General features: G+C 41.0%; 2 protein-coding genes and 1 long non-coding RNA gene across 5 annotated transcripts; 1 reads left to right on the top strand and 2 right to left on the bottom strand.

Moving 5' to 3' along the window:
• Nucleotides 1-6,407: 6,407 nt before the first annotated feature.
• Nucleotides 6,408-70,168, bottom strand: LOC120526293 (NADH-cytochrome b5 reductase 1). Of its 2 annotated transcripts, none has more exons than XM_039749412.1 (8): nucleotides 70,103-70,168; nucleotides 38,387-38,533; nucleotides 34,926-34,998; nucleotides 25,809-25,915; nucleotides 24,827-24,956; nucleotides 17,666-17,749; nucleotides 17,208-17,293; nucleotides 6,408-6,539 (listed from the first exon to the last, which is right to left on the bottom strand). In XM_039749412.1, exons 1-8 carry the CDS (start codon nucleotides 70,127-70,129, stop codon nucleotides 6,423-6,425), a joined length of 771 nt encoding a protein of 256 aa, XP_039605346.1. In that variant the 5' UTR covers nucleotides 70,130-70,168; the 3' UTR covers nucleotides 6,408-6,422. The 2 variants fall into 2 exon arrangements, with proteins under 2 accessions (XP_039605346.1, XP_039605347.1); XM_039749413.1 differs by lacking the exon at nucleotides 70,103-70,168 and adding an exon at nucleotides 69,874-69,951.
• A 14,498-nt stretch (nucleotides 70,169-84,666) lies between these two features.
• Nucleotides 84,667-101,567, bottom strand: timm17a (translocase of inner mitochondrial membrane 17 homolog A (yeast)). Its single transcript, XM_039749411.1, has 6 exons — nucleotides 101,464-101,567; nucleotides 96,538-96,637; nucleotides 91,195-91,258; nucleotides 87,686-87,814; nucleotides 87,158-87,268; nucleotides 84,667-86,557 (listed from the first exon to the last, which is right to left on the bottom strand). The coding sequence occupies exons 1-6, from the start codon at nucleotides 101,487-101,489 to the stop codon at nucleotides 86,487-86,489; spliced, it is 501 nt and encodes a 166-aa protein (XP_039605345.1). The 5' UTR covers nucleotides 101,490-101,567; the 3' UTR covers nucleotides 84,667-86,486.
• On the top strand, nucleotides 101,146-119,635 carry LOC120526292. Of its 2 annotated transcripts, XR_005633111.1 has the most exons (4): nucleotides 101,146-101,380; nucleotides 112,057-112,178; nucleotides 118,102-118,201; nucleotides 119,171-119,635. It is a non-coding gene; the product is annotated as an uncharacterized LOC120526292 (long non-coding RNA). The 2 variants fall into 2 exon arrangements; XR_005633112.1 differs by lacking the exon at nucleotides 112,057-112,178.
• The last annotated feature ends 5,002 nt before the right edge of the window (nucleotides 119,636-124,637 follow it).

The following is a 124,637-nucleotide window of genomic DNA, read 5'->3' as shown; positions in this document are numbered from 1 at the left end:
GATCTCTCACGGCACACTAATGTGCCGCGGCACAGTGGTTGGGAATCACTGATCTAACATATAGTGCCTTTCATATCTATCTATCTATCATATAGTGCCTTCCATATCTATCTATCTATCTATCATATAGTGCCTTCCATATCTATCTATCTATCTATCTATCTATCTAGTTGTTTAAAATCGAAAGCACTTGCATATGATTTCCCTTACAGTGGAATGATTGATCTCAAATAATTTGTTGATCTTTTTAAACCCCACTGCCTGACAAAACCTTCTTTCTGAGGGCCTTAGGCCAGGGTTTATACTTCATGCGACGCATGCTTCAGCGGACGTTCCTGCTACGCAAGCGTTTTACTAAATCTGGAAGAATCCACCAGGTGGCAGCGTGAGATATTATCACAGTGAGAACAGGTTCGGCTTTGCGGTGTTGTGATTTGCCTGGAACATCCATTAAATTCCGATGACACCTTATCGCAATATCTCTGGATGTTTAATGATTAAATCCGTCAATCCAGGGATGTGCCCATTCCAGCTAGCATTGGGCACGAGGCAGAAACAATCCCTGGACGGGGCATCAGCTCATCACAAGGTGAATGAATACAAGCACTCACATACACTGGCGTCATTTTAGTGCCACCAAACCTGCATATCTTTGGAAGAAAACCGGAGCACAGTGTGGAAACCCAGCAGGAAAACATGCAAACTCCAGGCAGGGAATGTCAGCGACGTGACTCCCTGCGAGACAGCAGCGCTACTGCTCTGTCACCGTGTCACCCACGTGTGTTTAATTATTAACAGTATTCATTATTTAAATGAAATTAACGATTTATCTGTAAAATGTAACATACAGACTTTAATGCATTTCATCATGAAATTGATATCCGGTATAAATCTAAGGATTCTAAATGTGCAGAGAGTTGGAATGTCATACATTTAATGTGCTCAGTGTGGCGATCTATTGCTGTTTGCCGTTGCTGTCAGGTCAGGAGGAAGCCCCAGATAAAAAAGGATGGCACTAAAGATGGTAGGTGAGACTTTTAAAATGTATCGTGTCATTACAATGGGGAATATGCGACGCTTGAATATAAAAGCACCACAAATTAATCTGTATGTTGCTGTATTTTGCTTCACCACATTGAAACCATTCAGCAAACATCGAAGCGGGCACATCGATCCCAGAGGATCTGCAAAGCAGCCGGCTTTCTGTCCCATGTAGATAGTAACCAGACACTCTGACGTCACATTCCAACTTTTATCACACTGCGCCCCCCCGACTTTTTGCTGGGACTACAACTTGCGCACGCGTCGCATTCATTTCTGAGGATCTGCCCAGAGGTGTGGTATAGCGGGTCCACAGCTCTCAGCAAAGGTCCGTTTTAAATAAATAATCACCGTGCTCGCGGCTGAGCGAGGTGGCGTGGTAGTGTGGTTGAAGCGGTTCTCGGGGCGATTTGCGGTGTGGGTGCACAGGTGAGGGACTGTCCACATCGTAGTTGTCCATTATAAAGAGAAGCCCGAGACGGTTAAGGGGAGAAAGGAAAAAAAGAGAACGGAGGTTGTAGAGGAAAGCAGGAAGCAGTGAGAAGAGAAAGAGAAAGCCGGTGCAGGAGAACGAGCGAGAGCAGGCTCACGGCAGCTGGGCAGGCAGCCTGGGTGTTTGGCCGACACCCGGGGAAGTAGTAGTTGTGGTCACTCCCGCAGAGTTTACTTTGGAGGGCGGGAGTGACTGGAAGGCGGAGGACTCTCCGCGGAAGGCAGCGGGAGTCGGGACTTGGGATGTGGTGTCCCCAACGTGAGAGCCTTGGTCGTTAGGGGAATCCCAAGTCGCTGTCTGGTGGTGCCTACCAGAGCCAAGGATCGGAAAGGCGACCGACCAGTCAGTAGCAGAGAAGGTCAGCTGCAAGTAGGGCGACTACCCTATTGAGAAGCCCAGACGAGGGTAGCAGGGGAGTCGCAGGTATTAAGGCACCGGGCTTCTTGTTGGTTTTAAAGGAATGCTCCCTGTGTTATATCTTAACCTCGTTGTTTTAAGACTTTTTCCTATTTATTGTTTTTAACCTCCACGTTTTCACTTGCTTTTATTGGATTATTTATTCATTGAACTTTTGAAGCACTGCACTTATTTGAACAATCTTTTGTTTTTATCGTTTTAAATAAAAGCACTTTTATACACCATCCCCTTGCTCCATTGTTATTACCTCACTGTCTAGCTCATCGGTAACATTACCGACGGTGTAGGGTTCAAGGGCTCCCAAACAGCAGATGGGAGCAAGGAGCAGAACCCGCATTGTCACAAGAGGACACGTCAAATGAACACTGGGAATGCGTGGCAGCCATGATGCGTGTGCGTACGCGTTCTGAGCGTGAAGTATAAACGAGCCCTTAGAGTGGTCTAACATGATGGCACCACACACATCAATGGTAAAGCGTACACCAGACCTCTTAAATAAGACAGCATATCTACTAACAGTATCTAGTTAATCTTTGACACCTCATCTGGAACAACTTATTCTAAATGCATGGATTTGAAATGGTGATAATAAAGGGGTGTAATTACATTTTCCACATGGCAAATCTGCCATTTTCGTTCATATTTAGATTATGAAAATGAACACAGCATGTCAATATTGTTATATCATTTGTTGAAGTACATTACCTTTACCTCCAGGCACTATTCACATGAAGCCCTAATGATTGCCTATTCAAATATGTTGAAAAAGTCCATGGGGTGTACTTACTTTTTCACACGACTGTAAATAGAGAGTATTTGTGTGGCAGGCTAAAAGAAAAGACATCAACATGATGGCACAAGTTCTGCAAAGGAACACCCGTTAAATAGGGGCACCACCCGAGACAAGTCCTGTGTTCCAAATGAGTCTCTCTTTAAAAATCTTGTTACAGTATACAGAGCCCTCCATAATATTTGGGACAAAGACGCATTGTTCCTTGACTTCTTCCTAAAATTACAAATCGAACAATTCAGACGTAATAAAAGTGCACATGGCAGACTTTCATTTAAGGAGATTTGCAAACAATTCAATCACACTGTGTAGAAACGACAACACTTTGCTTTGCTCGCCCACCCCTGGGTTTGGTTTACCGGATATACAATTTAAAGAGTTTGTTATTTTCATGAGAATTGTTACATATGCACTATTTTCACTTTTACTTTAAAACTTTTGTAAAAACAATACTTGTCCTTTATTACCAGCCACAGGCATGGTTAAATCGTTCTCGCAGGACGTATAACGCTGCTGGTGTTGTGAAGGGGGAGCGGCTGAATGCACGCTAAGGAGATGCCGTCGGATCATCTGCTGTCTTTCTGCTGCTGGCGAGCTGCGTATTCTGCTTGTCTCGCTGCCTGATCATTTCAAAGCCCGTCCAGCAGCTGTCCTTTTGCTACTTTGCGTCCCTGCTGCTCACGTTATTAAGGGGTGAGGGGGAATTAGGGTGGCTAAACACATGCTAACGAGAAGCTGTCAGATCATCTGCTGGCTTTCTGCTGCTGGCGAGCTGCGTGTTTTGCTTGTCGCTTGTCATTGTTTTAAGAGCTGGGAGCACATGATGTCTGTCTGCCAAAAGCAATCCAACAACTGCTAGGTTAGATGTCTGTGGACTTGTTTTAAATGATGTCTCACTGCCTTGTCTCTTTCTCACAGGGCGTATAACACTGCTCGCGTTGTGAAGGGGGGGGCGGCTAAACACACGCTAAGGAGAAGCCGTCAGATCATCTGCTGGCTTTCTGCTGCTGGCGAGCTGCATGATTTGCTTGTCGCTTGTCATTGTTTTAAGAGCTGGGAGCACATGATGTCTGTCTGCCAAAAGCAATCCAACAACTGCTAGGTTAGATGTCTGTGGACTTGTTTTAAATGATGTCTCACTGCCTTGTCTCTTTCTCGCAGGGCGTATAACGCTGCTCGCGTTGTGAAGGGGGTGCCTGAACGCATGCTAAGGAGATGCCGTCGGATCATCTGCTGTCTTTCTGCTGCTGGAGAGCTGCGTATTCTTCTTGTCTCGCTGCCTGATTATTTCAAAGCCTGTCCAGCAGCTGTCCTTTTGCTACTTTCCGTCCCTGCCGCTCACGTTATTAAGGGGTGAGGGGGAATTAGGGTGGCTAAACACACACTAAGGAGAAGCCGTCAGATCATCTGCTGGCTTTCTGCTGCTGGCGAGCTGCGTGTTTTGCTTGTCATTGTTTTAAGAGCTGGGAGCACATGATGTGTCTGCCAAAAGCAATCCAACAACTGCTAGGTTAGATGTCTGTGGACTTGTTTTAAATGATGTCTCACTGCCTTGTCTCTTTCTCGCAGGGCGTATAACGCTGCTCGCGTTGTGAAGGGGGGGGTGGCTGAATGCATGCTAAGGAGATGCCGTCGGATCATCTGCTGTCTTTCTGCTGCTGTCGCGCTGCCCGTCGATCATTTTAAAGCCTATATAGCCACTGTCCTTTTGTCACTTCGTGTTTCTGCCGCTCGCATTGTGAGGGGGAGGGGGCTGAACACATGCTAAGGAAAAGCAGTTGGATCATCTGCTGGCTTTCTACTGGTGGCAAGCTGCGTGTTTTGCTTGTCGCTTGTCATTGTTTTAAGAGCTGGGAGCAGGTTAAAGTGTCTGTCGCGGGACTTCAAATTGTCTTCTGAAAAGATCACGTCTCGTCTCCCTAGGTTCCTCCCCAAGATTTCTTTTATAATAGAGAAATATGTTACGGCCAAAACCCGACGTTCAGCCAGCTCCTGAATTGGTTGGCTGTTTTGCATTTTGGCTGCGAGGTGTGGCCAAAGTCCGAATTACTTGAAATGACCAGTGTATATGCTACTTTGGCCAGCCATTTCGCGAAGTGGCGAGAACTCCCTGGCCAAAATCCGATGTGCTGATGTAAGACTGTCCGCTCAAGGTGTGAAGATGCTTAAAAAATTTCAGATGCATTTTCAGAAGTGAGTTTTCCATTCTGCACGAGAAACTGTTCAAGGCGGGTCTTGTTCAGAAAATGGACGCCACTTGAGACGGCCTTCCCCTCGCCCAAACACTAACCTTAAGGTCAATAAAATAGGTTGTTGTTAAGTCACTTTTTTAGGGCTAAAATGATAACAGAAATGTGAAATCTACTTATATACTGTCGGAGATGGCTGGGGTGGCGACCCGGCCGGGACGCCCAGGAGGACCAGAGGAGGGCTTGCGCCTTCCCCAGACCATGTGGGGGTGACCACGGGTACAGAGCTCTGAAGCTCCATCCTGTAGGGAACTATGGTCACCGCCAGGGGGCGCCCCTATGCCTTTGGAGCCCTAGACCTCAGCACTTCCGCCACACCCGAAAGTGTTGGAGGGAAGAGGAGCAGGGTCACCCAGAGTGCTTCCGGGGGATGCAGCAGGCACTTCCGCCACACTGGGGCATGTCGGTGGAAGATTGCCAGGACACACCTGGAGCACATCCGGCGGAGTATAAAAGGGGCCGCCTCCCTTCATACAATGGCTAGAGTCGGGTGGAAGAGGACGAGGTCTCTGGAGGAGGCAAGGAAGCAGCCTGAAGGAAGAGACAAGGCAAGGCATTGTGTTGAGGCCAGGACTCTGGGGTTGTGTGACACTTATTACTTGTATATAGTAGTGTAAATAAACATGTTGTGGGCCACATGAACGTGTCTGCCTGTCTGTGTCCGGGCCTGCCTCCACAATACCTAATCTTAATTATTGTGAAACAAACAACCAAGTGGCATCTGCTTTCTGAAAAAGAGCCGCCAAGGCTACACTCGTGTGCAAGTGTGCAACAAATCGCTCATGCCTTTTTTACTCTGACTTTGGCCGATCACCCCACGCCATTTCACAAACTGGCTGGCCAAATCCCGAGACATTGGCCGGTCAATTTACAGCGACATTGGCCATTTCTCGATTTGGCCGATATCGGGTTAGCAGGTGCCAGGAAGGAAGTAAAGGAAGGTTTCATACCTGGCCAGGAGGTCATAATGGAAGGACCGGGCGAACGGGCTTACCAGGAGCAGGTTATTCCCTCACACGCAGGTGGCAGCGTTCCTCTGGGCTCACCTGATTAAGACACCCGGAGGGTGGCATGGGAATTGAAGTCTGGAAATGCAGCAATTTACATCATCCATCTAAGTGAATCCATATCCAGAAGTGACAGCACTGGTTGACTCACTTTCTTTCAGCCTGGCCTGAGCTTTCATTCTATACATAATTATAAGTCAGGTTGAAAGAAAGTAGGTTATTTCACATTCTGGAATGCTAGTGTTTAAAAAAAAAGGCATTTAAGAACCTGCCTGGAGACTCGCCTGCCAAGACGGTAGCTGATGATGTGGTGACCTTTGTCTAAATGCTTAAAAGGCATACACAGCAGCTTAGTCCAATCAGTATCACTGAAAATGTCAGTAAATGGCAGAATGAAATGCCATTGTATTTCTCAATGTCTTTTCTCATTCTAAATGCTTACCTCCCTGGGCATTGTCCACAGTGAACCAAAGTTTAAAACGATTGGGGTGTCGAACTTGAAGCTCTTCCAGCTCATCACGTAACAGGATGTCATTCTGAGTCTAATGAAAATGAAAATAAAATAAAGAGAGGCAACAGTAAGACACACAAGGAAGGAGACATGGGGTCAAAAAATAAGAAGGCAGTCCACTGGAGGGCCAACTGAAGTACAGTCATGGCCAAAAGCTTTGAGAATTACACAAATATTAATTTTCACAAAGTTTGCTGCCTCAGTTTTTTTGATGGCAATTTACATATACACCAGAATGTTACGAAGACTGATCAGATGAATTGCGATTCATTGCAAAGTCCCTCTTTGCCATGAAAATGAACTTATTCCCAAAAAACCCATTCCCCCTGCTGTTGTGAAGAAGGCTTCAGGGCGCCCAAGAAAGTCCAGCAAGCGCCGGGACCATCTCCTAAAGTTGATTCAGCTGCGGGCACCACCACCAAGTGCAGAGCTTGCTCAGGAATGGCAGCAGGCAGGTGTGAGTGAGGCGAAGACTTTTGGAGGATGGCCTGGTGGGTGTCAAGAAGGGCAGCAAAGATGTAAAAAACATCAGGGATAGACTGATATTCTGCAAAAGGTACAGGGATTGGATTTCAACCCAATAGCAACAAATTCTTCAGGTTAATGTTCAAGCATCAGTCACAAAGTTGAAGTCACTCAGGGGTTGGATATTCCAACAAGACAATGACCCAAAACACAGTTCAAAATCTACAAAGGCATTCATACAGAGGGAGAAGTACAATGTTCTGGAATGGCCGTCACAGTCCCTTGACTTGAATATCATCGAAAATCTATGGGATGATTTGAAGCAGGCTGTCCATGCTCAGCAGCCATAAAAATTGAACTGGAGAGATTTTGTATGAAGAATGGTCAACAATACCTCCATCCAGAATCCAGACACTCATCAGAGGCTATAGGAGGACAGCGTCTAGAGGCTCAAAGGAGCAAAAGGAGGATCAACTAAGTATTGATGTCATATCTCTGTTGGGGTGCCCACATTTATGCACCTGTCTAATTTTGTTATGATGCATATTGCATATTTTCTGTTAATCCAATAAACTTAATGTCACTGCTGAAATCCTACTGTTTCCATAAGGCATGTCAGATATTAAAAGGAAGTTGCTACTTTGAAAGCTCAGCCAACGATGAACAAAAATCCAAAGAATTAAGAGGGGTTCCCAAACTTTTTCATATGACTGTATATGTGCACGCAAAACAGCACTATACGAAAAAACACCAGTGAGTAATTATTATATGAGAGATGAATATACAAATATTTACCTTAACCCTCCCTTGCCCCTAAACAATAAACAAAAGCACGTAACACAAATACAAACATGGATTGGATAAACACAGCAATTGAAAATGTGGTGAAACACGTGTCCAGAATAAAGTCCGGCGGTATTGAAACTGGCTATAGTGATATTGTGCTTCCTCCTGACAACAAAACGACCACACCGTAAAAGTCCTGGCAATGGTTGGAATGAATTTGAACCCTGAGGTTTCTCGGCTCTGGCTATCGTGATGTTGGATCGGTAGTTAAAAAAAGCAGGCATAATGCAATGATTGGCAGTGATGAGTTGAGAAATGGATGGTTATATTGTCTTTTCTTCTGTCTCTCCTCTTCACCTCACCTTCGCTCCTCTTTTTTAAATATAGAATGTCCTGGATGTATCTGGTGAATTAACGGGTGCTTTCCATCTTTCTCCGTCATCCTTCCCCTCTGCACTTACGGGGACAACATTTACTGACGCACATATAACGGGATGATGAAAACAAAACTCACTTCTTGCTTCTACAACTCAAAGCCATTTGAGTTTATTTAACTTGAGATTCTAAATTGGGCTTGTACATTGTAGCAGTAGAGGTTCTGATCCACCTCTTGAACCCTCAGGTACCACTCCAAACACCAAGTAAAAGTCCAAGACTTTTATTTTCTTATAATACAGTCCACCAAGCACCTTCCCCTCTACACTATTCATACAGTAATCAATCAGCAATCAGACAATCCTCCTCTCCCAGACACTTAGCTACCCTTCCTCCCAGCTCAGCTCCCTGTCTGGGCTTTCCCACAGTCCTTAATAGTCCCTGACCCGGAGGTGTTCTGGCCCAACAGTCCACAAGTTCTTATTCCTTCCGGGTCAGGGTAAATAGTCCATATCTTCACCCCGGAAGCACGTCGTTTCGTCACGGGATTATGACGCACTTCCGGGTTATAGGGCATATATGAGTCCACGGGCCTCCCAACAGCGACTCCCAATGGTCCCCAACATATCCAGCAGGGCTGTGCATAAAAACTACATACAGTGGGATGCAAACGTTTGGGCAACCTTGTTAATAGTCATTATTTTCCTGTATTAAATCGTTGGTTGTTACGATAAAAAATGTCAGTTAAATATCTCATATAGGAGACACACACAGTGATATTTGAGAAGTGAAATGAAGTTTATTGGATTTACAGAAAGTGTGCAATAATTGTTCAAACAAAATCAGGCAGGTGCATAAATTTGGGCACCACAAAAAAGAAATGAAATCAATATTTAGTAGATCCGCCTTTTGCAGAAATTACAGCCTCTAAACGCTTCCTGTAGGTTCCAATGAGAGTCTGGATTGTGGTTGAAGGTATTTTGGACCATTCCTCTTTACAAAACATCTCTAGTTCATTCAGGTTTGATGGCTTCCGAGCATGGACAGCTCTCTTTAACTCACACCACAGATTTTCAATTATATTCAGGTCTGGTGACTGAGATGGCCATTCCAGAACGTTGTACTTGTTCCTCTGCATGAATGCCTTAGTGGATTTTGAGCAGTGTTTTGGGTCGTTGTCTTGTTGAAAGATCCAGCCCCAGCGCAGCTTCAGCTTTGTCACTGATTCCTGGACATTGGTCTCCAGAATCTGCTGATACTGAGTGGAATCCATGCGTCCCTCAACTTTGACAAGATTCCCAGTCCCTGCACTGGCCACACAGCCCCACAGCATGATGGAACCACCACCATGTTTGACTGTAGGTAGCAGGTGTTTTTCTTGGAATGCTGTGTTCTTTTTCCTCCATGCATAACGCCCCTTGTTATGACCAAATAACTCCATTTTAGTTTCATCAGTCCACAGCACCTTATTCCAAAATGAAGCTGGCTTGTCCAAATGTGCTTGAGCAGACCTCAAGCGGCTCTGTTTGTGCTTCCTCTTCATCACTCTCGCATACAGCATCTCCTTGTGTAAAGTGCCGAATGGTTGAACGATGCACAGTGACTCCATCTGCTGCAAGATGATGTTGTAGGTCTTTGGTGCTGGTCTGTGGGTTGACTCTGACTGTTCTCACCATTCGCCGCTTCTGTCTATCCGAAATCTTTCTTTGTCTGCCACTTCGAGCCTTAACTTGAACTGAGCCTGTGGTCTTCCATTTCCTCAATATGTTCCTAACTGTGGAAACAGACAGCTTCAATCTCTGGGACAGCTTTCTGTATCCTTCCCCTAAACCATGATGGTGAACAATCTTTGTCTTCAGGTCATTTGAGAGTTGTTTTGTGACCCCCATGTTGCTACTCTTCAGAGAAAATTAAAGGAGGAGGGAAACTTACAATTGCCCCCCTTAAATACTCTTTCTCATTATAGGATTCACCTGTGTATGTAGGTCAGGGGTCACTGAGCTTACCAAGCCAATTGGAGTTCCAATAATTAGTTCTAAAAGTTTGGGAATCAATAAAATGACAACGGTGCCCAAATTTATGAACCTGCCTGACTTTGTTTGAACAATTACTGCACACTTTCTGTAAATCCAATAAACTTCATTTCACTTCTCAAATATCACTGTGTGTGTCTCCTATATGATAGATTTAACTGACATTTTTTATCGTAACAACCAACGATTTATACAGGAAAATAATGACTATTAACAAGGTTGCCCAAACTTTTGCATCCCATTGTAGTCCATGAGGCCCTGCTGGAATTCGGGGCCCGCCCATGCTGTCGGGAGAGCTCCTCCTGGCGGCCTGGGGGTGAGGGCCGGAATATGAAGCCGGCCATCCACCACAACATGTTCTGCAATGGACTGGAAAACCATACTTTCTTTGTTGCCTTGGACCTATTGCTACCTGGAGTGGTTCACATGTTCACTACACAAGGCTTTCTTTGTTCATCTTAATAATACTTCAAAATGAGTGTTTTTACTAACATATACCACATGGAGAAGAGCTAATACATTCATTTGCATCAAGCAAGAATAACTTGATTTTCAGGCTGGTCAAACTGTTTCCATTACTGCTCCATGACTGATTTAAACAAGGTCAGAAAACATAACAGCAGTAAAAGTACAACGATAACTAGTATAATTATGGCTTCCCATTAGCTTTCAAATAAACGTTACAATTGTATTTGTGGAAGTTAAACATGACAATAGTTATTAAAGTTATTAAAGCCTCCTCTCCGGTCCGGCCACTTGCTGTAAGTAAGATACGGACCTACTTAAAAATTCCCAGACTAATAATTAGTTTGATGACAGGGCAATTTGCTAAAGGGCCCACAACTTTAACGTTGTACTTGTTAATGTTACTGATGTCTCATAGCTTTTAACATTCATATTAGCTCTGGAAACCCTGTGTACTTCTCTTAAAGTGAGGAGGCTATGCCTTTTGCCTATTTAAAAATGATTAAATAAATTCCAATTTCCTATTACACTATGTCTTCGTCTGTGTTTTAAAAAACTTGATTCTGGAAATATCTACACCAATGGTATTGTTCTAGTTGTTGAAGGACACCAAGAAGGTCTTCTGCTTTCATTACAGACATAACCAGGGATTTTGTGACTGCTGTCAAGACTGTTTGATGAAGCCCCACAACTTTTATTACAGCTTAACTTCTTCTTATTGCCCTGTGATGGACTGCTGGCCTGTCCAGGGAACGCTCCTGCCCTGCACCCTATGCTAGCTGGGACAAGCTCCAACAACCCCTGCAAGACCCCTCGTCTTGGATTAAGCGGGTTAGAAAATGGCAGGACATGATCTCTTCTTGGGGTTAGACTTCACATGCCCAAATCACCTCAGCCTATTTCTTTTCATCCCTAACTAATTGCCAACTCAACAGCACATTAAAAGCTCAACATGGCTGACGTCTTTCTTATTTCATCCCTCTCTAGCTTTACTTCATATTAGAACATTAGAACAATCGAGACAAGAACAGGTCATTCAGCCCAACAAAGCCCGCCAGTCCTAGCCACTTATTTCTTCCAGAAAAAATTAAGTTGAGTTTTGAAAGTCCCTAACGTCTTACTGTCTACCACACTACTTGGTCGCTTATTCCAAGTGTCTATCATTCTTTGTGTAAAGAAAAACTTCCTAATGTTTGCGTGAAATTTACCCTTAACAAGTTTTCACCAATCTTGGTGTCATCAGCAAACTTAACCAGCTTGTTTCTTATATTCCTATGTAAATCATTTATATTCATTAAAAACTAGGGGGGCCAAAAAACAATCACATAAAATCGTTGTACAAAATCGTTGCACTTTTAGGCTTAGGAGTTTATATATAGAGAGTAGATAGCAGCAGTCCTTGCACTGACCCTTGCTGGTCACCACTCTTAACATCACCCAATTCTGATTTGGTTCCTGGCACCCTCATCACCCTCTCTGCTTCTTGTGTCTGAGCCAATTCTGCACACCACACCCTGAACTGCCATTTATTTTAGTTTGATGCCCAGCCTCTCATGTGGCACCTCATCAAATGCTTTCTGAAAGTCAAGATAAATAATATCATCTGCTCCACTTTGATCGTATCCTTTTGTTGCCTCCTCATAGAATTCCAGCATGTTAGTAAAACACGACCTCCCTCTTCTGACCCCATGCTGACTGTCCTTGCCAGGTGTTGCTCAATCTTATCCTTAATAATTCCTTCCATTAATTTTCCTGTGATGCACGTTAAGCTTACTGGTCTGTAGTTGCTTGGATCTGCTCTGTCACCCTTTTTATATAACGGGATGATATTTGCCATTTTCCAGTCCTTCAGAATCTCGCCAGTGCACAGTGACTTCCAAAAAATATGTGTCAAGGGTATATATGTTTATGAACGTACTGGCTATTGTTCCTTTACCAGACTTATCACTCCTCCACACCCCATAGAATTAATCTTACAGCTTCGATACCAAGAAAGCTTGTTTAGAATTTAAGAATGATTGGGTAATTGAAAAACATAACTCATGCACTTAAACTAAATAAATTAAGGGCTTAGTAGTAAATGCTACCATTTCAAGTATGAAGCTTGTCCATTTTCCACAATGTCCATTTGTAATTTTCTCTCACTTCCTCAAAAACACGTGTGGGTGGGCCCTTCAGTGGTCTGATAAGAAACCCACACCTGATTCCTGCTTTGCACCCAATGCAGTAAATTCCAGTACTTCAATTGGATTAAGCAACTTTAAGAATGATACCATGTAGATCAGGGGTGCCCAATGAGTCGATCGCGATCGACCGGTAGATCGCAAAGGTAGTGCAGGTAGATAGCGTTGCATTCAAAATTTTTTTTTTAAATGTGAGTCTATCATATTTCCTCCCTATGGCATTTGCCACTTGATTGGCATACAATACAGGGCGGCCAGTCTGAGATCTCTTCTCTTGTAACACACTGGTCATCCCGTACTCACGATCAAACGCGCGAGCTACTGCAAAACTCCGGCTGTGTTCTGGTTAGCCTTCCAATTTATATCGACTAAAGAAGGGATTTTAAAAAAATTGTTTCGGGAGGGTATGTGCTGGATGTGGAATTGGAAGAGGATTTTTTTCTCACAATGTCACAATCAAAGTGTGTTTGTTTGATCTGTCAATCTATCATAGCTATTCCAAAGAAGGAAAATGTGGAAAGGACTGTTCATAAAAACTACGAAACTGATGTCCTTATGAAAAGCGATCTGAGAAAGAGAAAGGAGAGGGAACTAAAATCGCAGTTAATCGGACAGCGGACATTTTTTAATAAGCTGAAATCAAAAGTTGCTTGACTGCATTATTTGGCTCTACTTATTTATGTGAGTCAGCCTTTTCCCGCATGACGATTATTAAATCCAAATACTGTAGTGACCATAAATGCATTGAATTGTTATTGTGCCATAAAGGTTATTCAGTTATGCAAGGTACGACAAGATATTTTTCATGTATAAAGTATACTCAGTATATATATATATATATATATATATATATATATATATATACAGTGGAACCTCGGTTTGCGAGCATAATTCATTCCAGAAACGTGCTCACAATCCAAAACACTCGTATATCAAAGCAAATTTCCCCATAAGAAATAATGGAAACTCAGATGATTCGTTCCACAACCCAAAACTATTCATATAACAATGATTAATACAAAATATAAAGTAAAATACATAATACGAATTAACCTGCACTTTACCTTTAAAAAGAATCATGGCTGGTGTGAGTTTCTAAACTCATGTGGGATTCCACCCAACGGGACGACACGCGGAAGAGCGTCTCAAAGCAATCGCAGTCTCCCAGCGCTGTAGCAGTTCGGCGTATAAGCGCATCCAAAAAGATCACAGACATGCTATAAGCGCCTGTCGTCAATGGGTCATGCAAGGACCATTATAAAGATCCCGCTGCAATAAATAACAGCGCTGTTGCTGTTTCAAGCTGAATAAAGCTGGTGTTGTTAAAGTACTGAGACTCAGCTTCGTGTTTTGGGGAGCAAGATGGGGACTCGCACTTCACAGCACACACACACAGTCACAATGCTGTAGTAAACAGAGAGACGTGCTGGGCGAGCGAGATAAGGAGAGAGAGAGAGAGAGAGACGCGCTGTAAACAGAGAGACACGCTGGGCGAGCAAGCGAGATAAGGAGAGAGAGAGACGCGCTGGGCGAGCAAGCAAGCAAGATAAGGAGAGAGAGAGGTGCTGGGCAAGCGAGTGAGATAAGGAGAGACAGAGAAGAACCATCAGCTCAGTTGTGATCACATGACGCTCAGCAGACAAAGTGTATTCATACTGCTCGTATTGCAAGACATCGCTCATTTATCAAGTCAAAATTTATTAAAAATTTTTGCTCGTCTTGCAAAACACTCGTAAACCAAGTTACTCGTAAACCGAGGTTCCACTGTATATATATATATATATTTTAAAAGTAGCTTGCAAGCCAAAAAAGTGTGGGCACCCCTGATGTAGACTAAAATAATGACATAATTGGAGATTTTGCACCCTCTAGTGGTCACAGTATAAACGCACCGACACACACACAAAGTTACCTGATATGTCTGAGGCATTTTATTTTTTTTGGTAAGTAAAATACCAAGCATAGAATATGGCTTTATGTTTTTATTTATTTATGTTGCTTAGATTAGATAAACTTTATTAATCTCACAGGGAAATTCAGGTGCAAACAGCAGCAGAAACATAAAAAACAAGGATACGCTTTTTAAAAAAATTGTAATTATTGCTTTTACTTTTAAAAAAAAAAAGTTAGCTTCCCTTTTCTATGAAAATGTATTACATAAATGAATAGTGCTATTCAATTATTAATAATGCTGTTTTTAGTTATAAACAACATTGCAGATCAGCCAATAATTTATAAGTTTTAGACATGTGCAGAGGAGAGATGCTGAGTATATTGGGAGAAGGATGCTAAGGATGGAGCTGCCAGGGAAGAGGAGAAGAGGAAGGCCTAAGCGAAGGTTTATGGATGTGGTGAGAGAGGACATGAAGGTGATGGGTGTGACAGAGCAAGATGACGAGGACAGGAAGATATGGAAGAAGATGATCGGCTGTGGTGACCTGTAACGGAAGTAACCGAAACGAAGAAGAAGATCTTATATTGGGTAGTGTAGACAATTGACATTTACATTTCCATATTTATTTGAAGAATGAAGAGCTCCAAAATTAAAATGAGCAAAATGATCGCAAAATCATAGTAAATGTCAGAACACGTGGCCTACATTTCACCAAAAGGGTACATAACATTTTTTTGTACTTTGTTGAAGCTTTCCTATCCATCCGTTTGTTTGAGAAACACTTTTTAATTGTTCAGGGTTAGTGGGACTCATCTTAGCAACATGGAGGTAAATGAAAGAAAACAGTCTGAGCAGGACCCCTGCTCTTATATGACTTTAAATTTAATAACGCTTAAAAGGCATTTCAAGTGCAAAGGCAACTGTACATCACTTTTAAAAAATGAAAGAAGTCTAATTTCTGTGAATATTAATGTCAATTTCTTATAAGAATAAATCCATCCATCCATCCATTATCCGACCCGCTATATCCTAACTACAGGGTCACGGGGGTCTGCTGGAGCCAAACCCAGCCAACACAGGGCGCAAGGCAGGAGACAAACCCCAGGCAGGATGCCAGCCCACTGCAGGGTACAAGAATAAATCTCTGCTACATAAATACAAAAATTTGTCAGCTACTTTTGTGTTGATTAACCTCTTCAAATGAGGAAATCTGTTTTTTAAGATCAATTATCATTCTGTAATCAAGCTGACTTTTATTAAATGCATCACTAGTATAACTAATGAACACATGAAAGGTTGGGCATCAAACTAAAAGAAGTGGCAGTTCAGGGTGATATTTGTAGGTGGGTGCAGAATTGGCTCAGACACGGGAAGGCAGCGGTTGATGGGAGAGGAACCGTATCAGAATTAGGAGACGTTAAGAGTAGAGTCCAGCAGGGGTCAGTGCTGGTGCCACTGATATTTTTAAATGATTTAGGTAGGAATATAAGAAACAAACTGTTTAAGTTTGTAGATGATACCAACATAGGTGGAGTGGCAGATAATTTGGAATCTGTTATTCATCATAGAGGGACTTGGACAGCATACAGGCTTGGACAGACTTGTGGCAGATGAAATTTAATGTCAGTAAATGTAAAGGATTACATGTGGGAAGTGAAAATGTGAGGTTTGAATACACAATGGGCAGTCTGAAAATCGAAAGGACACCTTATGAGAAGGATTTAGGAGTCACAGTGGACTTGACACGATCAACTGCCTGACAGGGTGCAGAAGCCATTAAGGAGGCTAACAGAATGTCAGGTTATATAGCGCCTTGACGTGTGGAGTACAAGTCACAGGAGGTTCTGCTCAGTCTTTATAACACACTGATGAGGCCTCATCTGGAGTACTGAGTGCAGTTTTGGTCTCCAGGCTATAAAAATGACATAACAGCACTAGAAAAAGGTCCAGAGAAGAGCAACAGGGCTGATTAGAGGACTACAGGGGATGAATTATGAGGAAAGATTAAAAGAGCTGAGCTACATTTTAAGCAAAAGAAGATTAAGAGGAGACCTGACTGAAGTGTTTAAAATTATGACGTGAATCAGTCCAGTGGATCGAGATGGTGACTTTAAAATGAGTTCATCAAGAACACAGGGACACAGCTGGAAACTTGTTAAAGGGAAATCTCACACAAACATTAGGGAGTTTTTCATTACACAGAGGACCACAGCCACTTGGAATAAGTGACCAGGTAGTGTGGTAGATTGTAAGACTTTAGGGACTTTCAAAACTCAACTTGATGTATTTTTTAAGAAGAATTAGGTGGCTAGGACTGGCGAGCTTTGTTGGGCTGAATGGCCTGTTCCTGTCTCGATTGTTCTAATGTCCTAATTGATCAGCTAAACAGATAGGCAATTGAATTGTGGGCTCTCATTTGTGTGAGGTTATGGTTTGATATATACTTCGAATCAGTGCTCATTTCCACACGTTAAAACAGATCCTTTTCTTTGACTAACCTGATTAGCAAATAGTAGAGAACAGTGGGTTTTGTCTTCTGGGTCTTTCAATATCGCACGGATCAGCTGAAGCATCGGAGTGATTCCTGAGACACAAAACATATATGGTAAGTATCATATTCAGCTCCTTCCTTTATTTTGGTACAACAACCTCCAAGCTTTAAAATAAATCCATGAACATGCAGTGATATAGGAGAGCAGAAGTGTGGCTACAGTAGGAAACCACAGCACGAAAGAGCTTATGGGCCACAAAACCCTAACTTCATATAAAATCTGTGGTTACAAGTCATTGTGGATAAAATATCAAACACGGATTTCCACTTCTGAACTTGTGGGGGTGTTTCTAATGACTACAAGATGGATCATGATGCTATGACCCCTTCATCCTCCTTGGTTTGTGTTATGCAGTAGTGCTTAAAAATGTATGTGTATGAAATTTCCATGCATGTATTACATACCAGTTCCACCAGCGATCATGCCCAAAGATCTAACAGACCTTCTCTCACCAGGCAACTTCTTGTCAGACTGCAAGATAAAGTCCCCTAAAACAGCAAAGACACATGATAAGAAGAAAGCGTGGCCATTGCAAAATGTGCTTGAAAACACAACTTTAAGGAGGAAACTACACAATGCAACAGTGAAATATCAATAAATACACAAAACATCATTACCGTATATACTCGAGTATAAGCCGCCCCGAATATAAGCCGAGGTACCTAATTTTACCTACAGAAACTGGAAAAACTTATTGACTCGAGTATAAGCCTAAGGTGGGAAATGCAGCAGCTACTGGTAAGTTTAAATAATAAAAATAAATACCATTAAAATTACCGTACATTAATTGAGGCATCAGCTCATTAATTGAGCACACAGCCCAGAATGAGTCTCACAGAGTCTGCACAGCACCACACCGAGCCCGCAGCAGTTCTTCTACCGCCTACAGACCAAACCAGGTACAGTGGACCCCCGGGTCATGACCATAATTCGTTCCAAAACTCTGATCGTAACTCGATTTGGTTGTGACTCGAAGTAATTTCCCCCATAGGATTGTATGTAAATACAATTAATCCGTTCCAGACCGTATGAACTGTATATAAATATATATTTTCTTAAAGGTTTTTAGGCACAAATATAGTTAATCATACCATAGAATGCACAGCGTAATAGTAAACTAAATGTAAAAACATTGAATAACACTGAGAAAACCTGGAACTACAGAGAAAACTAACACTGCAAAAGTTTGCGCTATAGCACTACGAACCGCTCACTAAAAACACTTTTTTTAATGAGTTTTAAGCACAGGGGAAAAAAATGAACATTTGAAAAATCCGTAATTTAATAAACCACCAAGCAAAGTAACATTGCAACAAATCACACTACGAACCAATCGCTGTAAACAGAAATGAAGTGGAGGTTAAAATCCAATAGAATAGAGTCTTCATTAAATACAACAAGGTTAAAACAATGCTCGAAGCAGTCTCCTTAAAAACAAGCCCGGTGTATTCTTTAACTGCCTTCTCGGCCTTATGCGGCCAGCCCTTGCTCTCTCTCTGAGTGCACAGGGGGCAGCGGGACCTGACTTGAATATAAGCCGAGGGTAACGTTTTGTCAGCACATTTTGGGTGCTGAAAAACTCATCTTATATTCGAGTATATACGGTAATTCAAATGTTCTTAACAATAAAAATTATCCATCCATCCATTATACAACCCGCTATATCCTAACTACAGGGTCACGGGGTCCTGCTGGAGCCAATCCCAGCCAACACAGGGCGCAAGGCAATAAAAATTATAATTGTGAAAACTATTTTAGAATATTCATTTTTTGCAATAGTGAGTGCAATTCTTAGCAAGATGAATACTGGTATTAAGTGTTCAGTCTAGGAAACTTGAACCGGACTCACTTTTAATAATAATAATAATAATAATAATGCATTTGTAATTTTAAAACAGCCCACAATCTGCTGTGTTCTCAAATTCTCTGGTAGGGCACTCCAGAGCCATGGAGCAGCGACTGCAAATGCTCGGTCACCCATTGTACGAAGTTTGGTCATCGGGGGGCGAAGGCGGTAGGTATTTGCAAAATGGAGGTTTCTTGAAGTGGATTGAGTGCCTTAAGATATTGTGAAGCATTTCCATGGATACACTGGTGAGTGGGCAGACAGAGTTTGCATTCAATATGGAGGTGAATAGGAAGCCAATGAAGTGACCCAAGGATTGGTGAAATGTGTTCATATTTCCGCACCGTCATCAGGATCCTTGTAGCATTCCTTTGGATTAGGAAATTTAACATGTCTTTTCACTGCTATGCTGATGATACTCATGTTTATATTCCCGTCTTCAATAAATCAACTCCACAACTGTCTTTCTGAACTAAGATCCTGGATGGCTAATAATTTTCTTGGTCTGAATCAAAATAAAACAGAGGTGCTTACAGCGGGTCCATCAGCTAAAGCATAAATTGGTCTTGGACTTCTCGGCTCTTTCACTGTCTTTTGCAAACCTCAAGTCTGCAATCTTGGTGTTATCTTTGACAGTAACCTCTCTTTTGAGAAACACGAGTTGCTTTTTCCAGCTTCTTCTTTTAGGTAAGATCAAGCCTTTTTTTTATCTTCTAGGAATCTTGAGAAAGTTCATGCTTTTATCTTTTCTCGCCTGGATTCCTGCAACTCGCTGCATTCTGGGATTAGCAAATCCCTGACACGCAGGTTACAGTTGGTCCAGAATGCTGCCGCTCGCTTCCTGGTTGGGGCAAGAAAGTCTGATTCTGTTTCTCCGATATTAGCTTCTTTACACTGGGCTGTCTGTCAGTTTTCGAATTGATTCTAAAATCTTGTTGCTAGTTTTTAAATCTTTACATGGACTCGCTCCTGCCTATTTATCTGAATTGTGTGCTTTACACCAGCCATCTAGAGTGCTTAGATCTTCTGGTCAGTTGACTCTTGTTGTCCCTAAATGGGACAGCTGCTGCTCTTCGCCTGTGGATCTCTTTACCTTATCACTTAAAGGAGTCGTCTACAATTCAAAACGAGATTAGACTCATTGCTATTCACTTGGATTCCGTGAACTTCAGTAATACTGATTGTGATTATGTAACATTACTTCTATTTCTTATTTATTTTATTTATGTTCATATATTTTATTTGTATTTATGTTATTTGTTTGTTTCCTTTTATTCTATTACTGTAAAGTACTTTGGCCACAGCATTCCTATGTTGTTTTAAATGTGCTGTATAAATAAAATTGACAATGACATTTGTTGGAGCTTTTGAAGGATCTTCTTGGGTATCCGCATGAGGAGAGCACTAGAATAGTCCAGCCTGGAGGAGACAAAGGCATGAAGCAGCTTTTCAGCATCGCAAAAGGAGAGGCAGGGACAGAGTTTGGCTGTGTTTCAAAGATGAAGGAATGCAGTTCAACAGAGGTGATGGACATGTGTATCAAATGACAGATGGGAGTCTAATTTGACACCCAAATTTGTAACAGAGGGGGAGAAGGTAATAGTATGACCAGAAAAGGAAATACAATTTACAGAGGAACGAAGTTGATGGGGGGTACCAATTGAAAGAGCTTCAGTTTTGGTGTTGTTCAGCTTAAGGAAGTTCTTGGACATCTAGGCCTCAATCTCATCCAAGCAGGAGGAAAGGGTTGATGGAGGTGTAAAAGAAATCGAATCCAGTCTCACATAGAGCTGCGTATCATCGGCATAACAATGGAATGAACTCCATGCCTGCCGATGATGTGACCCAGGGGTAGCATAGAGATGTTAAAAAGGGTCGGCCCAAGGAATGATCCTTGTGGGACCCCACAGGTGACAGTGTGTGTGTGTGTACGAGACTTAGCGTCCCTCAGGGCCACATACTCAGCCCTATCTGTGACATAGGACTCAAACCACTCCAGAGCAGTGCCAGAAAGTCCAATTATATAGTGGAGACGATGGACGAGAACATTATGATCTACCGTATCAAATGCAGCTGTGAGATCCAGAAGGATAAGGAGTGATGGAGAGTCCTGGTCAGCGGCTATCAGGAGGTCATTGGTGACTCTGACTTTTGTTGGCCTTAGCGTGTATGCGTTAACTTTAGTTTGGATATTTAAAAAGTGTTAGAAGTTTTAAACACTAAACAACAATTTCAGGCAAAAAAAAAAAAACACTTTTTATGTCAAATCCAACTTCTTGAATCCGTAGCCCTCTTATTTTTTTGTAATCTGTATTCTGCTAGTTATTTCAGTGTACCTGCATCAATAAGTGGAAGCACTGCATTACTTCATAACAATGGTCAACATCCTATCATTAGCAGGCAGAGTTTTTATTACAGTATTTATTATTGCTATAACTAACTGTTTTAAATGCATAATATTCATTGTTATTTAACACTCATCTGGAGAGGAATAGCCAAATCTGTCAAGGTGATGTTACTTTACTATTAGTTATATAGTAAGTAGCTGTGCAACTTTATTAATTTAAGGTTTCTGAAAAGTGATGGGAAAAAAAATCTCACAAAAAATGAGATCAGCATTTCCAGGATGCAATACATAGCGTCCTCTTCTACGCATAAAGATGAAAGACGCCTCACGCCTGGACAAACTTGTTAAGAAGGCAGGCTCCATTGTAGGATTAAAGTTGGACAGTTTAACATCTGTGGTAGAGCGACGGGCATTAAGCAAACTCCTGAAAATCATGAAGAATCCACTGCATCCACTGAACAGTGTCATCTCCAGACAGAGGAGCAGCTTCAGCCACAGACTGCTGTCACCGTCCTGCTCCACTGACAGACTGAGGAGACCCCACACTATGCGACTCTTCAATTCCACCCGGGGGAGTAAATGCGAACATTCATTTTATTTTACTTTTTTTCATTTTTATTACTATTTAATTTAATATTGTTTCTTTGTATCAGTATACTGCTGCTGGATTATGTGAATTTCCCCTTGGGATTAATAAAGTATCTATCTATCTATCTATCTATCTATCTATCTATCATATAGTGCCTTTCACATCTATCTATCTACCTATCTAGTGGCTAGCCCTTAAAAAAGTAAACACTGAAATCAATTTTAATAAAATCAAACTGTTAGTATGCAATACTCGGGTGTTATGCCGTCGGAATTTCAATGGTTATATGAAATAATAAAAATTTTGCAATAAACTTTACTAGGAAACACGAGGGCCTCCATTACTTAAATAAAAATGGTTCATATGGAGCAAGCTGAACTTTTTCCATTTTGGCAAGACAGTGTTTTGCTTCTGCCATGATCGATGATCCATGAACACAATACTTACACTCGATTATGAATTTAGAAATTATATGGTGCGTTTCCTACGGGATTATCATTAGACGAGTTTGAGAAAATCAAGCTTTTATTACAATGAACTTAACTTCCCATCAAGACATTCTATTCTGCAGATGGTCTCACTTTTGTTTCGGTCATGTGACTTTGTCAATCACTTACCTTTCTGAGGCTGCATAGAGCATAAATATTTTCACTTTCCAGAATGTCACAGACTTTCCATTAAGACCAAGAGCTACTGTACAATCCCTGACAAAAGTCTTGTCGCTTCTCTATTTTGTGGAAACTCCTGCTATTAACCTGACTTTTAATTAATCAACTGGTGTTAGAAATAGCTCATATGAAAAGCTAAAGCCCTCCCAAATGATGTTTAATGCACTGAAATAAATTAGTTTCACTGAAAAAAGATTTATCGTTTAATCAAAGGTTTTGTCGCCTATACAGAAAATGAACAACTTTACTGCAAATCCAAAAATATGTCAGCAAATTAGGTAGTGGTGCTGTGAGATCCAAATTTAATATCTTGTATGACTTCCATGAGCTTGAAGGACAGCATCCATGCGGTTTGGCAAGGATTCATACAATTTATCGATGAAGTCATCAGGAATAGCAAAGAAAACAGTCTTGCATGCCTCCCAGAGTTCATCAGTATTCTTTGGTTTCGTCTTCCATGCTTCCTCTTTCATCCTACCCCACATATGCTCAATGATGTTCATGTCTGGTGACTGGGCTGGCCAATCCTGGAGCATCTTGATCTTCTTCGCTTTAAGGAACTTTGATGTGGAGATGGAAGTATGCGATGGAGCACCATCCTGCTGCAGAATTTGGCCTTTTTTATGGTTGGGAATATAAGAGGTAGCTAAGATTTCTTGGTATTTTAAACTATTGATGTTGCCTTCCACCCTGCAGATCCCTCGCATACCCCCATACTGGATGTAACCCCAGACCATGATTTTGCCTCCACCAAACGTCACTGTTTTCTGGGTAAATCTCGGCTCCATGCAGGTTCCAGTAGGTCTCCTGCAATATTTGCGGTGACTGTGGTGTAATTCAACAGAAGATTCATCTGAAAAATCCACCTTCTGCCACTTTTCCAGCGTCCACCCTTTTAGCAGGCTGTGGGCCTTGGCAAATGCCACACGGTTTTTCAATTGTCTTTTGTTTAGTGCTGGCTTATGGGCACTGATTCGACCATGGAGGCCATTTCGAGACAGAATCCGACAAACTGTTCTGGTTGACACAGGGAATTCAGGTGACCAGGTCTCGTGGAGCTCTGCTGCAGTGGAAAATGGACTAGCCTTGGATTTTCGAGCCAACAAACGGTCCTCTCGAGCAGTTAGTTGTCTTGCGGGGTCTTCCTGACCTGGGCTTGCCAAAAACGTCTCCAGTCTCTTCAAATGTTTTTTTTATCCTCTGAACTTGACGCTGAGACACATTGAAGGTGTTTGCCACATCAGCAGTGGATTTGGTCTTCAGCCTCTTGATAATCAACACTTTAGTCTCAGGGTGAATCTTAGGCATGTTTGCAGAGGTCAAGTTGCAGTTGATGTGAAGGTCTAGTGTACTGGGGATCTTTTTATACACACCTGAGATCTAACTGATCCATTATTAGTCACAGGTGAAGCTCATATGACAAGGCGACAACACTTATGTCTTGCCAAAAATTGACTCAATGGGCTTTACCAAGCTGTGAATATTAGAATACTTTTTGTCAGTTTCATTTTGCACTGAAACATTATTACAAAAGTTGATGGGATTGAAATGACCCATTTCTTGTAACAAAATCTTGATTAGAAATATATTTTAGCGGCACTTCAGGTCAATTTGTACACAAGCGACAAGACTTTTGTCAGGGACTGAAGGTTGTAGCCCAAGTATTTCATGAGGACCAGCAGGCTGCTGAGCTATATGTGCTCGACAGTCAGCAGATACTGCAGAGGTCATTCTTCTTCTTTCGAACTGCAATCTGCTTGACACTCAGCAGATGTCGCTGCTTTTCTTTCTCCCTCCATGCCACACACTCTTGATCAGTTTGCCATAAAAATAGATGCAAAATTCAATAACTTCATCAAGGTTGGCATAACAAAAAATGTTTTGCTTCACCAGTGCGTATCACGTCATAAACTTTCGACTAAGACCAAGATCAAGGTTCTGGCTCCAGTAGCTTGCAAGTAATTATGTGACAGACAGATGCAACTTTTAGCATTTGATCTAGACAGATTTATTATTATGTTATTGTGATTTAAGAACAGAAGTAAATGCCATTCAAAACTAATTCTACTAGACTTTTAAGATTGCTAATGAAGAACACTTTGTGCTTTTAATTACCTTTGCCTTTGTACTCTAGCAGACCTCCTGGTCCTCGGAAGTCAACCATATCACCAACTTTCAGGCTCTCTAAATATTGTGACATCTTGCCTCCTTCTGGGAAGCTGGGGTGTTTATTTTTGAAGTAGATCTGTGAGTGACAGGAATATGCATTAATCGGTGGCAGTGAAATCGGGGAACATAATCAGAAGACAGCAAAAGAGAGAAACCAGTATGAGGCGTGACCAGTCACACTTTAAAGCAGTACAGCACTATGCATATGATAACAATTCAGATTTTTTAATAGTTACTAGCTAATGTTTGTGCTTTTATTAATACACAGGGTGCCCACAAAAACACTCCTTGATTTTAGATGGTTACAAAATCAAAACGTATTGGAAGATGTTAATAAATAAGATGACAGCAAATACATTAACTCAAAACATTTCTTCTTTTCCACAACTCACTGTGGTAGGCGACTACTTTTTTCAACAAGATGGGGCACCACCGCACTGGCATCTCGCTGTCTGTAATTTTCTCAATGAGCGCCTGCCAAACAGATGGATTGGTCGCGCTGGACAAAATGACCAGGTGTTCCTCAAGTGACCCCCCCGAGATCACCGGACATTACTGTTTGTGACTTTTTCCTTTGGGGGTATGTGAGAGACGTAGTGTACGTACCTCCAATACCCAAAACTATGGATGATCTGCAGGAACGCATCACTGAAGCTATAAACACAATCACGGCAGATATGCTTCGGAGAGTCTGGTCTGAGCTCGATTATCGCATCGGTGTTTGCTGAGTAACAGGTGGGCCGCACAATCGAGTGTATGTAATCAACTGATACTGTATGAAACTTTATGAGTTGATGAAACTGTAGCCTCAAAGGTGAAAGAATATCCCAATAAATTTTGATTTTGTAACCATTTAAAATCAAGGAGTGTTTTTGTGGGCACCCTGTATTATTTCTTTTAATGTAACATTGCATCCAAGAAACTGTACCTTTATTACTAGGTCAACAAACCCCAAATCATCATCGCTGGACACCGGGGTGTAGGGTCGTACTACAAGATCTCCATTGATCCGTGCCGACAGGTACACATGTTTGCCTTTAGAAAAGCAGCAAGAGAAAAATCAGATGTGAGACTTACGTACAGTACATATTGGGCTGGGCTGAAACCGATACGGATATTCAAACCAATTTGTGTCAAAATCAAACAGTTGGTTTCCTTTCTTATTTAAACATCTAGTTTTTCTGAGATTTTCCATAATGTAGGCTACAGTGGCATTGGACCCTGCAAATACCAGAATGATCTACTGAAATGTTGTTACTCGGTTCAAATAAAATACTTAAAAGGATAAGCTCTGTATTTTTGAAGTTAAAGTTATTTCTCCACTGACGTGCTATATATGCATTTGACACGCAAATTGTATTCTAAAGTTAATTGCTTTCTATAAATTTTAAAAAAGTATTTCTTTTTTGCACAAGTGCTTTACATTGTAGCCTATGAGGCACGCAGGAAAAACTTAAGACAGTTGTTGAGTACTGAGCCTCATATTGTGATTACACCCATATTTGTAAAATCTTTATATACAGTATATATACACTCACCTAAAGGATTATTAGGACCACCATACTAATCCGGTGTTTGACCCCCTTTCACCTTCAGAACTGCCTTAATTCTACGTGGCATTGATTCAACAAGGTGCTGAAAGCATTCTTTAGAAATGTTGGCCCATATTGCAGATATATTGCATCTTGCAGTTGATGGAGATTTGTGGGATGCACATCCAGGGCACGAAGCTCCCGTTCCACCACATCCCAAAGATGCTCTACTGGGTTGAGATCTGGTGACTGTGGGGGCCATTTTAGTACAGTGAACTCATTGTCATGTTCAAGAAACCAATTTGAAATGATTCGAGCTTTGTGACATGGTGCATTATCCTGCTGGAAGTAGCCATCAGAGGATGGGTACATGATGGTCATGAAGGGATGGATATGGTCAGAAACAATGCTCAGGTAGCCCGTGGCATTTAAACGATGCCCAATTGGCACTAAGGGGCCTAAAGTGTGCCAAGAAAACATCCCCCACACCATTACACCACCGCCACCAGCCTGCACAGTGGTAACAAGGCATGATGGATCCATGTTCTCATTCTGTTTACACCAAATTCTGACTCTACCATTTGAATGTCTCAACAGAAATCGAGACTCATCAGACCAGGCAACATTTTTCCAGTCTTCAACTGTCCAATTTTGGTGAGCTCGTGCAAATTGTAGCCTCTTTTTCCTATTTGTAGTGGAGATGAGTTGTACCCGGTGGGGTCTTCTGCTGTTGTAGCCCATCCGCCTCAAGGTTGTGCGTGTTGTGGCTTCACAAATGCTTTGCTGCATACCTCGGTTGTAACGAGTGGTTATTTCAGTCAAAGTTGCTCTTCTATCCGCTTGAATCAGTCGGCCCATTGTCCTCTGACCTCTAGCATCAACAAGGCATTTTCGCCCACAGGACTGCCGCATACTGGATGTTTTTCCCTTTTCACACCATTCTTTGTAAACCCTAGAAATGGTTGTGTGTGAAAATCACAGTAACTGAGCAGATTGTGAAATACTCAGACCGGCCTGTCTGGCACCAACAACCATGCCACGCTGAGAATTGCTTAAATCACCTTTCTTTCCCATTCTGACATTCAGTTGGAGTTCAGGAGATTGTCTTGACCAGGACCACACCCCTAAATGCATTGAAGCAACTGCCATGTGATTGGTTGATTAGATAATTGCATTAATGAGAAATTGAACAGCTGTTCCTAATAATCCTTTAGGTGAGTGTATATATATATATATATATATATATATATATATATATATATATATATACATACATACACACATATATTATATATATATAGATCTATACTAATAAAAGGCAAAGCCCTCACTCACTCACTCACTCACTGACTCATCACTAATTCTCCAACTTCCCGTGTGGGTGGAAGGCTGAAATTTGGCAGGTTCATTCCTTACAGCTTCCTTACAAAAGTTGGGCAGGTTTTATATCGAAATTCTACGCGTAATGGTCATAACTGGAAGCAGTTTTTCTCCATTTACTGTAATGGAGATGAGCTTGAACGCCGTGGGGGAGTTTCGTGTGACATCATCACGCCTCCACGTAATCACGCAGTACATAGAAAACCAGGAAGACCTCAAAAAGCGCTGAAGAAAACATGCATTATATAATTGAGAAGGCAGCTAAACAATAAGAAGCGGCGAGTGACATATACAACCATATTCATGAGTTCTGCTACTGAAACAAAGCACGATGTAAACCTACACTTTAAATTAAGTTCATAGACAGGCTGCGCTGGCGTTTGTAATTTAGTGCCTGCCCATATAAGGCCGTCCGTCAGCGGCAATCCAATAGCAAACTGCCACTAAATATTCACGGGTGAAGGACTGTGCTTATGGAGAGGAAGATGAGATGGTCAGGGTGGTGTTTGACACAAACTCAGCGAAACTGCGAGAGAAAGTTTTAAGTGCCAGGACTAAGGTAACATTAAATACAGCCATGGACATAGCACGAGATGGCACCAGCACAGCTGGGAACCTTCGATGCATGTACACCGAAGCTCACGTGAACTGACGCGAGTGCACAGATAAAAGCAACAGTTCCAAAGAGCGCTGAACAAAACCAATTACACAATTGAAAAGGCAGCAAAAATATGAAGCGCCTGATAAGCATATTCATAAATCCAGCTACTGTGGAAACAAAGCACACGTGGAAAAAGTCAATGTCCCGCTAAAGGAAGACAGTGTAAAAAACCGTGCATGCAGTGTGTCAGGTCTCAGATAAAGAAGAAGACGAGCTGTTTATTGATGCAGTAAGAAACGAATCGATGAATGAAACCTGTCATCTTTACAACGATTGACAAACACGGAATGTAACTTGAACACAACACATCCTACAAATACGAACCTGATTGAAAGAAATAATGATAATCAAATCCTTGATGACAGCAACACTCAGTAACACTCACAAAACAAATACTGTATATTGACAGTCATGTTACGTTATTTTTAAAATGTTCCCTTTTCTTTTCTAGCTTTTTAACACACTACTTCTCTATGATACGCTGGGTATATATATATGTATATATATATAACCCGATCTACATACTCGAATAATGGATACTTTATTCGCCATCAATGATTGTTTTGGTAAAGCCATACTCAGTGTATTCATTAGATGAACGGTAAAAAGTAAGAGCGAGGAGGATGACTTATTGAGGCATGCAGGCTGTAGTGCGTCAACTCTATCTGAATTGCGCGATCACATTTGAAAAATATATCTTTTCAAGTTCTATTTAGTCCATATGTGTCAAACTCAAGGGTCATGGGCCACATCCGCCCGGCGTAATTATATCCGCCCGAGATCATTTTATATACTGTATTATTGTTATTAAAGCCCGGTATATGAAGCGCTGGTAACACAATAAACTACAGATCCCATAATGCAGCGCTTCAGCTGCCTTGCCAACACTTACCGCTAATCAAGTCTACCTTATGATGCTGCAAGTTATTGCGGCTAGCTCACACGATGCTGAAGAGAAAAGTTGATTCTGAAAATAGAGCCTTTAAAACCGATGGGAGGCTGAGTATATGTTTACTGAACCCGTGTGTCTCATTTGTGGAGCTAATGTGGCTGTAATTACAGAATTTAATCTAAGACGGCACTATGAGACAAAACATCAGGGTAACCTGAATGCAATGCAGAAGATACAGAAAGCAGAATAATTAAATAAGAATCTGACACTTCAGCGGACGTTTTACCCGTGCACAATCACAAAGTGATTTCAAGTGAAGCTGCTTTTATGGGAGACACAAATGCACCAGTGCACCTTGCCCCACTTTCCCTGTTGCCAAGTAATGTTAAACCAAGTCGTCACTACGGTGTTCCCAAATCGCACTTTGCTGATAAACTGAGCGCACTGAGTTTGCACGGCGCTTTGGTGACTTTGAAGAACAAAAAGTCCTCTACATGCGGCTCGAACCTTGTGCATGTTTGGTAGCACATATCTGTGTGAGAAGCTCTTCTCAGTGATAAAGACTAACAAAACAGCACACAGGAGTCGCCTCACTGATGAGCACCTGCAATCCATCCTGAGAATCTCCACAACACAGAACCTCACACCAAACAGAAACGAACCTGTGCCAAAAAAGATGCCAGGCGCCCAGCTCTAAAATGACATATGAGCAAAGACAACTGAATGATTTGATTTGTTATTGCTGAAAGGAACACATTTTATTTATATTTCCAGGTTTTGTTATGCAGCATGTTCATATTTGAATTTGTATAATTTTGACAGGATATATTTTTATGGAGAGCAAAATCTTTTGGGATATTTAAAATCTAAGTTTATTTTTATATAAAATTACATAAGAGTAAAGAAATTTGAATGTTTGTTCTTTTAATGTTTACTTTATTTCTAACTTGTATAATTTAGACAGGATATATTTTTATGGAGAGCAAAATATTATAAGTTGTTTAAGGTTTGAGTTGATTTATTCAGGAATAATATTCCTGTCTGTTTTACCATTCCTACCAAAGATATTTCTGTCGACTAAATAAAAATTCCTTCTATTTAAAATTTAAATAGAACTTGAACAAATACGATAGTTCATAATATCCACGCAGACTTGCACGTAAGAGCGGGTGTCATCCGTTTTAACAAACAGCGTATTGCACTGATACTGAAATAGCTGTGTGTGTATATATGTAGATATGTATGTATATGTATATATGTTTATATATGTGTGTGTGTATGTATGTATATATATATGTATTTGTGTGTATATATGTGTGTGTGTATATGTATGTATGTATGTGTGTATGTATATGTATGTGTATATATATGTATGTACTGTATATATGTGTATATGTATAGATTTGTATATATATATATATGTTTATGTGTGTGTGTGTAAATATATATATATATATATATATATATATAGACAACAACACTCATCACTCACAACAGTGACAAAACAATTACATTGACAATCATGTTACGTTATTTTCAAAATGTTTCCTTTTCTTTTTCATTGCTTCTTTAACACACTACTTCTCCGCTGCGAAGCGCAGGTATTTTGCTAGTATATATATAAAATCCAACGTCTGTCGGGCGGCATGGTGGCACAATGGTAGCCCTGGGTTCGCTTCCTGGGTCCTCCCTGCGTGGAGTTTGCATGTTCTCACAGTTTCTGCGTGGGTTTCCTCTGGGCGCTCCGGTTTACTCCCACAGTCCAAAGGTGCATTGGCAATCCTAAATTGTTCCCTAGTGTGTGCTTGGTGTGTGGTAGGCTGGTGCCCTGCCTGGGATTTGTTCCTGCCTTGTGCCCTGTGCTCCAGCAGACCCCCCGTGACCCTGTGTTAGCATATAGCAGCTTGGACAATGACTGACTGACAAATGTTTGCCTATCTGTATGTCTGTCCGCTTTTCACAAGAGAACTACTTAACGGATTTAGATCGGGTTTTTTTCTATAATTTGTTTGAACATTCCGGTTGATTTTGTGGCTTCTCTCATTGTGCTAAGTATCATAGTTCACTTGCAGGAGCGATATATAGTACAGGCCAAAAGTTTGGACACACCTCCTCATTCAATGTGTTTTCTTTATTTTCATGACCATTTACATTGGTAGATTCTCACTGAAGGCATCAAAACTATGAATGAACACATGTGGAGTTATGTACTTAACAAAAAAAGGTGAAATAACTGAAAACATGTTTTATATTCTAGTTTCTTCAAAATAGCCACCCTTTGCTCTGATTACTGCTTTGCACACTCTTGGCATTCTCTCGATGAGCTTCAACAGGTAGTCACCTGACTGTTGTAAAGGCGAGGAGCTGAACGTACGCTAAGCAGAAGTGGACGGATTAGCTGCTGGCTTTGTGCTGCTTCTGCCAAGATGCCTGTTCTGTTTGTCGCACTGCGCGGCGATCATTTAAAAGCCTGTACAGCAGCTGTCCTTCTGTCTCACTGCCTTGTCTTGCGGGACGTCAAATCGTCTTCTGAGAAGATCAAGCCTCATCCCCCTGGTCTCCCTGCCAAGATTTTCTGTTTATAATAAAGAGACGTTACTCATATCCTTAGCCCGATATCCACATATCATATGTGTTTACAATGTGTGTTTTAATAAGTTTACATGTGTTCAAAGTGTGTGGGAGGGGTATTTTAAGGATTAAACTATAAAAAAATGTTTATTTATATGGTCTTTCTATATCGCAGATTTTCACCTATCGCTGATGTGTCTGGAACGTAACTTCAGCGATAGGCGGGGGATCACTGTATACAGGGATAAGGTTTTACTTTTTACTCATAATCTACTGTGGTCACCAGGGGGAGCACCAGCTCCCCAAACCCCAACACAACAGACACAAGGTACAAGTCCAGCAACACAAATGCTTTATTCAGTGGGAAACGCTTCCCCAATTGTTTCCCACTAATGCATGGTACAATACAGCACAATAAACAGCACACAGCAATGCCTTTTCTTTTTATCTCTTCCTCTCTGTCTCTCTCTTCTGCCTCCATTCTTCCTCTAGCAAGCATCATCTTCCTTCCACCTGACCATGGCTCCCCGACTGAAGAGAGGTGTTCTCTTTTATGCAATTTAGGCTGCCCACCAGTATTATCTGGAAGTACTCCCAGGTCTGGTGAAAACCCAAAGTAGGGCTCTGCAGCTTCCCTTAGTGGCCCTCATGAAACTCAACAGGGCTGTGCCAAACTCCAACTCCCATGGAGCCCTGTGGGAATCCAAGGAGCTGCTGCATCCCAGTGTCCAGTGCACATCTGCTCCCCATATCCTTCCAGTATTATAGGCCTCCCAACCAGGAAAGTGCCCTGGACGACTGTCAAACTGCTAAGCTACCCAGTGGTTACTGAACTACCTGTACTTATCCCATGCATTACTGTCAGAGTACAAGCAACCTCTAACACACGTGTGTTAATAATATCCTAATACTAAGGGGAAAAGCCCCCGACTCGCTTCGCTAGGCCACCAACCAACCCCAATGGGGGGCACACTTCACGCTCGCCACTTCGCATCTCTGCCGCTCACGTTGTGAAGTGGGGGCAGCAGGGGACTGAACACACGCTAAGGAGATGCGGTTTGATCAGCTGCTGGCTTACTGCTGCTGCTACCGTGCTGCGTGTTCTGCTTGTTGAGCTGCGCGTCGATCATTTAAAAGCCTGTGCAGCAGCTGTCCTTTTGTCTCACGGGTCGTTATTAAAGTGTCTCGGAGAAATTGTTTGTAAGTAGGGCGTGACGTGCAAGTAGTCTTGCGGGACTTCAAAGTGTCTCTCCGAGATGATCACATCCTGACCCAAGATTTTTTTATATAACAGATAGATATGTCTCAGGAAGCTGAGATGTGAAGACCACTCCATTAGCTGCTTGCCCTTAAGTCATAACTGTGGTTAACCCAATTTAGGCTCTGCAGAAACAATCATAAAAATCATATCCTGATAAATAGATAATCAAAATAAAATTAACATATTAAAAAGGCAAACTGAAAACTATGTAAAATTTTGGACACAACTCTTGAAATCAACATGGAAATTGATTAATCTAATCAATTACAATGTTTAAAAAGAAAGACGAGAATAAGCTCCTGAGTAAAAGCCTCGTTTCACTGGCACTTTACAGGTGTTGATGGGATGGCATCTTTTTGAGGATTATGGGAATAGTCTTCTCTTTTAATAAATATTAGTGACTGGGAGCCTGATCGAATTGGGCTACAAATTCTAAGTTTGTCAAATCCATACTTTCTCTGCAAAGAATTATTTGTTTTTTTAAGTCCTTGAAATGATTTTTGTTATCATGGCACTGATTTGTGCTCAAAATAGACCTGTACAGCCGATGTAATGAAGAGCTTCCTGTTTAAACGGGGCTGTGAGACGTGAACTCAGCTCTTTGGCGCACCTCATTTGATTTTTTCCAGCAAACAAATTTTCAAAACAAACTGTCTAATCAGAGTCGGAGTAATAATTATGTTGGCGTGGTCATTTTAGATCTGAGATTGGCTAAAATTTAAACAATGACCTTATTGTTAATACCCAGCCGTCATTACTCAGTTTGCCAATAGATGTCAGAAGGACAGATGTCAAAACCGAACTGCCCAAAGATAGATCTCGATGTACCAAGCAAATGGCGATACATTCTAAATTACTTACGGTTCCGGAGCTGTCGAAGGGTTTAAGTCAGTCGACGATGTTAGTCTTGGAAAGTACGCCCCACCAAACCAACGTTCCAAAAACCAACCAAACGTACTGTTATCTGCTCAAACCAACACCGACTTACTATACTCGGCCGTCCAGTGGCGTAACTGAAGCATTCGAACATTCTTAGCCAATCATGCAATACTGCGTCCGCGTTTGCCACATTATGTTCTAACTACAGAGGCAGAGTCCCATTGTATGGTTCTAGCTTGTATTGATTTGAGGTACTGACGCGAACACCATGCATACGGGGTACTGACGCGAACACCATGCATACGGGGTACTGACGCGAACACCATGCATACGGGATACTGACGCGAACACCATGCATACGGGGTATTGATGTGAACACCATGCATACGGGGTATTGATGTGAACACCATGCATACAGGGTATTGATGTGAACGCCATGCATACGGGGTATTGACGCGAACTCCATGCATACGGGGTACTGATGTGAACACCATGCATACGGGGTATTGATGTGAACGCCACGCATACGGGGTATTGATGTGAACACCATGCATACGGGGTACTGACGCAAACACCATGCATACGGGGTATTGATGTGAACACCATGCATACGGGGTATTGATGTGAACACCATGCATACGGGGTATTGATGTGAACGCCACGCATACGGGGTATTGACGCGAACTCCATGCATACGGGGTACTGATGTGAACACCATACATACGGGGTATTGACGCGAACACCATACATATGGATAGTATCAAATTATATATAAGGATACTTTACTTCAATGTGACTTGCATCAGTGTTTTTCCCTTCATGCACCCACAACCAAAATGTATGCTCAACACAGAAAAGCCATCGCTTACCAACAGGCAGTCCTAGAATGTGTTTTGGGGAAGGCAGGGCAAATCGAAACCTCCTAGTGTTGTGATTAACAACCTGTAAAAGATAACATCTTCAGATTAATCAAACCTCATTTTCTACATCAGAAAGTTCCCAAGAACTACTCCAAATAAAAGGTAAAAATCATAAACATAAGAAAACTACATCACGAAAATACCCACCTTAGAGCTTGTCATGTGATGCAGGTACTCCATTTCCTGTATAAAATCAAAGTTCTACTTAAAACCTAACACAAGTCACTACCTTCCCCTGAGGCACCCCAAACATCACCTCCATCAACCTGTCCCAAAACCCATCTTTTTCTTTATCGGTGGTCAACAGTTAAAGGGAAAAGTGAAAGTCCTGTGCTGAAGGTGGGAATACAGCAGCGCTCATTGCTAGTTTGATCCTTTATGTGACACAGATGGATAAGGATTGCCATGGGAGTTCTTGCACGCTGATGATTTTGTATTGATGGCAAAAAGTGAAGCAGAACTGAATGACAAGATGCTAAAGTGAAAAGCTAATTTGGGCACAAAAGGCCCCAAGGTAAAATGCAAGAAAGACAAATGTCACGGTCTGGTGTACATTTTTACTAGAGTTGCTTCTGGGAAAGTAGGGAAGCTAGTTACATAGGTGACATGTTGAGTGCAGATGAACGCTGTCACGCCAGGGCGCATGGGAGGCAGCTAAAGGGCTTGAATGAAGTTAACTCCATGTCAGACCAGGGGGTGATGCAGTGTGCTAATCCTTTCTCTCTTTCCAACTGCAGACCAGTCAAGTTAAATTCCACCTGATGTCACTTCTGTTTTTCTGACCGCAATGGCGTCACTTCTGGTTCCATGTCTAACGACGTCACTTCCGGAGCCCTGCACTGTAAGCTCCCTAGACAGTTCGTTTCGGATGTGCACCTGGTTGGTTGAATCATTGAGTGCTGTTTGGAGGAGTGGGCACATGGTCAATCTCCAATGATCTCCACAGGGCAGGCCTGTGAACACCGTCGAACACCAGCTTCAACTTGATGAATGAATATGACGACCAGACCATTGCACAGGTACTCACTCGCTTTAGAACTGTAAAAAATACTTTTAAATGTCCCAGATACAGAAAAATGACCCTCAAGGGAGAGGAGTAAAGACTTCTGGCTTGAGAAGACACGACAAACAATCATTTTTACAAAGTGGCACACACATGCTCATGTTGAGGCAGCTAAAGGGCTCCAAAGATGGTAATCCCACGCTGAACCAGGGGGTGGCAGTGTGCCCTAACCCTTCCTCTCTTTGTCCTTCAGACCACTTGAGGGAAATTCCATCTGGGCCAGTCAGCATTCACTTCCATTTCCGGACATGATGACATCACTTCCGGTTTCCAGCCCTGATGACATCCATTCCTGTTTGAGGCCCAACGAGATCACTTCCTGTTTCAGACATCACTTCCAGTTCCAGGCTTGAAGACATCACTTCCGGTTCCAGGGCCCCAATGGCATCACTTCTTGTTCCGCACCCCGATGATGTCACTTTTGGTTCCTCCCCATATAAAGCCGCCATCAGTTCTGTTTTGGACTCCAATTTGTTCACAATTGTGCAAATCAATTTACTATTTTGCAGCCAGATTCAAGTATACGGGAGGCTGTCCCAGACCTTTTTGTGGCTCTTTGTCTTTTCTTTGACAACATGTAAGCAGGGCTTTGACACTAAGGGTGAAAGGTTTAGGGAAGAAACTCCAGGAGGTGTCTTCCATTCTGACCTGGCACTGGAGATGCTTTGCAGAAAACAGTAAACTCCTGCTACTTAGGTGAAATGCTGATTACAGACGTCGGTGTAGCCACAACACTGATAGCCAACGGTGAAAGGTTCAGAGAAGAAAATTTCAGTAACCATCTTTCATTCTGACTTTTGAGATGTGGCAGATGAAGGTGTAACCCAAGCCAAACAGAGCAAAAAGGAGATGAGAATGGTCAAGTGGATACATGGAGTGTCACGGATTAGGAGTAACCTGAAATCTGAACTGAGGGGAAAGATTCGGTGTGAAAGTATTGTGTTGTGCTGAGCATAAACAGTTCAAGGTAGAGAGTGGAAGAAGATTAGTTGAAGAAGTCCCCCATGTTGGGCGGTGGAGGTGATGAAAGCACAGAGGGAGGCAGATGAAGACATAGCAGTAAGAGGTAGTGCTAGATTAAGAAAGGGTCTTATCTAAAAGGTTGTCCAGGACCTTAATAGAGTGATGGAACATTCTGGGGGAAAAGAAATAGGCTGGTAAACCAGTGATGATGATGATGATCTTTGATATGGCTAATTAGCAAAACTCTACAGACAATAAGGTCAATGGGCCTGGATTCCTAAACAGCAGCAATTGTGGCCCATATGTATGGCATGACGCTTTTCTACTACTGAGGTAGACTATATTCTACTTACAAGAAGAGGAATAGCACAGTTTCAAGACTTGTCAGGTATCAGAATGTGGGCTTTCTTTTGAGCACTGTACCAGGCATGCAAAACATTTATTCTAATAAAACACTGCTGCCTTCTGTTTATGGAAAATACTAGAATCTGGATTGGTAAGACTCATAAAGGGTTAAAATGCCAGCATTTATTATACAGTACAATATATTTTTTTATAGCCCAAAATCACACAAGAAGTGTCGCAATGGGCTTTAACATGCTCTGCCTTTTGACAGCCCCCCAGCCTTGTAGAGAAAAACAAAATGGACGAAACCTTGGGAAAGGCGGTTCAAAAAGAGACCCCTGTCTAGGTAGGCTGGGTGTGCAGTGGGTGTCAGGGGGTCAATACAATACAATACACAGAACAGAACACAAGTCATCCTCAATACAAAACAATAGTGCAATAGAAATATTACAAGTACAGAGCAGAATTCATCAGTAGATGTTATCACATAAGAGGATTTGGATTTGTTCAGAGTCCTGGAGACCTCGGCCATCAAGCTGCCTTCTCCTATTGGCCATTCCACAGCTGAGTCAGAGCTGGACCAGCCAATCCGATGAAAGGACCCCTCTACCTGATGATTCTTGCGATCCTCCTTACCTGTTTATTATGAACCCAGTGCAAGGGATCTAATGCCTAAAAAATATTTTAGGGTGACCACAGCTGATTTACAAAATGGAACATTGGCACTATACTGTATAAATCTAATTAGATAAGTACCACTACCCTACAAAAGAGTGACCTCAAAAACCTGTGCAATACGGGGAAGTATGATGATTTTGTGCCAGCACATGCAGACCACTGAGCATGCTAATGAAGATATTTAAACAGACAATGTCTATTTAGGAAACTTAACCCCTCAGAATAAATTGCAATGCTCCTCTTATTGACTAAAACTTCCAAATGTTGCTGCATCCTTTTAGTCACACTACAGTAAGGTTGTCTAATTTACTGTGATCAACAGAGTCATTTTATCTTGTCATTTACCCTGGCAAGTCCATACCTCTTTGTCAATAAGTCGCAGCAGGTACTTCACTGCAGGGTCCATCAAAGTCACCTGAGCCTTTCTTCGTGACAGAAAGTAGCTTCCAAGAAAGTATCCCAGCGTGGACAGGATCACCACGCCTGCTGCCATCAAGGCACCTGTTGTCTGCAGAGAAGAAAAAACCAAAACGCCAGGGTAAAGTGCTCATGTTAGAACTCTGAATCCCAGCTAATAAATTAACGTTTAAAATGAACCTTTCTGACGCCACGCACCCCTAGAAAAGGTCTGATTTATGTTCACACTCTCTACAAAAGTAGTACAGTCGATTCCTGTTAATCGGACCACATCGGGACGCGATCATTTTGGTCCTAATAACCGGCTGGTCCGATTACACGAACATGCCCTATACATGTGCAACCAAGACGGGACGAGTTATAAGTAACATCTTAAAATGTCATTATGACTTTTATTGTGCTGCACACACGTATGGAGAACGTACAAACAAGAACTACGTACACGTACATGTACGGTTGCTTACAACTTTGTTTATAGAAAAAGAAATCTACAAATTCTTCGAAACGATCTACACGACACTCAGCAAGCGAAGCACAATAAAAAAGGTTACATTACCAAATTCCAGTCAACGTCTGAAGAACTTGTCTAGTGTGATCTGACGCATTCTGTTGACGCACTGCACTTGTTTACACTCGACTTCATGTCGCCGGCTACTAGGCGGTCCGTTTTAGGAAAGAAAGGGCAGGCATGTTCACCCCCACTGGTTTGCACTTGGTACAAATCTTCCGACTTCCTGACCTTTGATAAAAGCATGAATTCTCCTGGGGAGCCCAGGGATCCTCCCGATGTTGCTGACCTGCTTTACATCTGCTTTCCGCAGGGCGACTTGTGGCTTCCTTTCCTTATTCTCTGTCACGTTCTTTGGTCCGATTAAACGGAATTTTGGTCCAAATAAGCAAACAATATTAGGCTTATGTAAAATGATCTGTTTCGGTTCTTTAGGATTCGGTCCAAATAAGCGGCTGGTCCGATTAACCGGAATCGACAGTATCACATTTAAAGAGGAAGAAATCAAATTTCTAATTTTTGAACCACAAATTGAACCACATACAGTACTGCAGGTGAAGAAATTGAACTAAAAAAATAGAATTGAAATATAAATTTGAGCAATTTACCTTTATAAATATCAAACTTGTAAATGGTCCCCCCATTAAGCTTATAGACACTTGATTGACAATCTAGAGTTTGTGGTATCCTGTGAAACACTAGCAGTGCGAGGAAATGACACACAATCAGCAATTCTGGTGTTTGGGATATTGGAGACCCCATGAAGCAATGGGTTGCTGGGGCACTATGAAGCAAAGAACCACAGTTGACGAGCTTTCTCACCCCGCTAACACTTGCACTGCAGTTCATAAACGGATGCACCGCACAGTTAAAATTGCTGCACTACTACTGCCAGGACCACCAGCAGGAGGAATGGCCTGAGTGTAGGCAGCAAGTGTTGCATCCAATTCAGTCCCCCTTGAGGCAAAAAATGTCAATTAAACCTCGAAATCGATGACATTTCACGCTTGCACAGAAATCAATACTAGTCCTCGCCCCTTCTCTACGATTCACTATAAGGGTCCAAATTGCATTCTCTTCAAAAAGGTTACTCGCCATTACAAACACTCCGCCCGCAGCAAGTGTGGAAGCGCAAAGTGCACCGGAGATTCTCACCTTGAAAGAAGGCTCTTGGAATCGAAGGATAGGCAAACAGAGTAATTAGTTTTATTGCAATAAACAACAAGGTGGACTCAACCCAATCAAGTTGAGCCCCAAACAAGCCAAACATTGCAGTATATATAACCATTTCTTATCACCCTGGCCTCACTTGAAGCAGCTCATTCGCTGCTTACCCCGACTCCCTATTCCAGCTGGCCCTTCTCAGGCCTTTCCTGTGGCCACCAATATTTCTTGTAACTTGCCAGTTAGTATTATTTCTTGCTATTCTATTCTCCTAACCGGTTCCCAACCAACATGTGTTCCCCCTTTTCCGACCTCGGGCTGACCCCATTCATCGTTCTCGCCCTTCTCTGTTCCTTTGGGATAATAAATATTGGTGGCTTCTCTCTGAACTCAGTCTAAAAAGAAATATGGCGTATGCCTTTATTTATTAATCTATCTCACTCACTCACTCACTCACTCACTCACTCACTCACTCTCCAACTTCCCGTGTAGGTAGAAGGCTGAAATTACTTACAAAAGTTGGGCAGGTTTCATTTCGAAATTCTATGCCTAATGGCCATAACTGGAAGGTATTTTTCTCCATTAACTGTAATGGAGTTGAGCTGGGAAGACGTGGGGGCGGAGTTTCGTGTGACATCATCACGCCTCCCACGTAATCACGTGAACTGACAGTCAACGCAGTGCATAGAAAACCAGGAAGATCTCCAAAAAGCGCTTAAGAAAACATGCATTATATAATTGAGAAGGCAGCGAAACAATAAGAAGCGAAAGAAAGTGACATATACAACCATATTCATGAGTTCTGCTACCTCGGAAAGAAAGCAAGGTGTAAACCTAAACTTTAAATTAAGTTCATAGACAGGCTACGCTGCTGCTTCATATGCCCACAGGTAATGCGGGATACAAGTTTAATGAGAGGACGAGGATATAAACGAGTTTTGATCACTTTGTAACTAAGTTAAAATTGTAGGTGAAGGGGTGTGCTTATGCAAATTCCGAGAGACTGTGTTTGTGGGGAATTGACAGTTAAGGTGGGTGGGGAGTCACGCCATCATCTCCCTCCCACCTCATTTCGCTTCTGAGCTGAGCTCATGGCTAACGCCGTCTTCAAGCAACTTCGTCAGACTGCCACCAAATACTCACAGAAAAATCCACAAGTTAATACACACGCTGTCTCTAGAGTTTCTCCACACTGAATCCTCCAGGCACTACTTACAAAAGGTTACATTGACAATCGTGTTACGCTATTTTTAAAATCTTTCCTTTTCTTAGCACAAGCACAGCTGAGAAGCTTCATGCATGTGCTCCATAACGCATTAAAAAATAATGCATTTAATCACACTTTGCATTACAAGCAAAGGGGAGCTTTTGTCAATGCATGATTTCCTGGTACACCGATTACATTGATCAGTGCATCCCGATTCATTTTACCCTCGCACCACCTTAGTTTGAGAAGAAGTATGAAAAATATGAGGTTAACACAGAAAACAGATCACCAATTCAAGCTTTATGAATAATCGATTCGCCATCAATAATTGTTTTGGTAAAGCCATCCTCCTTCCATTTTATAATTTTTCCGCCACTAGCCATGATTAAATGAACGGTAAATAAAGTAAGAGCAAAGCGAGGGTGACTTATTTAGGCAGGCATATATATGACAGCAACACTCATGACAATGTCAATCATGTTACGCTATTACTAAAATGTTTCCTTTTCTTTTCATTACTTCTTTAACACACTACTTCTCGCGTAGGCGGGTATTTTGCTATATATATAATATATGAATGACCTCCAAAGAGCGCTGAGACTTTTGATATCGTGAACGTGTCTGCAAAAACTGGGGTCTCCTGCCCAGCAAAAGTCGAGCAGCCAGCGCCCGCGCATAGCTGTGCCGGCCTTTGAGACGCTGACTGTGCTTCTGCCTTAAGTCAAAGTGAGCACTTTTAATTTTTTTCATCCTCCCCCTGAGCTATAGCCCAGACAAGTGCAAACACGGACCCCTTTTCTACACCACGGCAAAATAATATTAAGGCATTCACACTTTCTTTTGCACGATATACATTATGAGGTCCTCAGCTCGGATTATGAAGATACGCACACGAGTGGAGGACTGACAATGTCATCACAGCTGATTAATGGCAGGGACGTCTCACCAGTCTACACAAGACCCCCCGCGACTGTCCCCAAAAGGCATCATAACGCCAGCTTAACACATCTCTATACTATATAAAAGAAAAAGGCAACTTTCCTTTCTTTACACCTTTTTCCTTTTATCCCAAACCAAAGCCTTTCTCTTAACACTGCAGAGGACACAAAACTAATTTTCTTTAAATGCTGGTAAGGCACATTACCAGAGGCACAAATTTGAACGCTCACATAGAAAATGTAATTTCTATACCACAGCCGTCGTGTAGCTCCTTTCAAAAGGGATCTACTACCGAGAGATGATCCATATACATTTTAGCTGCTGTTAGTTACTTACCTGTTGTGTTACACAGTCTTTAAAATGTAGTTTACCCGCAACCACTCCAGTAGTGCTCAATGTACCTGTACTTCTTAAAACGTTAATGTTTTACTGTTTAATAACTTATAGACTATATTTTATTATTTCTCCCTTGCACTCAGTGACCAAAGCTATACACACACATACTGTATATAAAAGCTATACACACAAGTATATGTATGTGTATATATATGTATGTATGTGTATATATATATATATATATATATATATACACACACACATACATACATACATACATACACACATATATATAATTTGTGTGTGTGTATGTATGTATGTGTGTGTATATATGATGTAGATAGGTATGTATATATATGTGTGTATATGTAGATATGTATATAGATATGTAGATATGAAGATATGTATGTGTATATATATATATATATATATATATATATATATATATATATATATATGTATGTATGTGTGTGTGTGTATATATATGACAGCAGCAATCCAAGCTGTGAGAAAACAGTAAAAAGGAGGAGTGTCAGACGTCGTGGTACATTTTCTGATGCAGCTACCGAAAACAACTTTGTGACGCTGCAGCCAAATACACAAAACAATTACTTTGACAATCATGTTACATTATTTTTAAAATGTTTCCTTTTCTTTTTCATAACTTCTTTAACACATGACATCATAAGGCTGGTATTTTGCTATTTAAACAGTATATATCACAGCGACACTCATAACAGTGACAAAACAATTATATTGACAATCATGTTACGTTATTTTCAAAATGTTCCCTTTTCTTCTCTTTCTAGCTTCTTTAACACACTACTCCTCCGCTGCGCTATATATATATATATATATATATATATATATATATATATATATATAGATAGATAGAGATATATATACTGTATATAGATAGATATGAGGCCAACATATATAGATAGATAGATAGATATGAAAGGCACTATATAATAGATAGATAGATAGATAGATAGATAGATAGATAGATAGATAGATAGATATGACAACAACACTCATATCAATGACAAAACAATTACATTAACAATCATGTTACGTTATTTTTAAAATTTTTCCTTTTCTTTTTCGTACCTTCTTTAACACACTACTTCTCCGCTGCGAAGCGCGGGTATTCTGCTAGTTTTCCATATAATGAACCCGTGAGAACGTGCATTTCCGTGGCTCTTTCACAGGTGACAATTACGCATGCAATGCTTGATTTTTTTTCATATCACAGAAGAGGAGGCCAATAAATGACCTACGAATGAAGGCACACTACAAGACGCCGACTGCACTACGATAAAGTTGGACAACGCACCTCGCTCAATTTTGATGAATCGTAATGCGGCCTTCCTCTTTGTTGCACCCCCAGGTTGGTAGCCCAGGTTTTAAATCAAAATGTAGTTAGGGACTAAAGCAAGAAGTAAACTTTATATGTACAGTCATATGAAAAAGTCTGGAAACCCCTCTTAATTCTTTGGATTTTTGTTTATCATTGGCTGAGCTTTCAAAGTAGCAACTTCCTTTTAATATCTGACATGACTTATGGACACAGTAGGATTTCAGCAGTGACATTAAGTTTATTGGATTAACAGAAAATATGAAATATGCATCATAACAAAATTAGACAGGTGCATAAATGTGGGCACCCAACAGAGATATGACATCAATACTTAGTTGAGCCTCCTTTTGCTCCTTTGAGCCTCTAGACGCTGTCCTCCTATAGCCTCTGATGAGTGTCTGGATTTTGGATGGAGGTATTTCTGACCATTCTTCATACAAAATCTCTCCAGTTCAGTTCAATTTGATGGCTGCCGAGCATGGACAGCCTTCTTCAAATCATCACATAGATTTTCAATGATATTCAAGTCAGGTGACTGTGACGGCCATTCCAGAACATTGTACTTCTCCCTCTGCATGAATGCCTTTGTAGATTTCAAACTGTGTTTTGGGTCATTGTCTTGTTGGAATATCCAACCCCTGTGTAACTTCAACTTTGTGACTGATGCTTGAACATTATCCTGAAGAATTTGTTGATATTGGGTTGAATTCACCCGACCCTCGACTTTAACAAGGGCCCCAGTCCCTGAACTAGCCACACAGCCCCACAGCATGATGGAACCTCCACCAAATCTGACGGTAGGTAGCAGGTGTTCTTCTTCTGCCATGCAAAGCACTTTTTGTTATGACCAAGTAACTCCATTTTTGTCTCATCAGTCCAAAGCACTTTGTTCCAAAATGAATCTGACTTGTCTAAATGAGCATTGGCATACTACAAGCGACTCTGTTTGTGGCGTGAGTGCAGAAAGGGCTTCTTTCTCTTTACCCTGCCATACAGATGTTCTTTGTGCAAATTGCTCTGAATTGTAGAACAATGTACTGATACACCATCTGCAGCGAGATGTTCTTACAGGTCTGTGGAGGTGATCTGTGGGTTGTCTGTAACCATTCTCACAATCCTGTCATATGCCGCTCCTGTATTTTTCTTGGCCTGCCAGACCTGCTGGGTTTAACAGCAACTGTGCCTGTGGCCTTCCATTTCCTGATTCCACTCCTTCCAGTTGAAACTGACCGTTTAAACCTCTGAGATGGCTTTTTGTAGCCTTCCCCTAAACCAGGAGACTCAACAATCTTTGTTTTCAGATCTTTGGAGAGTTGCTTTGAGGATCCCATGCTGTCTGTCACTCTTCAGGGGAGAGTCAAAGGGAAGGAAGCACAACTTGCAATTGACCACCTTAAATACCTTTTACCACTCGTGATTGGACACTCCTGTCTATGAAGTTCAAGGCTTAACGAGCTCATCCAAACAATTTGGTGTTACAAGTAATCAGCACTGAGCAGTGACAGGCATTCAAATCAGCACAATGACAAGGGGACCCACATTTTTGCACAGCCAGTTTTTCGCATTTGATTTAATTTCATACAACTAAATACTGCGTCACTAAAAATCTTCGGAAAACACCGCAGTACTCAGATGTTCCTAGGAAATGAAAGACACACCACTGTTATCTTTTGTGTTGAAAGGAGAGTCAATTATTACGCAGGCTGAGGGGGGTTCCCAAACTTTTTCATATGCCTGTACATGCATCAATAACGATTTATTCAAAGTGACTTAAAAAGTAGGAGGCATTGCTCAACTGTGTAATTCCATGTCAAACCAAACATACCTTTGGATGTCTTTGTCACGGATTTTAATGAAACGTGGAGTACTGATTTGGTCATATGAGTAACCCATGGAACTAAAATTGTATGTGTCTTAGATCAGAATTAAGGGAGATTAAAGCTAGTAAGTTTGGACTTATTTAGGGGGGGGGGTGTTTGTTGATTATGATTTTGACTGGCTATATATCCCTAAATATAAGTTGCACAGAAATGGTCCTCCTGTCATTTTAAAGCTCTTTTCAAGCTCTATATTATGCGTAAATACTACGCTTTCCCCAAAATGAAAAATTACCATGTTATGGGTGATTATAATATTAAAAACTGAATAGCGAAAAACCCTATACTATATTGCCAAAAGTATTGGGGCCCCCCTCCAAATCACTGAATTCAGGGTTTCCAATCACTTCCATGGCCACAGGTGTATAACATCAAGTGCCTCAGCATGCAGACTGCTGGCTTCTACAGACATTTGTGAAAGAAAGGGTCGCTCTCAGGAGCTCAGCGAATTCAAGTGTGGTGCCGTGATAGAATGCCACCCGTGCAATAAGTCCATTCGTGCCATTTCCTCGCTACTAAATATTCCACGGTCAATTGTTGGTGGTGTTATAACAAAGTGGAAGCAATTGGGAACAACAGCAACTCAGCCACAAAGTGGTAGGCCACGTCAAATCACAGAGCGGGGAAGGAGCATGCTGAGGTGTGCAGAAGATGCCAACGTTCTGCAGAGTCCATAGCTACAGACCTCCAAAAGCTCATGAACAGTGCAGAGTAGAGAGAGAGCTTCATGGAATGGGTCTCCACGGCCAAGCCTGACATCACCAAGTGCAATGCAAAGCGTCAGATGCAGTGGTGTAAAGCCTACTGCCCACCAGTGGACTCTCAAGCAGTGCAGATGTGTCCTCTGGAGTAACGAATCACGTAATCCGATGGGACGACTCTGGCCAGGAGAACGGGACTCGCCTGACTGCACTGTGCCAAGTGTAAAGTTTGGTGGAGGGTGGGCCAACTCCATATTACAGCCTGTGTATTAAGAATGGAATGTTATTAAAGTTCATGTGTGTGTATAAAGACGGGCGTCCCAATACTTTTGTCAATATGGTATATATGGATGAAAATGAGTAACACTTTAACAATTTGGTGCCAGCTGAAAATACAATAAAAACAACGAGCAAAAGAACACAGGAATAATGAACAGAAACACTTTCTTAATAGGGTTATAGTAACAGAGTGAATACCGTCTCCTTCCATCTTCTCACCTCGACTGGAATGGAGTTTTTCCTCTGGGGGACTCCACACACACACACATTCCACTGCCATTAACATTTTCTTTAAACTTGCCTGGCATGAGTGAGTGTCATTGTCTTGGTATGTAGAAGTCTAAACAGTGGCTGGTTCCTGTTTTTAGTACGATACTGACAACATGGCTCTTTAACTCTTTGAGGGCTGAATATTTTTTCCAAAAAACTCTGAAAAGCACACAAAGCAATGGCTTCACACATTAAGTCAATATAAAACGTCTGTTGCTATGTGTTGTGGCTGCTGTTGGCACATGTTGGGCATCTCTGGCGGCAGTGGCTATGTTGGGGGCACCTTGATGGTCAGCAGGAATAAATAGTGGAGCCAGCTGCCCGGCTGTCTTTACACAGCAGGCGGGTGGCAGTGGCGGTCGCAGTGTGACGCAATCTGGTTTGTACCTCTTGCCATCATAAGTGGTGGTCCTCCCGGGCAAACACTGCTGTAGGTGCATCAGCTACATGAAAGTGTTCAGCACCACGATCACCTGGGGACCGATCAGAAGATGCTGGTAGCTCACTTTTGTTTTTGATCTCCATCTGCAGATCACTTGCATCAAACTCAGAGTCCGATTCAACAAAATTACGTAAAACGTCCATGGAGTATTTTGCTTTGCACATTGGCTTTGGTCTCTCGCCAGATGTCGGTGCCATTTTAGAGGTTGTTTGCTCTTCACTACTCATGCACGTGTAGGGAATCGAGGTTAAATCGACAAAGCTATGTAACTTTCCTTCTAGCAAAATGAAAGGGTGAGTTTTGTTGCAGTTTACAGCCGATTACCGTCTCCTACTCCTGAATTTTGACAAAAGTCGACATCAGCCCTGAAAGAGTTAATGGGGAAAGCGTGTTCAAAAAATAGGCCAACTCATTTTTCATTTACAGTACATTGTTTAAAAAAGGTAATAAATGACTATATCACAGCTTGTTAATGAACCTAAACATGAAGCTATTTTATGCCATGGAATCCAAAAAATAATGCAAGATACAGTTCTTTCCATAGTGAACTGTCTTAACCTCTTCAGTGTTTCTGTAAGCGCAAGTCCCGAGTGTCACTTGGGCAATGGCACAGACACGTTTCGTATAACCGTTAGACCCGAGATTTGCTCCGGCTGTAAAACTGCCAACAGCGTTAGTGCCAAGCGTTACTCGGGCAACGGTGTAGATTCGTCTTCTCCTAGCCTCGTATTGGCATGTCGTAAAAAAGTCTTCAGGCAGCGAAATTGAAACGGTCAGTGAAACCGAAAGGGATTCTGGGAATCTAAAAGTGACGCTCATGTCACTCGCACATTTGCAGTGTGCTGTTCATATTATTATTCATCATCATTATTTGTATCACTATTATACTTTCTACACTTTTGGACTTTTAGTGTTTGGCACTTTTTACAGCAGAAAGATGAGGTTTAACAAAAAATGTAATTTTTCAAGCCAAAAAATGCAACTTTTTTTGAGAAAAAATGTAACGCTAAGGAGGTTATAAGTCACTGCCAACTGATCTTACCCATGTGGAACTGCGAGAGCCATATGAACACAAGCTTAGTCTTGTTCAGTGTTGCAGGGGTGTAATAATGTTTAATAAAGGGGTGTTTAATACGAATGGCATATCAAGATCTCCTTTGTTGTCTAATGTTATCCCCTGAAGATGTACGACATTACCTTTCTTGGATACATCCTTCTTTCTGCTGTAATTCATGCGGTGGAAGACCGGAAAGTGTTAACGCTTGTAGATATTCTTCTCGATATGGTAAGTTGATGTTTTCATCTTCCACACCATCACCACCAACTGTTTGTCTATTGATATGCATTTAACCAATTTGCTGTGCAACCGATTGACATTTTTGCATTAATTCGTTTGACTTCATTTTTCGGTGATACGATTGACCGTGTACTCATTTTTCGGGTTGATAACCCTTCGGGATGAAATTCTTCAATAAGATTTGGACATAATACATCATCTTTATTTGGGATCCTAAAGTGAGGAAAACGTAAAAAATTTATAAGAGTTGAGAGAGCAGGAACTGTGTCTGACAAAAGCATTCACACGAATGGGAGGTGAGAGGACTGTGGGCGTGGAAATGGTTAAGAGGAGGTCAGGACTTGACAAACCTCATGACAAAAGTCTCGTCTCGGGGGACTTGAAAAAATCTCTTGAAAAAAGTCTCTTCTCATCTCAGGATTTTCTTTTATAATAGAGAGAAATATTCTGGTAAGAATTTCTAAAATTCAGTCACCTTTCAAGTCAGAAGATGTCTACCCTTACCTTAGGCACACTGACAGAAATGCTCAGAAAGAAGGAGCAGAGACAAACGACCACAACTGATAAAGAGGCTGCTCTTTCCATCTCAGTCACACTTTTTTTTTTGTGGGGGGTTTGCAGGAATTAAATGTAGTGGACACTTCTATATACAATGAATCCCTTGTAATGTTCAAATGTTTTCTGAGCCTTGGGATGACATTCCTGCTTCCTTTGAAGACCTTGTAAATAGTTTTAAATGTTGTATTACTTGTAGAGGAACTTTTCAGCCACACCACTTGCTTTTGGCAGTGCCCCCTTTTCTGGTGGCCATATTTGCTGGATTGAAGACTTCTACAGAGTTCTCTTTCCAACTTCCAATAAAGTTTCCAATTAAGTTTAGTATTTCCCTAGCCTGAAAATAACATTTGTGACGTCCTTTTGCTTTTTTTTGCTATGGCCCCAAAATTCTCTTACCACATATATTGATGGCATGGTCTGAAACAGCTAAAAACTTTGAATGCTACATGAGTAAAGTTACAATTAAAACAGAACATTCAACCCAACATCTTCATTCACTTTTCACCAGCTTTTAAAAAAATGCAGGAATGCAGGCTATCAGGGGCAAGACTGGAAACAGTTCTGGAGAAGGTGACCTCCCATTACACAGACTCACTCATGCAAACTTAGAAACACAAATTAAACCGACGTGCGTGTAAAACCGGCAGATTTATACTTCACGCGACGCAACCTTCAGCGGATGCTACTGCTACACAAGCATTCTACTGTTTATAGCTGTGCATGTACTTTACGTAAATCTGGAAGATTCCACCAGGTGGCAGTGTGAGATATCATCAGGTTCAGCTTTGCTGTGTTGTGAATTTCCGGAAACACCCATTAAATTCTGAGGACACTTTGCCACAGTATCTCTGATAGGAAAACATGAGAACTCCAAGGCAGGGATCACCAGGGACATGACTCCCTTCGAGACAGCGGTGCTACCACTCCGCCACCGTGTCACTCCCATTATTAACAGTATTCATTATTTAAACGAAATTAATGATCTGTAAAATGTAACATACATACTTTAACGCATTTCATCATGAAAATGACATCAAGTATAAATCTAAGGATTCTAAATGTGCAGAGAGTTGGAATATCAGACATTTTGGACTCTGTTGCTCACTGTTGTTTCACCTCTCTCTCTCTCTCTCTCTCATTTCTCCTAGGGCACGAAGCAGAAAATGGCCGACAGTGGGGTAACTCGCGTTGAAATTGTAGTTGAAGAACTCCAGGCACTCAACGAACAGATTCAGAAACTCCTGTCCCGACGGAAATACCTTAGAAATCTGAAGGCCCGGCTGTTGGATAAACCGTCCTTGCCATCTGGAACCGCGAAACATCAACCCAGCAGCCGACCTCACCCCGCTCTCGTAGGAGGACGCCGCTGATGACCTCGGTGGATTTCAGCTATGCAGGCGGGGTTCAAGGCCAGAGCACCTCCATCGGCACAGGCGAGCATTATCTCAGAACCGGTTTGACCCTCTCCGCATCCCCAGTTCGCCTTCAGCCCCTGGTGATGTAATAGTGGTAGGTGATTCCATCGTTAGAAACCTTAATGTCGCATGCCCTAATGCAAAAACGTTTGTTTCTTGTTTTCCGGTGCTCGTGTCCGAGATGTAATGAAACGTGCGCCAGCAGTCTACGAGAAACACAAGGAGAGGGCAGTTGGATCAATCGCCTTGCATGCCGGCGTAAACGATATAAGGCACCGACAATCAGAAATCCTGAAGGCTGACTTCGCAGCTTTGATTAAAGACACGAAGGAGAGGACCCCATCGGCAAAGATCTTCGTTTCAGGTCCACTACCTCTCGTCAGACGATCCAACGAGTACTACAGTCGTCTGCTAGGGTTGAACAACTGGCTACAGGGTTTCTGCAAGAAGAAGGATGTCGGTTTCATCAACAATTGGAATCTCTTTTGGAAAGGCGCGTCTCTTCAAGCGTGATGGCCTGCATCCGAACAGTTTCGGCGCCCGGGTCCTCTCCGAAAACATATCGAAGGTAATTCGTTTTCCTTGACTATCTATCTCTGCTCTTAACCCCTTCCGAAATAATACTGTTGTGCCAGGACATGATGAATGTTTAATAGAGTCTTCCGTTAAAGTGCACACCATTAATACTGTAATAAGCAATCTCAATGCACGTAGAAAACCTAGGAAATACGGCATAAACTCCAATAATCTAATTAAAATCACTATTTTAGAGGAACAATGTATTAAAACTATAAAAACAGATCACAGATTAAACAAAAAATACACAGAGCGGCGCTAAGAATAATAATTTAGTTCCTATTCCAAATATCAATAACGCACATAGTACTCATCTCTGCACCTCCAAACATTAAATATGGCACTATTAAATGTTAGAGCTTTAACTAACAAAACGTTTTTATCAACGATCTTATTAGTGATAAAAATAGATCTTATTGCACTAAATGAAACATGGCTTAATTCAGATGCGCTGTTTTTAATCGAATCTGCGCCCGGATTACAGTTTTACTCATGCAGACCGCCAGGGAAAAGGGGGCGGATTGGCTAACATTTACTCGAGCCGATTAAAATGTAAAGATGTCAGTTTTGGTAAGTTCAAGTCCTTTGAGTATCTCGCCGTTGTTATTCATGGAGATTCTCAAGTTCTAGTACTATCCGTGTATAGACCTCCTAAATATAACGTCGTTTTTGAGGAATTCTCTGACTTAATGTCAATTTTAATTACTAACTATGACACACTCCTAATAGTTGGCGACTTTAATTTTCATATAGATAATCAGTGTGATCTAAAAGTAAAAGAATTTATGAACCTCCTGGATTCTTTTGATTTGAGACAACTCATAAATCAGCCTACACATAAAGCAGGTCATACATTAGACTTAGTGATTACTAAAGGACTGAAAGTTGATATAAAACAGATCATTGATATTGGTCTATCAGACCATTTTCTTCTACTTTTTAATATAGAAATAATGATAAAAAACACTCATGAGAAGCATATTGTTAAAAACGCTTCTTTGATTGCAGCAGCTTTAAAACTTACAAACATTTTAAGCAATCAGTCCGTTTATAGTGCCAGCTATAATAGCGAGGATAATGTAAATAGTAAGGTGGAAAGATTTAATTCTAAAGTGAGAGCTGCTGTTGACATAGTTGCACCTGAAAAGACAGTGAAAAAATCTTCTAGCATTGTTATACCATGGAAGACCCAAAGAGTGTCTGATTTAAAGAGAACATGCCGTAGAGCTGAGCGTCAATGGAGGAAGACTAAACTTACTATCCACCACGAAATATTAAAAGTCAAAATAACAGAATACAATAACACTGTCCGTCTTGAGAGACGCTGCTATTTCTCAAGATTATAAATAACAATGCTAGTAATCCCAGAGTCTTATTTTCTACAATTGATCGCCTACTAAACCCAGGTAGCTCAAAGGAATGCCTCCTAAGTGCTTCCAGTGAAACCTGTGAGGCTGTCGCTGTATTTTCAATCAAAAATTAATGATATTAGAAATAACATAGTATATCTCCCCAACACTAAGGATCCTCCTAAACCCCAGCATCCTGTTATAAACAAATTAAACTCTTTCACTAGGATAGATTTACCTGATTTACAAAAAATAATCTCTCAATTAAAACCCTCCACCTGCGTCCTTGACCCGATACCAACAAGGTTTTTCAAAGAAGTATCAGGCGTGCTAATTGATAATGTTCTTGACATAGTAAATTCGTCACTAGATACTGGGGTCTTCCCAGACTGTCTTAAGACTGCTGTAGTTAAACCCCTACTTAAGAAACATAATCTTGACCCTCAGCTCTTGAAAATTTTAGACCCATCTCTAACCTGCCTTCTTAAGTAAAGTTCTAGAGAAGGCAGTCATTATGCAGTTAAATGACCACCTAAATAAACATGCTATTCTTGATAAATTTCAGTCGGTTTTAGAACAAATCACAGCACAGAAACTGCACTCGTTAAAGTAGTAAATGACTTGCGGGTAAATGCAGACAGAGGCCATTTATCTGTTCTCATCCTCTTAGATCTGAGTGCTGCATTTGACACCATTGATCACAACATTCTTAGAAATCGCCTTAGTCAATGGGTGGGCCTCTCTGGCAGTGTCTTAAATTGGTTTGAATCCTACCTGACAGGGAGAAAATTTTTGTTAGTTGTGGGAATTACAACTCAAGACACATGATATCCAATATGGTGTTCCACAAGGCTCTATCCTGGGTCCGCTGTTATTCTCAATCTACATGCTTCCGTTAGGTCAGATTATCTCAGGGCACAACGTGAGCTACCACAGCTATGCTGATGACACACAGCTGTACTTATCAATAGCACCTGATGACCCTGATTCTATTGATTCACTAACACAATGTCTGACTGTATCTCAGAATGGATGAATAGTAATTTTCTCAAGTTAAATAAAGAGAAAACTGAAATTTTAGTGATCAGCAATAATGGATACAATGAGGCTATTAGAAATAAACTGGATACATTAGGATTAAAAGTCAAGACGGAGGTAAAAAGCTTAGGGGTGATTGTTGACTGTAATCTGAATTTTAAATCACATATTAATCAGATCATTAGGACAGCATTTTTCACTTAAGAAACATAAGTAAAGTTAGACCTCTTATATCACTGAAAGATGCTGAGAAATTAGTTCACGCTTGTTTTCAGTCGACTAGATTACTGTAACGCACTCCTCTCAGGACTACCCAAAAAGATATAAATCGTTTGCAACTAGTGCAGAATGCAGCTGCTAGAATCCTAACTAGGAAAAGAAAATCCGAGCACATTTCTCCAGTTTTGATGTCACTACACTGGTTACCTGTGTCATTCAGTATTGACTTTAAAATTCTGCTTATGGTTTACAAAGCCTTAAATAATCTCGCCCATCTTATATATCGGAATGTCTGACATCTTATATTCCAAATCGTAACCTCAGATCCTCAAATGAGTGTATCCTTAGAATTCCAAGAACAAAACTTAAAAGAAGTGGTGAGGCTTTGGCCTTCTGCTGCTATGCACCTAAAATCTGGAATAGCCTGCCGATAGGAATTGCCAGGCTGATACAGTAGAGCACTTTAAAACACTGCTGAAAACACATTACTTTAACATGGCCTTTTATAACTTCATTTTAATTAATTTAACTTAATCCTGATACTCTGTATGTTCAATTCATCATAATAACTATTCATGGTGGCTCTAAAATCGTACTGACCCCTACTCTCTTTTCTGTTTCTTTTTCCGGTTTCTTTGTGGTGGTGGCCTTCGTCACCTCCACCTACTCAAAGCTTCATGATGCTCCAACAATGATGGACGGATTAAAAGCCAGAAGTCTATGTGACCATCATCATCATCAAGCCCTTCCGTGAGAACCCTAAATCCAAAGAGGACTGTTTCATTTATGTTAGGTAGAATGCCCAGAGGGAACTGGGTGGTCTCATGGTCTGGAATCCCTACAGATTTTATTTTTTCTCCAGCCGTCTGGAGTCAGTATGTCGGCATTTTGCTTCACCACATCGAACCATTCATTAAACATCAAAGTGCGCACATCGATCTCGTAGGATCTGCATAGCGCCTTTCTGTCACATGTAGATAGTAAACAGAGACTCTGACATCACATTCTGACTTGATCACACTGCGCCCAACGACTTTTTGCTGTACGCGTCATGTTAATTTCTGAGGACGTGATGAGAGGACGTGTCAAATGAACGCTGGGAACGTGTGGCAGCCATGATGAGTGCGCATACATGTTCTGAGCGTGATGTAAAAACAAGCCCTAAGAAACATCCATGCACACAATGGGAAAATGTGCAAACACCACAGAGACAAACGTCTGGCATGGGATTTAAATGGAAGAGTGAGGCAGCAGTGTGCTGCCATGAAACAAATCTATTTTTATATATCAATATTGAGACACACCCAAGCAAAATGAAGTTTGTACAATGAGTCACTGATGAGGAGTCAACTGGCACTAGTCCACACAGTGAGACTGAAGAAACAGGAGGAAGTTAGGAAAGAAGAAGAATCCCAAATCAGAAGGCGTGTTTACCATTGCTATTCTTGATATACGCAGTGAAAAGTGAAGCAAAACGACCCCTTTTATTGGCTAACTAGGAGATTACAATATGCAAGCTTTCAAGGCAACTCAGGCCCCTTCTTCAGGCAATGATGTAATACAGAAACTGAAGTTCTCTGTGTTTATATCCACACACTAGGACAAGAAACAACATTGGTAAATCTTTAAATGAAAAATCTTAAAAAATAAAAAAATAATACATTCATTCAGGCTAAGATTAATTTAACAAGAGAGAGAAGAACAATGAATGGTCAAGATCTTTGGATAAGATAACTGTCCAACAAAGTCCTTTGAGTTTTTCAAATCAATATGGGTCTGTAGACAGGTTATCTGTGTCAGTCTGAGAGATGCAAACAATCCTCATACCTGGCCATAAGACCCATGTCTCTATTCAAGCCATGTTGTAATGTTATTAAATTTTAACATGAGTTTAACTTCCCATTCTTTTCTCTCTTGCTGTGTTCTGAAGTTGCCCATATGCACTGTGACTTTAAAGTCCCTCTCACAGTGTCCATGGCTGTTGACGTGGGCTGCTACAGGAACATCTGTGTTGCCATGTTTAATGTGGAACCTGTGTAAATAGACCATACATTGTTCTTCTCTCTCTTGTTAAATCAACCCTAGACCGAATAAATCTATTATTTTTTTACATTTAAGATTTCTCATTTAAAGATTTACCAATGTTGTTTCTTGTCCTAGTGTGTGGCTATAAACACATGGAACTTCAGTTTCTGAAGCTTTATAAATAATGGATACTTTATTCTCCATCAATAATTGTTTTGGTAAAGCCATACTCAGTGTAATCCTCTTTTAATTTTCTAATATTTTTGCGACTAGCCATGATTAGATGAATGGTAAAAAAGTAAGAGCGAAGCGAGGGTCACTTATTGAGGCAGGCAGGTGTGGGCACAATAGCACGTGGGCTCGATGAAAATGCACGGTCAGATTCAAAAAAATATATCTTTTCAAGTTCTATTTTGATATAAGTAGGTTCTATTTAGTCGACAGAAATGCTGTCCTCTGTGCAAACAGCTCCTCTGCTCACACCCCCTCCGTCAGGCAGAGAGAGTGAGAAAGATAGAGAGAAGCAAACAAGCGCCACGCGGGAAGCATATCTTATAGCATTGAGGAGTTTTAGTTAATATGTAATACATGCTCTGATTGGGTAGCTTTTAAGCAAACCGCCAATAGCATCCCTTGTATGAAATCAACTGGGCAATCAAACTGAGGAAGCATGTAACCTAAATTAAAAGACCCATTGTCCGCAGAAAGCGGCGAACCAGCGAAAAATCCATGATATATATTTAGATATGCTACATTTAAAATCCGCGATAGAGTGAAACCGCGAAAGTCAAAGCGCGATATAGCGAGGGATTACTGTATATATATTGTGGAAAGCAGCCCGGACACAGACAGGCGGACATCGTTTGAATCACCACAACACATTAATTAACACAATGACTGACACACACAACCCCAAAACTCCCCCAAAGTCCAGGCCTCTATACACAATGATGCATCTCTTCAGGCCGCCCCCTTTCCACTCCTCCCAAGCTCCGTCCTTCTCCGCTCTCGACTCAAGCCACTGAATGGAGGGAGGCGGCCCCTTTTATAATCACCCGAATGTGCTCCAGGTGCTTCCTGGTAATCTTTCGCCGGCACTCCCCAGTGTGGCGGAAGTACTGGCTGTGCGCCCAGCAGCACTCCGGGTGTCCCTGGTCATCTTCCCCCCAGCACTTCCGGGTGTGGTGGATGTGCTGAGGACCAGGGCTCTCCAGGCATTGGGGCGCCCCCTGGCGGTGACCATGGGCCCCTACAGAGTTGAGCTTCCAAGCTCAGTTTCTGTGGTCCCCAAAGCCAACAGGGCAGTTGCCCCCTTGTGGTCTGGAGGAGGCGTGATCCCTCCTCTGGTCCTTTCGGGCATCCCGGTTGGGTGCCAACCCCAGCCGCTTGCTACAATATATATATGTGTGTGTGTTATGGCCAAAACCCAAAATCGGCCAAAGCAGGAAATGGCCAATGTCACTGTAAATTGACCAGCCAATGTCCGATGAGCAGCGATTTGTTGCACACTTAGTAATGCAATTGCATCGAGTGTAGCCTTGGCGGCTCTTGTTTAGAAAGGGGACGCCACTTGGTTGTTTCACAATAATTAAGATTAGGTATATAAGTAGATTTTACATTTTTGTTATCATTTTAGCCCTAAAAAAGTGACTTAACATCAGGGACCTATTTTATTGACCTTAAAGTTAGTGTTTGGGCGAGGGAAAGGCCGTCTCAAGTGGCGTCTGCTTTCTGAACAAGACCCGCGGACAGTCTTACATCAGCACATCGGAGTTTAGCCAGGGAGTCCTTGCCAGTTTGCGAAATGGCCAGTCACAGTAGCATATACACTGGTCATTTCTAGGAATTTGGACTTTGGCCACACCTCTCGGCCAATTCGGGAACTGGCCAAACTTCGGGTTTTGACTGTACCATATACATATACACTGCGGTGGGCTGGCATCCTGCCCTGGGTTTGTTTCCTGCCTTGTGCCCTGTGTTGGCTCCAGCAGACCACCCCGTGACCCTGTAGTCAGGATGTAGCGGGTTGGATAATGGATGGATGTTATCTCAGTCGGGGTGAAGGATTAATGGAGGGACTGGGGGAGGCTGTTTCTCAAAAGCAATTCCTCCCTTGGTGCTCCTCAGACAGGGATCCGGTTGTAGACACCTGCAGGGATCCATGGGAATTGTAGTCCTGAAGGACAGCCCTGTCAGGGGGAAATATATAAATATAGCGGGTTGGATAATGGATGGATGGATGGATATACAAATATATATATATAAATAAATATATTGATGGGTGATTACTGGAAAGATGCTGTGGATAAATAAGTAATCTTTTATGTAAAACCCAGAATTGTGTTGGGCACCTCTCTGTCTGTGGTTTGGTGCTCGGTGGCACTGCCTTTGTTGTTACAATGGACACATTTATTGGTACCCATTGTGGAGGACTGCCGGCTTCCCATGCCGGTCCTCACCCCCAGGCCGCCAGGAGGAGCTCTCCCGACAGCAGGATCGTGCCCCGAGGTCCAGCTGGGCCTTATGGACTTTGTACTGTTTATACACAGCCCTGCTGGATACCTTGGGGACCACCAGGAGTCGCTGTGGGGGGGCTTATGGGCTCTGTGATGCCGTATGACCTGGGAGTACGTCACGGTCACGTGACGGGAAGAAATGTCATGCTTCCGGGTTGAAGTAAAGGACTGATTGCCCTGACCCGGAAGGAATAAGAAACTATGGACTGATGGGACAGGAACACCTCCGGGTCAGGGGCCATAAAAGGACTGTGGCTCAGTCCAGACACTGAGCTGTGCTGGGTGGGAGGAGAGAGAATATTGTGTTTATTTGTTGGGTTAAATATTTATGAGTAGTGTGGAAGGTGCTTGGTGCACTGTGAACCATAATAAAAAGTCTCGGACTTTTACCAGGTGTCTGGAGTTGTACCAGCGGGTTCAAGGGAGCACTAGCGCCCCCTACTGCCACACCATCCATGAAAAAAGAACCCGAAATTGTCTGTGGAATAACTTGAAACTGACACTCATCATTTGTCTACTCCGCATTTAACAAAAATCAGACTTGGCTTTAGAGTTTTGATTCAATGGAATATTTCAAATAATAAAACAAATGAAAATGGCATGGACATTAGCAACCTTGGGCCACACCTTTTTACTTTTCATTTAACATATGATGTTTTGATAATAAATTCTCACCTGCATGCTGAAATCAGGCTTGTTTAATACACAGACAACACTCTGGTTACCGTCTTATTGGCCATCTTTACTTGCCTCTGTTATTTCAGGTATTCATGTGCTTTGACAAGCTCTTGAAGGAGACGTAAAAATCCTCCTGGATATTCACAGCTACAGCAGCAGTTTTGTGTGACCAGCTATTCTGCATCATGGAAGCCCAGGAAGTCTAAATTGAGAGTGCGTGACCAGCGACACACACACACACACACACACACACACACACACACACACACACACTCTCTCTTCACATCCACCCACACATTCCTTCCGAGAATTCAGACATCCACACCTCCTCACAGTGCTGTAGAGTAAAAAGCAGACTAGTAATTAATGCCAATCCAAAGTGGAGAAAGAGCCAAATTGCTGTCAGGAAAACGAGTCCTCCCTGTTCCACCTTTCATGGCTGCCTAATTTTACAAAAATGTTTAAGAATGAGTCACCACTTTCCGCTGCACTTTGTGAACATTCCCATTACTTTGTGAGCGGACGTCCAAGTACAGCAAATGCCGAAACAAACTCAGACTTTGGGTATACAAGGTGACATACTCGTAAGCTACAGGCTGGAGGCATACAACTCTCCTCTTCTCCAAAACAGTTTTGTTATTTTCTTTGGTCAGACTCGGGCAAAATGAACTCCGTCCACCCATCTATTATACTTTGCTTTAGCAGAGGAAGGGTCATTGAAAGAATCAAGAAAGTCTGAATTAGCCTAAGCTAGGGTGTTCATAAGAAATGTTAACGATTTGCTTCAATAGATTGACATCAACACAGCTGCATCAGACATTAAAAATATTAAGATATGTGATTCATTTTAAATGCATAAACCAGGGGTCTTGGAGGGCCGCAGTGGCTGCAGGTTTTCTTTCCAACTGGTTTTCTAATTGGAAGTCAAATGTGACGATGCGGGTTAGCTGCATGCTCCCATTTCGCTTCTGGGAGCCCTGAACCCGACACTGTCGGTAGTGTTACCGATGAGCTCGGCAGTGAGGCACTACAATGCTTTTATTAAAAATCCATAAACAAAACAATGTTCAAATAAATAGTGCAGTGCCTTCCAAAAAGTCATTAAATAAATAATCCACAAAACAAGTGCTGAAGTGGAGGAAGAAAAACAATCCTTTAAAACGACAACGAGGTTAAAACAATGCTGGAAGTAGTCGCCCCGTGTCTTTTACCTGGCGGCTCCCCTGCTTCTCCCATCTGGGCCCCGCAACAGGAGAGTCGCTCTTCTGCAGCAGCTGACCTTCTCTGCCTTCTTCTACTGGTTGGTTCGCCTCACCGATCCCTGGCTCCGATAGGCTCCACCAAACAGCGACTTGGGATCCCCAACGACCAGGGCTCTCACGTCCCAAGTCCCGACTCCTGCTGCCTTCCCAGCCTTACGCAGCCAGCCGCCTTTCTTCAGTGAACAAGGAGTTGGAGTGACCGCTTCCTTCTGCCCCACCGAGTGTCGGCCAAACGCCGCTACTTGGGCTCACTGTCCAGCTGTGAGCACGCGCCAGCCCGCCCGCCAGCTCACTCACTCCGGTTCTCTCTCCATACTACTTCCTGCTTTCTTCCTCACTCTGCAACCTCTGTCTTTCATTTCTTTTATTTTTTCTTTCCTCCCTAGCCACCTCACGCTTTTATTTATCAAGGGGACATGGTAGACGTGACAATCAGCAGCTCCTGGGAACAATTACGGATGCGGACCGTTTCTCACCTGTGCACTTAGGTGAGAAACGCCCACATCACAAACTCATCAGGAACCGCTTCGGCCGCACAACCACCACGCCCCCTCGCTAAGCTGGGATCCACTGAACAGGATCATCTCCAGACAGAGGAGCAGCTTCAGCCACAGACTGCTGTCACCATCCTGCTCCACTGAGACTGAGGAGACCCCACACTATGCGACTCTTCAATTCCACCCGGGGGGTAAACGTTAACATTATACAAAGTTATTGTCTGTTATACCTGCATTGTTATCACTATTTAATTTTATATTGTTCTTTATCAGTATGCTGCTGCTGGAGTATAGGAATTTCCTCTTGGGAACATTAAAGTATCTATCTATCATATAGTGCCTTTTCATATCTATCTATCTATTATATAGTGCCTTTCACATCTATCTATCATATAGTGCCTTTCATATCTATCTATCTATTATATAGTGCCTTTTCATATCTATCTATCTATCTATCATATAGTGCCTTTCATATCTATCTATCTATCATATAGTGCCTTTCATATCTATCTATCATATAGTGCCTTTCACATCTATCCATCTATCTATTATATAGTGCCTTTTCATATCTATCTATCCATCTATCTATCATATAGTGCCTTTCACATCTATCTATCTATCTATTATATAGTGCCTTTTCATATCTATCTATCCATCTATCTATCTATCATATAGTGCCTTTCACATCTATCTATCTATCTATCTATCTATCATATAGTGCCTTTCACATCTATCTATCTATTATATAGTGCCTTTTCATATCTATCTATTATATAGTACCTTTCATATCTATCTATCTATCTATCTATCTATTACAGGGGTCTTCAACTAAAATCTATCGAGGTCCAGTCAGAGAAAATTTCTTGAAGCAAAGGTCCGGTCCGTCTGAAGATCATGTTGTCTAACTATTTAGTATCATGTCTATTTAAGTAGCCTAGTAGTTGTATCAACATCTGCATGTAATTAATACTAGACTTTCAAATCAAATTAGTTTAGTACAATTCATAATCCTTTTGACAATATTTATTTTCAAACACAGAACTGAACATTTATGTATGACTGCAAATATGTACTTTTTTGTTCTGTCAGTGTATAATTTCTTCTTTAATTTAATAAACAAAAGTAGGGCTGCACTTCAAAATAAGACAAAAATAAATTATGAAAACTGTGCATGCTTAAATAAAGTGAAGAATACAAAAGGAATGGAGAAAAAGCTTAACATTTCCCCTTTTCTGTTTCACATTTTGACTCAAGTCTCAACCAATTTCACAGATAACAAATCTCAACACATCTTAACAATGTAACAGGTTTAAATGCCCATGTTCTTCCCTCTTATATTCATTGCCACACTTTTTTGCTCAGTGAGAGAATTGAGCTCTAGCTTATCCTGCCAGGGTTTTAAACCTGGGCTTGAATGGAGTCAGAGCCATTCTCATAGACATGTGGAGGTGTTCATTGTTGAGCCTGAAACGATATTTAGTTTTTATTATGTTCATTGTGGAGAAAGCTGTCTCACAGTTGTGTGTGGAGCCAAACATAGTCAATATGTACAAGGCTACCTTCCTCAGAACTGGGAAAGCTGTCTCAGGGACCATTTGGAGCCAGAAAGTGGAAGGATCAATTCTTCCACACTGCTCTTTCAGAGCCACATCTGCTTGGAGATCAACCAGTTGCATCTGAAGAGGCCCAGCATTTACCCATTTAAAGTGCTCCGTGACTTCCTTTGAGAACCTCCTGACATCTGTGATGAGAAATGGGCTCTGAATGAACATGGTGAGCTGCTGTCCAAAGCGGAAGTGGTCAAAACGGTTGCTGAAGTTAACAATCAGCTTATTAATAAAGTTAACAAAAGAAGACACATCTCTCTGCCCCTGCACCTGTTCCTGCACTGCTGGGAAATGTTCACAGTCCCCCTGCAAGTCTTCCTTGAACACCTCAAGTTTCCTCTGAAAGGAGCGGACAGCTGTCATCAGTTCACAAATTGAATTGTTTTTTCCCTGTAGCCTCAAATTCAGTTCATTTAGATGTGAAGTGATATCAACCAAAAAGGCCACATTGTCCATTTGTTTTTCATTGTCTAAAAAGAAAGAAAACTGTGATGCCTTCTGACTTCTTAGCTCTGCCAAAAAAGATGCTACTTCCCTCCTTATGGACCAAAAGCGTGCCAACACCCTGCCTTTGCTGAGCCATCTCACATTGTTGTGCAGCAAAAGTTCATCTGCATTAGCATCGACTTCCCTGAGGAATTCTCTAAGCATGCGATGCTGGAAGGAAGAGGATGCTCTGAGAAAATGTATCATTTTCATCATTGTACTCATCACCTCAGCATGCTCATCTGACAGGGATGCACAGAGGACAGATTGATGAATGATGCAATGGTAAGATATGAGCTCAGGATTGTCTTCTTTCAGTCTTGATACTGCTCCTTTCTCTCTCCCAATCATAGCAGGGGCTCCATCTGTGGTTATTGAAACCACCTTTTTTGGCTCTATTCCTCTCTTTGACAACATCTCCTTAATGGCCGTGTAAATGTCCTCTCCTCTTGTACTGGTCTGAAGGGGTGTGATACCTAACAGGTCTTCACAGAATGCTTTCTGGTCAGTGTTGAAAAACCTGACATACACTAACAGCTGAACATTGTCACAAATGTCAGTGGACTCATCCACAGCTAAACCCACACATGGTGCCTTCTGCATTGCTTCATCAAGCTGGATTAGCACATCCTCAGTCAGTATTTCACTTTTCTTTGTGGCAGATGTTGCGGACATGGGTATTTGATTTATTTTTTCACATAGCTCTTGCTTTTGTTTTCCCTCAAGTAATGTTTCAGCTACTGCACTCATGCATTCTTTGACAACCCCTCCATCTGTAAATGGCATTCTGTGTTGTCCCAAAATCCCAAAATCCAAGCAACTCTGAGGGAGCACTCCAGAGCACGTTGTTGGGCAGTGAATGTGTGGCTCAGGATCCTGGTGGACTGGTCATATTGGCCTCTGAGACTAATGATTTTTTGTGATCTCACTTCAGATTTGAGTGGGTATGTTCGTTCAAAATCTTTATGCTTCGTCTCATAATGTCGTTTCACATTGGCACTTTTTACAAGTGCCACGGTTTCTGAACATATGAGACACACAGGTTTAGTGTTTCCAGTGGGAAGTATGAACAGAAATGAGTTTGTCCATTCTGGATTAAATACCTATTTTAAGCTGTCCACTTTCCTTCTTTTAGAGAGCGCCATTTGCTCCGTATATTTCTGTCCCTTTCGCCGTGTCACTCGTCTCTTCTTTATCCAGCACAGTCTCACAGTATCTCTCAGTAGTCTTTATTTTTATCGCTACATTTCTTTCGAACGTTTCGGTTCCTGACCTTGCCTCTAACACACGTTTCACTATCTTTCTTCTTTTCGACCGTATCTCTGAAAAATCCCTCCACTGTTTGCGTACATGGATTCGTAAAACAACGTTCACCGACCAGAATCCGCAGACTTGATTGGATGAGAGGTATCACGTGAAATGGCTTAGCGCGTATACTGTGTATTTCCTCACCATTACCGTAAAGATTACAAAAGCTGCGCCGGATAAAAATAGAAGCGCCCCATCATGTTTAAATGATAACCTTTTGTTTTGGCTGTAAGTCAAGGTCCGTATGAGACAGCTTTGCGGTCCGGATGCGGACCGAGGTCCTCCTGTTAGTGACCTCTGACTATTATATAGTGCCTTTTCATATCTATCTATCTATCATATAGTGCCTTTTCATATCTATCTATCTATTATATAGTACCTTTCATATCTATCTATTATATAGTGCCTTTTCATATCTATCTATCTATTATATAGTGCCTTTTCATATCTATCCATCTATCTATCTATCATATAGTGCCTTTCACATCTATCTATCTATCTATTATATTGTGCCTTTTCACATCTATCTATCTATCTATCATATAGTGCCTTTCACATCTATCTATCTATCATATAGTGCCTTTCACATCTATCTATCTATCTATTATATAGTGCCTTTTCATATCTATCTATCTATAAGGTTGCCAGTTCAAATCCCGTATATGCCGAATGTGACTTTACCTCTTTGGGCCCTTGAGTAAGGCCCTTAACCTGCAATTGCCCTGTTCCGATTCTGCATGTAGGCCCTGCAACCTGCAGGGAAAAACCTGGGGGTTGATGGCACTCCAGCCACCATAAAAACACTCCATCTGAACTGGTGTGGTGCTGAGGGGTCACCCATCGCATGGCTGCACTCGGGTCCTAATCTAGGATCCTAAATTGGTTTGTGCCATCATCAGCGTGTGCTCCTAACCTCTAATTAAAAAATTGGTTGAAGTGGAAACCTGCAGCCACTGCAGCCCACCAGGACCGTGACTGAGGACCCCTGGGATATCGCCTTTTAATATTATATCTATATAGTTTCGGGTTACTTAAGACGCCGCAAATTAAAAAAGAACTTATTCCAACCAGGGAGCTGGCGCCCCCTAGAGGAAAACACCTCGGTGATTCTAACCATGGCATGATTGTTGGTGCCAGATGGGCTGGTTTGAGTATTTCTGTAACTGCTGATCTCTTAGGATATGCATGCACAACAGTCTCTAGTGTTTACTCAGAATGGCGCAAAAAACAAAAGAAACATCATGTGTGAGTGGCAGTTCTGTGGATGGCAACACCTTGTGTATGAGAGAGGTCAAAGGAGAATGGCCAAACTAGTTCAAGCTGACAGAAAGGCTATGGTATCTCAGAATGCACAACAACACCTCAAACCTTTGGTGGATGGGCCACAACAGCATAAGACTACGTCAGGTTCCACACCTGTCAGTCCAAATCACAAAGATGAGGCTGAATCACCAAAACGGGATAACTGAAGACAGGAAAACTGTAACCCTGATGAAACTCGACTTCTGCTGAGGCATACAGAAGGTAGGATCAGACTTTGGTGCCAACAGCATGAATCCATGCACCCAACCTGCCTTGTGTCAACAGTCCAGCCTACTGCTGGACTGGTGGTGGTGTTATGGTTGCGGAATGTTTTTCTGGAACATTTTGGGTTTGTTAGTACCAAGCAATCATTGCTTGAATGCCACAGCCTATTTGATTATTGTTGCTGACCACGTACATTCCCTTTAGGCCACACAGTCTTCTAATGGCTAATAGCTTCAAACAATTTCATGAAAGTGACAGCGAGTTCGCTATTCTTCAGTGGCCATCCCAGTCATCGGCCCTGAATGGGAGTGTTGAAAAATGGAAGATTCACAACTTACAAATCTGCAAATACATACAGTTGTGCTTGAAAGTTTGTGAACCCTTTAGAATTTTCTATATTTCTACATAAATATGACCTAAAACATCATCAGATTTTCACTCAAGTCCTAAAAGTAGATAAAGAGAAACCAGTTAAACAAATGAGACAAAAATATTATACTTGGTCATTTATTTATTAAGGAAAATGATCAAATATTACATATTTGTGAGTGGCAAAAGTATATGAACCTCACAGATGATCAGTGAGTTTAAAGGTGAAATTCCAGTCGGGTGTTTTCAATCAATGGGATGACAATCAGGGTGAGTGGGCACCCTGTGTTATTTAAAGAACAGGATCTATCAAAGTCGGCTCTTCACCACACATGTTTGTGGAAGTGTATCATGGCACGAACAAAGGAGATTTCTGAGGACCTCACAAAAAGAGTTGTTGATGCTCATTAGGCCGGAAAAGGTTACAAAACCATCTCTAAAGAGTTTGGACTCCACCAATCCACAGTCAGACAGATTGTGTACAAATGGAGGAAATTCAAGACCATTGTTACCCTCCCCAGGAGTGGTCGACCACCAAAGATCACTCCAAGAGCAAGGTACACGTGTAATAGTCGGCGAGGTCACAAAGGACCACAGGGTAACTTCTAAGCAACTGAAGGCCTCTCTCACATTGGCTAATGTTCATGTTCATGAGTCCACCATCAGGAGAACACTGAACAACAACGGTGTGCATGGCAGGTTACAAGGAGAAAGAAAGCCACTGCTCTCCAAAAAAAATATTGCTCCTCGTCTGCAGTTTGCTGAAGATCACGTGGACAAACCAGAAGGCTATTGGAAGAATGTTTAGTGGACGGATGAGACCAAAATAGAACTTTTTGGTTCAAATGAAAAGCGTTATGTTTGGAGAAAGGAAAACACTGCATTCCAGCATAAGAACCTTATCCCATCTGTGAACCGTGGTGGTGGTAGTATCAGGGTTTGGGCCTGTTTTGCTGCATCTGGGCCAGGACGGCTTCCCTTCATCGATGGAACAATGAATTCTGAATTATATCAGAGAATTCTAAATTAAAATATAAGGACATCTGTCCATGAACTGAATCTCAAGAGAAGGTGGATCATGCAGCAAGACAACGACACTAAGCACACAAGTCGTTCTACCAAAGAATGGTTCAAGAAGAGTAAAGTTAATGTTTTGGAATGGCCAAGTCAAAGTCCTGACCTTAATCCAACCGAAATGTTGTGGAAGGACCTGAAGCGAGCAGTTCATGTGAGGAAACCCACCAACATCCCAGAGTTGAAGCTCTTCTGTACGGAGGAATGGGTGAAAATTGTGCAGGAATGATCAGAAGTTACCGGAAACGTTTAGTTGCAGTTATTGGGGGGTCACAGCAGATACTGAAAGCAAAGGTTCACATACTTTTGCTACTCACAAATATGTAATATTCGATCATTTTCTTTAATAAATAAACGATCTACTTTTTGGACTTGAGTGAAAATCGGATGATGTTTTAGGTCATATTTATACAGAAATATAGAAAATTCTAAAGGGTTCACAAACTTTCAAGCACCACTGTATTGTGTGATGCAATCACGTAAAACATGGACCAGATGTTTCCAGCTTCTTGTGGAATCCATGGCACAAAAAATTTTGAGAGCAAAAGGAGATCCTACCCAATATTAGTATAGTGCTCCAAAGACCTGTCCTGTGTGAGTGTCGGTGTATTGATCAAGCATTAGTCACTGTTAGAATTCATCTTTATTAATCTTTACTTTGCTCGGTTTTCTTTTCCGGCACCTAATCAAACTAATGTGCAGCCGCCTATGATGTCTGAATGAAAGCGGATACCCGAGTCTGCCACGAGACCCCCGTGTCAAATCCTCTTAGACGAAGCCTTAAAAAAAATAAAATAAAGACCTACCTATGAATATTTATGTTATGTAGAATACCCATTGGGGGCTGGGTGGTCCTAGAGATTTTGTTTTTTTCCAGCATAATTGGAGTGGTTCTTTTTTTCTGTCCACCTTGGCTAAATGACATTATTATCATCGGACAGTTAGTGACTTAAAAAAAACAATTAAGTAATGTATTTCTCTCTTTATTATATATCTACAGGGTGGTCCTGATCTACTTATGCAGATCCAGAGCGTCTGGATGACTTTGATTCATGCGGGGACAATTCCAGTTCGGCGAGAAGACGATTCTTCATGTTGTCAGTTCGCACACTTCTTGATGGTCTGGAATTTTTTGGGTGATTTTCTATGTAATAAACTTAGTAAGTTATAGCGTAATGAAAATTGCATAATTAGATCTATATAGACCCTATATACTATGTAAGTGTGTATTATTAAATTTTTAATATAGTATTTATGCATTATTACTCTTATACAATACAATTTATTTTTGTATAGCCCAAAATCACACAAGAAGTGCTGCAATGGGCTTTAACAGGCCCTGCCTTTTGACAGCAAAGCCTTGGCTCTCTAAGAAGACAAGACAAACTCACAAAAAAAAACCATTGCAGGGGGAAAAAATGGAAGAAACCTTGGGAATGGCAGTTCAAAGAGAGACATACAGTATAAAAAATAAAAAATGTACAAGTATGGAGCAGAATTTAACAGCAGATGATATCACATAATATGATTTGGATTTGTCTAGTTTTTGTTTTTCTTTGCATACAACTACTTCTTTGACATCCTGTAAAGCACAATCGGTTGTATTAAAATGTCAGTCAGCCAGTCGTTTTCCAACCCGCTATATCCTAGCACAGGGTCTGCTGGAGCCAATCCCAGCCAGCACAGGGCACGAACAAACCCCAGGGACAGCGCCAGCCCTACCGCAGGGCACACACCAAGCACAATTTAGGATCGCCAATGTACCTAACCTGCATGTCTTTTGACTGTGGGAGAACATGCAAACTCCATGCAGGGTGGACCCGGGAAGCGAACACCCAGGTCTCCTTACTGTGAGGCAACAGCCCTATCACTGAGCCACTCTGTACTAAATGTGTTACAGAAATAAATATACATATGTCCACAAACAAAAACTAACAGATCAAACAGTAGGCGGCTGCGTGTTGTATTAATATTTAGTTTTTTTTAACGTGTTTCAGCACTAATTTCGGGTGGGTTGGGGCTAAGGGCAAGTTAAAATCCTGCTTACAACCTCAAAATACTATGGCCGGCACTGGAAAGGTTTGTTCTTTGTCATGATTGGACCCTCGTGGACTAGCAATACAGGGCTGTCCTCTCACAGGATGAAATCCCGGATATTAATAACTTAGAGTCGTCTTCTTTATCAAGGTGATCCCTCCTACACTAAGGACACTGGGTGTTTCCTCTCTCTAGGGGACGTCACACCCTGGAATCAAGAGGGCTCTGCTTTCTGTCAGGATGGCATCTGATAAAATTGAGATTGCCGTTTTTATTTTAGTCAAAGCGTTGCTCCATAATATCTGCACGCACTATTATTCACGCTGTCCCATAGTGTCTCCGTTCCTGACAGTCGAGTTCTCCTCTGCATCCCGAAGTCACTTCTCCTCCTCACTAACTCGCTGTGCACACTCACCATGCGTGGTCCAGTAAACTATGCCGAAAAAAGGACAATTTCGAATGACGCCCATGCAGCTGTAAAATCAAGAATGTATTAAAATGCAGACTCACCACGGGATGGCCCATCTTGCAGCTCCGCAGCTAACTGCCACAATTCCTTCGGACTCTGACGCTCCTCCCACAAGGAAACTGCTCCCGCCCATTCTGCCGGAAGCATTGTCACGCCTACTTTGATGCACACTTCGTCACGTTACGCCCACTTTCATCGACGCAGCGCCTGCCTCTTTAAAATCATTTTGCTATTCCCTTTCGCTCCCTTTTTAAAACAGATTCAGCTTACCTGCATTCCTGCAACAAAGCGTCCCATTTTGTCCGTACAGCAAAGACGTGCTCTCCGGTGAAGGTCTCTTATAATTTGACTCCGACGTCAAAGACAATTCGCTGATTGGAAAGAACTACTGTCTGTCAGAAACAAGGGGCGGTTCGTATGGTAAAAAGAGGCGGAAACAAACAATCTGAAATGACAGAAAATGTAGAGAACGTCTGTAAGTACGTGCAGAGCCACAAAGCTACCAAATCACATGATTTTGATTTTATTGGGCATTAAAATTTCTGGTAAGTCGTTCAATACAAGCAGCATGCAACCATTGTTTCTGAGAATAACGGCATAACTTAATTAAATTTAAGGTCGGAGTGCGCCGGCGCCAATGGTTGGTTTGCGTCTCGCGTAATTCGGGATCAAAACAAGGGTTGCTGGTCAGGGGTGGAATTATGGGGGAAAAAATATATATATTATGGAGGATCTACCTAAAAATAAGAGGGATTTTTTTTAACAGGAGAATAACCTTACTACGGAAACATACCTTCCACATTTTCCCCACCCCAAATTGATTGATAGATAGATAGATAGATAGATAGATACTCTATTAATCCCAAGGGGAAATTCACATTCAAATACCAGATGCCCACTCATCTCGAAATTTGTGTGTAAGCGGTTAGGGGCCAGAGAAGTTTCGGATTAATGGCAGTCTGTACCCCTTTTTTACACAAAGATTCACAGTTGCAGCTACACTCCTTGGGCACTTTATTAGGTACAATTTACTAGTACTAGGTTGGACCCCCTTTTGCATGGCATAGATTCAACAGGGTGCTGGAAACATTCCTCAGGGATTCTAATTCATATTGGCATGACAGCGTCAGGCAGTGACTGCAGATTTGTCGGCTGCACATCCACGATGCGAATCTCCCATTCCATCACATACCAAAGGTGCCCAATTGGGCTGAGATCTGGTGACTGTGGACCCCAATTGAGTCCAGTTAGGTCCTTGTCATGTTTGAGATGATCTGATCTTTGTGACATGGTGTGTTATCCTGCTGGAAGTAGCCACCAGAAGATGGTTACACTGCGGTCATAGAGAGATGGACACGGCCTGCAATAATACTCAGGTAGGGTGTGGCATTTAAACAATGCTCAGTTGGTACTAAGGGGTCCAAAGTGGGCCAAGAAAATATCCCCCACACCAATACACCACCAACCTGAACCATTGATGCAAGGCAGGATGGATCCATACTTTCATGTCATTGATGCCAAATTCTGACCCTGTCATCTGAATGTCACAGCAGAAACTAGAGACTCATCAGACAAGGCAACGTTTCTCCAATTTTCTGTGGTCCAATTTTGGTGAGTCTGTGTGAATTGTACCCTCAGTTGTATTTTCTTACAACTCTGACAGGAGTGGCACTCAGTGGGGTCTCCTGCTGTTGTAGTCTCCCTGCTTCAAGGTTCGGCTTGTTGTGTGTTCAGAGCTGCTCTTCTGCACACCTTGGTGGTAACGAGTGCTTATTTCAGATACTGTTGCCCTCCTATCAGCTCAGACCAATCTGGCCATTCTCCTCTGACCGCTGGCATCAACAAGGCATTTTCGCCCAGACAACTGGATATTTTCCCTTTTCAGACCATTCTCTGTAAATTCAACAGGTGGTTGTGTGTAAAAATCCCACTAGATCAGCAGTTTCTGAAATACTCAGAGCGGCCCACCTGGCACCAACAACCATACAAAACAAAACAAAATTCTGATGCTCAATTTGAACTTCAGCTGGTCGTCTTGAAAAGGTCTACAGGCTGAAATGTATTGAGTTGCTGCCATGTGATTGGCTAATTAGATATTTGTGTTAACAAGCAGTTGAACAGGTGTACCTAATAAAGTGGCCAGTTTAAGTACGAATTCTTAATGTACGAATGGGGAAAGTTTGGGTTGCTGCTGGAAAAGGTGTTGGCGAGGCCAGCAGGGGGTGCTTACCCTGTGGTCTGAATGTGGATCCCAATGCCCCAGTGCAGTGATGGGGGACACTGTGCTGTAAACATGGTGCCATCCTCCAGATGACATGTAAAATTGAGGTCCTGACTCTCTGTGGTCATAAAAGATCCCTGTGCATCCTTCGTAAAGAGTAGGTGGTATCAAGATGCCCAGGCTACATTGCCCTCCACAGCCTGGTCATTCTGCACCCCTAATCATCCCCTGTCTCTAATTGTCTCTTTCTCTCGCCCCTTCACCACCTAATAGCTAATGTATGGTGAGTGCAGTGGCACAAAAATGGCTGCATTAATGGTGGTTGAAGTGGCCCCCCACTTGCTATGAAAAGTGTTATGAGTAGTAAGAAAGGCACTATATACATGTCAAGAATTATTATTATTATTATTATTATTAAATTTTTTCTTGGCCTCACTTGTGATATCCAGATAGTAGTCAAATATCACATAGTCAGACTGAGACTTCTGAAACTGAGCGTGAAAGTCATGAGGGTCTCGAGTTTGCACAGTTTGACTATTATGGTACTTGTGGAATTGTGGGTGATGTCACATCAAGTTGGGGACCATGCACTGGTACAGCGCATTGCCACACCCACCACACAACGAAACAACTCTGGATCCCGGTTGGCAACCCTCCAGGCAGACACATAGTCCAGTCCTACCCTCCGGAGATGACCCTCTACCTGCCGCAGCCAAGTGTTACATGGGCGACGCCTTGGCCTGGTCCAGCTACTTAGGTTCTCAACAATGAGGATCTTACCAGCCGAATCATCCTCTTGGAAACGCGCCACATGGCTGTAGTGCCGTAACTGACACTCCCTCACAATGCAGGTCATATGCCTCATTCGGGACTCCATGAGCAACACAAAGTCAAACCAACGGTACCCAAGGATTTTCCAGAGAGACACAGTACTGAAGAAGTTCATTCTTCGTCTCAGGTCACTGGATAGCGTCCATGACTCGCAACCATATAGCAAGACAGGAAGCACCAGGACTCTAAAGACTTGGACCTTCGTCCTTTAGCAGATATCAGGAGCGCCACACACCCCTTTCCAGTAACCTCATGACCCCCCATGCTCTCCCAATCCGTCTACTGACTTCATAGGAAGAGTCACCAGAGACATGAATGTCACTGCCGAGGTAAGTAAACCTCTTGATGCGGTCGACACTCTCTCTGCAGACAGACACACTGCTGATGGCCGTGCCCAAGAGGTCAACTAAAGGTTGGTTTTTATCAGGACACTCGCAAGCCCAGACACTCAGACTCCTCATTCAGTCTCTCGAGCGCCCCGATCACAGCCTCCATTGACTCTGTGAAGATCATAGCATCGTCAGAAATGTCAAAATCCAACAGCCGCTGGACCCCAAGACCTTGCCCTTGGGTGATGAAGCAAGACTTAAAAAAAAAATTGGGATGGGTGATGTAGCAAGAGCTATCTATTATTTAGTGCCTTCCACATCTATCTACCTATCTATCTATCTATCTATCTACCTATCTATCTATCTAGTGCCTTCAACATCTATCTATCTATTTACAGTTAGGTCCATAAATATTGGACAGAGACAACTTTTTTTTAATTTTGGTTGTGTACATTACCACAATGAATTTGAAATGAAACAACTCCGATGCAGTTGAAGTGCAGACTTTCAGCTTTAATTCGGTGTGTGAACAAAATGATTGCATAAAAATGTGAGGCAACTAAAGCATATTTTGAACACAATCCCTTCATTTCAGGGGTTCAAAAGTAATTGGACAATCGACTCAAAGGCTATTTCATGGGCAGGTGTGTTCAAGTCCGTCGTTCTGTTATTATCAATTAAGAAGATAAAAGGCCTGGAGTTGATCTGAGGTGTGCTGCTTGCTAAAGGAGGTCTCCATGCAGGTGAAAGAAGCCGTCCTTAAGCTACGAAAACAGAAAAAACCCATCTGAGAAATTGCTACAATATTACGAGTGGCAAAATCTCCAGTTTGGTACATCCTGAGAAAGAAAGCAAGCACTGGTGAACTCAGCAATGCAAAAAGACCTGGACGTCCACAGAAGACAACAGTGGTGGATGATCGCAGAATCATTTCCATGGTGAAGAGAAACCCCTTCACAACAGCCCACCAAGTGAACAACACTCTCCAGGGCTTGGTCGGTGTATCGATATCCAAGTCTACCATAAAGAGAAGACTGCATGAAAGTAAATACAGAGGGTGCACTGCAAGGTGCCAGCCACTCATAAGCCTCAAGAATAGAAAGGCTAGATTGGACTTTGCTAAAGAACATCTAAAAAAGCCAGCAGAGTTCTGGAAAAACATTCTTTGGACAGATGACACCAAGATCAACCTCTACCAGAATGATTGTAGGAAAAAAGTATGGAGAAGGCGTGGAACAGCTCATCATCCAAAGCATAGCACATCATCTGTAAAACACGGTGGAGTCAGGCAGTGTGATGGCTTGGGCGTGCATGGCTGCCAGTGGCACTGGGACACTCGTGTTTATTGATGAGGTGACACAGGACAGAAGCAGCCGAATGAATTCTGAGGTGTTCAGAGACGTACTGTCTGCTCAAATCCAGCTAAATGCAGTCAAATTGATTGGGCGGCGGGGTTTCATGATACAGATGGACAATGACCCAAAACATACAGCCAAAGCAACCAGGAGTTTATTGAAGCAAAGAAATGGACAATTCTTGAATGGCAAAGTCAGTCACCTGATCTTCACCCAATTGAGCAGGCATTTCACTTGTTGAAGACTAAACTTCGGACAGAAAGGCCCACAAACAAACAGCAACTGAAAGTAAAGCCGCTGCAGTAAAGACCTGGCAGAGCATTAAAAAGGAGGAAACCCAGCATCTGGTGATGCCCAGGAGTTCAAGACTTCAGGCTGTCATTGCCAGCAAAGGGTTTTCAACCAAGTATTAGAAATGAACATTTTATTTCCATTTATTTAATTTGTCCAGTTACTTTTGAGCCCCTGAAATGAAGGGATTGTGTTAAAAAAATATCTTAGTTGCCTCACATTTTTATGCAATCGTTTTGTTCAACCGAATGAATTAAAGCTGAAAGTCTGCACTTCAGCCGCATCTGAGTTGTTTCATTTAAAATTCATTGTGGTAAAGTACAGAACCAAAATTAGAAAAAAGTTGTCTCTGTCCAAATATTTATGGACCTAACTCTATCTATCTATCTATCTATCGTGAAGAATGGCCAGTGTCCTTACACATCCAGGATGCCCTTAGGATGAAAAGACATGGGGAGACAGCTTACACAGGGCTTTATCTCCCCCAGGACTACACATGGCAGTGAGCCCAGGCTCAGATTCCCACATGGGTGCCCACAGGGCATGCCAGGTATAGTAGTCAAGCCAGGGGGTGCTGCAGGATAGTGGAGTCCTTACATTATGGGGTTCCCACCTCACACAGAAGTGCTGACAGATCACGTATGAGGAAGATCAGGAGCACGTCCAAGGCGGCTAAAATAAAAGGGGACTGCCTACCTTGCATCAGGCAACCAAGAGCAAGGAGGACAAAGCTTGGGAGAGGAGCAGAGGAGGCAGTGAGAGACACAGAGAAGACAAAGAGTGTGTTGTATTGTGCTTTGTGTACCTGCAGCTGTGGTGGTGGGAAATCATTATAAAAGAAGAGTTTTCTCACAATATAAAGACCTTTCAACCTGTGTCCGTGCCTGTTTGTGTTGGGTGTTTGGGGAGCTGGAGCGCCCTCTATTGTCCATACTATCCAACTAGCTATCTTTCATATTTATCTGTCATATAGTGCCTTTCACATCTATCTATCATATATAGTGCCTTTCACATTATCTATCTATCTATCGAATGTGAATTCCAATTAAAATTAACAAGCATTGCATAATACTTCATTTCCTTATAAATAATTTTTAGATGTTCCAGATTTTTAGTGGTACCTAATCTAAGTAATTGAGTTATCACATATTATCCTGGTAAGTTGTGATCACATATTTTATGAAAGGGGCTATATAAAACAAATTGATTAATTAAAGACACACAGTACAGCCATCACTTGTTTGACTATACTTAATAAGTCAAATAAAACACTATTTGTTACAGCCATCAAGAAATATTAAGAATTGTACATATAGATATATGGATACTTATTATTATTACATATTGAGGCTTACTAGTAATATGGGCCCCTCCACATCCGTGTGCTTTATTAAATATGGTACATTTTCAAAGGTGGTTAAGTAAGATTAGGCTTGGCTACAATTGCTAAATAATTCAAGATATTAGCTGTCAGCTAAATGTAATTCAGCCATATCTTTAGAGATACAGAAGAGCTACCTTTATTTCTAAAGATAAATTATTTATCACCTATAAATTCATCTTCAATACAATTATAAACAAAATTGTCTTCAACACTGCTTTAATGTCTTGTCTGCCTACATTTATACTTGCACTCATCTCTATAAAGTTTGTTTCTGAATTATCGTTGCATTATCTTAAAACGACTAATCATTATCAAAACCAGAGAGGATGGATAGTTAAAAGATCAGAACGCACCTTTCTGCTCACTCACACTCACCGAGACTTCCAAGACCTGTAAAGAGTGACGAGAATAGCGTAGCACACGCCACTTTATAATAAAGCTCGATCCATTTGAAGAATGGAAGAGAGGTAGTGGGCGGGAAAACGAGCTGCGAACGGGCGTGGCTTATATGTCTTGAGCCAATAAGGATAACGCAAAGATGAAGTCCCAGGTGAGCTAACACCACAACTAGTTGTAATTTAACTCAATAACAGGACGTACCAATTGAGATCGCAGCAAAATTCAAGTACAATCTTGTCTTACTGTAGTTAAATTCGCAGCGTCAGCAGAAGTGGGCGTGGCTTACCCAGCGTTTTCTGCAAAGGAATGGAGTGGTATTATGCAAATCATCGCTTAGCGTGAGGCGTGGTCTGTCACTTAGGGCGGTTGTTATTCAAATTTATTAGCCACGAGTTTTGTTAACGAGAAGTGTAAAGCCGTCCCAAGGGTAGGTAAGATGCCTTATAACAATTTGATATGGAGGAATATTTAGAACAAAATAAAATAAATAAATGTATTAATAGATGTGATAATAAATAATAACAAAATAATATGTGAGCATACATACTTAACGAAATAAATGTATATTGCTTATTTATTTCTTGAATTTTTTATTTTAATGACACCGCACGTAACTTGAAATAACGCCTTTAAATGAAACTTGTCGCTTGCCACATACAGCAGACACTTCAGATATTGACTCAGGGCAGAAGGATATATTCATAGCCTTTGAACTTCATCTTTAGCCATCTTTATATAAGAAAGAAATGCAAACATCAAAGGCGCTATCAGTCAGTATCTTTAAGCAAATGGTAAAGTGCCATACGAAAGTATTCATACCGCTCGGTGTTTGTCCTGTTTTGTCGCATTACAGCCCGTAATAAAAATGTATTTTTGAGGCGGCGGGTTGGGTAGGGGGGATAGCGCCATTTGATTTACACAACTTGCATACCATTTTGTGCAAAGCCTGAGTGTGCATAGGTATTAACCCCCCACCCAAGTCAATACTTTGTACAGCCCCCATTCACCAGTCGTCTGGTGAATATTTCTATTATCTCTATATCTCACCATTGGGATTGTCACTAATTCCTTGAGGCCAAACTGCTCGAACTCAATGCCACAGATTCTCAATTGTGTTGAGATCTGGGCTTTGATGAAACCACTCAAAGACATTTCAGTGTTTCCCTTTAAACCCCTTGAGTGTAGCTTCAGCAGTGTGTTTAGGGTCATTCATTGTCCTGCTGGAAGGTGAACCGTCATCCCAGTCACAAAACTCTGGCAGACTGAAACAGGTTTTCTTCAAGAATTGCCCTGCATTGCCCATCCACCTTTCCTTCAATCCTGAGTTTTCCTGTTCCCCCCGCCCAGTATGATGCTGCCACTGCCATGTTTCACTGTGGGAATGGCATTCTTGGGGTGATGGGTGAAGTGTTGAGTTTGCACCACACACAGCATTTCATAGGATTGCCAAAAGACTCAATTTTAGTCTCATCCGAGAACCACAGCACCTTCTTCCGTGTGTTTGGGGAGTCTGCCACTCCAAACTTGTTTTCTTTCTTTTTTTTGAAACTGGCTTTTTTTCTGGCCACTTTTCCATAAAGCCCCACTCTGTGGAGTATACGACCTAAAGTGGTCCTATGGACAGACCCTTCCCTACTCCGCTGTGGATCTTTTCAGCTCCTATAGTATTATGCTCGGTGTCTTTGTTGCATCTCTGATTAATGCCCTCCTTTCTTGGTCTTTGAGTTTTGGTGGGCAGCCTTCACTTGTCAGGTTTGTAGTGGTGTCATATTCTTCCCATTTTGTTACAATGGTGCTCAATGGGATATTCATAGTTTGGGATATGTTTTATAACCCAACTGTGATCTGCACTTCTCCACTACTTTGTCTCTGACCTGTCTGGAGTGCTCCTTGGCCTTCATCTTGCTTAGTGGTATTGCAGAGTCAGGGCCTGTCAGAACAGACATCATGTGACAGATCACATGATCTTTGATTGCACACAGGTGGACCCTGACCAAGTCATTCTGGACTTCTGAAGTGGTTGGCACAGATCTTACTGAGGGATTTCATAGCAAAGGGGATGAATATATATGCACTCACAACCTTTCACTTTTTACATATATATATATATATATATATATATATAAAAATACATACACGTAAGTGAGGAGGGCACCACCCCCTCCCTTTGGCCCGCAGCCTCTCTCTCGGATGTGCGCAAATAAATCAGTACCGCAAACGAATTATGATACTTCGCTCAATGAGAGGAGTCGTAAAATCTACCAGAATGTTCAAGCAAATTATATATATATAAAAAAAGATCTAAATACGTGAAGGAGGAGGAGGACGAAGCTGCCTTGGAGGAATGGAGGAGAAAGAAGAGTGTTTTGTGGTGGTGGTTTGCTTTGTGCTTTTGTGTGCTTTGGGACTGTGTTAGGGCTGAGGGAGGGACATGGGGAAGACGTGGACCTCAGCTGAAGAAAATAAATCTTTTTGTTCCACTTTTATGTGCTTTCGTTGTCAGTCTGTGTCAGGTTGATGCCTATATAGTGCCTTTGCCTATATATACATATATATATGTGTGTGTGTCTTTGGACAGTGGGAGGAAACCTACACAGATATGGGGAGCACATGCAAAATACATGCAGTGATGACCCCGGAACACAAGCCCTGATCTTCTTACTGTGAGTGAGCTGTCACTGCTGCCCCAAGTGCAAATGTGCAAAGTTTTTATTTTTCCAAGAAAGAGCTCCTACTAAAATCTAAAGTGCAGTGCATATTAAACAAATAAAAATATACATAAAGTCCAGTGATCTGTGAAGAAGTTCAAATTAACAAATAATCAACAAAAAAAATCCTTTAAAATCAAGGGTAAAAATCAAGAGTCAGAATCACTATTAAAATCCTCTGTCCAGTACTTTCTCTCCCATACTCTAGTCTTGCCCTGGTCACCCATCTTCAGCTATGATCAGCAGGGGCGGTACCCTGGTGAAAATGATCCTCCAACTCCAGTCATGGCCACCATCAGTCGGCGTCTACCTTGGACACGCCGAACCCGACTTCCATCCTGGCCACGTCACACAGCATCCATCGAGATGTACTGAAACTGACTCCATCTTCTCTATTGCCTCTGTTGGCATCCATATCTGTAGGAGCCCCGATCACCCCTGCTTTCCACAGGTCCACCCCTAAAGCCCCTCTCACACAACTTCACCATGGACCTCCCAACCCCGATTCCTTCATCCTACTTCTCTGTACACTGGCTTCCATCTGATTCTGTCCACTCTCTTACTTCCTCAGTTTTCCAACTCTTTCTTTCATCTCCTCCACATGTTCCTTTACACTACCATGGGTTTAGCATTCTAATTACAAGGTGCTGCCCACCACAACCCTTGAAAACTTACTTCATGTGCCTATGGTTCTTTGCAAGAATATGTCCATGTGTTCTTGTTGCGGAGTTTATCTTAAAGAATCGGCCAAGATACACTGTAGCAATTCCTTTTGTAGTTTTAAACACTTCAGTCATGTCACTTAATATCTTCATTGCCTGAATTGAAAAGGTTCAGCTCCTTCAATTCCTTCTCAATGTTCACACCTCTCAGTTTTCTAATCAGCCTCATCACTCTTCTCTAGACTCTTCCTTTCTTGTAATATGGAGACAAAAATGGACCACAATTCTCCTGGCAAAACATCACTAGTGTGTTATAAAGTGGAAGCATAACCATCCTTGACTTGTACTCCACACCTCTTAATGTTTTAGAACATCAGAACACTCTAGATGAGAACAAGGCATTCAACCCAGCAAAGCTTGCCAGTCCTATCCACTTAATTCTTCCAAAGTAACATCAAGTCGAGTTTTGAAAGTCCCTAACGTCTTACTGTCTACCACACAACTTGGTTGCTTACTTCAAGTGTTTATCGTTCTCTGTGTGAAGAAAAACTTCCTAATGTTTGTGTGAAATTTCCCCTTCACAAGTTTCTGACTGTGTCCCCGTGTTCTTGATGAACTCATTTTAAAGTCACCGTCTCAATCCACTAGACTAATTCCCTTCATAATTTTAAACACTTCAATCATGTCACCTCTTAATCTTCTTTTGCTTAAACTGTAAAGGCTCAGCTCTTTTAATCTTTCCTCATAACTCATCCCCTGTAGCCCTCTAATCAGCCCTGTTGCTCTTCTCTGGACCTTTTCTTGTGCTGTTATGTCCTTTTTGTAGTCTGGAGACCAAAACTGCACCCAATACTCCAGATGAGGCCTCAACAGTGAGTTATAAAGACTGAGCAGAACCTCCTGTGACTTGTACTGCACACATCAAGGCGCTATATAACCTGACATTCTGTTAGCCTTCTTAATGGCTTCTAAACACTGTTTGAGAGTTGATAGTGTCAAGTCCACTATGACTCCTAAATCCTTTTCTTAAAGGGTACACTTCGATTTTCAGACCTCCCATTGTGTATTCAAACCTCACATTTTTACCTCCTACAGTACATATAATACTTTACATTTGCTTACAGTACATGCGTCATGTCCTTACGTTGAAAGAATCCTGCTAGATTAATGCCTTTTGAGTATTTTAAAAACCTGGCTTAGGTCCACACATGGTCTCCACTGCTCAAGACTAAACAGATTTAATTCTCCGAGTTCCTCAGAGTAGGAGTGTAGTGGAAATGCCCCTGTATGTGGACTTAGGTGAACACTTATGCAGTCTATTAACTTGCATTTTAAATTTGTGATCTATTGAGACCATTTTGCAGAGATCTATTTTTCACTTTGACATTAAAGAGTCTTTGTCTATTGATCAGTATCAAACAAGCCAAATGAAATCCAGAGGGATTCAATGTTGTATAACTTCCAAAGGGCTGAATCCTTTTTAAAGGCATTGTAATTACACTAGACTTCCCATGAAATGCTATGTCACAACAAAGAAAAATATGAAATTAACCAATTTTATAAAAAATGATTCAGACACCAACCTTAGTTTCTTCCAATTGAACAGCAAAACCCACTATCAATACAGGGTGGTCCAGATCTAATTATGCAGATCCAGATCACACAAAGACGAGTCTTCGTGTCGTCAGTTCGCACACTTCTCGATGGTACAGGATTTTTCGGGTGATTTTCTATGTAATAAACTTATTAAGTTATAGCGTAATGAAAATTGCATAATTAGATCCGGACCACCCTATATACTGCGAATGGATTGACTTATCTTACATTTACATGTATTATTCACCCCACTTGCCCTCCTACCTAAACCACAGCTGTACACATCTTACTGTATGTTTTATATAATCGGACAAATGGCAGAAAATGTAAGACTAGTGTTGGGTTAACTGATGAGTCAGTGTTGGGGAATGATGATAAACCTAATCACACGACTGATGCTATTGGACTCTTTTACCACACGAGGGCAGCAAAGAACAAATCTACTGTACAAGTAAAGGTGAAATAAAGTCACTGGGCCAAGTTACACATTCAGTGTATTTACAAGCACACACGTTTACTGGGTTAAGGCAGATGCCTGGTTACTTAAAAATCTGCATTAACATGGGCAAGTAATCTTCTGAGGTCTTCTTTGGCAAAAACGATTCAACCTTGTTAAACTGCACAAAAAGAGAATTAAATATCATCACTGGCCACCATGACTCTAAAAATAAGAATGGAGCCGGAGACCATTTTGTTGTGTTTAATAAAAATTGCTGCCCTTCCTGTGCTTTGAAGTAAATTCCCTTCATACATCACCAGCCTGATCCCCCTTCTGATTTGATGTATGAACACTGGTCTCTGCGTCACCCGATCACAGTTTTAACTTATAAAGAGCAGGGCTATAGCTAAACACACACTTTATGAATGTGTTTCTGTTAACCAAATTGCTCGCGACACACTCTTTTCTGTATGACTGAGCTCACAAAGGGGCACCACACTGGTACGTAGGCTTCTTATCTTACACTAAGTTCTGCTGGGATAACAATGCAGGTAACTTCTACTTCAATAAGGTAAGTGTAGTGTTCGGTTACCTGTTATTTTAAAAAGTAATTGGACTATGTATGTGCATTACTTTTTACCCTGCTTCTCTGGAGATTGTGCTACACTCACAGCCCATCAACATAAACTTAGCGATTTCTGTACTATTTTGAGGCATATAATTTTAGCCAGTGATCGCCTGAGCATTTACCTCTGGTGATTTTTCTTGTGGATAAATCCACCTGTAGCTTCTGAAAATGCATGTAATGTGCAGACTACAAAACTTTGAACTGTAACCCACTGAAGGGTTTAAGCAGCTGGCAAAGCTGAAAACAGCTGATATTCAGGGGTATTGGAAAAATTGATCTAAGGATTGGAAAAGTACATTGAGGTTGGTGGCAATAATGTGGAGTACAGAATGAATGAGATTTCTGAGGGGAAAACATGGGGTTAGCTCAATTATTTCTATTAAAGCAAATGGACTTTTGGTATGGTTTAGGAATTTTTAGGATAATCTTATATATATATATATATATATATATATATATATATATATAAAAAGCCAAATACCACTGACTCACTCATCACAAAATCTCCTAAACCATGAGGACCTGGGACTTGAAATTTGGAATGTAGGTTACCCTTGGCCCATAGGTGCTCGCTAAGAAATGGTTTTAAAATTTCGTGATCCAAGCGCGTTCTGTCTGTCTGTCCACTTTTCATGAGAGAACTACTTAACGGATTTAAATCAGGTTGTTTTCTATAATTTGCTTGAACATTCAGTTGATTTTGCGACTTTCTCGTCACGCTAAGTATCATAGTTCGCTTGCGGTACCGATTTATTAGCGTGAATCCGAGAGAGACTCATCGGGCAGCAGGGCACTCCTCAACCACGCGTCTGCCTCGGGGCATAACCTCAGCTCTGCTTAGTTAACAAACGAGAGAACTACTTAACGGATTTAGATCTTTCTTCTATAATTTGCTTGAACATTCCGGTTGATTATGTGACTTCTCTCATTGCGCTAAGAATCATAGTTCACTTGCAGGAGCGATATATTTGCGCTAATCCGAGACAGTGGGTGCGGGCCGAGGGAAGGGGAAGAGAGACATCAGGAGTAGAGAGCTGGACGGGGCCCTCCTCACTGTCCTGTTTCACTAATACACGGGCAAAGCCACGGGGGATGGCTAGTATATATATATATATATATATATATATATATATATATATATATATATATATATAATACGCAAACAAAAGTACTGCAAAATATATATAATAATAACATGAAATGTCAGTATAAATAATCGTATCTCAAAATATATTTTTTATCGCTTACATTTTACATATTTACTTCTTTATTTATTTATGTCACTGACACAGCATGCAATATGAAATTTGAATTCTTAACAGAACATTATGAAGCCAGTCTAAAACAAATGCTTCCCAAATAATTATTTAAATAAGAATTAAGGAAAAACAATTCAAAAGTCATGCAACCTTTTCTATGGAAAACTAATGGATCAAACTAAGTCAGTGTTAAATGTTATGGATGTATTTTGGTTTATTTGTGTATGCAGGTTTTATTTTCTGTTTTGTGTTGTTTGTTATTGTCCTTTGTCTGTATATACAAGGTGCCCCACGAAAAAGTGGCCCGCCTCCACTGAGACGACTCCCAGATGCTATTCGGGAGCATTTCCCAGATGAAAGGATTATTAGTAAGGGTTTATGGCCACCACAATCGCCTGACTTAATCACACGCAATTATTTCTTGTGAGGTCATTTAAAGGGCTGCATGTATGAGACAAATCTGTGGACTGTAAAGGAACTGAAGTTAAACATTGAAAATGAGATACAGAGAATCGATCCCATGACGTTGCAAAGAGTGTACATGAACATGCTGAAACGGGCACAGAGATGTATTGACGCACAAGGAGATCACTTTCGGCATCTTCTGTAAAGGTGGGTACCAAATCTGATTATTTTTCTCTTCACCACGTAATGCAGTCGTACCCTGTACTTGCATATATTTATCCTCTATTACTCTTACTTTATAAATAAAAATTAATAAATTGTATTAACTGGTTTATTGCAGTAAGCTTGTTTAGTTTATTTGTTGAAAAACAGTTTATCACCATGTCCAAACCACAAACAGAGAAAGAAAGTTTATTTAATGTGGGCTCTTATCAATTTCTGGCATCCCAGCTGGAATGTACAACAGAGATCCCACACACATGTGCCACCAAACCAACTGCTTCTCTGAAGTGCAGACCTATGACTAAACTAGCACTCTCTCTTCTAATTAAGGTCATATTCTACTTGAAGGGACACTACACTCTTCTGTCGCAAAGCCCAGATCTTCACAATCCTCTAAGGCAAAGCGGACAAAAAGCTGAACCAGAAGAATTCTTTCAGCTTTTTAGTTAAATAGTAAATCACATTGACACCATGAGAAAGAACTTTAAAGCTAGAAACCACAAAGCACTTATAAAAACAAATGCTTATGGGAATCTGGAACAAAATATTAAGCCATGTGAGGAGATGATAATGGCAGCCTTTACAAAGCTTTCTTAATGAAAAATTGGGAATAAGTGGTTAATGCTTAACCAAACCAGTTTGACAGACTCTGTGAGAAGAAGGAGCAGATAATGGAGTATGTAGGAGCTTTCATTTAGATAGAGAACAAAATTAATTCAGACCTCAACTTCCTGCCTGTCAAAGTGTCAACCTGGAAACATGCATCCTGGAAGCAATAAAGACATGTCCGACTTTACTCCAAAATACCCAAGAAGACCCAAAGCAAAATCCTTGAAAAGTGTTCATTTTTATAAAAAGTTATATATTTTTGAGTATTCATTCAAATCTCACATTATGGTATCCACATACATAAGATGTTTAACCTTAGGTCCAAATACTTTGACCACATAACCCCCTACAGACTTCCTCAAATGTAAAGCTCTACACCCACAATTCAGAGTGCCCACCTCCACATCATACTCCCACGTAAACTGTCAAGATATCAACTATTGGCCTACTAGGTGTTCTGGAACTTTGTGTGGCAGTTTTTAGCTGTACAGGCTCGACATGTTGGTGGTCTTTATGAAGTATCTGACTCTGTGAAATTCAAGGCTCTGGGTCCACAGTATTGCACTTTCAAAAATGCAACTCCTTAACTTATAGTACGTGTCTGGTCCACATTGTCTCTCAGGTACATACTTCTGTTATTCACTGAAAAAGTGAATGTGACCTTCTAAAAAGAGAACAAACTGTAAACTTTCCAGAAGATGACACAATTATTTTTTTCATTCTATGTATTCATTAGGTTGCGAGTTAGCTGGGTGTATTCAGTCAGCAATGGCCACAAAACAGAACTCCACTCTAAAAACATCGAAGCTTGGTAAGACGTGTAATCAAATCTAAACTAAAGAACAGCTAGTGTTTAGGTCCTTGCCTGCCATTGTCTAGTTTTAGAAATTACTATGCACAGTTAGAATTTAATCACTTGCATTACGACTAACGATGATAAATGTGTTCTATTGTACTGTAAATGGAACATGCTAAGGTTACTAAAATAATTTTAATAGCTTCAAAAGTGCTAATTAACCAATTAAAAAAATAAAAAGGGTTTTAGTCTACACTTGTACAAAGCTGTTGATCAGGACAGATTATCAGGAGTATTTCAGGCAAATGATGGGAAATGTTCTTGCTAATGGAATTGAACGTGGCACATACGGCAAGCCACAAGCATGCAGGTCTTCAGGTGAGTGACCCACATCCACGATCCAGAAGTAGTTGTCTCAATTTTAATTTTTTTTTAATTGCTTCAAGACATGCCAGTGTCCAAAAATGCAAGTCCATAATTTAATTTAAAAAAAAATGAACTAAACAGTCCCCTGAATCCTTTACTGATATTGCCTGAAGTCTCCAAAAGATGGTGAAGGCATCTGAGTGGGTTCCTCAGCAAACTGTGGTGCTAAGAAAAGAGAAACAAAATTATCTTAAAAGGATCATGAAAAAACCCTTACCATTGAGACACAAAACTGTAAGTTTAATGTCTCTTTGTCATGCTCTCCTTCATTTTAAGCAGAGAATACCACATTTATTAAGAAAAAAAAACCAAATGTAAGGCTTTACTTTGCACTTCTCAGACCAATTTGGGAGAATCTCAAGAACCAGAAATCTTTTAATAAGACAACTCTGACATGTACCTTCTTTCCCTAAACAGCAAACTCTGCCACATATTGCCCTTCATAATTAATTTAGACCCCTTTGACATTAACAAGTCTTTTTTTACTGCTGATTAATGTAAAAAAAAATCCACTGTGATTCAGCGCTGTATAAAACTTGAAAACATCCCAGGGGGTAAAAATACTTTTTATAGCCACTGTAATTGGAGCCTCTTCTTTTAAACAACTTGAACAAGTTCCTTCTTTCTGACAGCATTACCTGATGCCAACAAATGACTTGCTGATCTGCTTACTTCACAGCTGGCTTGGAACCTCCACTGTAAAAAGTTGGATAAGGGCATTTGGATGTAATCCCACTACTAACTCCACTACCATACCCAACTTACCAGTTTGAAACTGTGAAGATGCAAATCTTGTTAAAAGAATACCAGCACCCTCTATGAGTGCTAGTAAGATACCACCCATAGCAGCTGACCCAACCATCGCTACTGGACCATCTGTTGGCAAAAGAAATTCAATTGGTTAAATACCCTCCTTGATGTAGATGTTACTTTATTCTTTAACAATAACTAAAATGATGATATTCTCTAAATAAAGTGTCTGTTAAGTCTTCATTCCTTGAAGAAAAAGAGAGACTACACTGGAATATTGACTGGGAGTCACAAGTCAAGCAGCTTTGTGTAACGGGATACGTAGAAATACAAGCACGAAAAACAGTTTAAAAATATCCATGGAGCCTGTGGAACAGCTTGAATATTGAAGCAACATATAATAATTTATGACGCAATTCTGTCACACATCTCCCTATATAAGGTAAAGAACAAAAATATGAAGTGACCAAACAAAGGTATGGTTGGTGTTCTATGTACCATCTACTATTTCTGTTAACCCCCAGCACAGAAAAATATACTTACTTCTTGCTGCCAATATTGCCCCAGTCATGGCACCACTGGTGATTGAGTTCCAAGGGTCCTCTTTTCCTCTGACCTTCACTAAACCACAGTCAATCATAGAGAACAGACCACCCCATACTGCGAAGCTGCCTGTTTAAATAATACAGAATACATTACAAAAAATAACAGCGTCATGCCATGTTCAAATACGTAGAATGGGATGACCGTCATTTTGTTGATGATCACTGGTATTTGCTTTAGTCCCTCCCCAACCCCATAAAAGTATCAGAAAGCCTTATAAAAAGGGGTTATGTACTAGTTTGAAGATGATATACAGTAATGTCAAGCCACTGTGAAGCCAGTCATTCTAAAACAAGCAACATGACATCCAGATCTAAAGCCACTGTTTTTGCTTTGCTGGCAGCTTATGAAATAACTTAATTCTGCTTGTTATTCTTACACACAGATCTCACTGCTCAAAAGTGACAAAAGTAGCAAGTGACATCTGGCCTATAGAAATATGTCAAGTAAGACAAAGCTGGTAAAGAAGTTTACTGGCTAAGGTTTTAGCCTCCGAGGTTCCTATAAAGATTCTGAACACCTCAAATCAACATCCAGCACTCAAGTTGTAAAACTATGGAATCAAATGTAATGTACCTGTAAAGTTTATAGGAATGGTGATCATTATAAAAGACAAAATATAAAAGACAAAGCAGCATGTGACCCTAGGAAAATATCATTGTGATTCCAAAATGTTTTACTTTTGTACATCAAAGAAAATGAACTTTGTCAGGAGATTAGCTACCCACAAAAATGTCAATTCACTTTTTAAAACTTAAAGGTTTAGTTAGCAGAGCCATTTTTATCAAGATATTTTTTACCTAATCCTAAACAAATGGCAAAGGCACTGAGATGGTTTTAGAATTGCTGTAACTGAAGGGGATTTAACATTAAACTTTTAAGTGATGAGTAAACCTTGCTTAAAATTCGCTATATGAACATTTAAAGTGGTTTATTTTCTTTACTTTTATCCTCTTTTATTACCTGTAACATATGCTGTATGCCAGCAATTTTTCCTCTTTACACTTAATGATTTCCCCCTCCCCTTGACTACCTGTGCAACGCACACAAGCAGCCCACTAAATGATGCTGTCAAGTAAAAACAAACATTTGTTTAAAATTGCTGTAATAAATGTTAAATTGTGTGTAGAAGTCGGTTCAGTGACATTTGTGAGAAAACAAGATAAGAACTGAGATATGATCATTGTGCTGGCTTCTTCAGTTTCTTTTTATATCTGAATAAATCAGAATACATACAGAAAAAAAAAATTCAAAGGAAACCTGTCATTTAAGTAGCTGGGTTAGGCATTTTAGTCAAAGTGAATTCTGATTTTATCAAGACAGTAACATCTGTCCTGTAACTTGGCAAAAAAAAAAATGATATAACTGTTCACAGTGGTGTGAAAAACTATTTGCCCCCTTCCTGATTTCTTATTCTTTTGCATGTTTATCACACAAAATGTTTCTGATCATCAAACACATTTAACCATTAGTCAAATATAACACAAGTAAACACAAAATGCAGTTTTAAATGATGGTTTTTATTATTTAGGGAGAAAAAAATCCAAACCTACATGGCCCTGTGTGAAAAGTAATTGCCCCTTGTTAAAAATAACCTAACTGTGGTGTATCCCCCCTGATTTCAATTTCCGTAGCCACTCCCAGGCCTGATTACTGCCACACCTGTTTCAATCAAGAAATCACTTAAATAGGAGCTGCCTGACACAGAGAAGTAGACCAAAAGCACCTCAAAAGCTAGACATCATGCCAAGATCCAAAGAAATTCAGGAACAAATGAGAACAGAAGTAATTGAGATCTATCAGTCTGGTAAAGGTTATAAAGCCATTTCTAAAGCTTTGGGACTCCAGCGAACCACAGTGAGTGCCATTATCCACAAATGGCAAAAACATGGAACAGTGGTGAACCTTCCCAGGTGTGGCCGGCCGACCAAAATTACCTCAAGAGTGCAGAGGCGACTCATCCGAGAGGTCACAAAGACCCCAGGACAACGTCTAAAGAACTGCAGGCCTCACTTGCCTCAATTAAGGTCAGTGTTCACGACTCCACCATAAGAAAGAGACTTGGCAAAAACGGCCTGCATGGCAGATTTCCAAGACGCAAACCACTGTTAAGCAAAAGAACATTAGGGTTCGTCTCAATTTTGCTAAGAAACATCTCAATGATTGCCAAGACTTTTGGGAAAATACCTTGTGGACTGATGAGACAAAAGTTGAATTTTTTGGAAGGCAAATGTCCGTTACATCTGGCGTAAAAGGAACACAGCATTTCAGAAAAGAACATCATACCAACAGTAAAATATGGTGGTGGTAGTGTGATGGTCTGGGGTTGTTTTGCTGCTTCAGGACCTGGAAGGCTTGCTGTGATAGATGGAACCATGAATTCTACTGTCTACCAAAAAATCCTGAAGGAGAATGTCCGCCATCTGTTCGTCAACTTAAGCTGAAGCGATCTTGGGTGCTCAACAGGACAATGACCCAAAACACACCAGCAAATCCACCTCTGAATGGCTGAAGATAAATAAAATGAAGACTTTGGAGTGGCCTAGTCAAATTCCTGATCTGAATCCAATTGAGATGCTATGGCATGCCCTTAAAAAGGCGGTTCATGCTAGAAAACCCTCAAATAAAGCTGAATTACAACAATTCTGCAAAGATGAGTGGGCCAAAATTCCTCCAGAGCGCTGTAAAAGACTCATTGCAAGTTATCATAAGCGCTTGATTGCAGTTATTGCTGCTAAGGGTGGCCCAACCAGTTATTAGGTTCAGGGGGCAATTACTTTTTCACACAGGGCCATGTAGGTTTGAATTTTTTCTCCTAAATAATAAAACCATCATTTAAAAACTGCATTTTGTGCTTACTTGTGTTATATTTGACTAATGGTTAAATGTGTTTGATGATCAGAAACATTTTGTGTGACAAACATGCAAAAGAATAAGAAATCAGGAAGGGGGCAAATAGTTTTTCACACCACTGTATATGAGTCAGTTTAGAGTTCTAATATATCCCCATGTTGATGCTGAGAATTTTGTACTTAACTCGTGTGTTCCTAGATTTTAGAAGTCAATTTGGAGTTCTGATATTTCCATGTGGATGTTGAGAATTTTGTATTTTACTCTCGTGTTTCATTTTTTTCTGCCGGTAAACATGTTGTGTTAAAGTAATAACCTGCCTAAATAAAAAGAAAAAATTTGTGCAGGATAAAGCAAAGTGTTTATAATTATTTGCACAATTTATTATTTACAATGGATGTATTAACATATCATGACATTACAGTTTACTGTGCTAATTAATTAGCCTTTTATGAGGTTGGAAAATGTGTTTATTTTTTCACAATAATTTAAGTTTAGAGGTAACCCCTCAAACAAAACCTTCAAATCTTAAACAAGAAATTGTAAATGGGGATATGGGTCACTAGATTAACATAAATAATATACACAACACCACTCACCTCCAAGCTGTGGTGCTCTGGTTTTTATTGCTGTCAAGCTTCCTCGCATTCTATGACTTATGCCCTATAAAAAGAGACAAACATTCACAGTGAATAATCACTTCTGAAAACCAGGAAAACAACTGTCCAGTGCTAGAGAAGACGATGCATTTTTGTGGACACAACAAGTCAAACAGAATTTCAACAAGACTTCTTAAAGCCTGAGCATCAAAGAGTATTATACAAAAAGTCTTTAGATCAGAGATAAATGCTCAAAACAAAATGCAAATATTTCTAAATTTGTTATAAATTCAAAAAAAAAAAACCACACACACAAACTGCTCTGTTTTTCTAAATGCAGAATAAGAAACAAAAAAGCCCCAGTTGATTAAAATAAGATCAGTGCCTCGCTGATTGTGAAACTGGTTGGAACAAAAACTTTCAACCACAGCTCAGGACTGAGTGTAACAACCAGTATGGTAGAATATAGTGCTGAGAGGTATACTGGTTCATACCGAAAACCGTTTTTTTATTTTTGTTATGATATGGATTTTTCTTATAACGCAACAACGGTTTAAATAGCGTAAACAATGTTTGGAACGTGGAGCAGTGGGAAACTGTTTAAGTGGGGACCTTTTTCACTGCTACGCCCTAAACACACATGCAATGGAGTGCAAGCGTTAGTGGAGGTATTGAATGGTGAAAAATGACAGAGAACATTCAGAAACTGAAGCTGTAGCAGACGATAAAGTAGAACATGATGACACAGAAGAACTTTTACTGAAAAAAGGAGCCATGTCTGTTGTCTGAAGATACTTTGGTTTTAAAAGGTCAGATGTGGACCAAACAACTATTTACTGCAAATGTTGTTGAGCTAAAGTTGCTGCCGGAGGCAGCAACACGAGCAATTTACTGCACCACCTTAGCCGCAAACATGCTTTGGAGTTCCATGAATGCATGGAACTAAGATTGGCACCCTCCACGTCCTCAGGTAAAACTGAAAAAACTAGAGGACACTCGAGTCAGACGTCACTTGTAGATGCGTTTGCTAGAGGTACTGCCTACGACAATAAAAGCAAGCAGTGGATCGAGATAACTAACGCCATTACAATCCATATAGCCAAAGACATGGTTCCGCTTAAGTACTGTGGAGAAAGGTGGATTCAGGGCTATGATCAAAACACTGGATCCCAGACATGTGATCCCAAGTCGCAAGTACTTTAGCCAAACTGCGATCCCCAACTTGTACCAAGAACACGAGGGAAATTACAAACAGAGGTGGCTACAGTCCCTGACTATTCAACAACAGCAAATATGTGGTCAAGTTGCACTATGGAGCCATATCTGAGCCTGACAATTCATTTTATAAATGATGACTGGCTATTGAAAAGTTATTGCCTCCAAACAAGCTATTTTCCAAATGACCACACTGGCGAATTACTTGCTGCAGACTTGCTGGAAGCACTCGATTCCTGGGGGCTTATAGAGCAGAGGCAAGTGTCCCTCACAACGGACAGTGGGGCCAACAAAAAGAAGGCTATCAAGATTAACAACTCCAGTGCTTTGGACACAGACTTCACACAGCCATAGGTATATAATAGTTATTAAAATAATAAAATATTTTAACTGATGGAAGTAAAAAAATACCAAAGTAATAGGAAATGTACAATGAATGTGTGTATAATCAGTTTTCTGTTATCTCTATTATCAGTCAGTACAGGCAGTCCCCTATTTACGATTATTAGAAAAACTACACTACTACCAGCACAAGTGAAAAATAGGCAATGCAATTCTAGTATGTAAAAAAAGATTCATCCTTTTGCTTGATCATTGCAAATTTTCAGAATTTTACAAAAAAGCATCATATTACAGAAAGTCTTCATACTTAAGATCCATAACATCACAGCAGTTTTACGTTCATTACACAAGATGTGAGCCTGTGATTATGAAAATGCATGCAAAGAAAATCAGTGGAACCCACCATGAATTGGTATGCAATAAATCACCTCACAGCAGCCCCTGAATGTTAGGCAGAAAGAAGGTGAAATCCCTTGGGAGAAGAAAGACTGTTCAGATGCTAAATGTCAACTGCAGAGAGAAGATGAAATCCCTTGGGCGGAAGTCAAACTTTGAAGATGTGAATTAGGTTTACGGTAAAGGATAAATTTAGTATTTTTCAAAGTCAAACTTACTCCTTCAAAATCATGGTTATTTATTAATTTTTCAAAAAACTTCTGAATAAAAGTATTTTTATAAATTTCAAAAATACCTTGTCTGATTGTGGCTCACAATAGGACTAGTAGATAACACAAGTCCATATGTGAATGGAAAGGCCCTAAAGCTTAGTGAATTGCATACATTTTTCAAGCCTGAAATGTTATCAAGTATTAACTTGTGTGTTGAGATTGCACACACATATTGCAAAACAGCTTATCAATGTTGTTTTAAGAAGGTTAAAAAACCAAACCATTGCTGTGATAGTCACTCGTTTGACAAGGAGACTTTGCCTGTCGTTTTCTTTGGCAGGATCTTTTAGGACTAGAGTGTGGATTCACCTTGAAAAGTCATTAGCAAGCAGTTTAATTTACACCGAATGCTGATGCGCTGATATTAATTGCTGTCTCTGTCCTGAAGACAACTAGGAAAAAGCACACTTATGATCTCTTATATTCTTCAACTATACATAAGCTTACTTCATGATTTCAGCAGTCACTTCCGCCATGTGGCAAAATGTGCTCTCACCTTACTCCACTCAACCAGGGTCAGAGGTCACATCAGGGGCACAATTTCAGTTAACATTAATTCTACTAACCACGCAAACAGCACTAATAATCTGTCATGTGAGGTACGGTTAATAGAGCCTTCAAATAAAAAAACAGTTTTCAGTCTCAGCTGGTGGTGTGTCTGCAATCTACACCCTCACCTACCCAAAGGTAGTACAGAACTGTCATTTCCTGCCAAACAGCAGTAAGTTCTCCTTTAGTTTTGAATGCACCCCCCATGTAATTATAGATTGATTGCTATTTGTACAAAGTACAATAATGAATCACTTATGTGGTTTTCTGCTACTCTGTATAAATCTGTAGGCTACTGTACTGTATATAAAATAACAGCACAGAACGTAATAGGCGAATTGTAAGAGTCATTTAGGAAAAAATAATCATATGATCTCAGCTTGCATCTGCCTGTTATTAGAAGCCAAGGAAGAACATAACTGTTGAAAAAAACTGCCGCTCGCGTATGTGGATTTCACTTTCACTAAACAACAAATCTTTTAATTCTCGCAGATACGCCTCTTCATTGGGAAGAAACTACTTTGCCCTGATGGCAACATGAATTACACAATCTACAAGTCTCCGACTTCAAGTTTAAATCCGAAGAATATATTCGATCCCTTTTCGCTGTTCCGTTATTTCATTGAGTAATAATTTCCGTTTGCTTGCGCTAATGCGATCTTTACCATCTTTTTTTTTTTGAGACTTTCGAGTTTTAGTACTTTCATTCTCTCTAACCTGCTCTGCATGTGTATCGCGCCAACGTTTTTGAATTCTCTGCGACGTTCTACTTTGTCGTCTACTTTTTGTCTTTTATTTCCGGCCCTGGGCATGGTTAAATCTCTTGGCACAAAGTCTCATCTCAGAGGACTTGAAAGTATCCCTCTGAAAAAGTCACATCTTGTCCCAGGCTAAAAAGTCTCATCTCGTTCCAGGATTTTTTTTATATAATAGAGAGACAAGAACAGGCCGCTCATTTTCTTTTAAATTACAAAAAAACGCTTCACTTTAGAACACAATTTAATGTAACAAATTAATATGTACCATGATTGTGATGAAATTACTTGAACTTGAAAACACCAAACTTATGCTTTAAAAGAGAAAATAAATGATGAGGAGTGGCCAAAAAAGACAGAGAGTAGGACACACAAGAAGATAGAGAGCTTGAATTAGCTGTGTACAGCAGGAAGAGTAAATGTGAGATGGTGTAAGGCAAAAGATGGTAAATAAAATATAAGCTCAATGAAAACAAGATCTCTCTCTGCTTAACAATCATTATTTGGCTTTACCCAGTCCTAGTCACCATTTATAATTTTATCATTCGGTTTTATTTTCGCACAATACAATCACCAGATACTTCATTAACTGCTTGTTAATACAAATATCTAATCAGCCAATCGCAAGGCAGCAACATACTGCATTTTGGCAAGTAGATATTGTCAAGACGACCTTCTTAAGTTCAAACCAAGCATCAGAATGGAGAAGAAAGGTGATTGAAGTGGGTTTGATCATGGCATAGTTGTTGATGCCAGACGGGCTGGACCGAATATTTTAGAAACTGCTGATCTACTGAGATTTTCACACACAACCATCTTTAGGGTTTACAGAGAATGGTCCAAAAAGGGGAAAATATCCAGTTGACTGGGTAAAAATGCCTTGTTGATGCCAGAGGTCAGAGGAAAATGGCCAGACTGGTTTGAGCTGTCAGAAGGGCAATAGTAACTCAAATAAGCACTCGTTACAACCTAGGTATGCAGAAGAGCATCTCTGAATGCACAACACTTCCAACCTTGAAGCAGATGGGCTACAGCAGTGGGTGCCACTCCTCTCAGCTAAAAACAGGCAACTGAGACTACAGTTTGCATGGGCTCACCAAATTAGACAATAGAAGATTGTAAAAACGTTGCCTGGTCTGACGAGTCTCAATTCGGATGGCAGGAACAGAATCTGGCGTCAACAACATAAATGCATGGATCCATCCTGCCTTGTATCAATGGTTCAGACTGGTGGTGATGGTGTAATGGTGTGGGGGATACTTTCTTATCACACTTTGGGCCCCTTAGAACCAACTGAGCATTGTTTAAATGCCACAGCCTACCTAAGCATTTTTGCTGATAATGTCCATCCCTTTATGATTGCCATGTACCCATCTTCTGATGGCTACTTTCAGGAAGATAACGCAACAAGTCATAAAGCTCAAATTATCTCAAACTGCTTTCTTGAACTTGACAATAAATTCACTGTACTCAAATGGCCTCCACAATCACCAGACCTCAATCCAATAGAGCACCTTTGGGATGTGGTGGAACAGGAGATTAGCATCATGAATATGCAGCCACTGCGTGATGCTGTCATGTCAATATGGACCAAAATCCCTGAACACTTCCAGCACCTTGTTGAATCCATGACATGCTGTATGAATTACGGCAGTTCTGAAGGCAAAAGGGGGTCCAGCCCAGTACTAGCAAGGTGTACCTAATAAAGTGGATGGTGAGTTTATATTGCAGAGCATCATGGAGTAAATGTCGGAGTTAAAAGATTTATACACTATGCTCACTTTAAACTGTTCAAGAGTCCCTTTAATACTTACCACAGGAGAATTACGGAACCCTTTAACTGCATGGAAGATGCTGCCACCAATAGCTCCCATTGTGAATGCACCTCCACAATCATCCACTATCCGCCAGGGACTTTAAAACAAGAAAGAAAAGTGAATCTCAGGGTTAGATGACAAACTTACTTGACTTTTTTGAATACTGACACACTCACCATTAAGAAATTACTCAACTAGATTAAGGTTACACACCATATGAGAAGGGAATGCAATCAGGGTAATCACACAATATACAATACAGCACAGAAATACCAATACAATCTTAAACAATACAAAGTAATGCCTCCTTCAGTATTACCTTAATATTACAAATTCCTGCTAGATGATCAAACTAGGTCTGACTTTCTGTTTTGGCAGGGGGAATATCCCTTGACAAATGGGAAGGAATTTCATCCTATTTTCATTTACAGCAACTTTTTAAAGCTAATTCCAAAAAAACACACTTGTCAGGAAGTCACATTTCTGTGATATTCCTTGTGTGTAATATGCATCAGTATATGGTCGTCACATTAGCTAGTTAATAACACCAACTAAAGAGTAATATTTAATTGATAAATACAATACAAATTTGAAATATTATAAACTACTGATGCTTTAACTTCACAAATCTTTCCCAAAACCTCTTCATATTTGTTCCACCTTTAAGGACACTTTTGTGGAACTGAACTGGTCAACTGAATATTACATATATTTTTCTAAAAATAGATTCTGCCCCATTATTTTCAATATGCTTCATATAAATTAATCAGACTTTGTCATTTCTTATGTCTGTGTACACTACCTACCATATGTATTTATGTGCTCTCACTCCATTCATCACATTTTACTTGTTATACTAATGAAAATTATTTTGACACCAAAAACCCAAGTAATGACTCAGATTTAGTATTTGCTGATTTGTTATCAGTAATGAAGAAACTGTGAGTCTTTGCAATTATTTACTTCCGTTAGCACATTACATGTTGCATCATTAGAAAGACTTATCTTGTTCTACAATTATGAGCCGAACCATAAGAACATCCAAACAATACATAACTTTTGAAACATCAGCAAAATAAATTTTATTTAGGAAAGAATATACAGTTTAGCTCATTTTGTCACGATTAGAAACTTGACACTTTATTTGCAACTTGCCTCGATTTTCACTTACTAAAACTGTACTCAACACCCTATTTAAGTACCCCCGTCCAAAATGCGCAATTTACACTATGAACATTAGAGTAGAATGCACTGGACACTTCAAAGCAACATGTAACTTTTGGTGACCCATCACAGAGAAGTTTTGTAATGGGAAATGGACACTTATTGGTAATTATATGAAATGCAAGGTTGCTGTCACAGCTAAGATAGATAGATAGATAGATAGATAGATAGATAGATAGATAGATAGATAGATAGATAGATAGATAGATAGATAGATAGATAGATAGATAGATAATTTTACTAATCCCTAGGGGAAATTCACAATGAAGAACATGTCATAATGTAGTAAATTAAAAGATTTACACAAATTTGTAAGGAGGTTCAATGGTTAGTACTATTGCTTAGCAGCAGCAGAGTCATGAGTTGAAAGTCATCCTGGATATTGCCTGTGTATAGATGCCACGTTCTTCCCCTGTCCATATGCCCACCAATCACCCTAAAAACTTATACTCAAAGTTAAATGTCGACTATAAACTTGCCCATTGTAGATGTGTGTTCTTGGTTCTTGCATGGCGCCCAATGGTCTCTGTGGAGGCATCAGCAGCCTGCAATCTTGAACTTGGTAGGTTAGGAGCACAAGCTGATACAGCGCTTTGCCACACCCATCACATGACAAACCACCTTAGGATCCCAGATTAGGACCCGAGTGCAGCCATGCAATGGGTGACACCTCTGCACCACACTAGCTCAGATAAAATGGAACAGCGTGAGGTTTTTATGGTGGCTGGAGTGCCAATTTTGCCACCAACCACCAAGTTTTTCCTGCAGGTTGTAGGAGATACTAAACCGTATCAGCACTAGCCTGGCAAATGAAACCTTATGTCAACATGGATAATCTAACTCTAAAATGGCAAAGTCTGTCTTCTAAATACATTTTTACAGTTATTAATGATTAACGTTAAGATTTGTCCACTTTGATTTTTAAATTGAAGATATGGTGCTGTCATTGCACACCCAAGCGTTGGCTCATCCCAACTGCCTTTTGGACAAGCTGCGAACTTTAGAGATTTTGTAAGCTGAGTCTAGAGGATTTGTACGTTACCTTACATCTACAGTACTTACAACATCTGATAATGTAAAAGAAACTGAGAACCTAAAGTAGGATATATATTAAATATTCCCATACTCCGCTGCTAGCACACCAATCACAGATGACAGATGCCTAACTAGCTATGTTACACCTCATCAGAGGAGCAGCTTGTCCTAGAATGGAAAAGGGTGAATATCTAGAGCGAGGATAAAAGTAAGATGGAAAAGTTTCACAGTTGACCTGCCTCCATATAATGAGGAAAGGTTGATTGCTCCTAAAAAAGTTGTATGAACTGACACATTTCGTGATGAGTCATGGTGAGTTCAGGTTTTGTGGCATTTTGAGTATTGCAGAACGCTGGCTTAAACATTTTATTTCAGGTATTATTTAATGCTGGACAGGTTTTATCTGATATGATCAAAAGGAGTGGAAAAGGCAGGAGAGGGACTGGAGATTTATGTGAATGAGCAATAGTGAAAAAGTAAGCACAGTACAAGTAAAACTAACTTGTTTGATCCAGATATTGAAATGCTGAGTGAATTTGTCAGTATTACTATCAAGGAGGATATATTATATCATCCTTATTAACATTCATTAACTCAGTAACAGAAATGATCCATTCTTGATGAATAATTCTGAACCTCAAATGCTGGTGACTTCAACCAGGGGACATTAGAAGGTACAAACATTATTTATTATGTTCCATTTGTGGACACAACAAGCTAGACCTGCTCTGTTGAAATGTCAATGTCTTTAAATTTACGTCTGTGGTAGAACTGGTCAGGACCAACCACATCTTATTGACACCTACAAGTCTGTTATTCACAGTAGCACTCTTTAATAATCCAAGCTAGATGTTCTTGTGTGTGTTTGGTGGGAGTGAATTGTTAATATGTTTATATTTTTCTTGAGATTCTGTAAAGTTTTAATTTCCCTATGAGGAAAACAAAGTATTGTCTATCAAAAATAATTATGATGAAAACCAGAAAATTTAAGAGTGTACCCAAAACAACTGCTTAAAAGCTCAATATATTAGATTACTAATCCATTCTAGTTTCAGAACTAGCCTTTCCAAGCAGCAATGGGCACAAGGCAATAACCAAGGTGGTTTGAGTGGGTAGCCACACTTCATCATCCCTCAACCTTAACATGGCTGCGACTCGAGTCCTCTGCTATACTCCCTCTACACATGTAACTTTAACATCATTGTCACATTTTTCCAACGACACAGCTGTGGTGTGCCTGATCTCTAACAACAATAAACAGGCTTACCTGGATGAAGTGAAGAGTCTGCCACACTGCTGTCAGGACAACAGTCTACTGACTGTCAGCCAGACAGAGGAGCTAATTGTGAACTTAGGGAGAAAACAGCAGAGGCACTACGATCTCTCAGAATAAATAACGTTCAGGTGGTTAGGTTGGGCAGTTTCACACAACTCAGTATTCACACCAATGAGGACCTCGACCTGGTCCAAATACAATGACAACCTTGATGAAGAATGTCTGACAACATCTTTATCATCTCAGATACTAAAGAGTTTCTATATATTCACCATTGAAAGTATCCTGAAGGGAAGCAGTCCCAGCTGGTTCGGAAAAAACCTAGGCTCTGCAGAGAGTGATTGGGACAGTCAGCTTAACACATCACTGGGGGTGACTTTCTAATTTCCAGGACATCTACACCAAGCGATGTTGGACCAGGGCAAAGAAAATCATCCAAGGTACCAAAGATCCCAAAATTGGCCTCTTCTCTCTGTTGTAATAGTGGAAATTCTATGACTGCCTAAGAATCAGTTCAGGGTGACTGAGGAGGGGCCTCTGTTCAGGTACTTGAATCATGAACAAGGACAGCACCAACAGCTACATTAAACCCTATTGTTAACTCTACTGTATATTTTATGCATTTTTTTCCAATATTAATATAATGATGTCATTGTACAAGCTAATATTTACAGAATTAAGTATTTATTAATGATTGTCTTTTCTTTTCTTTCATTAACCAATCCTGGAGTTCGGCAACTAAGGCTCCATACTCTATTGTGTATAACTGTATGTGACAAGTAAAATTTGATTTGATAGCCAGACCTTTACGGAGCACCAGTCCATTTCCAGGCACACTTACACTGGCACAACTCAGATTACAAAAACAAACTAAAAACATGTTTTCCGTATATATGAGGAAGCAACAACAAAAAAAGACAAAATAGCCACGCTATTTGCCTTAAGTAAAATCAGTACTGGAAGTCAGCCTGCAACACACCAGTCTTGAGTTTCAAAAGGAAAAATCTTGCTGGCAGTATGACAGTCCTGGCACACACACACACACACACACACACACACAGAGAGAGACGCCTACGATCAAGGGTTCCGATTGGTACAGTCAACCAATAACGACCTAATGACAAGTAAATACATTTTTTCTGGGCCAACGTAAATGATAGGTTGGATCGACGTGTTGGTAACAACACACAGCTCGAATAAACGTCTCTGTAACAGTGACGCGGACACGTTTCACTATCAAGGGCACAGCAGAAAGGCAAACCAAAGGTCTAGACAGAGGCCGTCCGGGGGCTGCTCCTGAAAAAGGTGAGTACCTACTACATAACTGTGCTTATGCGGCAAAGCACAACCTTGTTGGCTAAAAAAAATACCCTAAAAACATCACTTACCAAGGTTCTCGAGCATATTCCTCCATTTTCACCTGCTTGCGGCCGACCGACAATGACGAAAGGGCGGTCTCCAGAGCCGGCGCTCACGTGCTACGCGCATTGATGACGTTGTCGAGCGCAGAGCATGTCGGGAGTTGTAGTTCTACAGGAGACCGCCGAAACTGTGGTTCTCAGGTTCAGTCCAGAGGGTCCTCTGTGGCTGCAAATTTATATTTCAAACCATTTCAGAACGCAGGTCTGCAAAATCAAGCTCATGAAACATTGTTTTAATCGTGAATAGTTGTTGTGTTCGTCAAGCTTTTTGGGACCCCCTCCTCTCTCATTTTTAGCTCTCCAGAACTCGTTTTAGTCCTTTATGGACTATATTTCATGTAGGAAATTACACCCGTAGGATAAAGAGTAAAGCAATAGGTGTTTTCAGAAAAAATGACCAGAAGGACTTAAAGTTGTACATACCACATCAAATGACAGCAGTGGTTCACCCCCTAATGGGATACAAGGGATAAAAGTTACTTCTTTTTACAAATGTTCAAAAAAACAGGGATAACAATATAGGCACGTGGAGGGTCGTTTTATTCTATATTGAAGTTGTTAATCGCAAATATGATAATATTTTGGATATATGATTTTTTACTGGTGGTCCTAGCCTCTAAGAGATACTACCAGAAGTTTAAACATGGCAGATTTCAAGCATAAACATGTAGGGTATCATTCTAGACTATATCAAAGTCAGTGATTATAAATATGAGGTTATTTTTGATGTTTGATCCTCTATTAGGGATCTAGTCCTATATGGACCTCAATCAGAGGATGCAAAATGACAAATTTCAATTACAGATGAGAATATTTAGACTTTAAACATTTAAACTGAAGCACACATTTTAATTATTCAAATATTTAGCACAAGTGTTTTTGTTTATACACTTTTACTTCAGGAAGTAAATCATTACATTTCTTATGAACGTCTCGTATAAGGTTGACTTACACTAATTCAAACTTTTTTTGTATTTACATAATAAATTATTATTATAATTATTATTATAAACATAATAAAAAATATAATTACAATGTTTCTGTAACATCAAATTTCACTACAAAATTTTAAAGGTGTTTCATTAAAATGCAACAGATTATTGTTCTAAATTATTTTAACATGAAAATATTTAGTCAAGCTAACATTTTTAAACATACATGTAAAGAAAATGCCATGCCATTTTCTAACCCACTTCATTTAGACCAGGGTGACAGGGTGTGCTGGAGCCTATCCCAGTGAGCACAGGGCATAAGGAAGGAGCAAACCCTGGACCGTATAAAGAAAATAGTAATACATATCTATGGAATTGCATAACTTCTCTAGGGTTTTGTCACTTGGTAGTTTTTTTGTTCCAAAACTTTGTTTTGGGCCCCATCATTTGCAGACTTTGTCCAAGACTGGAAAATTGGAAAATCTTTTTTTTTCTAGACTGCAGAATGCTTATATTACATTTTAATTTTTGCTCAAATTGACCAGGATGGACTGAATTTACAGGACTCTTAAAAGAAATTTAATTATAGATGCAATTTACATTACAAGTATTTCTCTTTCACACATTCTTCCTGTATAGCACTAGTAATTTATAATGTTAAGACAGTTGTTTCAGTCAGTTGTCCCACATGCACTTCCTCATCCTTCTGACTTTTTTTTAATTGAATTTATTAAAAACATATAACATTCAGCAGAAAAAGCATTCGACATGATTGAATGGAAATACCTTTTTACTACATTGGAGAAGTTTGGGTTTGGCCCGAACATTTGTGCATGGATTAAATTACTGTATACTAACCCAGAAGCTTCAGTTTGCATCAATAACATTTGCTCAGACTACTTTAAACTAGAACGTGGCACTAGACAAGGATGCCCCTTGTCACCGCTGCTGTTTGCGATTGCCATTGAACCACTGGCAATACATTGTCGAAATACTGATCAGATAAAGGGGATTAGCAGAGAAGGACTGGAAGAGAAAATCTCATTATATGCAGATGATATGGTACTGTATATTTCGGACCCAGAAAATTCTGTGCCTGCAGTCTTAGCAACACTCACAGAATTTCAAAAGATCTCTGGTCTCAGAATTAATCTGAATAAAAGTGTACTCTTTCCAGCATATAATATTAGATTAGACACCCTACCTTTTATCATTGCAGAACAGTTTAAATACCTCGGGGTAAACATCACAAGTAAACATAAAGCTCTATATCAACAAAATTTCACCGTCTGCATGGAAAAAATTAAAAAAGACTTGCATAGATGGTCAACCCTTCATCTCACACTAGCTGGAAGAATTAACACTGTTAAGATAAATATTCTTCCTAAGCTCCTTTTTTTATTTCAAAACATTCCAATATACATTAATAAATCATTCTTTAGGCAATTAGATTCAACAATAACCTCATTTATTTGGAATTCAAAACATCCACGCATCAAAAGAGCGACCCTACAAAGACAAAAGGCAGAAGGCGGCATGGCTCTACCTAACTTCCAGTTTTATTACTGGGTGGCAAATATACAGGCGATAAGAACCTGGACACAAATAGAAGCACATACACAGGCTTGGACCGCAATAGAAGTAAAATCCTGCAGTACTTCTTTGTATTCCTTGCTCTGTGCTCCAATAAACATATGTTATCGGCAATAAACCTTCCCTGCAGATTTTATTTCCCTGCAGATTTTATTTTTTTCTCCGGCCGTCTGGAGTTTTTTTTGTTTTTTCTGTCCCCCCTGGCCATTGGACCTTACTCTTATTCTATGTTAATTAATGTTGACTTGTTTTATTTTCTTACTGTGTCTCTTATTTTTCTATTCTTCATTATGTAAAGCACTTTGAGCTACATTCTTTTGTATGAAAATGTGCTATATAAATACATGTTGTTGTTGTTGTTGTTGTATACAAATAACCCAACTGTGTTCCATTCACTTAGAATCTGGAACCAATGTAGAAAGCATTTTAAGACTGAGAAGCTTCTATCTGTGGCACCTCTGCAAGAGAACCACCTCTTTCAGCCTTCACAAACATATGCAGTTTTTAATATCTGGAAAAAATTTGGAATTAACTTGCTTAGAGATCTTTATATAGACAACGTCTTTGCATCCTATGAACAATTACATTCCAAATTTAATTTTCCAGCAACACATTTCATTCACTATCTTCAAATTAGAAACTTTGTTAAACAGAACCTTCCAGATTTTCCTCATCTTGCACCCTCATCCATACTAGAAAAAATATTGCTCAACCTCAAGGACTTAGACTCCATCTCTACAATATATAAAATCATTGAAATCATTAAAATCATATAAACTCTCCAAAATGTTTCCAGGGCATGATCCAACCTGCGAACGTTGCAACCAAGCCCCAGCCTCACTAGGTCACATGTTCTGGGCCTGCGCCAAATTAACATCATTCTGGACAAAAAATTTGAATTACCTTTCAGACAGTCTTGGACTCACAATCCCTCCTAACCCATTAACAGCTGTGTTTGGGGTTCTTCCAGAGGGGCTTTAAGTGGAGAAGGACAAACAAATTGTGATGGCATTCACTACACTCTTGGCACGCAGACTCATTCTGATAAACTGGAAGAACCCAAACTCTCCTCTTTTAAGTCAGTGGGAAACCGATGTGTTATATTATTTGAAATTGGAAAAAATCAAATACTCAGAGGATCCGTAAAGACTTTTTTCTAAACATGGCAGGATCTAATCAGTAATATTTTAAAATAAGTTCACGAAGCACAGAGAATTTATTAATTTAGGTATGTTTACAAGCCTTAAATTTTATGCCGTTTGGCTTGCTCTCTCTCTCAGGGGTGGGGATCGATCTGTTCTTAACTCAATTTTTCTTTTTGTAAAAACTTGATTGCTTTGTATGGATTGTAATAAAATTAAAAAAAAAAAACAAACATATATTTCATTCCATACAATCAAGCCAAAACTTAACAGAATTAAATTCAAATCAACAGCCACCTATGAGAAAGAGAGGAAGGCCAACAGCCTGAGTAAAACAAATGAGTGAAGTAAAGAGAGAATGGAGTCTTTTCCTCCAATATAAATGTTTATTCTGAAATATTATTGATTAGGTCCTTCCAGGTTTTAAAAAAAGTTTTGCACAGATCCTCTAAGTCAGGGTGTCCAATACGTCGATCGCGATTGACCGGTAGATCAGAAAGGCAGTACAGGTAGATCACGTTGCATTCAAAAAAAGTTTTTGTAAATGTTAGTCTATCATATATCCTCCCTATGGCATTTGCCACTTGATTGACATACAGGACGGCCAGTCTGAGATCTCTTCTAACACACTGGTCATCCTGCACTTATGATCAAATGCGGGAGCTACTGCAAAACTCTAAGTGATCTAGTTAGCCTTCCAATTTATAATGACTAAAGAAGGGATTTAAAAAAAAATAGTTGTTTATGGGCTGGATACAGAATTGGAAGAGGATTTTTTTCTCTCACAATGTCACAATCGAAGTGCATTTGTCTGATCTGTCAACCTATCATTGCTATTCCAAAGAAGGAAAATGTGGAAAGGCACTTTCGAACTGTTCATAAAAACTACGAAACTGACTTCCTTCTAAAAAGCGATCTGATAAAGAAAAAGGAGAGGGAACTAAAATCGCAGTTAATCGGACAGCCGTCATTTTTCACTCGTCTGAATTCAAAAGCAAAGGCAGACACACTGAAGCATCATTCCAGGTGAGTCACTCGATCATTAAGCATAAGAAGTCCTTCCAAGATGGAGAGATGATAAAAAATTCCTTCGTGGAGGCAGATGCCTAGGGAGAAATTCCTGCTGAGATTTCAAGACCTCTGGCCAGAGAAAAAGGAGTTTCTCCTTGTCATTAAACATGCAGAGTACAAGCAACTTAATAACGATCAATAAGTGCTAGACTTGCCATTTTTTTCCGATCTGACCAACATGTTGAATGAGCTTAATTTATAACTGCAAGGAAAAGAGAAAACCATGGTCAATATGATAAGCTCAGTTAATGCTTTCAAACGAAAAATGCAACATCTGTCCTCAAAGCTGCAGCACCTTGATTTGGGAACATCCAAAACCTTGCGTCAGAGCTGGAGACGCAATGGAAGGTGTGTGCGCAACTTGACAGCATACGCTACACCGAGCAGATTGAAAATTATCTGTCACACTTTATCTAATGGAATAAAAGTAACGATTCGAGTGTTGCCCAATGTAGCGGAGTAAGAGTAGCATTTCTTCTTCACAAATGTATTCAAGGTAAAAGTAAAAAGTATGGTGCAGTAAAACTACTCGTAGAAGTACAATTTTTAAAAAAGTTACTCAAGTAAATGTAACAGAGTAAATGTAACTCGTTACTACCCACCTCTGATACTCAGTATATATATATATATATATATATATGATTTTTTCCAACTTCAAATAATATATAACATCAGTTACCCACTGACTTAGAATAGGAGAGTTAGGATTCTTCCAGTTGACCAAGATAAGTCCACGTGCCAGTAGTGTAGTAAAGGCAATCACAGTTTGTTTGTTCTACTCCACTTTAAGCCCCTCTGTGAGCCCACCAAACACAGCACTTAGTGTAATAGGAGGGATTGTTGACCCCAAGGCTGTTTGAAAGGCATTTAAAGATTTCGGTCCAGAATGATGTTAATTTGGTGCAGGCCCAAAACATGTGGCACAGTGAGGTTGGAGCTCGATTGCAACGTTCGCAGGTTGGATCTTGACCTGGAAACATTTTGGACAATTTTAAGGTAGACAAATGTGCTCGATAAAAGATTTTTAATTGAATAATTGAATGTTTTGCAAATATGGAGCTCATAAGAATTCTGTGTGCGGCTTTCTTCTATCTGTTTCTGGAATGTTGAGTAAGAGATCCTTTTCCCACTGTACTCTGGGATCTTTAAAGGGATGGGATTTTAAAATGTATTTATATATTATTAGGGGCTTCGCGCCCTACTTGCTTTGCTCACCAACTCCATTCACTCCCTGCCAGCGACCGCTTCTCCAAAATCCCTCTTAAAAGGTGATATAATGGGAAACAAAAACATTTTTTTTAACTCCTCTTTGACCGAGCAATCGCTGGCATGCTGCTGCTGCCCTCACGCGTGATCTGCAATTTGCTCGCCTACCCTTCCTCCCCCTTTTCTGCCAGCATTAGGCGCTGTTGTGAAGAGGGGGACTGAGCGCACCTTAAGGAGACGCAACCGCTTCTCCGAAACCCATCTTAAACGGTGATAAATTGGGAAACAAGTAACAGGTGTTTTTTTCACCTCCTCTTTACTCGAGGAGCTGTTAGCTTGGTGCTGCTGCTACATACCATGTGATCTGCATTTTGTGTGGCACTTCGAACGTTTAAAAGCCTGTTCAGCACCTGAATATTCGATCTCTTTTCGCTGAGCTATTATTTATCCCGAGTAATATTTTCAGTTTGTTTGCGCTAATGCGATCTTTACTATCATTTTTGAGACTTTCAAATTTTCCTACTTCCATTATCTCTAACCTGCTCTGTCTGTGTAGCACAGGACTTGTGTCTGAGGGTTGTAAGTATGACGTGACTCGTCCGTCTCGCAGGAAGTGAAATTGTCTCTGTCTCTCTGTCTCTCTTCAACAGATCTCTCTTCTACAGATCATGTCTCATCCCCGGGAAAAAATCTCATCTTGTCGCAAGTTTATTTTTTATAATAGAAAGACAGAAATTCTGTCCGAGTCCCCAAGACTGATCAACATCTCTTCTGGAATAGAAATAGGTGGGAAGTGAGGAGAATTGGGCAGATTTCGTTTAGCAAAGTTTCTTATTTGGAGATAGTGGAACAATTGCGTTGATGGGAGACAAAATTTGGAGTGTAATTGTTCATAGGATGCAAATACATTATTTATATACAAATATTTAAATGATTTAATCCCATTTGTTTTCCAAACATTAAAGACTGTAAGTTCGAGAGGGTAAAAAGAGGTGGCTCTTCTGAGGTATATACTACCACCCCAGATTGAGAGAGGGCGCTGGTGCTATCCTTATCCTCTGTGTCTTCCTCCAATATTCTACCTTGACGTGTCCAGCGAAGGCAACTACTCTGCACCTTCTGGATTCCCTAATACATATCCCATGGTTCCCAGGAATGAGGCGTCACTCATTACAAGAACGCACTGCAGGATGAAGCTCATTCCCCCCGTGACTTTATGAGGCTTGAAAGCCTAGAGAAATGTCCCGCAACAGGAAGCTACTTTTGTTTGTTTATTTAGTGTCATTGAGCGCATGTTTTATTGGACTCACGTTTATTAAACAGGGCCAACCGGTTTGGTGCCCAAATATTTTCTCTTTGTTGAACTTGCAGTTCTCCAACAATCACACAATTTATAACCTGAGAACGGAAAATAAGCATGGACCAGAAGTTGTTTCAATCTGTTTATGGCTTGGGAGAGGAAAGTGGTACAAGACGTGTAAAAAGATCAAAGATTCTGAGCAGAGTCATCCGTCAATGAGGACAGCCAGCCAATCGAATGTGTGCAATGTCACATGTCCTGAAGCTACATGTGACATTTTAACATAAATATGGCTTGTCCAAAGGACCAGAAGAGACAATGACATAAGGCAGTAGTGACATAGGAAGTGATGTCAGACATCAAGAGGAAGAAGATGGGTAAATTGTAGTCATGAAGAGATACACATGGATGGTGTGGAAGCTGGCCCGGACACACACAGACGGACATCTTAAGTTCACCCAACACACGTTTATTATACAATATTTATAAGTTTTACTTCAGTGCACTTCCCATTGCCTCCAGCACCGTTCCCCCAATGTCCAGGCCACACAGTCCTTCGTGCCTCTCTCTTGACCGCCTCCAGTCCTCTCTCCAGCTCTGTCCACTTCCACCCGACTTCCACTCTCGACTGAAGGGAGGTGGCCCCTTAAATAGGAACCAGCTAAATGGGCTCCAGCTGCTTCCCGGCACTCCTCCGCAGACACGCCCCAGTGTGGCAGAAGTGCCGGCTGCGCACCCGGAAGCCCTCCGGGTGTCCCCTGTCTTCTTCCCCCCAGCACTTCCTGGTGTGGCGGAAGTGCTGTGCTCCAGGGTTGTTCAGGCACCGGGGCGCCACCTGGTGGTGGCCACGGGTCCCTACAGGGCTGGGCTTCCAAGCCCTTTACCCGTGGCCCCCAACATAACCAGGGCGGACGCCCCCTTGCGGTCTGTAAGGAGGTACAAGCCCTCCTCTGGTCCTCCTGGGTGTCCCGGCCAGATGCCACAATGGTCATCAGCAACAACAGTAAAATGACCATGGCATTCAATCGATGAGTGACTGGAATTAACAGGCCCAAAGTGTGTCAAGAAAACATTCCCCACACCATTACACCACCACCATCAGCCTAGACTGTTGACCCAAGGCAAGTTGGGTACATGGATTCATACTGTTAGTGCCAAGTTCTGACCCTACCAACTGTGTGACTCAACAAAAATTGAGATCCATCAGACCAGGCTATGTTTTTTTATTCTTCAACTGTTCTGTTTTGGTGATCCAGAGCCCACTCCACTCTCAGAATTCTGTTCTTGGCTAACAGGAGTAGAACCCATTGTGGTCTTCTGCATCTACTGTATTGTTTATCTACTACAAGGTTCAACCTACTGAACGTCATGTCTGAGTTGTGTATTCTGGGATGTTTTTCTGCTCATTAAAGTTGTATAACATCATCAACAACAACAATATTTATTTCTGTAGCACATTTTCATATAAATGGTGTAGCTCAAAGTGCTTTACATGATGAAGAAAGAGAAAAAAGACAAAATAAATAAGAATCAAAATTAGGGAACACTAATTAACATAGAGTAAAAGTAAGGTCTAATGGCCAGGGAGGACAGAAAAAAAAAAAAAACTCCAGATGGCTGGAGAAAAAAAAAATCTGCAGGGGTTCCAAGGCCACGAGACCACCCAGCTCCCTCTAGGCATTCTACCTGACATAAACGACCTCAATTAGTCCTCATTGTATTCAAGGTTCATATGACGGCCATGTGGATTTCTGGCCTTTAATCCATCAATGTAGGAACAGCACAATGCTTTGATCGGGTGGTGGTGGCGCAGATTGGCCCCACAGAAAACCAGAAATAGAACAGAAGAGAAAGTAGGGGTTAGTACGGATTGTGGAGCCATGATGAAAATGATAATTAAATACATATACAGAATATCAGGATTCAACTAAAATGAAGCTATGAGAAAGCCATGTTAAAGTAATGAGTTTTTAGCAGTTTTTTAAAGTGCTTCACCGTAGTAGCCTCGGTCAGCTATTTCAGATTTTAGGTGACTAACAGCAGAAGGCCGCCTCACCACTTCTTTTAAGTTTCATTCTTGTAATTCTAAGCAGACACTCATTTGAAGATCTAAGGTTACGATTTGGAGTGTAAAGTCACAGGCTTTCCGAGATATAGGATGGAGCAGATTATTTAGGGCTTTGTAAACCATAAGCAGTATAGATTTATTATTGGAGTTACTGGAGTCTTTCTTTCAGCTTGAACCAGTCTGGCCATTCTCCTCTAACCTCTCACATCAACAAAGCATTTTCATCCAAAGATCTGCCATTTCCTGGATGCTTTTTGTTTTTTGCACCATTCTGAGTAAACTCTACAGACGGTTGTTTGTCAAAGTCCCTGGAGATCAGCAATTAGAGAAATACTCAAACCAGCTTGTCTGGCACCAACCATCATGCCATAGTTGAAATCACTGAGATTACATTTTTTCCCCATTTTGATATTTGATGTGAACGTGACCTGAAGATCCTGATTTGTATCTCCATGATTTTTATGCATTGTGCTGCTGCCACAGGATTGACTGATTAGATCATTGTATGGATACTCAGGTGTATGGGTATTCCTAATAATTTGCTCATTGTGTGTATTAATTGCTCAGGGAAACACACTGAGGTGAAAATGGAGGATGAACTGCTAAACTTGAGCTTTGCATTCCAATTATTAATCTTTTAATCTTGACAATTATCAGTGAACCCTTAAACAAAACTTTATGTAGCCTATTTCTGAAGTGGGTGGTGCTGTGACCAGTGACCTGAAATGAAGACTGGACTCCTTCAGTTCTGTGTCTCTTTGGAGAATTCTTGGGTACCGTTGGCTTGACTTTGTGTTGCTCACAGAGTCCCAAATGAGGCACATTACCTGCACTGTGAGGGAGTGTTAGTTACAGCACTACTGCCATGTGGCGCAATTCCCCAAGGGTGATCCGGCTCACAGGATCCTCATTGTTGAGGACCCGAGCGGTTGGATCAGGCCAAGGGGACACCCACGTAACACCTGGCATGTGGCACATAGATGGTCATTTCTGGAGGGTGGGAATGGACCGTGTGTCTGGCTGGGAGGGTTGCCAACCAAGATCCCGAGCCATTTTATCATGTGGTGGGTGCTGCAACATGCTATACCAGTGCAAGCGCCCCAACCTGACCTGACCTGACTGGTGGTGCAGTGGTTAATGCTTCTGCCTTGCCATTGGCTTCATAGTTTGCACAGTCTCTTCATGTCTATGTGCTTTCTTCTGGATATTTCTGCTCTCCTCCTTCATCCCCAAAAACTTCTTTTCCAGATTGATTCACAATTTTAATTTGCCTGTGTGAGTACGTTCTTTGATGGATTGGCACACTCTGTCTCCAATGCTGCTTCTTGCCTTGTGTCCAAATCAGTGGCGACAGGTGATCTTTCAAACAGGTGAAGCACATTTTAGGCCTACATCATGAAATCAGTCAATTATTGCATTGCGCTATTTATATGTAAATTCTGCCCTTCTCTCTTTTTGTACAGGTTGAGTGGTGGCTTTGAGGCTACGGTTTGAATTCAATAAACGCAAGAAGTGACTCTACTCTGTTGGGCCCTTGAGCAAGGCCCTTAATCTATAATTGTATCATCCTGGTTATGACATTAATCTGCATCTGTAGCAAAGTGTAGATAGATAGATAGATAGATAGATAGACAGATAGATAGATAGATAGATAGATAGATAGAAAAGGCACTGTATGATAGATAGATAGATAGATAGATAGATAGATAGGAAAGGCACTATTAGATAGATAGATAGATAGATATGGAAGGCACTATATGATAGATAGATAGATAGATAGATAGATAGATAGATAGATAGATAGATAGATAGATGAAAGGCACTATATAATAGATAGATAGATAGATAGATAGATAGATAGATAGATAGATAGATAGATAGATAGATAGATAGACACTTTATTAATCCCAAGGGGGAAATTCACATCATCCAGCAGCAGTATACTGATACAAAGAAACAATATTAAATTAAATAGTAATAAAAATGAAAAGAAAAAAAAAAAAAAAGCAGACAATAACTTAGTAAGTAGTAAGTTAGCATTTACTCCCCCGGGTGGAATTGAATAGTCGCATAGTGTGGGGGAGGAACGATCTCCTCAGTCTGTCACTGAAGCTACTCCTCTGTCTGGAGATGATCCTGTTCAGTGGATGCAGTGGATTCTTCATGATTGACAGGAGTTTGCTTAATGCCCGTCGCTCTGCCACAGATGTTAAACTGTCCAACTTTAATCCTACAATAGAGCCTGCCTTCTTAACAAGTTTGTCCAGGCGTGAGGCGTCTTTCATCTTTATGCTGCCACCCCAGCACACCACCGCGTAGAAGAGGGCACTCGCCACAACCGTCTGGTAGAACATCTGCAGCATCTTACTGCAGATGTTGAAGGATGCCAACCTTCTCAGAAAGTGTAGTCTGCTCTGACCTTTCTTACATAGAGCATCAGTATTGGCAGTCCAGTCCAATTTGTCATCCAGCTGCACTCCCAGATATTTATAGGTCTGCACCCTCTGCACAGTCACCTCTGATGATCACAGGGTCCATGAGGGGCCTGGGCCTCCTAAAATCCACCACCAGCTCCTTGGTTTTGCTGGTGTTAAGGTTTAAGTGGTTTGAGTCGCACCATTTAACAAAGTCTTTGATTAGCTTCCTGTACTACTTCCCCTCCCGCCCACACCTGATGCAGCCCACAATAGCAATGTCATCAGCGAACTTTTGCACGTGACAGGACTCCGAGTCATATTGGAAGTCTGATGTATATAGATTGAACAGGACCGGAGAAAGTACAGTCCCCTGCAGCGCCCCTGTATTGCTGACCACAATGTCAGACCTGTCACTTGTAGTTTTGTTTTGTTTTTGTTATGAACTTCCCCAAAATCAATCATTCTTGTGAATAGTTAGTAGTATACCTGTCATACAGTATGTTATAGTACGGGCGTTAATTATTGTTACACCTCACAACCTGCATGCACCGTGTTTCTTGGCTTAGCCGTCAGAAACACGGTGGATGCTGTTAGGGGTAGGTGGTGTTTTCAGCTCTCCCCAAGCTTTTTCAAATTTTTATTGAATTTTTTATTATTTGGAAATGTTTGAGTGTATATTAAGTCATATGTATCCTTCCCAAGCTCTTATATATATACTCGAATACCCTCGGCTTATATTCGAGTCAGGTCCCGCCACCCCTGCCAACCTGACAGAAAGCTGTGAACAGTACTGTACCTGGTTTGGTCTGCGGGCGGTAGAAGAACTGCTGCGGGCTCGGTGTGGTGCTGTGCAGCCTCTGTGAGAGTCATTCTGGGCTGTGTGCTCAGTTAATGAGCTGATGCCTCAATTAATGTATGGTAATTTTATTGGTATTTATTTTGATTATTGGGCGGCATGGTGGCGCAGTGGTAGCGCTGCTGCCTCGCAGTTAGGAGATCCGGGTTCGCTTCCCGGGTCCTCCCTGCGTGGAGTTTGCATGTTCTCCCCGTGTCTGCGTGGGTTTCCTCCGGGCGCTCCAGTTTCCTCCCACAATCCAAAGACATGCCGGTTAGGTGGATTGGCAATTCTCAATTGGCCCTAGTGTGTGCTTGGTGTGTTTGTGTGTGTCCTGCGGTGGGTTGGCACCCTGCCCAGGATTGGTTCCTACCTTGTGCCCTGTGTTGGCTGGGATTGGCTCCAGCAGACCCCCGTGACCCTGTATTCGGATTCAGCGGGTTGGAAAATGGATGGATGGATTTTGATTATTGAAACTTACCAGTAGCTGCTACATTTCCCACCCTAGGCTTATACTCGAGTCAATAAGTTTTTCCAGTTTTTCCAGCTTTTGTAGGTAAAATTAGGTACCTCTGCTTATATTCGGGTAGGCTTATACTTGAGAATATAGGGTAGTCCTTGTGTGTTTACTTTTGAAAATTAAGAAAAAGTTATTTTTTTTTTAGTGTGGTGAACAGCATGTAATTTGACATTGTGTACAGTATGACCATATGTATATTGTGGGTTCTTCATTTTTATTTTAAATCTTATTCTATTAGGGTGGCACGGTGGCGCAGTCTGCTGCCTCGCAGTTAGGAGACCTGAGTTCGCTTCCCGGGTCCTCCCTGCGTGGAGTTTGCATGTTCTCCCCGTGTCTGCGTGGGTTTCCTCCCACAGTCCAAAGACATGCCGGTTAGGTGGATTGGCGATTCTAAATTAGCCCTGGTGTGTTTGTGTGTGTCCTGTGGTAGGTTGGCACCCTGCCCAGGATTAGTTCCTGCCTTGTGCCCTGTGTTAGCTGGGATTGACTCCAGCAGACCTCTGTGACCCTGTGTTCGGGTTCAGCGGGTTGGAGAATGGATGGATTTTATTCTATTATTTATTTTGTTGATTTACAATAAAATTAAAAACGAACAATCCAAAATATACATATGGTCATACTGTACACAACACTGATTTATTTAAAATCGTATTTTATTTTGTTGAGATTAAATACTTGGGATCAACAGTACAGAATAACAAGGATTGTGGAAGAGGGGTGAAGAAGAGAGTGCAGGCAGGGTGGAGTGGGTGAAGAAGAGAGTCAGGGGTGATTTGTGACAGACGGGTATCAGCAAGAGTGAAATGGAAGGTCTACAGGACGGTAGTGAGACCAGCTATGTTATATGGGCTGGAGACGGTGGCACAGGAGACAGAGCTGGAGGTGGCAGAGTTAAAGATGCTAAGATTTGCATTGAGTGTGACGAGGATGGACAGGATTAGAAATGAGGACATTAGAGGGTCAGCTCAAGTGGAATGGTTGGGAGACAAAGTCAGAGAGGCGAGAGTGTGTTGGTTTGGACATGTGCAGAGGAGAGATGAGGGGTATATTGGGAGAAGGAGGCTAAGGATAGAGCTGACAGGGAAGAGGAGAAGAGGAAGGCCTAAGAGAAGAAATATGGATGTGGTGAGTGAGGACAGATGAAGAGGACAGGAAGAGATGAAAAAAGATGGTATGCCCCTAACCCCTAACGGGAGCAGCTAAAAGAAGTAGAAGATTTTATTTATTTTGTATTAATAGTTGTGTTTACAATAATTTGTAATCGACTTGATTTATTATTTTTTTATTTTTGTTCTTTATTTCGCCTTATACAATTTCTTGTATTAGGAATTTGTTAGTTTTCGCATACCCCTTGGGGTCAGAGCGCAGGGTCAGCCATTGTACAGCGCCCATGGAGCAATTGAAGGTTAAGGGCCTTGCTCAAGGGCCCAACAGAGTAGGATTTCTTTTGGCAGTGACGAGGATTACACTATTTTTTATTGTGTAAGGCTATGTATATTGCAAATAGTTCCCTCTGTAAAATCTGAATATCCATCCATCCATTATCCAACCCGCTATATCCTAACACAGGGTCACGGGGAACTGCTGGAGTCAATCCCAGCCAACACAGGATGCAAGGCAGGAAACAAACCCCCAGCAGGGTGCCAGCCCACCGCAGGGCACACCCAAACACCAAGCACACACTAGGGACAATTTAGAATCGCCAATGCACCTAACCTGCATGTCTTTGGACTGTGGGAGGAAACAGGAGTACCCGGAGGAAACCCTCACAAACACGGGGAGAACATGCAAACTCCACGCAGGGAGGACCCGGGAAGCGAACCCCGGTCTCTTAACTGCGAGGCAGAAAATCTGAATAATATTTTGTAAATAGTTTTGTATGTAATGTGTTAATTGTATTATTAAAATAAACAAAAGCACGGTGAATGCTGTGAGGGGCATAGGGGAGAAGCTGTTTGTGTGACGTCCTGTTCTCTTTTTCTTTTTGTTTCTGGAAAAAAAATAAAAAACTTCCATTTCACCCCTATGTGCCTCTGACTTGACTGTCCTTGATGCAATGTGGAGAAAGACAGATTCCAGTCAGATACACATCCAGCTCTACAGGCAGGTCCTCCAAGTTGCAGGGAACACTTGAGAGTTGGTGGCAGGACTGGCACTCCAGCCACTGTAAAAAAACCTCACACTGTTCTAGTGTGGTGCTGAGGTGTCACCTGTTGCACGGCTGCACATGGGTCCCAATCCAGATGGTTCACCATGTGGTGGGTGTGTCAAGGGGCGATCAGCGCATGTCCTAACCTTTCATTTTGTAGAAAATTATCTGTGACCCTGTCATACCAACCGGGAGTCTTTTCCAGATCAGTTTCCTCTCAATGGCCAACAGAACAAAGTTGTTTGGTTGCTTAATCGGTTTTGACTCTTTGTGTTACAGCTGTCTGGCTTGGCTTGTTTAAAGCAGGAGAAGCACCTCTCTACAGCCCTCTAATTTTTGCCATATATAGCTGAAGCATTGCACTATCCAACTCCATGTCTTTAACAACACCAAGAAATCACACAGCTTACCTGTTTGAAAGAAACTAACAAACTTTACTAAACCGAAACTAAGAGCAAACTCAAGAATTCTAATGTATGTTTTTATGTACAGTAGGATATGTGCAAATGAAAATAGTGGGATATATTACTTTTCAAATAAGAGACTATGAGCAGGGGCGGCCTAGCAGTAAGGAGACCTGGGTTCGCTTCCTGGGTCCTACCTGTGTGGAGTTTGCATGTTCTCCCCGGGTTTCTTCCGGGTGCTCCAGTTTCCTCCCACAGTCCAAAGACATGCAGGTTAGGTGCATTGGCGATTCTAAATTGTCCCTAGTGTGTGGGTGTGTGTGTGCCCTGCCGTGGGCTGGTGCCCTGCCCGGGGTTTGTTCCTGCCTGGCTGGGATTGGCTGCTGGAGACCCACGTGACCCTGTGTTAGGATATAGCGGGTTGGACAATGACTGACTGACTGACTGACTGACTATGAGCAGTAGCTTCACTTTCCAAAAATCCACGTGGGACTGAACTTGAACTGCTCCAATGCCAAAATGCTGTCAATCAAAAAGAGGCCCAGCCCCTTTGACATTTCCTCCAATCATCACACGCTGAGCTTACCTGGAAATGATATTTTAAAGCATGTGGTTTTGCTGCACTGAAAATGAAGAATATTCTGAAGTGCAATTGAAGTCCCGTGAAGGTGCACTTCAATTAGTTTTAATGGATCATGCTGCCACAGTTATGTATGAGAAAAAAAAAATCGTTAGACAACCTGCAAAAAATGATCGCTGATTGAGCATGTTCTAGCTGACTGTTTGTAATAACAATATACATTTGACACTTTTTTTTTTTTTTACATTTTAGAGGAGGCGGCGCTTCCTGTGTAGTCTTACAGCAGTTGCCGCTGGTCCAGATCTACCAGAACAGGTTCCAGTTCCCCACAGTAAACTGTGGAATAATCAAACCGAATGCTTTGTTATTTATTTATTTTTTTCCACAGGCAAATCATTCCAAGAAGCTCTACAAGTAGACATCAACAGAACAAATGTTCCTGTCTACTCCTCATCGCTGCTTCACAGACAGATGAAACCCCTTAATAGGTGTGTTAACATACCTGGTTATTCACAGAAACCTGATTGCTAAATTGCCATGTAAATTCCTATTCTGGTTTGAGACACCAGTTTATTGGCCTCTGAGTAACCTGGTTAATGGAGGTGGATTTCTCTAGGAATAATCCCATTATGTAGTCATGTACTGTAGACCCTTAACCAGGTTACTGCAAAGAGTTTTATAAGTCTGCTCATGTCCATTGAACTTATTATTGCTTCACATACACATTCAGCAGCCACAGGTGGAAGCATCCACAAGAGAAATTTTCAGAGGCGTTCCTTCTCCTGGCTGAAATAATCTGTCTCAATATTCCAGAAATCACTAAATTTATGATAATGAGCTGAAAGTACAGTACTGAACTCAGCACCACAATCTCAAGAGCAGTAGGGTAACACATTATAAGTAATGTGCATTACATAGTCCGATTACTTTTTAAAGTAATGAGTAACCAAACGCAATACTCATCTTATTGAAGTAAAAATACCTGTTATCATGCACGTGCGCATGGAGACAGATAAAGGGCTCTAGTGAATGTAATTACCCACCAAGCCAAAGGATGGCACTGTAATCTGATCCTTTCTCTCTTTTTCCCTCTGCAGAACAGGTGAATGACAGCCCTACAATCACTGACATCATCTCCTGGACCCGCCCCTTCCAATCATCTTCCTTCATTTTTTTTATTTTAATTTTATTGATTTTATTGTAATCATTCCATACAAATAGATCAATTTTTACAAAAATAGCATTGAAAACAAATCAACCCCCACCACTGAGAAAGAGAGCATGGCCAATAGAGTAAATCTTAAAGCTAGTAAAAATAAGTAAATCGATAAGTTTAATAAGCGGATAAAAATAAATGGAGAAGAAAAAGAAATGGGGAGAGAATCTGCTTCCTCAGTGCTTTAAGAGCTTAATCTAAACACTGTTTTCTGATCCTTTCTCTCTTTTTTCCACTGTAGAAAAGGTGATTGACAGCCCTACAATCACTGACATCATCTCCTGGACACGCCCCTTCCAATCATCTTTCTTCATAAACCAGCAAACCAGTTACTACTTCAGTTCTGTTTGGACTTGTGTGTGTAAAGACATTTCTGAAACTAAATGTGTGCTAATTCACACAAAGAAAAGCCTGTCAGATTATACGAGGCTACCAAGGTGGTACCCCAACTCTTTATCTGTGTTCTTTGTGTCATCTCACACTAGATTATTATTATTCTAGCAGCATTTGGTGTAAGGTAAGAAGAATATGTAGCAGTATGCCATTCCGTTGTCGGGCTAAATTGCACACTCAAGTGGAAAACTGCATGCAATTCGGTAATAGAAACCAATAAAAAAAAGTCACAATTTGACTAAACATCCATATAAAACACTCTACTGTGAATTTCCCCTAAGGATTAATAAAGTATCTATCTATCTATCTATCTATCTATCTATCTATCTATCTATCTATCTATCTATCTATCTATCTATCTATCTATCTATCTATCTATTATATAGTGCCTTTCATATCTATCTATCTATCTATCTATCTATCTATCTATCTATCTATCTATCTATCTATCTATCTATCTATCATATAGTGCCTTTTCTATCTATTATATAGTGCCTTTCATATCTATCTATCTATCTATCTATCTATCTATCTATCTATCTATCTATCTATCTATCTATCTATTATATAGGGCCTTTCATATCTATCTATCTATCTATCTATCTATCTATCTATCTATCTATCTATCTATCTATCTATCTATCATATAGTGCCTTTCATATCTATCTATCTATCTATCTATCTATCTATCTATCTATCTATCTATCTATCTATCTATCTATCTATTATACAGTGCCTTTCATATCTATCTATCTATCTATCTATCTATCTATCTATCTATCTATCTATCTATCTATCTATCTATCTATTATACAGTGCCTTTCATATCTATCTATCTATCTATCTATCTATCTATCTATCTATCTATCTATCTATCTGTCTATCCCCTTTTGTATTCTTTATTGTGTAGCCTTTGTCAGAATGCCTCCAATTCCATAGACCAAGTACTGTTTATAAGGTATTGTACTTTATAACTTCTCCCCACCTCCCCTTCTACATTTATAACCTCAGACAATTGAAAAGAGTAAAAGACAAGCAGGAGTAAAGTTACAACTTTAAATGATGCACAGTATTATTAACGGTACTCATACAATAATAACAATAAGCAAAGTACATGTGAATGTTGACAACCATACAGCCTGATAAATGATGCTGTGTAGTCTCAGGCAGCACACAGACTTGTTGTTCACTTTAAATGTCTCTAGTGAAGTCATCATTTCTAGCTTTCTTCAGGACAGGCCGCATGCCTGTCTCAATATGGCTACTGAGCTGTGCTCGTCAGAATGTTTTCCTTTTCATGGTAATGGTGTAAGGGGTGGTACAATTTGGGGGTAAAGCAAGCACATTTTTACATACTCTGTCCAAACCCTTACACCAATAGGGAGTTGTGGTACAGAATGACCTCTGTTTCAAACCCAATCCCAAACAGCCATACTTCAGACTAATGGGAGCACACAATACCTTTCACACCTGTCCCCATGACCATTTGTTGAGCTGATGCTTGCCAGTTAGGTACTTTGGCCTCCATGCAGGGGTTGGTAGTTGCTTTGTTTATGGCTTTTAGGCTCTCAGTCCAAACACAGCCCCTCTTACCAAAGCTGGTCTGATGCTCCACCCTGCACATTGCCTTTCCACACCTGCACCAAAGACCTTCCTGTCCTGCAGAGAATCACTTACCAAACTGGTTTGATGCATACCCCTATCGTAAACCCTCCCCCGACCCTAAAGACTTGGGGGGTTAAACATCAAAGTGTTGCTGTTCTCATGAATAATATTAATATAATATACACTAACTAGCCATCCCCCGTGGCTCCGCCTGCATAGCAGTGACACAGGACTGTGAGGAGGGCCCCGCCCAGCTCTCTGCTCCTGACGTCATTCTTCCCCCTCCCCTCGGCCTGCAGCCTCTGTCTCAGGTTTGCATGAATATATTGCTCCTGCAAGTGAACTATGATTCTTAGTGCAATGAGAGAAGTCACATAATTAACCGGAATGTTCAAGCAAATTATAGAAAAAAGATCTAAATCTGTTAAGTAGTTCTCTCATTCGTTAACTAAGCAGAGCTGAGGTTACGCCCCAAGGCAGACGCGTGGTTGAGGAGTGCCCCGCAGCCCGATGAGTCTCTTTCGGATTCGTGCTAATAAATCGGTACCACAAGCGAACTATGATACTTAGCACGATGAGAAAGTCACAAAATCAATGGAATGTTCAAGCAAATTATAGAAAAAAACTCGATCTAAATCTGTTAAGTAATTCTCTCATGAAAAGTGGACAGACATACAAACGGGTCTAAAAAACTACAAGAAATTAGACCATGGCATTTTTAAAACCGTTTCTTATCGAGCCCCTAAGGGCCAAGGGTAACCTCCAGCCTTCCATCCATTATCCAACCCGCTATATCCTAACTACAGGGTTACGGGGGTCTGCTGGAGCCAATCCCAGCCAACACAGGGCGCAAAGCAGGAAACAAACCCCGGGCAGGGCGTCAGCCCACTGTAGGGTACACACACACCCACACACTAGGGACAATTTAGAATCGCCAATGCACCTAACCTGCATGTCTTTGGACCGTGGGAGGAAACCGGAGTACCCAGAGGAGCCAAGGGTAACCTACATTCCAAATTTCAAGTCCCAAGCCCTCTCCTCCTCAGAAGATTTTGTGATGAATGAGTCAGTGGTATTTGGCTTTTATATATACAGTGGTGTAAAAAACTATTTGCCCCCTTCCTGATTTCTTATTCTTTTGCATGTTTGTCACACAAAATGTTTCTGATCATCAAACACATTTAACCATTAGTCAAATATAACACAAGTAAACACAAAATGCAGTTTTTAAATGATGGTTTTTATTATTTAGGGAGAAAAAATCCAAACCTACATGGCCCTGTGTGAAAAAGTAATTGCCCCTTGTTCAAAAATCACCTAACTGTGGTGTATCACACCTGAGTTCAATTTCCGTAGCCACCCCCAGGCCTGATTACTGCCACACCTGTTTCAATCAAGAAATCACTTCAATAGGAGCTGCCTGACACAGAGAAGTAGACCAAAAGCACCTCAGTCAGTGTTCACGACTCCACCATAAGAAAGAGACTGGGCAAAAACGGCCTGCATGGCAGATTTCCAAGACGCAAACCACTGTTAAGCAAAAAGAACATTAGGGCTCGTCTCAATTTTGCTAAGAAACATCTCAATGATTGCCAAGACTTTTGGGAAAATACCTTGTGGACTGATGAGACAAAAGTTGAACTTTTTGGAAGGCAAATGTCCCGTTACATCTGGCGTAAAAGGAACACAGCATTTCAGAAAAGAACATCATAGCAACAGTAAAATATGGTGGTGGTAGTGTGATGGTCTGGGGTTGTTTTTCTGCTTCAGGACCTGGAAGGCTTGCTGTGATAGATGGAACCATGAATTCTACTGTCTACCAAAAAATCCTGAAGGAGAATGTCCGCCATCTGTTTGTCAACTCAAGGTGAAGTGATCTTGGGTGCTGCAACAGGACAATGACCCAAAACACACCAGCAAATCCACCTCTGAATGGCTGAAGAAAAACAAAATGAAGACTTTGGAGTGGCCTAGTCAAAGTCCTGACCTGAATCCAATTGAGATGCTATGGCATGACCTTAAAAAGGCGGTTCATGCTAGAAAACCCTCAAATAAAGCTGAATTACAACAATTCTGCAAAGATGAGTGGGCCAAAATTCCTCCAGAGCTGTAAAGGACTCATTGCAAGTTATCAAACGCTTGATTGCAGTTATTGCTGCTAAGGGTGGCCCAACCAGTTATTAGGTTCAGGGGCAATTACTTTTTCACACAGGGCCATGTAGGTTTGGATTTTTTTTCTCCCTAAATAATAAAAACTATCATTGAAAAACTGCATTTTGTGTTTACTTGTGTTATATTTGACTAATGGTTAAATGTGTTTGATGATCAGAAACATTTTGTGTGACAAACATGCAAAAGAATAAGAAATCAGGAAGGGGGCAAATAGTTTTTCACACCACTGTATATATAGATAATATATATTAATATTACATTTGTTTTGCCTGAATTACAAATAAAGACAAAATATTTATCAACCTACATACAGTATAAAATTTCACACCACAACAAGAACTCTAGAAAATTACTTACCCATGTAAATGGTTTCCGCCTTAACTGGGTTATTCATCTTAACCCGATTATGCGCATGCATGTAAACACAATGACTGCTTCAGAGTCACAGAGTCAGTCAAAGGTGAACTTGAGCTGGTGACCTTGTCTTTCAAAGTCCAACAACTGAGCTGCCAGATCACACTGCCTGCCGCCCCACTGCTGACCCCACAAGTCTGTTTTGTTCTGTTTGATTCAGACAGCTGGCCAAAGATCAGGTTCCTTAAAATAGGTGGTGAAAGGGCGCACTAACATTTGATTCTCAAGAGACTGAATAAAGTGTTCGCTGAAACAAAAGATCTTCGGAATGGTATGAAGGGGAGATCAGTTCGATAGGGTAAAGAAATTCCAACTGGAAGTATGGAGTGGTGGCAAAGAAACGGCAACAACAACAAAATAAGAGAAAGCAAACCTCAGGAGGTGAACTAAAGCTAAACAATGCTAATAAACGATTGGTATTACAAAGGGCGAAATGAAAAAAAAAATAAATATAAAAGAAACAAGTTTAACAAAGTGCCAAAAAACATTTATGTTGTCATAGACAGCCAGGGTCCTTGCCCAGCATGGATGCCTCTTCCTTGGAAGGACTGGGGGGAGCAAGTGTGGACACAGCATTACCTCCCCAGGAATGCTAGATGGCAGTCCCCCTGGGTGGCAGTGGTGCCTTGGACTCCCACAGGGCTTCATAGGAGATGGAGTTGGATACAGTCCTGTTGGGATCCTTACAGTTGGTGGCACTGCCAGGGGGTGCTGCAGCTACTGCTGAGCCTTGGAGAGCAGCTCTTCCACCACACCCGGAAGCGTTACTAGAATTAGGTCCTGGAGCACTTCCGGGTTCCTTATTAAAATAGGAACTAGCAGCCACTACTCGGGGAGCCACAGTCAGGAGGAGGGAGACAAAGCATGCCAAAGAGGAGTGGAGGAGAGAAAGGAAGAGAAGGAAAGTATTGTGCACTGGTTTGTGCTTTGGACTGTGTTGTTGTGCTTGCGGGAGACGGGGAAGATGTTTCCCACAAGGGAAGAAAAGAAAATACAATAACGTGGGCTTTATAAGTGCGCCTCCTGCATACACCAACACTGAGGACTTCCAGCCAATCAAAGCATTCAGCAGAAGTGTGTCAGGAAACAACTCTACGGGGGCTCCTTTATACCCACTGCGATGT

Source organism: Polypterus senegalus, chromosome 3 (genome assembly GCF_016835505.1).
Source record: "Polypterus senegalus isolate Bchr_013 chromosome 3, ASM1683550v1, whole genome shotgun sequence".
Lineage (NCBI taxonomy): Eukaryota > Metazoa > Chordata > Cladistia > Polypteriformes > Polypteridae > Polypterus > Polypterus senegalus.
Note: the sequence above shows the minus strand (reverse complement) of the source record. Positions and strands in the feature narration are given on the sequence as shown.

Excerpts from the sequence above, each read along its gene's own strand:
- timm17a (XM_039749411.1), bottom strand. The coding sequence starts at position 101,489 with ATGGAGGAATATGCTCGAGAACCTTG. Across the intron at positions 87,815-91,194 it reads CAGAGCACCACAGCTTGGAG|GCAGCTTCGCAGTATGGGGT; the intron begins GTGAGTGGTGTT and ends TTATTTAAACAG. Across the intron at positions 87,269-87,685 it reads GGCAATATTGGCAGCAAGAA|ATGGTCCAGTAGCGATGGTT; the intron begins GTAAGTATATTT and ends TTTTGCCAACAG.
- LOC120526293 (XM_039749412.1), bottom strand. The coding sequence starts at position 70,129 with ATGGGACGCTTTGTTGCAGGAATGCAG. Across the intron at positions 17,294-17,665 it reads CATGATCGCTGGTGGAACTG|GAATCACTCCGATGCTTCAG; the intron begins GTATGTAATACA and ends TTTGTGTCTCAG. Across the intron at positions 6,540-17,207 it reads CTCTACTATTTGCTAATCAG|ACTCAGAATGACATCCTGTT; the intron begins GTTAGTCAAAGA and ends CATTTTCATTAG.